The sequence below is a fragment of the Ictalurus punctatus genome, chromosome 7 (genome assembly GCF_001660625.3).
Source record: "Ictalurus punctatus breed USDA103 chromosome 7, Coco_2.0, whole genome shotgun sequence".
Classification (NCBI taxonomy): domain Eukaryota; kingdom Metazoa; phylum Chordata; class Actinopteri; order Siluriformes; family Ictaluridae; genus Ictalurus; species Ictalurus punctatus.
Window position 1 is genome coordinate 9,632,620 of NC_030422.2, and position 119,935 is coordinate 9,752,554.

Below are 119,935 nucleotides of genomic sequence, written 5' to 3' on the forward strand. Positions count from 1 at the left end.
CAACTGTTTTACAGCAAACAAGAGAGCACATCTGCGTCCGAAACAGCATACTTACCTACTATATAGTAGAAGAAATACATGTATCTCAACTACTATTTAGTAGGCAAGTATGCGGTTTGGGACGCAGCCCACAGCTTCAAGCAGTCGTCTATTTGCACGTACAGCATGACAAATAATTAAAGACGCACTGTATGTCAATACTTGAAATTCTGGAGGGAACGTCGGATGGTGTGGCGTGGGGATGTAATGACGTGTGCTGTTAATCGAACTATGTTCTATAACATGTAAAAAGGGAACATGAAAACAATATTCTAAAAGCAACTCATGTAAACACCTTAATCAAAACATTGTCTTATTCAGAATAAGGTCAATAATTAGATTACTGCTGTCCATGCAAACGTACTCACCGTTGGGTCAAACTGCACAGCACACTAGAGATGTGGATTGTCATTCTTTGGCAAAGGGAAAAATAAAAAAATAAAAAAGCACACTCAAAAACATTAATGTTTTTTTTCCATCCTGCATTACCCATAAAAACAGAATGAAGACTAGAGGCAGGAGAGCAGGTTGCTAAGAGTGACTAATATGAATGGTATTAGAACTGGCACTGCTCCTCTAAAGCTTTCTATTAGCTGTGGTATGGGAGTTTGTTCATCTAAAGTAACTTCTCTGAATCAGAACAGACTTTGCCTGTTGTTAGGGGGAGCAAATGTCAAGTCGAAACATTTTAGATCACTTCACCGCTGTTCTTCTTTCACATGTGACACAATTCTGAATGGCACGGCTTTTTGTGAGAACATAGTAGGGATGTAACTCAATACAAATACGTTATTTGGAATGAACAGATAATGTGATCGAAACAGACACAAATACCGATACGAATAGGAGGGACACTATTCTGGGTTTTTGTATATCAGAACTGGGAACCTGTGGGACACAACACTGTCACGCAGATGGAAGGGTTCTATGTTCATGCAAGCATACGCGAGTGGTCAGACATGAAACTTGCGGGACAAATGAAAAGCACGTTCATTAACATGTGATGCCTTTAAAGCGTTCCTTAATTCATCTTTAGTAACCGCCTGGTCAGGTGTGCAGTGATTTGAATAAGTTTAAATCTGTGAAAAAACATGTTTGAAAAAGAGTTGCCAGACACGCTGAAGAAACTCATGCCGGTTTCCACCTCCCATTCATTCGCAAGTTGCTACTGGCCACTTGTTTTCACATGACTTATTTATACCCCCTGTTCATTTTGGAAATGAAAAGTTTTAATAGTTTAATTACATTTTAGTAACACAACCAAACGATTTGTTGTCCAAACAGAAATCCTGAATAAAATAATATAAACGAATAAAAAACAAAAAATACTTCTGGTAATGCAAAATTTACAGAATAATGGGTGTGTTACAGAGATGACCCAGTAAATTTTCTATGGTCATAGCCCTAAATGAGCCAAAATGCTTTATGAAATCGTTAGCAATGATAACTGTGACACTACAAGCTTTCTGTACACTCACCTCTCCACTGTGTTGTGATGTGTGGAGCCATAGGATCCTCCAACAGCGTAGATGCTCCCATCAAGTTCCCCAGTGCCCACTCTATTTCTTGCTGTGTTAAGTGAAGCTAGCTGGGTCCACTGATTGGTCATGGGGTTGTAGCAGGACAGTGTTGCAGAGTCTGCATTGCTCTGCAGCGAGAGGTTTCGACCCCCAATAGTGTAGAAGAGCCCAAACAGTACGGAGGCCCCCAAGCCACTGCAGGGTTGCTCCATGGGCGCCAGGGGCAGCCAGGTGTTTTTTCGTGGGTCAAAAGCCTCCATGTAGTCCAACGAGTGCTGCTTGTAACCCCCAGCCACATAAATCAACTTAGTGCCTCGGTATGGAGTAGGGGGCAGGTACTTACGGAGGGTCATGTCGTGGAAGATCTTGGAGAGGAAGTCTTTGCAGGCGTTGGCCTTGCTCAAGATAGGACATGACTGCAGCTGCCTCTTGAGGAACTTGGCCGGCAAGGCATAGATATGGACGGCATTGAGCAGAGCATGGAAGTACTGGGAGCGAGCCTCCGCATCCCAGCGCACCCAGTCAATGCAGGCTTTGTAGACCTCAGTCTCGCACAGAACCTTCAGACTATCCTGACTGATGAGCTCCAGCAGCTGGCAGTGTGTCAGGCTGAAGAACTCCTCTTCCTTGGTCACCTGGAACAAAGTGCACAGATCTTACTTGGCTTACCATAGATACCACAGAATTGTCAAAATCAGGACAACTTCTCATTGCAATGACGTAGAAAAACCTACCTCACTGAAGTGACTGTTGATGTACTCCCGACACTGCTGATGCAGCTCAACACAGCCGATCTCCTCTGCAAACCGGGCAATCCCAATGACATTTGAGGGCTCTAGGTTCTTCATCAGGAAGTCACAGCATGCTTTTGCCACGTCCTCCATTTGGAAGCGCATCGCAGTCAGCAGGACGTGCAGCACACACTTTTCCCCTACAGTGATGCGGGAGGTATAGGCGTAGTCCACCAACCTACTGATCACCTGAGGGCAAACATCCCTGAGAGTCACCTCTGAGGCCTGGCACTCCTTGAAGTTGCTGGTGAACATGGCTTTGAAGTATGGGCTGCAGGCTGCCAGTACCAGTTTGTGCACCTGGATAATATAGACACATGTCCGCGACGGGCATAAGAAGTTCGAGGTGACCAAATGTAAGATGGCCCAAAAATTCCCCATTTGGTGTCCACGAGCCTTCCTGATTCAAGACCCATGCAATGGTCAAGTGCTGTCTAACTACATAGTAAACTCAGGCGGTGGTAAAAGTGCTGCTGTATGTGCACCATGCTAATCCTGCTAATAATGTACAAATGCTAATAGCAATAGCTGGGATAGAAACCAGCTCATGAGATTTACTTCTCACTATAAGTGTTAGCATTTTTGGGTTATGTATAGTATATCATACAATGAATGATAAGTACAAGCAATTAGTTTTAGGAAATTAGATCATTTTGGGAATTTAAAAAATATATATATATATACTAAGCATATTACACAAACATTGCAGAACAAGTTCTGCTCTTTTGGAGAACCGCTAACCTAAGCTAAACGGTGCTGACTCAGGCCGATCTCTTATCATGCTGACTCTCATCTTTCTTGTGGACTCAACCCTGAAAACTCTCACCTTGAAATCCACTATCGTCTCTTTGTACGTCACTCGAAGTACCATGTCACAGAGCTGTCCGTTTTGACGCAACTCGTCCATGAGCTGAAGAGCTCTGGAAGGGTAACTCTCAATGGTGTAATCCAGATAGCCATGGCCTTTCATCGAGGGCACCGCAATGGCTGAAAAATCCTCATCTTTGACGGGCCTCTTCTTCCTTGGACATATCATCCTCTAAGGCTGGGTTGTAATTTGGTTTCACAGAATATTGGGCAGGAAAAAGAGTCTAGATCCAACCACGAGTCATGAAGTAATACAGACTCAACTGCGAGTCACTGGGAGATAGGAAGCCATGTTTTTTTTGTCTGACTCTAAATCCATCTTGACTGGGGTCTTTCTCAGAACAAATAGGCATTGTTTAATGATCCGGGCCAAATACTGAGAGAATATCACATAGATACCAACAAAAGAAGCTCAAAAGAACTTGTCAGATATCCTAAATCCACACAAATCCTTCTCAACTGTGGTTCATTTTCTTCAAGCGTGACTCTGCGGTATGTCTCAGTGCTCTCTGATTAGGTGCGCTGAAAAAGAAAGTTTCAAAAATGAGCAAGAACTTTATCTAAGTTTAACTTTGTCTAAGTTAAATGTGGACATGTGGTGAGATGCTACAGAGGAACTCTGAAGAACAGCAGAAAGATTTGCGCATGCAAATAACCGTATATACGTTGCTGATTCATGTTTCATTTCCCTTTTTCCTTTTTAAATCTCAAACCTTTCAAAAAGTCACTCCCACAAAAACCAAAGCTTGCAATCCCCTGAAGATCATAACGGGTGCCTTTGCTGTCATGGTTGTGCAAAGATTTTTTTTTCTGTGCAGCTTTTTTAAAAAAAAAAATTACTTATCACTAAACTGTTTTGTTTGAACTGGGTTACATAACTTATTAGTTCTGAAGAGACTTTGCATCCCATGTTATTGCTCAACCAAACATTCCAAGTGCAACATTTGCCTTGAGGCATGCTTATCATGAGACGAGGCCACTTGCCATTGGCTTCCTGTGAAAGTGCGACCTGGCTGTGTGCTTAAAAGTTAAAAAACAACATTGATACGTGGAGAATGGCACAGTGTCTGCCAGGTGGGGTTATTATTAACTACCTGGAGGTTACTGCACTTGTTTCAGAACAGAAAGTATAAAGATATAATGTAAAGATTATGGTGTCATACATTTTAAATGGCACAAAATTTTGAATTAATATTGAAAAAGTCTACATTTTATTGAGGGTTTTGACCATCATTCAGACAAGTCTGGTCTTTCACCAACAGGTTTGTATGCATCTAACACCTATCTATATATATAAAAAAAATTTATATAAAACTCCAAAAGTTTGTGGACACCTCACCGTTACAGTCATCTGTGCTTTTTGAACAACCCATTTCAAATTGAATTCACCCTTTACTCTTATAATAATCTAAACTCCTCCCTCCCCGGAAGGCTTTTCACTAGTTTTTGGAACGTGGCTGTGGGGATTTGCTCATTCAGCCACAAGAGCATTAGTGACGGTACTGATGTCTGGTGAGAAGGCCTGGGATGGAACCCCAATTCATCCCAAAAGGTGTTCATTCGGGTTGAGGTCAGGCTCCAACCTTGGCAAACCATGTCTTCAAGGAACTTGCTTTGTGCACAGGGGCACTGTCATGCTGGAACAAGTTTGGGCCTCTTAGTTCCTGTGAAGGGAATTTGTAATGCTACAGCATACAAAGATATTCTATACAATTGTGTGCTAAGAAATTTGTGGCAACAGTATGGAGAAGAACAGCATATGGGCGTGACGGTCAGGTGTTCACAAATATTTGAAACAGGGACAGTGTTATTGACCAGTAAACCTAGGTATCAAAAATACAGTAATAATTAGTAAAGTATAGTATAAGTACACATGAACTGCATTTACAATAAGTCTTAATACATTTGAGAATTATTCAATTGAAGCGCACAGTTTCTTCATGTATAAAAGAGAAGCTGTGAGTCACAATAAGACAATTTATTCTTTCTGTAATAATGGATGAATAATAAGTTATACATCCTTAATTAGCATGACAGAAAAAAAAGTCTTACAGCTAAATACTTTTCCAAAGCCAGCAATAAGTGAGTAACCAAGAAACTATGTCGAAGTGTATCATCGCTGACTCAGAAAACATTTGCGAGTCTTTGCAAGAACCAAACAGTCATTATGGAATTAAGAGTGTACTGTTTTTTTATTTAGTTTTTTGAGAAAAGGGTTATACCCATATGGACTTCTGAAACATTCAGACAATGACAAATGACATAAGCAAGCATAATGAAATTCTGGTAACAGTAACTCGGAATAATGAGTCGCCGCATTATCAAGAATGATTTGTTCAACCTCAGGGAAATGATGTATGACTCTTAAGAAAAGAACCTCACGACATCACGTCAAGTTACCGTGGAAAGGATGAGTGATTTTTCGTTTAAATACACCCCCAAATATCATATCATGGTACATGAAGATGTTTCTAAAAAGCACGAAATGTATCATTAAGTCTTGTTAACATAACAACAGTGAACCTGTCTAAAACCAAGTTTATCAAAGAAATTAGCACGAAAAAAAAAAAAAAAACCTATCTTGAACAGACTTTTACAATGTTAAAGATTCAGCAAATCAGCTACTTCCAATGTCCGTTCGTATTAACATTATTTTAAAACAAATAATGAAAGAAAGTTGTTAAAACAGTATTTTCAAAAAAGATATCATGACACCCACAATATCTTTGTAAAATGTATTGCATCATATTTTTATCACGATATCTACTATATCATATTGGCCTAACACAAACTTTGCAGGTGATGCATTAGTTCTCAGAAAATAAAATATAGTACCCCTCTTGGTACTATAATGTAAATAGTTATTTTAAAAACAAACAAAACACTTTATTGGAAAAGTCAGGAATAATTGTGTGGAACACTGCGACGAAAATGAAACTTTCTCTACAAAGAACGTATATTTCTTTAACTTTACTACCACTAATTTAAAGAAAGAGAAACGTTCCTTTAATTCTGTTTAAAGTAGTAGATTTCTGTGACTAGTGGATTTATTCATTTATTAATTTCTTGTAAAATTATTACTATCTATCTATCGATTCTTCTACTTGTGTGCACTTGTGGGATCGTTGTCTTTTCTGATTCGTTGTTTTTAATGATTAATAATGCACTATGCATTATTTGACTGTTTTGCCATGCAATAAAACACACACACACACACACACACACACACACACATAATTTAAAAATACTGAAATCTAGCAGACTGTAATCTCTTCGATAGATTTGTTTTATTACATCTATGCAACAAATCATAGTCACTGTAAGGGGAATAAAGCACTATTTTGGGATTAGGAAATAAGGAAATAATCCTACTGCATAATATAAACACGTCAGACAGGATTAGTTGTTCAAACTACAGTCTAAACCAGGCCTTAGTTGGCAAAAACCTAGTGAGAAATCCACTGCAAGAGCATGCCAAGACAAACTAACATTAAAAAAAAAAAAACAATGTCACGTGCAAACTTTTTAAATGTTACATGTTAAAGTCTTAAACACTGAACTTCATTGCACAAACTGCATTAATGCAAACAGTAACAAAAAGTGTTATGCATGCATTTATATTGCTGTATATGTGGTAGATTTTTTGCAATAATTTAAAAAATATATATTTTTTTATGGAAACCCATTGATGAAGCTTTTGTGGGTTTTTTTTGATTACTTCACCCAAGCTTCTTTCTGTTCTCTGTGAAACTGTCACTATGCAATTACAGAGTTCCTCAGCTCTTTAAAAACTCACCATAATCCAGAAAATATATCCAGAGTAATTCAAACCACAATGTTTCTGTAGCACAGAGGAGTACAATAAAGTCCAATGAAGTACTCTTTTTAGTAAGCGCGCGTGACGGCCACTTCTTTTAATCCGATTCTGGCGTGCTAACTTCCGGAAGTGAGTCTACTTTTATACCGCAATATCTAGAAGTAAAAAAAAAACATAATAAAAAAAAGGTCAGCTGCCCAGCTGTTTAGTGCCGTGCCAGTAGTCTGATCCACATCAGCATGACTGTGCAACTCCGACTTCGGCCGAGTTCAGCTGCGTCAGCGCGCGCACAATCGCCTCACAGAAAGAGAAAGAAAAAAAAAACCCGGAAGTGCAGCTTTTAACGTCAACATGACTGACATTTTATTGTATAATTTGCGGTTTCAGGTTTACGGAACTATTTTCCAGGTGGAACTTATGCTTAAACCCGAGTTCGACCTAATTCAGTTCATTTTAATCAGGAAAAAAAAAATTAAAGCTAATTCCGCATTACTCGGCGCCGCGTCCAGAATGACTCAGGAGTCTCTGACTCAGCGCACTACATAGGGCGTGAAAACCACTGCGTTCTGCTCCCTACCTAGTGCAACACGCAGCCATTTTGGATTCGCCCCCCCCCCCCCCAAATTCTTTGAAATTGGGTGCGGTTTAAGTTCCCAGTTGATTGCTAAGTAAAGACGAATTAATGTGTCATTTTTTGTTGTTAAAGGAAGTGTAACAGGCTAAACAAGATTGAGTTTAGTACATGTGGGTTTACAAAAAGGATTTACAGTTGCTGTGAATGTAGATTATGACATCAGATAGCTAATTAATGAAAGTTGCAGCCTACATACCTTGACAACAACAAAATGGCTGCTTCCCCAAACAAGTGAAAATAGTGCACCTGCATACCTCATTAGAGGTGGGATAAATATTTGAATATATTATTATTGGTTTGGGATGCACCCACAATAAAGCAAGGCCCCAAATTAAAACTGTTTTCCCACTGGACAGCGCAGTGTGGTACTGTATGGTACGGTACTCTTAAAGCGAAGATTGCATCAACGTCCATGTTACATTCTCCGACTGCCTGAAATAACAAGAAAATGAATGATGCTATCTGTAGACCAAATTCCACAAGGTCTCGTTCAAGTCACGTTCACAAAACATGCCATACGCACAAAATTAGTTTGACGTGTGGAGTTGGTTTAATGTGATTATTCCGATGGTATCTCTTTCATTATAGTCGTGTCACTCATTTTAATTACTATAAAATGACCGGTAGAAACGAGACCAAGAAGAACTCTCCGAGATTCGCCATTACGTGGAACGTGTTGTATGTTAATTTTTATAATTAACATGCAATTTTTGGTTTCTCAGCTTTGGTTTCAGTGTTCATCGGAATGACAGTGCTGCTCTGTTTTCAGAGCAATTTTAAATGAATGGTTCCTTAGATTTCCCACAATGATGTTTGACTGTTGACTGCAGTGGGACTTTTGTTGCATTCGACTGAGTAAAGGTCGTTCATTCTCATTTATGACCTCTGACTCAGAAATTACGAAAATCCTTCAACTCAACATAGTTTCCTACTCGGGGAGTCAGGATGGTCTCCTGAACTCTGAGTTCAGGAAGTGAAGAATCAACATGGCTGCTCACTGTGTCAGCAGTAAACATAGAATGGAAATCTACCAATCTATCGGACATTTTCAATCAGTATAAACAAATGAATTATTTTATTGCCATAGGTCTGTTACAGGATTAGTCAAGACACTGTTGGGTTTCTGTGTGTAGAGTATCATGACTCTGTGTTAAGCACATTACTCTGTGTACATACATTATACAAGTATTGGCTGTGAATCAATCAACATACAGTCATATTTGCTTGTTAAAGCTGTAATATTTACTGTACAGTTCTGTGATTTAATATGAGCTTATAAACTGTGTTTCAGGGTTGTGCGTAATGGACAAGAGAGTCACTCTTTTTTTTAAAAAAACTTGTTGTCTGAAAAGTTATGGATTGTGGATTCCTTTTTTACTGTCTGGTGAAAAGTTACAAGAATTCCAATTGTCCTATGACTGAAATATATGAAATGATTGTCCTTAAAAGTCGTTTTGAATGTGTACGGGTTACACCGCTGCATGCAGAAGACCATATATCACACCAAAGGATACCAGATGTAGAAACAATCTACAGAATGACTCGGTAATAAGAGGCCTCTTAGCCTACAGGGACTAATAAAAGTAAATATACCACCCTTGGGAAAGCCCTTGTCTCCTTTCAGGGTGTAGTGTAGGTGTTTAGACTTGTCGGAGTTTACAGTCCACACATTGAAACTGAAATGAGTCAGAGTGCATTCGCAGAAAGGGATGGGTTTATGGTAGGGCAGATTGTGTATATGATGACACATAGTGTATTCTAGAACAGCGACACATAATGGTATGCGGTTTATGATATTGAAACCCAAACCCTCATCTGTCAGATCTCCATCAGGTGGGAAATCAAATCAAAGTATAGAAAGTATTTAAAAAAAAAAAAAAAACACATGCATTCAGATAAGAGACACCATTATGACCTATCCAGTGGCGCTGAATTACATGGCAAACGCGAGAAAGACTCAAGACTCATTTTCACTGAATATCCTGTACATTTCTTGGAAGTACAGAATTCTTCCTCATTGGGGTTCCACCCAGCCCTTGGATCCTGGTGTGGTTTTGGCAAGGTTTGTTTTGTTGATTTCTGCCTTGTCACGGTCTCGAGGAACTTGAAGAGGATCATTGTTTTTTTTTTGCATTGGAATCCTGAGGCATCTGGGAAGGGCAGGTCTCAAAAACAAAACTAAAAGCATGCAGCGACAGAGAAACAGAGTGAACAGCCAGACAATGAATTAATTTAAGCAATTTTTTTTTCCCCGACGCACCCACGGACACTGCAAGGTGTGCCCAGATCTCATCATCTCATCATGTCATATACTGCAGTACTGTATTATGTAATTGATTAAATACAATCATGTATAGATAGCGTACTGTGCATAGCGTGCATGCTGCTTTGTCACGTTCAGTGGTAAGCGGAAGTAATGAAAATGTGACATTGCACTATGACAATGCAAAAAAAGATGTTCATGCCTCTGCAGTGTTTTCTTTTGGAGCTTATGTGACACAGTGTAACCTTTACCTTAGTCTCCATTTCCAAAGCATTCAATCATTTGCATGTTTATGGTTTACTGAGTTCCTAGAAGCTCTGAAATGTACAGTTTCATTCTCACTGCTAGCACTGATATAAATGGTTGTGCCATGCTGGGGGTAATTCCCTAAGCTCCTGCTGCCCTCTAACGGTGATGTGATGTTGTTTTTGTGACCTTGTATCCTCAGAGGATTTCAGCCATTATCAACCTTGTAAAAAAAATCTCTTGTCCAGTATACTATACATTTAAACCCCAAATCATCTTGTTTAAATTTAGTTGTTGATGTAGAATTGAGCAACTTTTATCCAAAGCATCTTCCAAGTGACTGAGAAAACACTCCATGCGTAAAACCAAGTAGTTCATTTTTCCCAACTGTGGTTCTTACAAATTCACAACGAAATATCCGTAATATACTGTAGTAGTCACGTTTAATTGCGGGTGGATAAAATACTAAGTAATGATACTTCAGTGAAAGTATAGATAATTTGTCAAAAGCTTACTTAAGTAAAAAGTGAAAGTGAAAATCAAGTGAAAGTCAAAAAGTAAACATTTTCAGCTGGAAGAAGCCATTAAAAATGGGTCAGTTGTGCACATAAAGGGATGCAAGTGGTAAGGAACAATACTCAGACAGGTTGTAACATTCAAAAAATTGGTATTAAGGGGCCTAATGTGTGCCAAGAAAACATTGCCCATACCATCACCATTGGGGCAGCTGGGGCTCAGGTGGTAGAGCGGGTTGTCCACTAATCGTAGGGTTGGCAGTTCGATACATGGCCCACATGACTCCACATACCGAAGTGTCCTTGGGTTGAACTTGAACCCCAAATTGCTCCCGATGGCAAGCTATGCTACCATTGGTATGTGAGTGTGTGTGCATGGGTGAATGGGTGAATGAGAACCAGTGTAAAGCTAAGGTTAACCGCTAAGGTTAAAATAGCGCTATATAAGTGCAGACCATTTACCATCACACTACCACCACCAGCCTGAACTGTTGTATTAACCAGTAAGAAGTAAACATTGTTAAACTGATGAAATGAAGTAGGTCACAGCAGAATTGGGATTGAAGATTGGATGCTTTCAACCAAAATGCAAATAAAATGTCAATTAAATGGGGGCGGAGCTCATTTTATTGATGTATAACATGTTGTCATTGGCTGGATAAGATGAGAAGAGATCTTCGAGATTTGTAACAAGATTTTTTAAAAGTATGAGAATACTTAAGTAAGAGAATAATACTCATGTAAAAAATAGATTATAAATCCCCCCCACCAAAAAATTTCTTTAGTGTAGTAGCAAAGTACAATTACTTTAGAGTCAATTTTTCACCCTTGAATTACCCCATAATAAATAAATTACCCCATGCTAATTGAATTAAATACAATAAAATGTTCCTGGGTGTGAATGTACAGTATGTGTGCTGTGGACTGGTGTGGGTGTGTTCCTGCTTCATTCCCATTATTCCTGGGATAGGCCCCAGATCCACCGTGTGCTAAGACCAAGATAAAGCAGTACTGAAGATTAATGAATAAATATTTGTAGTAAATAACATAGTCATAACATAGTACATTATGGCATGGTAGAAAATTATTGGCACCCTCAATACAGCCATCATCTCTAGCACAAATTTGGTGTTCACGCTGCTGTTGCGTGGAAATGCAACAATAAACAAATCAATACACTTTAATAATGATCTAAGCTACCTGATTTTATAAATAACTGTTATGTTGTTTTTATTTATTAATAAATAACTAATGGATGGAATAAGTGACCATTTCACATACGCATAAAAAAATTAATAAATATATTACATTCAATGATACTTTTATTTCATGTCTAGAAAAATAAATGACTTCAGACTGAAAAGGAGATTGTTAACATCAAATCAGCTGCTTCCAATCAGGGTTTGTAATTGTTATTTTTATTTCTTTTTGCCTATTGACATTTGACATTATTCGTAGCCCTGCTTATTATTTTTTAAGGGTTGGATTCCCAAATGAGGAGTCCAACAGATTAACTATAATAACTAAATAATAAAAGAGAATAAATTTGATTATGGTGTGTTATAGCCCCTGAATATGCTTCACGGATCCCTGTGGGAGAAACATATGTTCTAATTTAGCCCAAATTTTATTTGTTATTTGTTGTTGTTATTGTTGTTGTTGTTGTAAAACTCATGGAAAAAAGTAATACGGTTCAATTCATTTAAACAAAAACTGTAAATACTTAATATGTGCAATTGTGGTTATGTTTAAATGTCAGGGTAACTTATTTTTTAATAACAACATACATATAGTCTTCCTACCCCCCCCCCCCCCCCCCACTGTTTTACAGTCTGTTGTGTCTCTGTAGTACGCTGTATTTTTCAAACATTCTGCATCACGTCTGCAACGAGAAGCAACAGGGAATGAGCGGCAACGAGGAACAGCACGAGAGAAAATAAAGAGGAAGTTACCTTGGTGAATCCCCAGACAATATATCTACTGAATGAAACTGTACAACTTTTTGAAGATTTCCTGTTTGAGTTGTTTGTTACACAATGACGCAACACAATGGAACTATAGGGAACCAAGAAAGAAAATTAATGCCTTGCTTAGAAGAATTATGTTACGGCAGTGTTGCAGTACAGCATGTTATGGAAATAGTAACACCATTCAAGTATACAATATATACAAATATGATAAAAATGCTTTTACAAATGGTGGAGTGTTCCTTTGAAATACCTGCAAATAAAGGATAAAACACTTAGGGGTGTGCTGTTATAGGAAAATAAGTTACTGTTACCATCCTAAAGTTGTGTTTTCCTAAAACAGCGCATCCCGACATGTACTATTCCGCTTATAACACGGCCAAAGACCATTTATAGTTATATTTAATGTTAGTGGAACGTTCACGAAACAGGTTAGGTCTTACTATGCCTTAGATTAAGCAGCTAAAAACAGTCATTCCCTCACCAGCCTCTCTTTTTTTTCCCCTCTCTCTCTCTCTCAAAATTAAATGGGGGAAAACATACTGGCTGTGCTGAAACTGGAGACTCCTTCCATAAATGTTCTAAACATCTAAACCCCTCCTTGAAGAAAACTCCACCATATCAACAATTATACAGTAAGTCTTTATTTAATAACAACACGTTAAAAAAAAAATCTGTTTAGTATTAGTTTATTAGTAGATTATCTAGCTCATCTGCCATTTCAGTCCCTGTACACGAGTTGTTACTATAGAAACGGTGACATATTAGAAAGTATTTAAAATACATTGAGGTAAAAAAGTGTTACAAAAGAATCAACACCTTCTGACCAATCAGATTTGAGAACTACGGTATAAAACAGGACATGTTTTTACAAAACTTAATGTAACTTACCATAATATAATATAACATGACGTAACATAACTATGTATTACAGTTTGAATAAACTACTAAAGGCAATCAAGCCCTTTTTAAACAGTATTCTAATAATATAAATACTCTGAATATTTGAGTAATGATGCCTTCATTGAAAACTGGCTGAAATATTATTATACTAGGAATTTTATTTTAGACTTCTCTAAAATAAAATAAAAAATTAAACTGGATTCCTGTCTATACATCTGCACAAAACCCACCAGCAGCCAGTACGTGATGGACGTGCATCTGTCACGCATTATGGCAGAGAATGCCAAAGCTGGCTTCTGAAACTGTGCAAAGGGAGCTCCTTTGCAAATCTCAATGTGACTTCATGCTTGTTGGCATCTCTTGGACACTCCTGTCCCTTATATATAACCCTGTAACTAATACCCTGTATCAAAATGTTATGGCGTGTAAATGGGGCACGGTTACATCCTGGAAAGCCTCGACTTTATTTCAAACAAACACTTTCTCCCAATCAATGGGGATTGCTCCACTGGGGTCGCTAACTGTCTTCTCGCATTAGAAGGAAAATGGCCTGATTTAGGATGAGCCCATGGATCACTGGAGTCTCTCTGGATAATTTAAAAGGCCCCGCTCGTGTTTATTGGAAATATAATGCTGGGTTGGGTTCGGATTAAGGCTCAGCCTGCGGTGGATGATCGTTGTTATCGTTCTGCCATATCGGCTTCATGTTGCACCAAGTGCTTCAAAACGGAGAAGCCAGACTTTCACACTCGAATCCAGGACTGCGCTTGAGATCCTGGAGAGAATCAAAAAACCCACCCTTCCCAGTCCCCCATTTCCCCGCCTGCCTCTGAAAACTTTACGGTGGGATAATGTGTTCCACATGCTAGTGTTCACCCACTAAATCACTGCATCCCAAATAGCCAATGCTTCCCCCCGGTCTCATTACGTTCATGTCGGCTATCTCAAAGACGGGCTTCTGGAGAATGGATGGGCTCATAGATTCTGACTTGTTTACAGCAAAAATGTTTTTTTTTTTTTTTAAATAATTGAGCATTATTAAAAAGGCTCATACTTGGATGCAGTCGAGTTGGCGTATCTTAGGACCACGTAATTGGGTACACTGCTGGCCTTCCTTTGGGTTCTGTAATGAGGTACATCATCAGCCTTTTAATCAATTTCTGTCATTTCTTTGTAGAATAAGATTTACCATCTTAGTCCCAGCTAGGTGTTTTTTTTTTCTTTATTGTTTTTTTCCTGGCAGGAGACTTGGAAACAAATATTACAGATTCTTGTAGCATGCTATAGTGCAGAAAGGGCAGAACTTTAAGAAAGGAAGAAAGGAAAAACCTATGTGTGGAGCCCCCCCCCCCCCCCCCCCCTTTTTGAGTCATGGTAGTAGGCTTTCCAAAATCTGTCAAGTCAGATAACGCAAGATCACTGTTTTTTTGGGGTTGAACACTTACCTGACAGCGAGATCGTTATGTTCCGCATAACAAACCCAATTACATCTGTCCCAATCAACAAAATCTGCTGCACTAAACAGACAGTATGCCATTTTCCAATGCCAGAGATGTCAGTTCTGTTTCTTCATTGCATCTGTGTAAAACCCCCAACGACACCGTAATGCTCTAAAAGCTTTACTATGTAATCAAGCTCCCCATGTAATAATAAAACTATTAATGATAGTCTTTATTTATACAGCACTTTTTAAAATCTTGAGTCAAACATTTTAAAGAGCTTTATATAAAAGATTCAAAATGAGACAAGGAATAAAGAAATAAAATAACAGGCCTGGATTTAAAGACTTTGATAGGCTTTCAATCCTAATATTCTCCAGACTTTAGGGATTATATAAGGAAAAACAGTAAATGTACCACAGACTGGACTCCAATCAATTCGAGGTATTGATGATAAACTTGCCTCCACTGAATGAAGTGCTGGAGATAGGTTATACTGTTTCAAAAGACCAGTAAGATATGTCTGAGCGAAACCATCATGACCTTTATTTCAAATGACCGATAATCTTCAACTAAAAGACACTGACCAATTAACGTAATCAAGCCAATTAAAATATACATTTGTATGGCTGTAGGACTTCAGTACGGTCTTGGATTGTCTTGGATTTTTTGGCATTTGCACTTGGACTTGGACAATTATCTTGCTAGATATGGCCTTAGTCTTCTCCGAGAGATTAATCATTTTCAGCTTGTCTGGGGTTTTTTTCTGATAATTTAGACTTTCTTCTAGAAAACACGAACAAAGCCAACTAGTTGAAGTATCGGCTTGGTCCTATAAAAAGATTTGATGGTTTTCGGACTCGATCTTGTCTCACTTTTATTTGGGATCGAGCTTGACTTGACTTGGCCTCAACCCTCTTAAGCCTCGGCCTTGACTCGATCTCGACTAGTCCTGGTCTTGGAATTGACGACAGTGGTGTTGACTACAGCCGTGGAGGGCACAGTAGCCTAGTGGTTAGCACATTTGCCTCACACCTCTGGGGTTGGGGGTGCCTCTGCCCTGTGTGCGCAGAGCTTGCATGTTCTCCCCGTGCTTCAGGGTTGTCCTCTGGGCAATCCTCCCCTAGTCTAAAGACATGCATTGTAGTTCGTGAATGCGCACTATCCCTGGGTGTACCCCGCTTTGTTCCCTGGGATAGGCTCCAGGCTCCCCACGAACCTGTGTAGGATAAGCGGTATGGAAAATGGATGGACCCTACAACCCTACAAACCAAGCTATAAAATTGGGAGATCATTATATTCAAAGAACTTCGTCCGGCAAAATGCTTTGTGCAAATTTTCCATTTGAAAGACCTTCACACACACTGTAAATACTTGGAACAAAGGAACATTTGGTCATCCAGATTTCAGCGGTGTCATTCATTTTTAGATGACACAGCTTTACCCTGAAGAGCTATAACTCTGCATGATGTATTGTGCTTGGCCCATTCAAGGACCTCGAATAGCAACGTTCTTACTTTGGGTAGTAACAGTAAAGGAAGTCTACTCACTCGTTTACCAGACGCGGCTGACACGAGACGAGCGGTAAAACGTAAGCCGAACAAGAGGCTTGTCTGCTACAGATAATGCACCGCATTGTGTCTCGCTGACCCACGGACGAGCCGGCCGCTACGGTTATTGTTTCAGCACACATACACTTTCACTGGCATGTGAGTCACTAGCCAAGTCGTCCAACTCAGAATACCCGCAGCTGCCATTAGTCAAACTGTGGTCATGACATCTACTGAGGCTAGCGGCTGTGTTTCCACTGATGAACCTGATTTTCATTTAGGCCTTCTCTCTCTCTCTGTCTCTGTCTCTCTCTCTGTCTCTCTCTGTCTCGCTCTCTTTTTCATGTTAGATTCTGAACAGACAGACAATCTTTTAGTCCTCATTCACGTATATCTGGTCTGTAATTTTATTAAACCTAATAATTACAAGTGACAAAATAAAAGGTCTGTGTCGTCCACAAATAAATGGGACACAGTAAAGGAAAATATTTGACTTTGTATTCCATTTGCATACAATCCATCATGCCTTGTTTTCATTTGCATATTATAGGTCATGGCCCACATTTCTACTTCGTTTATTAGCGATACTGAACATGTTTTTTTTTTAAATGGCATGTAATATGTTTTCCTGTTTCCGCAAAAAGTCTTTCTTCCCATACATTTTAGTGTAATCTACATAACTTAACAATTACAACTGACTGCATAAAAAGACAACCAGATGTCCTCCAGATGAATCTTGAGACGAATCTCCTAATGCTTGTGTGCAACCCGGAGTCTGCGTTGTTTTCATATCCTATTAACTTGTGGTGAGCTACATTAAACAATATAAACTTTTTAAATACGACCTAAGAACGGGCTAATTTCAGGGCAGAGAACATCTCGTTTCCGCCTTGTTCTGGATGAAACCTCAAATCACGAATGTGTCTCTACCCTTCGAAAAGACCCAAAAGACAGTAAAATCCCTACACTAAAGTAAAAAATGGTAGGGTGACTGTTTTTCTTTGGTAAATATCACCGAGTCGAATATTTTAGGTTAGCAAAAGTGAACTATGAACTTGGCATGCAGCTTTATGTGGTTTAACTGGTAGCAGTTATGCTTGTTTTAACATCACAGTGCTCTGAATTCAACTGGTTATTAGTTTTGTTTATATTAACTAAAAGATATATTTTAAAAAATCACACGGGGTAAGTGATCGCTGTAAGAATCGCATTCACAATGTACACAAAGATTTAATTTGAGTACAAACTGGAAGCAGGTGGAGCTGTGCCACCTCAGGTCGATCCTGAGCTCGAGTTACTGTCCTTTTCTTTCTTTCCAAATGTCCACATGGGTTTCCTCCGGGTTCTCTGGTTTCCTTCTACCTAGCGAGAACATGCCAGTAGGTGGATCGGCTGCGCTTGGGTGTGAATGAGTCCTGGCTTCCACTGTAACACTGACCAAGATAAAGCACTTACTGAAGATCACGGGTGTCCAAAGTCCATCTCCAGGGCTAAATGTTAACATATCTCTTAGACTGTATATGATATGGTAATTAAGAAATATGCTATCAATGAAACAAATCATGGACAGTGTGAAAAACATTCTGATGATCAGAGGGCAGAGAAACTCAAGCATGAGGAGGCTATCCTGGCACACGGGGTGCTCTGAACATTTCTAGAGCTAATAAGTGCCGAGAATGTGTGAATTCTTGAAAGCGGATTTGAAAATGACAAGTTATGATTATGTTAATATGTCTAATTAGATTTGGTCTCTTACATAAGGCAGACCACACAGACTTTCAGTGGTTGACAGGGGTCAGCATGGGCACGCTGACCGGTCTGCATCTACGTAGTAAGCTGTGATGAACACCGTGTGTTCTGAAACCTTTATGTCATAGCCAGCATGAACTTTTTCAGCAATTTGTGCCACAGTAGCTCTTCTATGGGATCGGACCAGATGGGCTAATCTTCGCTGCCTACGTACATCACTGAGACTTCGGTGCCCATGACCCTGTCCCAGATTTACCGATTGTCCTTTCTTGGAAGGCTTTTGGTAGGTACTAACCACTGCGTACCAGGAACACCCTACAAGACCTACCGTTTTGTTAACGCTCTGACCCAGTCGTCTAGCCATCACAATTTGGCACTTGTGAAAATCCTTACACTTGCCCATTTTTCCTGCTTCCAACACATCAACTTCGAGAACCGACTGTTCACATGCTGCGTAATAAATATATCCCACCCCTTCCTTTGAGCGGTCCCATTGGAATGAGATAATCAACGTCATTCGTGCCACCTGTCAGTGGTGTTCATGTGGTGTTATGGCTGATCCACCAGTACATAACTGTTCGACCGGTTTGGATGTGAATACCCTCCAGATAAAGCTGAAATTGAATTACGATGACTCCGATAATACCTTAAATAGTAAATATATTGTAAATATTATCTAGCTATAAGCTGGCCCCCTTTTTGAAGCAAAGGTTTGCGCCCTTCTTGCTGAAGACGAGCCGAAGGAACCGAGTTTGTACGTCAGTAAGGAAAGCACAAACGCTGTGACTGTGGTGTGGCAAGTGCTTCACACCCACACAGCTCTGAATCCGGCCGGAAAAAGAATCCCATCAGTCCATGATGGACCTCAGTGAGTTTCCCATGGCCCCCAGAAAACATGCTTTCACTCCAGAAAGTGGGGTGGGATGGACGAGGAGTGAGAAAGACAGCAGGAGTGGGGAGGAGGAGGAGGTGGAGGAGGAGGAGGAGGAGAAGGGGGAGGAGCTTGTGAAGTTCAAGCGCACCGCCCACTGGTGCTCCTACTGGATTCACATAAACTTGGACGCGTCCTGCTTAACGATGACCAAACGGCACGAAGGAGCACGAGAGAGCCATCGTGTCGCGGCAAAGCACGCTGGATAGGCTGGCTTCACTATTTCTTCACTATTTATTTAATTTTTTTTAGCAGAGAGAGATAGAAAGTCCAGATTGCGGTAGAAACACCTCAGAGGAGGGAAGCAGCAGAAGATCGGAGGCGTCCTGTACAAGCTCCCCGAGATATCCAATCCCAGCAGGAGGAATATTAATATCTCTCTAAACTGAAGGAAAGATTCCAGAGTTCCAGTGAATGATCATGCGGAGAAGAAGCGCGTCCCGGGACATGATCGTCTTATTGTTTTTCATGCTGCGCGCTCCCGGCGCACATTGCGCGCTCCCTTCCACCCGTGAGTAGGAGTTCGAGATTTTTTTTTTTTTGGCGTGTGTGCGTGTGCGTATGCGTATGCGTGTGTATGTGTATGCGTGCGTACGTGTGTATGTGTATGCGTGCATACGTGTGTATGTGTGTGTATGTGTGTGTAAGGACCCTTACTGAACTGATCCTTGCTGAAAAAAAGAAATCCCCAATAGAAACCATCACAGAATTCAAATTCTAATGGTTTCCACTACGAACACCATTACAAACCATCAGCCCAGCATTAGAACCAGTTCATTCATGGTATCCGCTAGACATCAAATAGACACGCCATGAAATAGAAGGCAAGGAATGACCATTAGGGACCATTACAGCTTTCATTCAAACCAATACAGTTCCCATTATACCCATTAAAACCATTATAAATGATATTATATGAGGATTTCTGTTGTTGTTTTTTTATTTCTTTCAGTGTTTGCATGCTGTATCTATACAACAAATCACAAGGAAGGAAGGGGGGGAGTGAAAAATGCTGACATTTGTGATTTCACATTTGTGCTCAGCATCATTCTGCGTTCTAGCTCTCGTTCTGCGAAATCCACACACACAATACATCGTTCATACACTTTGGAGGACGAGGTGGGGTGTGTGTGTGTGTGTGTGTGTGTGTGTGTGTGTGTGTGTGTGTGTGTAAAGTGTGTGAGTTCAAGGTCTCAGCAGGTCCCTCTAATTCAGCACAACACATTCAGCACACCACATGCTTTATATATATATATATATATATATATATATATATATATATATATATATATATATATATATATATATATATATATATATATAAAATATGTGTGCATATGTATGTATGTATGTATTCATTGGAACGGCAGTAGAAACCACTTGACGCCACTTGTTTTACTGATGTGGAAATCCTTAACGCAAAGTCTATTCGCTTCTAGTTCATCTGGACAGTCCAGGACTCACAGAAGGTGATTCAGTCGGTGTTGATTTGCGAGCAGCTGGCGTTCAGTGAACGCTACAGATGTTGTTTTAGCACTTTAACGTCAGTTCAGTACCCTAGGTGTTAATTCAAGACCAGGTATTTTGCTGTATAGTTGTTATGATTTGTTTTTAAACTCCCCTCCCCTACGCTCCCCTATATAGACTCACAAAACGTGTCCGTACATAAATAGTTACATACTTTTTTGTTGCTGTTGTTGTCGTTTCCCCAATTCCTTTATTCCCGTGATTCAATTTAAAGCGCACCTATTATGGTTTTGAAACATGCCTAATTTTGTTTTAAAGCTCTCGTATGATAGATTTAGATGCATCCGAGGTCAAAAACACTTTAACGTGCTCGTAATTTAAACTGCAGCGTTACCTTTATTCCCCTCACTGTCACAAACGACTCGTTAAATGATCCATCCTAAAGGATTTGTTCTAAACTCCTCCTTTCAGAGAGCATACTCTGCTCTGATTGGTCAAACGTCCCAGTCTGTCGTGATTGGTCTACCGCTGTCAGTGTGAGGGGGGGTGGTGGGAAGACAAGGAAATGCCCATTACCATAACGAGTATCAGCTCCATCTGTCAGTGAGCAGCTGATGACCACCAGAAGCGGGGCTTTTTGTTACAAACCTACGTTGGTTTGTACAGGAAGTAAAGTCTGGAATCACTAACGAGTCGTTTCAGCTGTTCTGTTGATTTTTTAAACTTTGCAGACGTTTTTACAGTCACAAACAGCTCTATAACAAACTACATAAAAGGTATTATTTGAAAAAGCATAATAGGTATGCTTTAAAGTCACAAGAGAAAGCGAATCCTCCTGAAGAGCTCGCCAGCGTTACCCTCTGTTTATTCGAGTCCGGCTGCATTTCGATGCGCACCACGGGCGTTAATCCAGCTCTCGAGCTGTTAATTCCGCACCGCAGCACAGACATAATACGGTCGTTTTCCAGCCGTTTTCACAGGTGTGAAAGCAAAAAAAAAAAAAAGCCAGAGACTAATCACAGCTAATTAAGCTCGGCTACGTTCACACCCTCGTCGTCAGGTGTGAGATTGAACAGCCCTCGAGAATGTTGCAACACACGTTTTTTTTTTTTTTTTTTTTTTTTTTTTAAAAAGCCAGAGTGCTTTTCCACGGGCCTCCGTTTAACATAAACAGACACAAATGCATGTGTAGGCGAAAGACCTTAGGCCTGATCGTATCCTTTTAATGCACCGCTGCTGAAAGCTGAACGCTGAATGACACCGTCAGAGGTAGCTCCCCTTTTTTGCACCCTTCTCAATTGTGCCTAATCCGAGGGATTTAACGAGAGCTGCCGCGTGTTTGCTTTGGTTTAGAACGTTTCCTCGATGTTAACCTCACGGGACCTTTTTTTTTCTTTTTCTTTCCTCCCCCTTTCTTTTCTGAAATGACAGCTCGCTTCCTATCTGGACATGGTACTTGCGAGTGATTGCTGAAGTGAGCGAGCGTGTAATTAAAGATTGATAGGGTTAGGGTCATCAGTACATTGTTGCGTGTACAGTATGAGGTTTGGATTATGTTTCCTGCACTGTAAAAAGTCCAAATGTCCAAATGCTTTACCACATCAGCGATTAGGTTTTAATAGAAAAAATTAATATCCAGAAGATACAGAGCGGAGAAATGGCTCGACGTAATACCTTAGAATTCTCGAATCCGATTGGCCGGATGTTGTTTATGCATTTTTTTTTAAATTTCATAACAGCAGCTCATGAGTACATTGACCATTTCTCTAGTGACAGATCCTTTATGGAAATTTGTAGGAAGGAAGGAAAAAACCCCATATAATCGTTGAGGTTTTTCTGTAAGGAGATGCTTCTTTAACATTAAGGAGTCTCCAGTGTCAGCAGGAAGATCGCACTTCCTGGTTCCTCAGGAACACGACAAGCTGTGGTTTGTCAGGCTGCTGAGGGAACGACTGTTTTTAGCTGCTATGATGTACGTAATAATAACAGGACATAACGTGCTTTTTTTGCGGACGCTCTTTGTCCTCTTGTCCTGTATCCATCCTTCCAGCGATGGCCAGCGTGCACCCTCAGGACCCGGCCCTTCGGATCGGCGCCAGCTTGACCGCCACGTGTTCCGTCGGCACCGACCACGGACTGCACGCCGGCTCGCTCTACTGGACGCTAAACGGCCGACGGCTTCCAAGCAACACCTACAGCGTGCTCAGCCCCAGCGTCCTCAGCGTCACGTTGAGCAACCTGAGCGGCTCGCGTCAGCGCTCGGGCGACAACCTGGTGTGTCACAGCGGCGGGGGGCACGTGCTTGCCGGGTCCTGTCTCTACGTGGGCAGTAAGTGTTGTTGCTCTTGATGGCTGAATGCTGACTACGCCTTCCTTGACACTGTTCCAATGAGAAATTGTGGGCGTGGTCTTTAAAAACAAAAAAAAGTAGCTACACCTAATAGTGGTGTTCTTCTAAAAAGTCACTTTATTCCACATGCTACCTTTTCGAAATGCGAGTACATAATGGCGTATATATATACGCCAATGACCGCCATTATAGTGACCAGTGACCAAACGGCGCCCTTCGTGAACGCAAGTATAGAAACGATGGTCATTGAATCATTCTGGAGGTAAATGTAGGTCGGCGGTTTCTCCTAAAGGAAAGATGTGTCTAGTACTAAATCAAGATTTCATGATTGTGTCTCTTTGCTTTTCCCGCATGACTGAAAAGCTTTCGTAAATGACACTAGGGAAGCTGTGTCGAGAATGAACTGCAGCAGTTTTGGATGCTAAGAGTTCGGTTTAGCTTCATCGTATCCGTTTTTCCGGACGTTTACTAGGAACAAGCATGAACAAAAAAACAAAACAAACGTAGCTCTTATTCGTATACCGACGTGTGACGAATTAAATTAAAAACGGGTGCCGGGTTTTGGTGCCGCTAAGTCATTTTAGAAGGAGACGTTAGAAGGAGAAGTTCTTCTTCCTGAAACCGACGGGCACGGTCTCTTCCGGGATGACCCTGCCCCCATCAACAAGGCCACGAGGGCTCGTTGAACGGAAATGATGTCGATACTCATTTTCGCCTGACATCTTACTAACGCACTTTATGTTGTTGTTGCGTAGCGTGCTTTTGGGTTCTGGTGGGTTTTTTGGGCTGGTTCTGATTGGCCATTGGATTCCTCTTCTATAGCGTCACAGCTGGCAACCCTGAAATGAAACGGACCATCATTTGGGTTGGTCTTTCATTTCTGAAATATCTCTGTCTGATTAGTCGAGGTGAGCAGACTGGGGGGGCGTGTAATTTTGTAAACCAGTCCAAAATGAATGGAAAAAAAAAAAAAAATCTGTGTTGGGTATAGATTAAAGTGAAACAAAGCGGCACATCAGGAAAGAGCAGAGGTGTTTGGTCATAAAAATCTATGACGCTATGGCTAGTAGGAACAAGTCAAAATGACTAGGCATAGTTTTATCTTGCCTTCTAATTCACATGCCATGATTTACTGCCACTAGACATTTCATAATAATGACATGAATGGGAAAAACCTTTTAAGAGACTGAATAGAGCTGCGCAGTACATCGTTTATTACAGGATATCGTTTGAAGTAACCGTGAATGGCTGGATCTTTAATGTACGCTGAGACGCTTCGCGATGACGATGTGTAGCAGTACGGTTGAGGGCAAACGTTTGCACCATTCATGGTTTTTCGAATGGAAAAAAACTTGAGTCTTTGGTTTACAGTCCAGTGGAATGTTGGTGCATCTTGCAGCATTGTAACAGTGATCTTTTTTTCCCCACTCTTTAATCACACTATTTATATCTTAACCAACATACTCGGTTTGGTCATTTACACAATGCGACTGGAAATCTGTGAAATCGGCGAATGGGAAATTAATTCTTCCTAAGGGGCGTGCAAACTTTTGCACCCATCTGAATTAATGATAATGAGTGTTTATTAGTCACATATACATTATGGTACAGTGAAATCCGTTCCTCACGTATCCCCGCATGTTAGGAACAATAATGGGGTCAGAGCACAGGGTCAGCCATGAGGGCTTTGCTCAAGTGCCCAACAGTGGCAGCTTGGCCGGGCTGGGGTTTGAACCCCCGACCTTCCAGTCAGTAACCCAGAGCCTTAAACGTCAAGCCACCAATGCATTAAGGTTTGAGAAGCGGTCGGATTTGACATCCGTCTCGAAAGAGTGTTATTAACGGCGTTAGCTTGGATGGCGGACGCTTTTTAAGTAGTGTAAGATGCACAAACAATTGGCACAGCTGTAGCCTTTTAAAATCAGGCACGTCGCATAAAACAATCATTACTGGTTAGTGTTATTATCTTCCAGCTGTGGACGGTTACTGTTCCCGACAAATCGCGTCAGGAAAAATAAAATGTCAAAATTTCCAGCGTCCTAGACGTTCGATGTTTGTTTTTATTATTTCAATAAAGCCTTGGAACTTCAAATAGGAACTCCCCCTCACCCTTTTTTTTCAAAAATGCTCAGTTTATTTAAGCCCGTTAAGTTAAGTCAGACCTCTGGTGAGTGCAGTTGTTGTCTTAAACTGTTTCAAAGCTTTCCATCCACCCTTCTGCGATTTCGAGACCCGTTCTTGTGTGTGCGTGAGAATAACGGCCATTCTTTTGGCACCTGTGAGGTCCGTTCCAGCCGGTCGGCGTCTCCGACTGAGCAAATGTACTGAGCGGAACGTGTCCAGGAAAGACGAAGCGGTCGACGATATGGAAAATTACTGGCCAGGGCCGTCCTCTCAGACCGTCAAGCGCAGGACGAGACGAAGTGTGTACGTGTGTTGAAGTGCTGAGCTCCGAGGTCTCGTCCGCTGTGTTTTTTAGCCTTAATCAGCCTCTGACACTTCCACCGCCTGCCTTTTGTTCTCAGTTGAATGGAATCTTGGCGCCTTTCCCGAACTTAATCGAGGATGGCAGCTGAAAACGCTCATCCGCTGTTGAAAATATTTAAGCCGGGCCATTATTTTCAGGGCTCTTGATGAAGATCTGCTTTTTTCATCTCCTACTTCTTCTTCGTCTTCGTCTTGTTCTTCTTCTTCTTCTCAACGAAACATATCTGGTTCTAACATTTGCGGACACAGATTAGGATCTGTTGTTCGGCTTTGATGGAACGTCAGCTCATCCTAGACGTCGCGAGACATCATCTGTGTTTGGATAAAACGGATTTGTTTTGATTTGTATGGTCTGGACGAATATTGCAGGATGAAATTGTAAAGCTTTTTTTTGTTTGTTTGTTTGTTTGTTTTGTTTCCTCCAGTGCCGCCTGAGAAACCGGTGAACCTTACGTGCTGGTCGAGAAACACAAAAGATCTCACCTGCAAATGGGCTCCTGGGGGTCAGGGAGAGACCTTCATCAAGACCAAATACACTCTCAAGTACAAGCTGAAGTAAGTGTGCATATCACACACACACATACGCACACATGACTTGGCGTGTCTATAAAAGGATTTTAATTTGTTGATGTTGTAGATTATAATTATCTTTATACATTTAGTCTGGGATTTGAACTCGCAACCTTCCAGCCAGTCGCACAGAACCGTTTATCATTAGCCCTTTTTTCATAATTTTTTTTTTCATGAAATATTCTTTTTAGCCCGAGGGCGTTTTGTGGGTGTTTGAGAAGCTCTCAGACCGGATCTGCACTAATCCTTTTGATGAGCAAAAAGAGTTTATTCAAAAGCGAAGAAAAGAATGCAGCAGGCACTTATTCACGCTGCGATTCTGCAGGATGCTGCACGCTTTGCATACGTTTTCATTGAGCCAGAAATAATTCGCTCAAGTTGTGACAAATCGTGTCAGCCATACAGTACGTATAGACACTCTTTTATTGGTTGGTGGTTAGAAAATGGTGGTTGGATTTATTTATTTATTATTTTTTTTTAATCTTCCAAATCTCAATGGGCTCTGGATGAACTGAGGAGAAACCCAAATCTCAAAAACCAAGATAATACCGAGTGTGTTATGAAGAATAACCTGGCACTGTTGTGGTTTTGTGCAGGTGGTACGGCCAGGAGAAAGAGTGCGACGACTACAGCGGCGGGCAGCCGTACACGTGCTACATCCCACGTGACCTCGCCCTCTTCACGCCCTATGAGATATGGGTGGAGGCCTCCAACCAGCTCGGGAGCGCCACCTCAGACGTCATCAACCTAGATATCCTGGACGTGGGTGAGTGTGTTAGTGCACGAGTGTTTTGTGTGCGACCTCTGACCCCATTCCATACGTCACTCGGGGTGACAGGAGAGAGGGGGAAAAAAAACAACAAAAAAAAGAAGAGCGCTGGGTGGGGTGGGGTGGGTGGAGTGCGTGACGAATTGCCACGCTCTTATACCCGTTCCTTTGTTGGTGTCATCGACCCCAGGTTTCTGTTTGCGAGTTGTTTTCGTGTGTGAGAACTGAAGTTTACGAGGCTCGCGGTAATCTGAATGGCTCAGCGTGCCTTGGGCTACGTTTAAATGGCAACGCAACATTAAAGGGAGTCTGTAAAATGCCTCCGTTGCATGTTATTATCTTTGATCGCTGACCTTCTCCTGACTTCCTGACGAATGGAAATTTCGAATATCAGAATCAGACCTCTGAGCAGCGGTAGCGAGGGGTAGTAGAGTCGAGTGCAGCTGCGGTATCCTGTCTTGTTTTTTTTGTTTAAAAAAAACCCAAAACCGTGATTAAAAAAAACAAAACAGAAAAACCCCACACAAAACAGTTTGGAAAATATTAGTCCCCCGCGTTAACGTGTGCTTGTCTCACACCTGGAAAACAGGGGCATGTTTAGAGGTGAGCAACAGCTGGAAGATGAAGAGGTGGGTGTTGTACTAGTGATACCAGAAGCATGACGCACTCGTCACACCCAAACGCCTCCACTTTGCTACACAATTGAAGGCTTCTTCAGTGTTTTTTTTCATGATGTTATCAGCAACGTCCTGTGCGCAGTCTAGGAGCAAATCCCAGAAGGAAATGTGAAGTAGACTGTATACTGCATATGATATGTGTTCATGCTGTCATAATAATCAAATGAAAATTAAAGTTCAATAAGGTAAGTTGGAGGAAAAACCAACACGAAGTGTCTTAAGCCATATATCCGGATAGTATTCTATGTATCTTGGCGTAGATTCTCTGGAACGATACGCCGTTCATCCAAAAGGTTATCCCTCCATCAGTGTTTTTAACCCATGGTGGTCGAGAGCGCTGCCACTGTCTTAACTCGGCGCTCTGAAATCTCCCATAAGTATTCAATTAGGTTGAGACGTGGTGATGAAGTGTGAAGCCCATAACATCTGATTTACATCATTTTTGTCCTCATCGACCCATCGTTCGTCTGCGGAAATGAGTGGCCGTGCTGCTAGCAAAACAAACGTTCCCATGGCACCGTGGTACAACCTCCGATTTGTTTATTTTTTTCTTCTTTAATTGGTCACCCATACGTGATGGCCTCATAGAATGTGTTCAGATTTTGCTTATGTAAGGAATAAAACACGATGGCGCATGAAATCACAGCCGGGTGGACCGTTGTCTCCAAGACAAGTCTCTTTCTTTCAGCTCTTTCAACCGTAAAGAATTACGGACACCAGAGACTCCATCCATAAATGTTACGTTAAAAAATAAGCAGCCAGGTAGAGGGAATTTCACTATCTCGACGATGATACATTTTTTTTTTCTTTGTTATATTTATTAATAGCCTTAGATTTTCTAGCTCAGTGGTCACCAAGAACTGTTCCTGGAGATCTACCTTCCTGCAGGTTTCATCTCCAAAAAAATACTTCTTAAGACATTGATTAAATGGTCAGGTGGGCACGATTACAGCTGGAGCTCAACTCTCTAGGACCACTGTTCAAGATCGTTCTCCATACAAGTCCCTGTAAATGATCTGTTACTGCGGAAATGAAATGAAACCTGTGCTTTGAATTACAACCGGTCGTACTGACCGAGCTGCTGGGATAGAAAATAAACCAGCTCCTTCTGACCAATCGGATTCGAGAATACGATACATGACTCGCTTCGATGGTCCTTTTGATTAAAATCAAGCTTTCAGAGTGACAGAATGCATGTATAGTATAGTTTCTCTTTAGCCATATCAAACGTTCTTCTCTTCTTCCATCCAGTGACGACGGATCCTCCGGCCGATGTGCATGTGAGCCGCGTGGGCGATCTGGACGATCAGCTGACCGTACGCTGGGGAACTCCGCCTGCCCTCAAAGACTATCTCTTCCAGGCCAAGTACCAGATTCGCTACAGGCTTGAAGACAGCACCGATTGGAAGGTAGCGCTGTGAAATCCGTCTGTCGTTTGAACCTTTTTAAAAATAATTAAACTCTTCACCTGATCCAGCCGTCTAGCTCGAACCCGGCTGCTGAGTTCATCCGATGATTGACGGCGCCGTTCATTTGATGGCTGATCGATTTTCACGGGAGTATTTTTATTAGCGCAGCCAAGGTTTATTTTAGAGGTCGCCGAATAGCTGCGGATGCCTCTGGCTTTTGCAATAGCAGGAACCCTGCCATGAGGGAGTTAAGAGATTTAAGGGTATTTTTACAGGATCTTGAGCAGACACCTAGCAGAGTGATTCACGACGATATCAGATTTGTGCACGAGGGCTTAGATTTATTAGGTAGAAACCGGATCTCTTGGCGCTTTAATAGTTTAACTAACGCTGCTTTAGTGTTTCGAGTCAAGAGATTCATCATTCACCCTGACTCGTGTAGCTTCCGTAAGAAAACGAGGCTCTGACAGACCACCTCATTCCTCGTAGGATGTTTGGCTTTCCAAGTCAACTTCCCGGCTTTCCGGCTAGCATTTCAGCCATAGTACACATCTTGCATCCTGGATTTCAGTCATTGCTGAAATACTACCACCACCAGATTTTACAGATCTGATAGAAGTGGGATTACATTGGATAACCGTTTGTTTTAAAAACATTCTGCCCCACATCGAGAGGTGTAGCAACGCTAATCTCTCACATCTGAACGAAACACACATGCTTACCATCAGCTTCACAATGAATCATGACTTTATTCTGGCACCTAGGTATGTGAAACCTTCCCTAAGGGTGATAGGAATATCCTAGGTTAAAGTTACCAAGGTTCCATTATCCAGGGAAATGAGGAAAGATTTATTGCTGTGCACCTTGTAAAAACGTCGTTGCTTGTGCCAGGAATGGGCTATAAATGGAAAATAACCACATAAAAGTTGGGGGGGGGGGGGGGGGGGGGGTTGGATGGAGAGGCGTCATTAGTTGACATGAAAGAGTTCATTTCACAAAAGACGCTGACAAGTGATCAACCAGATTGTATGTTTTGTTTGCTCTACGCTAATTGTCACCGTCATGCTAATTGTCGTTAGTAGCAATGGTAGCATTCTCTATCAGGATTCTTTTGAATGTTGTTGGCTTTGTATTATAGGATTGAGCCAGAGAGCTTTGTTTTTCAGCTGTAGCTCAGCAGTTAAGAATCTGTGAACAGATTTTGTGAGAATAAATCCCAGACCTACTGGAGAACCTCTACTGCTCTTTTAAATGACAAACCTCTTTAACCCCTTAAATGCTCAGCTGTGCTTTGGATATACGTGTGATTATTCTAAATGTATGCATGTCAATAACTTCTAAATGTACGTGAATTTGGACAAACTCCTTCGTGTTCCCGTATCCCAAACAGCCTCCTGTGACTAACGTTAACCAAAATGGAATGATTTCCATATTCTCGAAATGTAGGTAAACCTGTCAAAAATGTTACCACATCATTCCATAATATATCAACCAAAACGTTACCGCTAACTGTAGCCGAGTTAGCTATTCGTTTGCTTTACCCCTACATGTATACTAGGAAGTTATAAAGTTACTTGTGTCGCTTGTAGTTGGTTTCTTGTGAGTGTGTCGAGACTCTACTCTTGTCGATTATTGTTGTTCGATTACGTTACACGCTAAGCTTTGTTGGCAGATTAGCAAAGCAAGCTAACCGTGCTAGCTCACTCACCAGAGGCATCAGCAATCTCCGCTACGTTCTCCATACATTTAACAAGAGGTCGTATATGAGTATAATATTCTAATTTTAACAATTGTGGGTAGGAACTAAAGTTGAAACTTGTTGGAACTAGGATTGGTCCGAGGAATTATTAGAGCTAATTGTTTGGATTTGTTGCTTTATCTTGTCGTACTACATCCGAGTCGAGTTAAGAAATCGAAATGTTATGCCAAATTCTTTTTGTTATTGCTATACACATTTGGGTTTGGGGTTACAAGATGAACATGAGACGATAGGTGAGAATTTCCTGATATTTATATCTAAAAAAACCCCCGCTTATGTTTCAACCCAGCCATTTTTCGAGCGATCAAAAGTATTGGAACATGCGACTATAAGGTGTTTCTTGTTGCCCAGGTGTGCCCTGTCGGATTGATTGTTTAAATGAGTAACAGCTCTTGGTTTGAGCCCTGGGTTTTGCCTGTGAAGCCTGTATTTTGTTGTTAAAAAGGATAAACCAACATGAAGACCAGAGCGCTGCTTATGGGAGAAAAAAGCAAGCCATTTTGAAGCTGAGGGGAAAATCGGAGTCATTGCGAGCAATATATATGCAACCAGACATTAAGTGTTATTTACTTATTTAAGACTATCTGGTCCTACAGAAGGTGCCATGTTCTAAGCTGTTTAACATGTCTAATGATAATGTTAACGAGTCTTTATTGGGCACATATACATTACAGTGAAATTGTTTTCTTCGCAATCCCCAGCATGCCAGGAGGTTGGGTTCAGAGTGCAGGGTCAGCTATGATGCAGCGCCCCTGGAGCAGAGAAGGTTAAGGGCCTTGCTCAAGGGCCCAGCAGCTGCAGCTTGGCAGCGCCAGGGTTTTAACCCCCGACCACCCGGTCAGTAATCCAGAGCATTAACCGATAGCCACCACTGCCCCCAGACACTACTGCTCCCTAGATGTAGATGTAAATATCAGAAAACGAAAGCGGAAGAAATTCCGATCTGTCGTCTCGTATTCATCTTTTGATCGCAAACCCACAAGTCTTCAGTGTATAGCAAAAAACAAATGAATTGGCCTCGCAGTTCCAATAATTTGGGAGCTGACTATACAGTACATACTTATAATTGGTTCATTTTTTTGTATTTTTATTTATTTATATTTTTTAAATATATTTTTTTATTTTATATTTATTTTATTTATTTTTATTTATTTTTCAGTCCTGGAGATTTGATACTTGACTAATCTGGCAAACTCCTTCACCAAAGGAAATGTGATGTGATGTCAAAAAGAAACGAGAAGCCTCTGACTTGACTTTGGGCTCTGGAGGCCCACATCACTGTGCAAGCTAGTTTATTTTCCTGCTCCCGTACACCTGACTCAATTCCTAATTGCTTTAATCGTTAACTTGTGCCGGCCCATGATCCCAAAATCTGAAGAAATGCTTCTTCGGTGCCTGTCTAAGTTCTCGCTTCTACGGGTAGTCGGGAATGTCCTTTCCGACAACAGCCGGAACGGGTTTCCAGTCCTCGTGTCGTCATGTTACACTGCCTTGAAATAAGCTTTCACCATTCTTCGTGTTCTTCATATGGTTTCAATCAGCAGGCAGGTTCTCTCTGGAGCAGGCCAGAGAGGTTGGGTTACACATAACACAAAATATCGTCGATTTATTTTATTTATTCATCGCTCTGACAGGGTATCCGACTGTTCCCGAAATATGAGCGATTAATAAGTGTTCATTTCCTTTCGCTTCTTCTCCAGCACGTTGTCCCGCCGTCCTCCCAGCTACGCTGCAACCTAGCGAGTCTGTTACCATTCAAGTATTCAATTGTAATGATGGCCCTGTGACGAATTGGAGCGTGGAACGAACTGTTTGATCATGTTGGTTGTGGCGTTCTTGAATGTTTGTTGCTTTTGTAAAAGGGAAGGGAGACGGCGGACATGGGCCGAATCAGGCCGGTCGCGGTTGTAAATAATTACATGGGGCCCCGGTGCTTATTATCCCACTTGGAGGCATAGGACATTCCTGCGTTTGAAACTCGTCCTTCCTCTCAAATATGCAGTATTTAGAAAGAACATTAGAGGAGAACATAGGATCTTGGCTTGGTTTGGGTTTCGGCCGCCGCTTGTAAGCTGTTGGTGCCGTCTTCACCCGTCCAATTACTCAGTCTGTAATAAGTAATAGATAACAGATTTCCTCTTGGGGCGAAGTAGGCGTGCACGGTGAAGAACAGCATGAAGCGTGTGTTTGACTGTATCGTTTACTGTCTCATGCTGACGTGTGTGTGTGTTGGCTTCTTTCGAGGATACATGTCAGATCCTCTCTCCGAGAGATTATTGTCTCCTGCTTAACACACGAGCCTGTGCCAGCTTGCTTTGTGGATTCTAGCATGAATGGTCTGGTTTTTAGGAACGTAAACAGGCCCTATCAGTCAAGTGTGTGTGTGTGTGTGTGTCTAGGTCTTTGATGTGACGTTTTTTGTTTGGGTTTCTCTCTCGCTGTAGGTGGTGGATGACATGGGGAACCAGACGTCTTGCAGGTTGGCAGGGCTCAGGCCGGGGACCGTTTACTTCGTCCAGGTGCGATGTAACCCAGTCGGCATCCTGGGATCGAGGAAGGCGGGCATCTGGAGCGACTGGAGTCATCCGACGGCAGCGTCCACGCCACACAGCGGTGAGATTCGTTGGCTAGAATTGCTCCACAGACATTTTAAAAATATGCTACATGTTAACAATAACATGTATAACATATAGAAGACTGTAGTAAATTAGTAGATAATTTATTTATAAAGCTGGAAGACTTTATAAAGGAGGCACTCTTTCACCCTTTAGTCGTCGTTTTGCCATTTATGGAATTTTGTGGGCATCACTCAGTGCAAATCAGCCATTGTGATGCCCGGTTGCCATTTACGCACATGCACATTAGTATGAAGAAAATTCGGGTTTTACCCAAATGTTCATAAATCCGCCCGGAATTTTTAGCTTGGTTTGTCTTGTGAAAACATTCACGCGCAACTTTACTAATTGATAATTGAGACCCGATATCAGGTGATACCTCGGGCGTTGGGTATGAAGACGAGACTTTCTTCGAATTGAAGAAAATTGAGACGAACTGTGCTGTGGATTCCAATTACCATGACTAGAAACCTCTAGTGGACGAGGAGAAATATTTGCACGTGCTGCTAATCAACAAGCCAAAAAAAAAGACATAATGAGAAGGAAAAAAGGATGGCTAGCAGACACAACGTGATCTCTGCAGAGGAAAATGGCAAAAAATAAAAGCGGCGGCAGGATTGAGACACCATCCGTCCTTCATCACATCGCCACATATTGTACGTGTCCTGCAAGTCCGTCGCTTAATGGGATACACATTCGAAACAGTGCTAAAATCCAGCAGCTAAAAAACCATCACAGCACATGAAACAGATTACACGTCCCACACATCTCTTCCCACTTTGCGGCTCGCCAAAAAGTGGCCGCAGGGATCATTTGATACATTTGTTTCGAAAGACTGTTTTCTGAAGATTAACAGATTAGCTCCCCACCACGTTCCGCCGCTTCCTGTAACTCGCATGCCGCATCTGGAGCGACCGAAGTCGCTATTTATTTAAAGTAGAGCTGAATTTATTTTTTTTTGCGCCATCCCGTGTCTCGTTATGCGGCATAAAACTGAAAGAGAGAGGTGATTCGGGACACGATCAGCGCTCGTCCCTTGGGTTTTAGACCGCGAAGCCGGTGTTAAAAATCTCAGTGACGGGTGCTTATTTGTGTTTATGGTGACTCAAAGGATAAGGCACGTGGATTGCAGGGCAACAGTATTGTGTTACAGCGTGCGCAGTAGTTGTGGTGTGTGTTTGGGCAAACTGTGTAACCAAACGAATCAATCTTGAGTCAGCGAACAGACTCACGAAGCTAAAAGTTAACCTGTTTTATCAAAACGTCCAGTTTGTTTTATGCTGAAGAGAGAAGCCTCATGGGAGGTGTTTAACAATTCCAGTGATCTACCCCACAGCTATGTCTCCTATCGCTTAGGCTAGTGTTGGCTGTATGTTTTCCGTACCCACTGCCTGCAGTTACGGTCATTATCTCATTAAGGCCCAGGTTTACTTCACTCCCTGCTGCGATTATTCGGCAGTATTTCCATAGCCTCTGAGACTCGCGCATCATTTTTGGATTTTTGCTGCAGTCGGGGCAAGGTTTGAAAATTTTCCGGACCCAAACAATCATTGTCCATCATCCAACTCCTATCAGGGCCTGGCTGAACAAACAGCTCGCTATCCTGCTGGGAAAGTTCAACATTTCACATAGATTTATTTTTATTTTGTGCACATTGCTACAAAAACACATCAAAGCCAATTTTTATGATGGCCGAATATGGCGAGAATAGCGAAAAAACTGTAATTATGCACACTTATTTTCAGAAATATCTGTTTGGGAAACGAAAGGAAGTAGAACACGCTTAAATTATAACTCTTTATAGAAGAGCACGCTTTGTCCATCAAGTAGACTTTGCACCACTAACATTTTCCAGCACTTAAACCCATCATCAAGTGTAATGCCGAGTGCAATGTTCTTTGGTTTGTCCTGCTGGAACCCTACAACAAAATAGGTTCAAAGTAGACCCCATTTGAAGATCTAGACCAGTTAACCATCCAAACTTCTGAGGAAGAGTTTATTAAGTGGAACAAGGCTCCTGGTGTTCAAGGATTCAATAAGTACTCTTGCTCAATTTAGATCTTGTCTGTTTTTTACAATGAATCAGAATAAAGAGTACAGGCACAGTTGGGCATCCATATATTAATCCACATGAACATTTTCGTGTCATTTTCTGCTCTTCAGAGCGCTCAATGGCAGGTTCGTGCGACTCCAAAGCGGCGCGGCAGAACTCGACACTGCGTCAGGACCTGAAGCAATTCTTCAGCTGGGTGCGCAAGCGTGTTTCCGACTGCAGTGCCATGAGCATCAAACAATACGACCAGTGGCGCGTCTGGCTGCAGAAGTCTCACAAAACCCGAAACCAGGTATGCATGTGGCTCGGTTCCTTACTTTAGCGTCATCCTAACCACATTTACATCAAAATCCTGGTGGTGAAATGAATCAAATATGTTTTAAACAAACAGAATATTCAGACAAAAGAGTACAGACAGATTACTCAAAAACCAAACAGAAAATATAGACAAAACAATAAGTGCAGGGAAATATATTGTGACAACAATAATTAGAGGCAAAATATTCAGATGAAACAAAAACTACAGACAAAATACTTAAACAAGAAAATAAATACAGACAAAAAAAATCCATACTGACACCATATTCAGACAAAATAGTAAAATAATAAAATTATAAGCATACAAACAATTTACAAAACAATAATAAATAGACCAAGTTTTGAGACAAAACAAAAAGTACAGACAAAATATTTAAACAAGAAATTAAATACAGACAATGTTTTAAAAAAAAAATATAGAGACAAAATATTCAAACAAAACAATCCATACAGGCAACATATTCAGACAAAATAATAATATAATAAGCATGCAAACAATTTACAAAACATTAGTAAACAGTTTTCAGACAAAATAACAGATACAGACAAAATACTGAAACAAGAAAATAAATAGACATAGTATTTTTTTAAAAAAAAAAACAATAAGTATAGACAAAATACTCAAACAAAACCATATATACAGATATGGATCTATAAGTTATTCAGACAAAATAATAACATAATCAGCAAAAAAAAATAAGCATGCAAATATACAAAACAACAATTAAAGGCAAAATATTCAGTCAAAATACTCAAAGAAAACAACTCGTATTGACAAAATATTCAAATATAGTAAACATGATAATAATAATAATAATGATCATACAAATATACAAAACAACAATTACGAAATGACAAAATGATAATGGTAAAATATTCAGACAAAACAGTAGATGCAGACAAAATTCTTAACAATAAATAATAATACAATGCTTACACAAAAATATGACAAAACAATCCTTCTGACAAAATAATAAGCACAGACAAAACATTCAGAAAAAAAAATAGATGGAAAAGACAGAGTAATAAAACAAACCAATTCGTAGAGACAAACTACTCAGACAAAACAATAAATACAGACAACATATTCAATAATATACATGCTTACTAAATATTCAAGTAAGAAAGCAGACATTCATGCTGTCTAGACTTTTTTTTCTTTCTGTTAATATTGGATAGAGTACATGACCAAATAAATAAACGATGGACAGTAGTGTCTGAATATTAGATCCAGGTGTGTGTTAACCAAACTCCGCAGAGCCGGAGATGGGCAGCCGAGTATTCCACATTTACAGCTAGAAAATCGGGGTCAATTTTAAATTGTCCCGAGGTCTGATGACTGATTAAGTCCAGTTTGTTTCCAGCCACTTCAGCCTAACTCGTACGGATGAGCGTGCGACTACTGATTATTTAACCGCCGTCTTGGCTTTTTTTTTTTTTTTTTAATCTTTCAAATAATTGGTCCCAGCTCTAATAAAGTGAGTGTTGGAAGAAAACCTTGGCGTGTGTCCAGTTTTCTGTAATTTATTTAGTCAAGGACAGGAAAAGGGAATATTTTAGAAGCTCACCATATGATATTTGGTCATATCAGTCAACCCTAATTCAGAAATTAATCATTTTTAGGAGTGAACACATTATTATTATTATTATTATTATTATTATTAGTTGTAGTTGTTGTAGTACTACTAGTAGTAATTTGATCCCCAAGCGAGTTGAATGTCTAGACAGATTAAAGTGAGGGACAATGTCTGCTTTACATTTTTACGACTAAATTGTTTACAGAAGTGTCAGCTATTTTGGATTTTGCGCAAAAAATCAAGCCGCTCTGTTTAACTCACTTCTGAACAAGACCCCATCTGCAGTCTGCACTACTATTTGTCTCTTTTACGATTCTGTGGTAATTCTTTGTTTGGTAATGGCAAGGGTTGTTTCGCAACGGGTCCGGGCTCAAGTGCACGCAAAGAACATGACCGACAGATCATTAGACACTTTTCCTGAACCACCCCCCCTTCCCTCCCAATCCCACCCCTCCATGTGCGCTGTGGTCTCTCTGCTCTGTGCAAGGACACATGCTAAACGTTTGTCCGTGCGACCGGGGAACTTTTGAACCGGGATGACTGCCTCTAATCTTCCAGCGCAGCATGAAGTTTTCCAGAACCTTTGAGCAATTATACCACCCAAATGCAAAGCCTTTAAAAGCAGCCTTGTGATTTAAAATGTAGCTTGACCCCCCCTCACCCCCAGAGTATTTTGATCAGTGCATTCTTTTTCGAGTGAGCCCCCTAATCAGTCGGGCGCGAACGCGTGCTTCCGCGTCTCACTAAACACGATTGACTCATCAGTGATTCTGCTCTGCTCTGCTCTTTTCAGGTTCTTCAAGGAGATAAATCGTAGCAACATCAACCCCCTGGCTGCTGGAACATTGGACAAGATGGGGGATTAGGGGATGGGAGGGGTGGATGGGGGCAGCTAGCTTTCTTTTTCGTGCCACGCTAGCTGTTAATCCTGCTGCAGAAAGACTTGAGAAGGAACAACCTGAGATTTCAAATCCACTGGACACTTCATTAAAAAAGTGCCTTTTTGTTTGGTCCGGACAGGAAACCAGCCTTTTTTTAAAATGTTTGATTGATACCCATGACAGATATGGACGATATCTTGGGCTGGGATTTGCACATTTTGTTCCGAGGATGACGTCACACGACATTTCGTGCATTTCATTTCTGTGATATTATTACATAACAGAAGGCTGCAATATGCAAATGACCCCCTCTAACCAGTGCCTTAATGTTTCATGATGTGCTGTTGTGTGCTAAACACTCCAGATTTGGATGTTCCAACCCCCCCCCGAGTACCATAGGCCAAGTCGTAATACATATCAACGAACAGAATATGTCCGAATATGTTCTTTTTAGTGTTCGTTTTTGCTAGAATCATCTTCATTAGTGTCCACTCTAACCAAAGATACCTGTATACTAGGTGTGGGTGATATAGCAGGAATATTACATCATGATATTTGAAGATTTTTTTTGACACTACTCTCTAAACTGTACCATTCATAAAGCTTTTACTTTTTTAAAGGGTAATTATGGTTCAATTATTTACCTTAAGGTACACTTTATCCATATTTCCAGCTGAAAGATGCATATATGCATTTGCCAAGTAGTGCCACATGTTTTTTTTTTTTTTTTTTTTTTTTTTATAATAAAATGTTAATATCCAGTCAGCTACTTGTTACTATGTAACTACTGACGATATTCCGGAAAATGTATGTATCGTGCTATTATCTCATCATCACCCAACCCTATGATCAACCATTAATGAGTGTTCCAGTTCTGTGCAGTTGTTGATGTGCATTTTGACAGGAATAGCTCTCAGTTTCCAATATGAAGATGACCTTATTCAACCGAGTTGTAATAAGCTTTTTTAAACCAAATTTTTACTGATGGTTTTTTAAAATTTCTAATCTCACAATCTCAGTATGTAGCAATAAAAATCCCCTATTTTTTTTCTCTAGAATTCATTTATTGAATTTTACGTTTTGTGTTGATGCTCCCACACATAAACCATGTGGTGTCACCTTCCTGGACTAAAAATAGAAGAGAATTTTTTCTCGTCATAATTAGTCCATTAAAGCATTTCTACTTCTGTCGCAGCGGGACTCAAGATAAACATTGCAACATTGCAAAGTTTACATTTGCGAAGACAAAGATACAGAGGCTGGGACTGACTGGGTCACTATTCTGTTTATTCAGCATTGGATTAATCCTCTCACTCTTTTTGCCCTCATGGCTGGAATTCCAAAAAACAAAACAAAAAACACCCTGCAATCGAACTCTGTGGCACCGGGACTGTTCGTAAATAATTGTATGTATGTTTGTACAATTGTACTGCTTTTTATTTTTGTACTGAATTGTATCAGCGTATTTAAAAAGAAAAAGTGTAAAGTGTTCTGGCTCTTAAGTTATAAGTAGGTAGATTGTAATATGACTGACTGAATTATTAAACTGTAATATTGAATATCACACCATGAACAATGTTTTCTAATTTACAGACGTTAATAATAAATACATTATATTTTATGTTCTGTTTTGGAGACATGTGGTGTAAAAAATGATTGGTGGAACAAATGTGGTGGAAAATACTATAATTAAGTAGTTGTATAAATAAGTAGTTGTATTTCGTTACTGTACTTAAGTACTATTTTGGAAGAGTTGTACTCTTACTCAAGTAAGTTTCCAAGAGAAATCATACTTTGTAATCCTGAAATTTTTATTTTCACCTACTAAATACTCATGACTAATCTCCAGAGATTTTTTTTTAAAAACTGTTTTACAAATTTTAAATTCACCATCAAGTCTAAAGAAATATGTTATGTTTGAAATTTGTACTTTAGCTAGATAAATTAGCTAGCTAGTTATTTTTTGTGGATTAGTTTGTTTAATTTGGTAGCTAGTTAAGTTTTGTAATTTAGCTTGTTAAACTAATATTTCTCTTTCTTAGATAGTTTTTCAACAAATATAAGCTTATTAAGCCTATTTCTAGGTATGGTTACTCATTTCATACTTGAAATGGTCATTCTATTTCCAGATAATTTTGCTAATTTCAAGCATTTATTTCTAGAAAGTATTTAAGTTTTGCAATTTACTTTGATAAATTAGCTAGCTAGTCAAGTTGTGTAAATTAGCTTGTTAAAGTAGATAGAAATATGACTCCAAAGTCTTCACATTTATGTAGGCTATATTTTGAGAATTAAATTTGCCAATTTGTCCTATAACTAACTCTCAGTCTGCTAGTAATAAAATCCAAAGGTGAAGTCAGATCTCAGGGTATTTCATGTTAAAAATGTTTATTTATAATGAATATCACATGCGTCACACATAATTGCACTTTAATTTCACACTTGTATTTACTTTTGGTTTAAACAGATCAGTCAATTTTATACATTTATAAATCAATTTGTAAATCACTATACATTTGATCAATTTACTAATTTACAGTAACAATTTATGATATGATTTATATACATGTACAGTGAGGTCCAAAAGTCTGGGACTGCATTGAAATTCTGGGAATTTGTTTTTCATTTAAAACTGGAAATAAAGTTTTTGAAATGTTCAAAATTGTAAAGAAAGAAAGGAATTTTTCAGTAGCATGAAAATATGCAAGAATAGTCAAAGGTTTTACACAACATCAGCACACTGTCATTCTGAAATTCATGTTCTAAGATTCTACATTTCACTCTGGTTATTCATATCATCATTTGTAATGAAAAAAGTTGTATTAAACAAGAAAAGAATGCCAAATAGAAGATTTTTCAATACTGCATCCAGACATTTAGACCCCAATGTATTTAGTAGATGTGGTAAAAATTAAAAGCAAGGACAGAATTTTCACTAGTGCAAACAAAGTGCTTCTGAAGCTGTATTTAGTAAAAACCTATAGGTTACTAAAAAGACGAAATATTGAAGAAAATATTTAGAAAAAATATAAATATCATTATAAACAAACACAATATTTTCCCAAATTAAATAAAAAATATAAACAGTAAAATTAATTGATCAAAGAAAATCACGTTCAAGTTTCTAGTTTGAGTTTATTAGGGGGAAAAAATCTTCCCCCAATTACAATTACAATCTTCTCACAATTACAAGAATTGTCAAATAAATAATAAAAAAAAAATCACTGGTTTAAAAAAAATATATTAAAAATCACTGGTTTTAATAATACTGAAAAATCACTTTGGTGTATTTTTAATATCGGTATTGTCTTAAATTTCACAATATTTTAACCAACTAATACACAATAGTTTTTGGATTATATAAAAAAACAAAAACATTTTCATATCTTTATATACTTTCACGTATATTATATATGTATATTGAGGAGCACATTTCATTGAATGTTTTGGTAACATGAATAATTCATAATTAATTTAATTTCTGTTGTAGGCCTTATTTAAATGGATTAATTTTTTTTTTTTTTACTGTTTTAAATTTTCACTGCATGTTATAACTACATGTTATAGTCATTATATATAATTCATCCTGTACAATGCTGTACATATATCATGTATGTAATTTTAAATCAAATTAATTTTTTAATGGCAAAAATGGAAAAAGTACTTAATTTAAAAATTAAATACCTGATATAGCCATTATATGATATATATAAATATATAGTGCATCTGTAATTGTACATTCCACTACAGCTGTAGTGAAAGTATTCAGTTAACTAGTTAGCTGGTTAGCAAGACAAGTGAGGAGAAACCTAGCATTTAGTTGTTATAAATAAGGAATATATAATATATTATATTATATAATATATAATATAAAATAAGGAAATCTCTGTCCCATCCTTAATTCATGTATTACACATATATTTGTACTTTGAGAGATATATTATTATATATTATAATTTTATATACATTATATACACACACACACACACACACACACACACACACACATATATATATATATATATATATATATATATATATATATATATATATATATATATATATATATATATATATTAGATAGATAGATATATGAAAGTACAACACGTTAAATATAATTTACATCTCTATTTATAATAGAAATTATATAAAAAAAATATATAATTCAGCACAAAACTTACAAGTGAATCCAATTCGAGCATCGAGATGTTAGCCGAAGTCCTGCGAGATGGAGTTGAGAAACAAGAGAGAGATAGAAGGAGGAAGAAATGAGAGAGCAACAACTAAGCTCACGTGTAGGCGAGATGTAGAAGCTATACAAGTTTTGAACAAGACGACACACGGAAATAGCAATAACAGCAAAATGCGAGGAACTGAAAGGAACGCAGATTATCGATCACCCAAACAGATAAATCAGAGACAGACAGCGTGATGGTCCTTCGCATCGATGGTCAGAAGAGCTGAGACTTTCTTTAAGGTTCAATCGTGGAACTCGTTCCTCTGTCACAGAACCACAAGTGGAAATAATCTGGTTTGAGACACATGTAAGGGGAAGCCATTCCACCAAAAAAAAAAAACAACAACACTAAAACCAAAATCTAAAGCTCATTTTTCTATCCCATTTGGATTAAAGTTATTCAGATCTTCAGTAAGTGGGAATATACCCTGGATGGGACGCTATTCGATCACAGAGCATTATGCATGCACATAATTTAGTTATGTATAGTAATATTGCTTACAGTGTAATTTATTGACAATGTTTAGATATTTTATGAAGTTATCCACATATATAATAAGTTACAACATATATAATAAAATCATCCACATTAATTCTTCCTGATTTGTTTGTGAAGTCAATGACCAAGACATTAGCAACAAAAAATACCTGTAATTTTAACATGCCAAAGTAGGAACATTTACTAGCTAGCTAGTTTAACAAATTAATTTACACAACTTACTTAGGTAGCTAACTGAACAAGCCAAGTAGGAAATTTTACTAGCTAGTTAATTTAAGAATGTAAATGTAAAAACCCTAACTACACTGTAAAAATTATGTATAAGTAGATTTAACTTCAACAAAGGAAAAGTTATTATATAACAAATATAAGATTTCTAAGCCTATATTTCTAGACATAGTTACTATTTGCAAGCTTAATTGGCAGACATCTAAAAAATAGGCTTATAACAATCTAAGTAAGAGAAATAGTGATTGAAGTTGCTTATATTCAATATATTTTACTTGCTAAATACTTTTGCAGTAATTAAATACAGTACTAATTTAACAAAAAAATGTATAACAACGTAATTTTTGCAGTAAATAAGTACTAATTTAACAAAATAATGTACAAAAATTTAAAACATTTCTGCAGTAATTAAGTACTAATTTAATAAACTTATGTACCAAAATGTACAAAATATTCAACTTTTCGTGTGGTCTTGAAATGAATGGGGTGACATCACTCACAGCCATAGAGGTACAATGAAGTCTAAACCAAGCTGTGAAACTATTGTTTTTTTCATTGTTCGTTGTTTTAAGACCACTTATTGTGGGGGGCAGGGGAATCAAACATTTTCTAATAATTTAGTTAACATTAAGCACATTTCACAGAACTTTTACAACATAGGTTTAGAAATATATTTTTAAAGATTTTCAAATATCCCTACTAACAAAGAGTTGAATTGATTCCACGATTGCGGTACCATTTAGCCCTTTTAAATCCTAAACTTTATGTGTAAAATATTTTTTTAAACAATGCATTAAAAAAAAAACCTGCAATGAACTATTCCCAAAAGGGTTCTTATAAATAATAAAATAAATAATTTACTTTCAGTCTATAATTTGCATAACAGCCATTCCAGCCAATTGTTGGACCAAATCTGCTTGAGTTTAGGCAGATTAAGTTCAGTCGTTATGGTGACTGCAAATGTATTGTGGCTAAGCCGTGGTCTGTATCATGCCTGAGATGTGGTTTCATCAAGGTTCCACCATTGGCATTAATTCCTCTCTGTTGTTCCATGGCGGTATGCTGGCCAGATGAAAGCAATAATTTACACGGACCGGCGCTGTGTCATCACTCATCTGCTATCTGGGAGTGTTTTTGTATGTCATCACTGTTTCCATTTTGTGTAAAGGAACCCACCATTTAAATGGAATGCGTCTCACTTTGGAGTGGCTTTTAATGTTTAATGCGCTGCTGGGGTCTGTCCTGTTGTTCCACCATCACTATACACACTCTGCTGTACCGCCCAGGTGCCCCGTCTCCTAAATTACATACGCCATGTCCGTGCAATATTGGGTAACGCTTTCTATGAAGCCTATATTGGTAAATCATTCGGGGGCCAAGCACAGAAGGTGTATCACTCCAGTAATATAAGTGCTATAAGTAATTTCTTTGCTAACATATAATCATGTCTAGTGCTATCTGTATAACAAATTAAAACAACCTACAAATCATTATAAAGCGACTGAAATATTCATTAACGAATATAAACATACTCAAATCCAAATGAATTTCTGGACAAACAAAAATGCATAGCTACATTATTGTAATTTGAAAACATTAATGAAGAATACTGATAATAACATTCACAAATTCACATTTTTTTTGTGAATTGTATTGTTAATAAAGCTTTATGATTATTAACATTATTAGTTATCAAGTTTGAACAGAGTTATAAATTGAATCATCACCAATACGGTAATAGAATTAGAAAATCAATCGAATGAATCTGAGTGTATATTAAAGGAGTAGTTACGACTTCACTAAAATGCAATTTAACATTTTAATTAGCGTTTTTTTTTTTTTTTTGTGGAGGCATTTTTTTGTTCTTAATTAAACCGCTCTTGCTAATCCAATCAAGTAACCCAGAGCCATGAACAAAGTACTTCTTTGAACGACACTCGAGCCAAGAGATACCTGTAAGCTGCAATCCGAATCCACAGTAACGAAGCGTGTGTCCACACGGCAACTGGGGGGGGATGGGGGGGTACAGCAAGAAAATACAAGGATACTTAAAAAAAATAAAAAATTTATGTGAGGTAATATTTTAATAGTAATCAGTATTTTTAATGATAAAGACTTATTTAAATTACTTTGTCATAGGAACGTGTAGATGTATTGGATATATAAATACAGAGATTAAAAACTGACTAAAAATTACTTTAAAAAAAGACACATGAAGACTCTTTATTGATTTGACCTTCACAATTTTTTTTGCCAATTTTCTTCTCACAACTTGTAGCTCTTGACTCATTGTACAGTGATGCATTGTGCAAATTTCACGTCATGCTTGCTAATGTTTCTTCCATTCCTTTTTTTTGTTGTTGCTCCTGGATGTGTGTATCGCTCAGACGAGGATAAGGTTTCTCATCCTTGTAATGATCATCTATAATTCAGGTCGTAGTTGGCCCTCCCATATGTGTGTGTGTGTGTGTGCGTGTGAGGCTGAGTACTCAACCTGTGCCAGACCTGGACACGAGGACGGTCTCTGTGAAGTAGGACCGTGCGCTCCATGGCAGAAGAAGTGACGAGACGGCGTCCTCTCATCGCTGGCCGGGAGAGGGGTGAGTTCTTTGAATCTTCCGGAAAATTTCCGGCTCATTCTTTTATGGTACTTTCCACACAAACCACTTCAGACTATTAGTTTCGGTATGCTTAGAGAAAATAAGCTTTAATACATAATTTCACCCCTTGATACAATATTTTCTTGAAGTATATTATATTCGGTAGTATTTTAAATGCTTTTTTTGGAGACGGCAAGATTAATCTTTCCAACGATAAAGTTGGAGCGCCATGTGTTAAGGTTCAGAGCGAGATCTTAACTGGGTCGGAATAACCCCATAATCAAAGGCTTGTGGAGTCGTGGACTTGCGGCGTGCATCAGAGTTTAATCCTGAGCCCACGTTCGGTCTAATAAAGAGGGGTCGTGTTACAAGCACCCTGCCGTTTCTGAAGAAACCACCCAAGTTTGGTGGTCTGGACACTTCAGGCTGTGGTGTGCCTCAATATCCGCTTTCAAATAAAGGCCATCTTACTTCACTGCTATTACGGTATTGAATGTGTAGCATGAATGTTGGAGCTCTAAAAAAAAAAAAAAAAACGCAAAAAATACTTGTGATATTATCTTTTTCCCACATTATGGTTAGAGAATGTCACAAAAAGTTACACAAAGCTGACACTGGGGACTCACTTCCCTAAAGAAAACGTCCCCGTGTCAACAATTACACATTTATATCCGTTTATGTGGTGCACCCGTACAAGTCCATACACCATGCAAGTCTCTGTGTTACTATAGAAACGATAAGGTACAGTACGTCAGCGCTGCCGTTATAGAAAATTAACTGACACCTTCTGACCAATCAGAACTCTGGGATTCAAATGTGTTGTGGTATAAGAAGTTGTATAGCTGTCAGTTTAAAGGTGAAATGTTTAGAAGTAATCCCATTTGGAAGTTGAATCTATTCAATACTATATACATTCTGGCGCTTTCGAGACGAAGGTCATTAACGTGCATTTTATAATCGAGAAGAAATACGATATTTTTCACATTGCGTGCGGATTTGTTTAACAAAAAGTGCCGCGCCATTTTTCAGAACACGCATGTTCTCAATTTGTGAAACTCAAACACAAATCTAAGGCAAAGGAAGCTCATAAGAAACCGGATCAGCATTAAAATGAGTCCACAGGGACACCTGCCTGTCCCCTAGGCTGACTTTTTTTTTCTTTCTTTTCTTTAGAGCAGTATGAAATTTCATGGCCTGCTAGAAGTCAGGATTTAAATGAGGGTTTTTACAGCTGTGCATCAGGACTCAAGCAATGTGTTCTGCACATGTGGCTGAATTTTAGGCTAAAAATACATTTACTCTCATGTATCGTTGAACTGGAAGGATAGAGTTCTAGTAGTAATTTAAATAAAATAATAATAATAAAAAAAATCACTTCTGATAGTTTTAATACACCAAATAAGTTTTTTTTTTTTTTTTTTTTTTTTTTTAAATACATAGCCACAAATTAAAGTAATACAGTTGACTCTGTTACCTGCAAATGCCTGAAGTTGCTTGGTTAATGTACTGTAGCTAAACTTTCAGCTAGCAGTTTAGTATCATTCAAATTTACCTCAGAGCATGTCTCTCAAACAGACTTGCTGTCATTTTTAAAAAAAAAATGTATTGCTAACAACAGCAGTACCCACCATCTTTTTGCTCAGAACACTCACACTTTCATTCACTTTCAAACACATTCTCTAGCATTCTCATGTTAATGATGAAGTATTTCTTCTGATTTTAGTCGTTCTAGTGCTAATTTGTTGGTCTTTCTTGTATTTTAGTTACTCCTGTGGAAACTTTGAGGTTGTGTGCTGTGCTAATGCCACAAAAACGGATACGTTGCTATTACTAGCACCGTTACAAGCTCAAACACAACAGATAACAGCCAGGTTTCTCTGAAAACAAAGCTTCTTTTCCTCACTTACCATTTCCCAGAGCTGTTCAGTGGGATATTAATGATGAACACAGTGTAGATGAAGGTGTCGGTGGTGGTATTAGCATGATCGTTTGAGCAGAGTGTACAAATGAGGAGGTCAGAGAGCTGGACGGAGTAATTAAAACCATTTACCATTACTGGTCCTTAATGGTAATCACTAGACATAACATGCCACAAATAGAAGGCAATAAATGACCAGTAGAGACCCACAGGGACCGTTACAGTTTCCATTCAAACCAATACAATTCTCATTATAACCATTAAAACCCATCACAAATTCTATGAAGGTTTATTGTTTGTTTTTTTCAGCACGGTAGGACTGTTTGAGTTCCCATGACCACTACTGAGCTGTGATAAGACCCATATGCTCAGCTCTGAGCATGGATTTAGATAGAAGTGCGTGCCAAATGAATAAATGCAAACTCATTATTATTATTATTATTATTATTATTATTATTATTATTATTATTATTATTAAGGGCCTGGACCAGGGCACTACGCTCTCCCCCCTACCATGGGCTACATAAACCACGATTACACCAAGCCCAGCAGTCCGGCATACTCCTTCCACCGGCGTATGAGCAGCAAAAGTAAGTGGAATCAGACCTCATGTCATTGCCATCACACTGCTATTTATATGAGGCTGAGCTAAGAGCTTCCTGCTCATCATAACCACTGGGCATGCTTGGACTTCCCCGGCGTAAACTGTGGAGATGGATTACTCCACCGTTGCGGCATCCGATATCTAAACTGTCGTTACAACCTTGCTTATAATAGAGGGGGGTGGGGGGTGGGGGGAGTGGGGTGTTGCAAATTAAACAGTGCACATCATCCTGATATGTTTATGTTGTACGGTGTAATACAATAATCACACAATGACGGCGATTGTAATATCAGCTTGCAATGGGGCGCCGAAACAGGAAAGAAAATTTTACAACTGTGAAACTGTGTAACTCTGTAATTCTTTTCAGGACTTTTAGACATAAAATAGGCAGTAGTAAAAATACTTTCAGCATATTCTTGTTGCATTGCCCGGAATAATAAAATAAATCTAGCTCGGGCTTGTTTTCTGCATTTACACTAACTGTCTTATTGTTGCTTTTATTTTTTTTTTTCAAACAAGTACAAATTAATATCGATTTGAATATTTTCAGCTTGGATCTGAGAATGGGATTAGTTTTAATATATTAATAATAGTTCTTTTTATTTTTGATATTTCAATATTAAATTTTTTTTTTTTTTTTCACTCTGGATGTAGTTTTAGTACTGTTTATAGCGCTACAGCTCTGTATTTGTGTCTGATCTTTACAGAGAAATATAGAGTGATTTTCACACTACTATAAATTTTTGCACAAATAAAAAAAAACTGTTTAATTTCAGTTATTTTTGGAGGCAATATTTTGTCGGAGGCTTTTTTGTTTCTTTTTTTACATTTAAATATTAGCATTTTACAAAAAAGTTTGAATTTTTAGTTTTCATTAAAAGTGTTTTTTTTATACTCCCCCCACATTCTGGCTTTTTCAATAAAATATTTGCTCAGAGGTAAAACTGTGGCACTACAGTCCAAACAACAACAAATGATATGGACCACCAGCATCCAACCAATCACAACAACCCTAGGAGCCATGTGTACAGAAAGCACTTCCTCTTAAACTAGCATTCAGGCACTCTAGCCTCGTGGTTTGGGGGTGTGGTTTTTGAAAGGACACAAAAGACAAAGGACGTACTGAAATATTTAAAAACATTTAGCTTCAACTAACTTTTACCTCACCTACTTTTAACACTGCTAACCACTCATTATTAACATTCTTTCTTTAATTACATGTTCTGTTAATGCATTCTGGGTAGTGCTGTTTGAGGACTCCAGTCCTGGGCCTCGATACCACGTGGACAGCAAGATCACTCGCTTCGGAAGAGATGGCACACCATCATACTCGATGCTAGGTAGAAAGAAGGTCGGAGGTGAGAATGATGCTCTGGGCTGGTCGAGTAATTAAACTCCTTATCCATTTGCTTTCTGACAGGAAGTCAAGGCTATGACTTCCTATAACGGCATAAAAAGTACAATATATTGTACTGTTTTTTTTTGTGTCATTTTTGGAAAACCTGTCTCTCCCCAGCTCATCCGTTTCAAACTCCCGGCCCAGGATCCTACAGTCCAGAGAAGGCACCTCCGCTAAACTGGCATCGTCGCCCACCGTCCTACACCATGGCGTTCCGTACACGCTACAGGAGCGTAGACACCGTGCCCGCCCCCAACTGCTACACCCTGCCCAATCTGTTAGGTTCGTGTATTCCCAACAAGCCCTCCAGCGCCAGCTACTCCATGTCCCGCCGCATGAAACTCGGGTCGCCCTCCGAGGACCTGGCAACGACTCCCGGGCCAGCTCACTACAGTAGAACGGACCCAAGCATCTACATGAACAGGCAGCCGTCTTTCTCCATCCAGAGCCGCCACAACATCCCCAGCGACACCACGTGCAAGCCTGGACCGGGCACTCACTGCCCGGAGAAAGTGACGGTGCACCTGCCTAGGCCGCCATCTTTCACCATGGGGGTGCGGCATTCGGAGTTCGTGACACCACTAGTGATCGATTTAACTGACTGAAAATGCTACTTATTGGGAGCTATAAACACATGACGAGGAAGCAAATGTTCATTGTTATTTGTATTTTCGCATAAATTATTTGTACATCTTATTCTTTAATTGATATATGAAACCAGTTGACTGTTCTTACTGGTTTTGTCAACTTCAGAATTATTGGCACCCTATGCATAAGGCTTATGTGTAAAGTATACAACCATTTTTTTTTTCGAAGGGTGCCTATACTTTTGGAGTTGACTGTATAGCTTGCAGTTTTATTTTATGGTTTGACTGGCAACACGACGAGTGCAAAAAGTGTTGCAAAAGCATTTTTTCCCTACCCATTTCATTTTATTTATTTTTAAATTTGCCAATCTGATGAAACATCTTGGTAGTGTACAGCTTCGAATTCTTTCAGGTTTGCATTCACAGACTGTGTGTGACCAGTTAATTCAAACTTATGGTGTAAAAACACCCTAAATGACTCAGTATTGTTGACATATTCTGTCTCTGTATGGGTTTGGGTCAGCTCCTGGGCAAAGTTATGTTCACGGTGTCGCTCCAGTCACTGCTCTGACCGTGACCCAAGAGGTCCATAACAGATACACGAATACGATACGTCCGTCCGGGCATGACTCCGCTGCGAACCATGCTTTCTGACTCGGTGGGACCCATCTGGAACAGAAGACAGTGTTTTTTTTTAAAATCATATTTATACAAGTACACCTCATCCAAATATATTAACAATGCTAGTATACATGAATGTTGCAATGCTAGCTAAGTAAGAATGCACACAGTCTCAGCAATAAAAGGTACCAAACTGTACTTTTCATTGTTGCTAGGGTGGTACCATCAATGGGAAAAGTACAGTTTATTTCATATCAGTCAAGCCAATTAGCCTTCAGCATCGTTTCTAGCATTAAGCTAGGTGCCTGAGGAGACTACACCTCAAACTACCAAAAAACAAAACAAAACAAAAAAACCTGCTAATAAATCAAAACTGACATTTGTTTACCTTGTTAGTTCATGTCCATGGTCATCAGTATCAGTAACTTAACATTTAAAAAAATGCTGATTCATTTCCTGTCATATGTAAATATATTACAATGTTATCTGATAGGGCCCAGCTAGTATTATGGATATGGGTTCATGAACATGATAGCCATTATACTAACTGTCCACCTCTTAATTATTAGCATTTTGAAATGTGAAATGTACCGGTTAGAAATACGAGGAAGAAATTACGTCATCCTCATAAATGCTAACAGGACTAAAGTAAAGTAAATTCCAGTTAGCCCCAATTTGACCCTATAAGGCTTTATTTTTTTGTGCGTGAAAATGCTAGAGAAAATGCTGGGTGTTTAGCAGAGTGTGACTCACAATGCTAGTTGCATCATTGTGTCCCCATTGGAACTGCACTTTGTATTTCAGGGGGAAGGTGACAGGGTCTGGCCATGTTGGTGGAGGAGCCCACTGCAAGTGGAGCTTCTTGCCCGGTAAAGCAGTTACCTTCAAGTTAACAGGGGGGTCAGGCTTCACTGCGGACCGAGCACAAAAGCGATAACAGGTCACAAAATATTCCCAACACGGCAACTTTACGATCAATTGGCCACTTTAATAGAAACACCTGTACACCATATGGTGTTTTTTTCAATCTCCAACCATCAAGTTTCAGTGAGCCTATATCCTCAAATACCTGTTCTTGGCTGACAGGATCGAAACCTGATGTGGTCTTCTGCTGTTGTAGCCTATCCGCCTTGAGGTTCAACATATTTTGCGTTCTGAAATGCTTTTCTGCTCAACACAGTTGTAAAGAGTGGCTATACAAGTTATCATAATAAGCTTTCCTGTCATCTTGAACAAATCTGGCCATTCTCTTAGGACTTCTCTCATCAACAAGGCATGAACAGGTGTTCCTAATAAAGTGGTCATGAGTGTAATGTATATCAAATAGGATATTAAATTGTATATGATATTGAAACTAGGTTATTCTCTCTGCCTTTTTTTTGACTCACTAATGAAGTCAGGATCTAAACAACGTATTGAATGGGGTGGGGGTGTGGGTGCAAAGAAAATCCATTTATGAAGAGGCACAGTGTCGTGAGATTAGGACTAGATTAAGACTAAGGCAAATCTTACCAATGTCCTCCAAAATAACAGGCAGGACACGGCTTCTGCTCCCGAGAGCGTTGACAGCTGTGATGTTAACCAGGTACGGCACAATCGAGAAGAGATCCAGTTCTTCGAGAACACATTGCCTGTCCTGTTCGCTCTGTCTCTGGCATGAATAGATATCTTCAAGATACCTAAGCAAGTCCACAGTGTGAATACGCATGGGAACTTTAAACATTGGTGGAGCAACCAACATTTTACTGAAATACATGGTTGTGGTTTCCATACCCTACCTGTAGGTTGAGATGTAATAGGTTGGTAGTATCGGGTCTTGTGGCAGAGTCCATGAGCACAGGGCTTTTAGGGGATAACTCGGTGACCAGCAGTGGACGTCTGGTAGGGATGGAGGATCTGCAGAGGCCATAGAGGACCATTTTATAAACCCATACCATTCTAGAACCAAATTCTAACAGGATTTGTTCCAATTACAAATCAAAGCATAGAAAAAGTACGAAAAGTAACTCTGCCCCTGCACCACATGAGCATGCAATACGCCATGATGTTTCTTTGTTCTATGGGCGGGTAAAAACCACTCATCCTTGCTGCTTTTTGCTGGGTACCATGTGATCCCAGTCTCTATTTTGCACTAAAGAAATGAGCTATAGACTAGTTTAGTAATAAGTAACAAGTAATGAGTCTACCTCAAACAAAATCTGTTTTGTAAGTACATGCCCAAAGGCACTCTTTACATGCATAATTTTGTTGGGCATAAACAAATTTTTTTTGCTATATTTGTGGTCAGAAATGGGTATACCAAACCTAACATGCGTGGAACGACAGAACATTGTGCTAACGCACTAAAAAACCAACCCCCTCAGGAACTCTTAAAAGTTCATAAAAGTCTTGTCCTGTTTCTTACAGTCTGTTTTTGTGGATGTTCATTGCTTAGGTCACCTTACTTCAACGAGAATGGGTTATTCCGCCCAAATACTAACTAAATACAACTGACCTCATTATTTTATACATAAATTGAATAGAAATCAGACAGTTATGGACAAAACAGAACAAAATGAATATAATAATTTTCTATATGTAGAAAAACATGAATTACACCACAGTACTGTTGAATTCTCAAATCCGATTGGTCAGAAGGTCCATCCATCCATCCATTTTCCATACCACTTATCCTACACAGGGTTGTGGGGGAGACTAGAGTCTATCCCAGGGAAGATGGGGCCCATTGCAGGGCACAATCCAGCACACATTCACACACTACGGACAATTTAGAGATGCCAATCAGCCTTCAATACATTTCTAAAGTAGAGTGCCTGGAGGAAACCCCCAGGAGAACATGGAAGCTCTGCGCACACAGGGCGGAGGTGGTATTTGAACCCCCGACCCCGGTGGTGCTAGTTCTCATTATCGTTTCTATAGTAGCGGCTAATTCACATGGCCTTGTATATCATACACTTCACATACTGTAATCGAAGCCTAATAAACAGAGTAAAAGCGTTGTTATGGTGACTTTTTTTGTAGCATTTATGAAGGAGTCTCCAGTGTCAGCATTACAGCAGCGTTAACCCCCACCGAATTCAAAATGGTTTCCCTACTCACAGCCCAGCTGCAGTCGTACTGTTTCAACGATTTCTCCGTTCGAGTCGTGGCATGTGTAGAAGCCCTGATCGGCAAGGCTGGTGTTGTGTAAGCGAAGAACAGGACTCGAGATCAGGAATGATCCGTTAAGTCTCCATTCTGACCCGTTAGTTCTTCCGTTCACACAGGGCAACTCAACAGACGATCCAAGAGCCGCATAAAGATCTGATGGCGAAAAGAAATCGAGACCCTGGATGAATAAGGTTCAATGAAGTGATTTATTCCTCTTATACCACAGGAATTATAACGCCAACAATTATAATGAATGAAATGCTGTACTTTTGTCCACTTATAGTTACATTTAATTTACGTCATACTTTTGGAAATATTTTGGTGTAAAAGATCTACACAGATTCATTTTAAACAGACAAACAAACAAACAAAAAACCCCAGGCCCTTATTTCAAGATCTTCAAATAAAGAACTCTCAAAAACCCTAAATCTCCTCCTCCTATTGTCCTTACCCTTCGGTTCAGAAGATGTGTCTTGACTCCAGAATTGAGGAAAGAAAGCGAAAAGGGAGAGAGCATATAAAGAAGATTTCAGGCACATTGTTAATGCAGGAGAAGATGAATGATTTCAAGATCAACTTTCAGGTCAGCAGAAGAGTTCTTTTTTTTTGGTTAATCATTAGTTAGTAAACATACTCCGAGAGGCACCAAAGAGTGAAAAAAAATCCTGCAGAAATCAAGGCTGAAATAGAAACGATTGCTGATGGAAAATGATTCGAATCGGATTTCGCTTCCGTCCTATTCGGCTTCAAGACGGGATCCGTCGAAGGATAATCCTTCTTAGCACATGTTGCTAATTGAAATTGTAAACTAGCAGTCGAAAGTCGACAACTTGTGATGCCTCTGCAAGTCCAAAGCTCGGAACACGACGACCAAACGTTCGAGCAGCTAGATCGCACAGGACGAACATAAAAACAACCACACTGAAAAAAACCCCCAAAAAACAAAACGTGGCACTGTGAAGCAGAGTTAATTCTTTAAAGGTGCGGCATGTGATTCTGGGACAACAATGTGGCGTCTCTGCCACCAAATCCGCTATGTCGCTTCGATTGATAATCAAGCCCAAAGTGCAAAGATCAGACAACAGATGTCGATGATGATCCAAGTTCTCGAGTTTGAACTGCTTTGTAAATAATGTCATTGCTCATAAATAAATGGTGTAGACCCCCCTCATGTATTGATCCTTTTATGGAAAGAGAGAAACAGAGCGGTTAAGGGAGAAGTCCTTTAAAGATGGACTTTTACATGGTTTCTCACAGAGCTAGTCCAGAATTTTCCCTACACACATACAAAATCCTCACATCATTTTAGTCCCTTTTTTATTTGTCGACCACTATTTTTTTGTATAATCATACTGCACATTGAATCAATTACACATAAGAAACAAAATACAGCTCCTGTTCCACCCCAAAGTGGACTATTTCCCCCAAAACAACATGCACTGAAGTGTTTTATTCAAAACAGCATATATATATATATATATATATATATATATATATATATATATATATATATATATATATATATATATATATATATATATAAGTTACAGCCCAGTCTAGGTTAGGCCACACAGAGTAACCAGCTCGGGATTCAATGGAATTGACCTTTAAAAATGAGGGCGCCAGGAATAACACAAACAGGGTTGTTCAAAAAAGTTGTGGTATATTGTAACACACAATTATAAATATACAACTATACAAAGAGCCAACCACCAGACATACCTTCAGGATAGGCCAAGGCCAAAATAATAAACAAAAGGACTCGTGTTAGGTAGCTAGCTTACCTAAAAGGAAAATAACAAAAATACAAGGATACTTCCCCAACTACCTAATCCAAAGACAGAGACAAAAGGACCCTCTCCCCAAAGAAATGGCACCCACACCCCTACTGCCAGTGAACCAAGTGAATCATATATACAATGGTGAAGAATATACATAAACAGATACAGGGACAACTAAACTCGAAGTCAAAAACCAGAACATCAGCCAGAAAATAGCATAAAGCAGCACAGCCAAACACTCTAAACCAGCAACACACATGTAACCACCTCCAACATCCCAGTCCATTCTCACTCCTCTTCCTCTTTAAATATGTACGCCATTTAGTGATGTGATCCTGGGAGGTGGGAGCAAGGCAAAAAACTTCCCATCCCAAAGATAGCGGGTTGTAACTATATATATATATATATATATATATATGGTGGCTTAGTGGTTATCATGTTCGCCTCACACCTCCAGGGTTGGGGGTTCGATTCCCGTTGCTTCCCTGTGTTTGCGGAGTTTGCATGTTCTCCCTGTGCAGCGGGGGTTTCCTCTGGGTACACCTCCACAGTCCAAAGACATGCATGGTAAGCTGATTATCCAAAGTGTCCGTAGTGTATGTGATTGTGCCCTGCGATGGATCGGCACCCATCCAGGGTGTACCCCGCCTTGTGCCCTACGCTCTCTGGGATATGGATGTTTTAAACAATGATACATCATACTTATTTATCCATTTACAGTTACCCAACATTTGATGTAGTGGAACGTCTGCTAGACAAGTTAGTTCCTGTTGTCCGCTTACATTATAACAGGTGTTATTATTTTGATCCTGATGAATTCTTCATTTTTTCATTTGGTTTCCAATCTAACACTGAGATAGAGCTGTACAGGAATGGAGATGGCAGTAACACAGGGTTTTTCATTTTCTCACCACAGGCTTTGGGACAAAATGAAAACTATTCCTATGGCAACAACAGAAATAGGAACAGGAGGAACTGTATTCCCAGAGGACCGGTAATAATAATAATAATAATAATAATAATAATAATAATAATAAAAGATAGGATTCTTGGGAGCATTTTTAAAATCAGTCATGGGATTTTTTTTTTTACACGTCTGATGGGTCATGTTCTGAACATCACATGTCTGTCTTAAATACTGAGTGCATTTTATTTGTGCATGTATGAATGTATGCATATATACTACTAGCTGTCATTGCCGGTGATGGCCACAAGATGGAGGGATGTACTCAAACCAATTTTCGCCTCAGCTCAGGTGTTTGAACTCTACAGTAGGTGAACCTGTAAGATTCAGCGTTAGCTACATGTTAGCCATTAGTCTTCTGTGTTTGGAAATATAAATATAGTCCACTTCTCTTTATATAGTCTGTCCACTTTATTAGAAACACCTGCACAGTTGCACATTCGTGCAGTTATCTAATCAGTCAATCATGTCACAGAAGCACAATGCAAATTTATTTATTATCTTTTTTTCTTTTTTTTTTAAAATCATACAGATACAATTCAAGAACTTGAGGTAATGTTCACATCAAACATCAGAATGAAGAAAAAAAGTGTGACTTTAACTGTGGTATGGTTGTTGGTACCAGATGGGCTGGTTTGAGTTTTTCAGAAACTGCTGATCTGGGGTTTTCCACACACACACACACACACACACACACACACACACACACACACACACACACAAGTCTCTAGAGTTTACACAGAATGGTGCAAAAAAAATAAAATAAAAAGCATTGTGTAATTGACAATTCTGTGGATGGAAACGCCTTGTTGATTAGAGCGGTCAGAGGAAAAAGGGCCAGATTGGTTTGAGCTGCCAGGAAGGATATAGCAACTCATATAATCTCTCTTTACAACCATAGTGAGCAGAAAAGCATCTCAGAATACACAAAACATCAAACCTTGAGGTTGATGGGCTTGTAACATTAGGTTCCACTCCTGTCAGCTAAGAACAGGAATCTGAGGCTATCATACTGTATGCACAGACCTACCCAAACTTTTTTTTTCTTCCAGTTTTCAACTGTCCAGTTTGTACCTACGATAGCCTCAGATTCTTGTTCTTGGCTGACAGGAGTTGAACCTGATGTGGTCTTCTGCTGTTGTAGCCCATCCACCTCAAGGTTTGATTTTTATTTATTGTGTGTTCTGAGATGCCTTTCTCTTCACCACGGTTGTAAAGAGAAAAAGTCACAGAGATCACACTTTTCCCTCATTCAGAAGTTTGATATGAACATTACCTCAAGCTCTTGACCTGTATCTGCATGATTTTAAGCATTGCGCTGCTGCCACGTGATTGGCTGATTGGATAACTGCATAAATGAGCAGGTGTACAGGTGTTCCTATTAAAGTGACTAGTGAGTGTAGAAGAAGAAGAAGCCTTTATTTGTCACAAATACATTGCAGCACAGTGAAATTCTTTTTTTCGCATATCCAAGCTTGTCAGGAAGTTGGGGTCAGAGCACAGGGTCAGCCATGATACAGTTCCCCTAGAGCAGAGTTAAGGGCCTTGCTCAAGGACCCAACAGTGGCACCTTGGCAGTGCTGGGGCTTCAACCCCTGACCTTCCAATCAGTAACTAAGAGACTTAACCCTTGAGCCACCACCTCCCCATATATGTGTTCATTATAAATAAATTCAGTTGGTTTTTTTTTTTTTGCTTTTTGTATTTAAAATACATGTACAAAGCAGGAATTCCTACAATACACATATCCCAGTTTTAAACTTATAATAGTTTATTTAAACTAAATGGAAGATCCAACAAGGATCTTTTTTCACTACCACCAATACCACCAATCTGGCAACCCATACACTTAACTTAACTAGCTTTATAATTGTAGAAGAGTCACCGAGATGGCTAACGAGTGCAACGTTAGCTTAAAAGCGTATTTTCCAAACCAAAATAAAAAGAAAAGGATGGTAAGGGTGATTTTTGTTTTGCTTTTGTTTAGAAATTTAAATTGTAAAAGAAAATTTTAGCCTGGCTGTCAGATTGAATATTTCTTACTGGAACATGACCTAGCAAAATGAGGGAGGCCATTTTGCTAATTTATCCTGTTAGCATAACATTAGCCTTTATAGCGCCTTATTAACTAGGTATTGCTAGCAAAAAAAAAATCCTCAGAAAACTACCATTAGGGCCAAGGTTAAAAGTTTCTAAACAAAACTGTGTGACTTTTACATGTTTGTCTTTCTCTTTTGAATGAGAGAAATGAATGGTATAAGAAGCAAAATTCACTTTATTTAATTCTGGCTGATTTACAAAATGACTTCCTGTTGGAGTTTTAGTGCACTAAGTAGGGTGCAGGTAGAGCGTAGTGCACTTACACAGGGAGTAGGTTGCTATTTGGAATGGAGACTAAGTGATCTTAAAGTATGGTATGGAAAGGTAAGGAAGAACAAGTTTTCCACCAGTACACTTGGATGTTTGCTATTATCGGAAAATAATCAGTGACTGCGGGGTGTGACATCTTGAAGTTGATTAGTATCCAAAAAAAATAACAGCACTTCTTGAAATGTTTTATTCGTCTTGTGTCATATCGTAGCAATTTGCCCATGATTATAATACTGATTGAATACTCAACACCACAACATACTTTTATCCCTTTATAGTTACATTCAATAAGAGGATAAAAAAATAAATCAACGCAGTTTGTCAAGTTAATCAGAAACCAGACCCGATAGCTTTCCCTCCGCCGCAAACGTACTGACCATTACTGAAACTGGAGACTTCTTCCATGAATAAACAATTAGGATAATTCGATATCTCTTTTCCTGTCATTGGATGTATTATTTCATCAGAACATGGACAGAGGACACTTGACTATTTACAAATATGCAAAAAAAAAAAAAACACAACCAAAAATGCAATAAATTTCTAGGAACGTACCTTCTTTGAGTGTTCGAGGTTTCTACGAGTGTCTTCTGTGGCCATGTTTATATTACGTAGAGATATTTATATATTTGTTATTAAGTGCAATATGGGGGAGAAAATGTTGGACATGGATCTATAGCTCTAGGTTTGGAATTTGGATGTGTCTTCTTTTTTTTTTTCTTGTTTGACAGCACGATCCAACGAATGACTTCAGTGTCATTCCGTCATGGAACAGAGAGTTTGTGTGCCTGATTGGTCTGGAAGAGGTGGTCCTGTTTCGTTTTGAGAGGCTGGACAAGACTGTATTCACTGCGCCTAACAAACGTAGAACCAGGGGTAGGAATATTTTCTTAAATGAGATATTAATTTAATGATTGTTAGCAATAAAGCAGAGTTACTTTGAGCACCCTAAAGTTGTGGTTAAAAAAAAAAGTCCTGAAGGGTTTAGTTCCTCTTATACCACAGCAACTTGCCAATGATTACCAATCAATCAATAAAATCAGTTTCAGGTTGTGGAACATCCCTAAAACTAGTTAGTTCCTGTTATCACTTTATGATAACTATATACAGACATGACCTCACTTTCTCTTGAAGTTAATAAGACGTAAACATGTAGCTTGTTACCTAAAAATCGCAAAAACTTCAAACCTTCTATCCTGAAGACTTTCCTATGGTGGAAAACCTAAAGTTACAGATTTACCGCTGACTGTTACAAAGTGCCGACACTGGAGACTCCTTCCAAAAATGTTAAATAAATGTCCCCTCACAGAGGGGACTACCATACAAGTCCCTTTATACGTTGTTGCTATAGAAAAGATAGCTTATTAGAATGAGTGTGTTTAATACATACCTCTGATTTGAATTACAACCTCCTGACCAATAAGATTGGAGAATTCAGAAGCACTGTGGTATAAAGATTGTATATTAAACTCGGGGACAGTCGTTTGCTATACATGTTACTTTATATGTACAAAAGTTTGTGGACACCTGACAATCACACCCATATGTGGTACTTCCCCATGCTGTTGCCACAAAGCTGGAAGCACACGACTGTATGGAATATCTTTGCATGCTGTAGCATTACAATTTTCCGTCACTGGAACTAAGAGGCCCAAACATGTTCCAGCATGACGATGCCCCTGTGCACAAAGCGAGCTCCATGAGGACATTGTGTGTTAAGGTTGGACTGGAAGAACTCGAGTTTCCTGCACAGAGCCCTGACCTCAACCCCACTGAACACCTTTGGGATGAACTGGAACACCAACTGCACCCCAGGCCTCCACACCCGACATCAGTGTCTGGCCTCGCTAATGCTCTTGTGGATGAATGAACACAAATCCCCACAGCCACGCTCCAAAATCTAGTGGAAAGCCTTCCCAGAAGAGTGGAGGTTATTATAACAGCAAAGGGAGGACTAAAGCTGGAATGGGATGTTAAACAAACCCATATGGTTGTCATGGGCAGGCGTCCACAAACATTTGGCCGGATGTTCTCATAGCCATTTCGGATTTTTTTTTTCATAGTATTTGGTTTTATTCTAAATTTGTCGTTCAGGGAGGCCGAAGAAGATTCCTATACCCGCTGTTGTGCCGGCAACTCTTCCCAAAGATCCATACACCTGTGTGAAGTGCAACACCGATGTCTCTTGTTCATGGAAATTTGACGTGAACTGTTCCATCTTGTGTCATTCTTGTGTTAAGTGCAGTTGGAGGAAAGATCACTGGCTCTCCAGTGGACCAACAGAGACCATTATCAAATCAAATTCTGACAACTCTTCCATTCTCACCTCATCCAGTAATGCTGTGTGGAATGAGCCCCAGTCTTTGAAACAAGCAGCCCTCCGTTTGCAACATTCCTCTCGTTCAGTCCCTCAAGAGTGTGACCAGCAGGTCTTCAAGAACTCCTTATCTTCCTCTTCCAATTTTCACCCTGATTCACCTTCCTGCTTGTGCTCTCCTCTTTCCTCAGATCTTTCCTCCTCCCCGCCTGACTATTGCTCTGATACATCTTCGCATTGGTCCTCATCCATTTCCTCAGATAACTGCTTCTCTTCTGATTCCTCATCTTCCTGTTGTCTGTCCTCCTGTGGTCTTTGTAATGGCTCTTCATCTTCGTGTCTCCCCTCTTCCTCAGATCTTAGCTCCTCTTCTTCATCCATGACCCCATCAGCTTCTGGTTCTCCACCAAAAAATTCAAGTAAATGGGTCTTGCAGAAGGTTAAAACGCCTTACTGGATGGAGACTCCACTTGCCAGGGCTTTATTTAAAGATGACAAGGGTAAGAAAAAAAAGGACAAAGAGAAGGAAGAACAACTGACAAAGTCAAAATGCAAAGAAGAGAAGACTGGGAAGATGGCCGCCTTACGTGTACCTTCTTTGTCATCAAATCAGCAGATCCTGCCAAAGACTCAATCTGCACTCCCTGACTCAGAACAGTCATCGTCACCATTGCTCAGGGTTAGTAAACACCAACTTCAGACTCGGATGTTGACTCCAAATCCGCGTAAAACAACAATTGCTGAAGAGAACAAACTGACAATGGAAGAAGGGTTGAAGACTGGCCATGGCAATTTGCAAAAGGTAACTCCTAAAGTGTCACATGGTCACATTTCCTCAACAAATTCAGGATCTTCTACCTACACCTCAGATTCTGGGAAGGCCACAGTCCACTATCTACCTACATCTTGGTCAGATGTCTCGGGCAATGTAAGACAGCAAGACTCAATGGCGATCCCAAGATGCTTTGATGATAATAAAAAAGAGTCCATCATGAAGAACAAAAAGTTCAGGACTAAGGTGCAACATCAGGCATCCCACGCTCACCCCTCTTCATCTTGGATCAGTTCAGCTCCTACACGTGCGTCCTTCTTATCCCAAACTGTGTTATCTAGCAACCAGGGAAAGACCAAACCTCAGGAGAAGTGGGAAGCAGCTCCAAATCAGAGGATTCAGAAGCCAAAAACCTCCATGGGGTCTCATGGCAGCCATCCATCCTGCTCTTTGTCTTCTTCTTCTTCTTCATTGGCCAAACTGAGAAAGTGAACCAGCACGTTCTGGTGTCACCAAAGATGAAAATTTACACTACAAAGATCAGGTCAACTCCTAATGGGAAGCCTTGTGACCCCAAGTGAGAGAAGGAATGCAGCTGGCTTTCTTTGCTTCCTGATCCTCTATCCTATCTTACCTTAGCCATTTCCTTGCTTTGCTGCCGCTTGATCTCTCTTCCAGAAACGCTGTCAAGTTCTCTGCAATACAGGGTTCCAATTTCCTCTTTAACCACTCTGCCACTTTACATCAAGATAGTATAGAGCAGGGAGTGTCCAATCTTATCTGCAAATGGGCGGGGTGGCTGCAGGATGTCTTTCTAACAAATCAGGAACCACACCAAGTGCAGAACCTGCAGAACATCAGCTTGTGGATTGGTTGGAAAGAAAACCTGCAGCTACACCGTAGGTTCTGTACCAGGTGTGGCTCCTGATTGGTTAAGAACGCAAACCTGTACCAGCACCAGTCCTTTGCGGTTAAGACGATCCATGTCTTCCTTGCAGGGTTGTTTTCAAGTTACTTTATATGGTAAAGACAGGTTCATGAACATGTTTCATAAGTTTCAGATTATAAGTGTATATTTTTGTTCCTCTATTGGCACTTCAAAGTTTATTGCTCTAAGTTTTGTTGTTGTTTCTTTATTGTTAGAACTTATTTAATAGAAGGCACACTTTGCCTTGAATTAAATGTTTTGGTTAAAAAGGAAAATACAGGAATTAGCACATTTTGTGATGTTTGGTTTATACATCTTCCGGTGATTTGTTCTCAATGCTATAAAGTAACAATTGATATAAATATTTGTTGTGGCGTACAAAAAGTGTCAAGAGTGTCATAACTTATATCAATTTCATGTTGTAGTCAGTAAATCAAAATAAAGCATTCTTGTTCGTCTGAAGAATAAAACGTACCGTGCTACAAAATCCAAAGAGGCTAATGTTTTGATTAATGACGTGATAAGACAGTTGATGACAAGTGTGACTGCTGCTTCTAAACCTTCTAAGATATCTACAAATATGCTTCTAAGATAACTACAAATACAGCAGTGGCAATGGTGAACCGTAAACAAAACACACTAATGGATAGAAAAGAAGGAAACCGGGTACTACGGTTGCCTCCCCCAGCCCAAAGACGTGTGTTATAGGCTGATTAGCATTTCCAAAGTGTCTGTAGTGTGTGAATGCATGTGTGGTTGTGCCATGGGATGGGTTAGCATCCCGTTCAGGGTGTCCCTCACCTTGTGCCCAGAGTCCCCTGGGATAGGCTCCAGATTCCCCCCACGACCCTGTGTAGGATAAGCGGTATGGAAAATGGATGGAAGTTAGTTTGAGAGCATGTTTGTGAGGTTAGCTCTTCATGTTACCTGATCGATTGTTTGTATATGTTGGAAAGGTACAGTAGTTTTACCCAATAAAATGTTAAATCTATAAGGTGAATTGATTTTGTGTAATATTCATTTACATTTCATTTCATTCTAATTCTGATATGAACATGGAGAAAAGTCGTAGTAGCTTTAAATGAATACATTTAAGATTGATGAGTATTATCTTGCTTCATGATCACTTCTTCACCAAACATACCACAGATTTATATGATCTGTGCTACACACTAATATATGACGAATTAAATAAACCAAACTTTGTGTACACTGATTGAACATAAAGCAATTTCATCAAGCTAAGTGAAATTACTGTTAAATTTATAGCCCCTACCAATATGGCTGACGCGTTGACGTATGGAGTACGCCGGAAGTTGTACTTCTTATGTCCCGGATGTGATGCTGATCAGTTCATTGTCAACATGAAAGATGGCGACGCATCACAGGCAAAACGCTGCTGGTCGGAGGAAAGTCCAGGTAATATTTTATTAGCTCTTTTTACTAGTTTCAATATTTGAACGCGTCATATTTTTTCTGCACTTGATAACGTGAGAAAGATAAATATTTTCGTATTTATCCAAATGAAATCACGGTCGCTTCCGTAAACCTTATCAAAGTGCATTTTGGGTAATGCAGGGCTAATTCACAATGCATATTCGTCATGCATATTCTCCACCTGTATTGCGTTAAATCCCGCTTTCTGCGCCATTATTGGTTACCAACGCGTGTCCACAGATTGATCTCTTTCCTGGCCAATCATATCGCAGTGGGCGGGATCTTGTCAACCAATCCTCGCACAAGGATATTACTTTGTCGGAATACGGGTTGGAAAAATAACGCGTTTTGTTTTGCTAACTAATAGCTAGGCGTTTTTATTTTATGTATGTTAATAAACGACTTTGTTTATTATTTAAAAATAACATGACAGCACAGTTTTTTAAGCCGTAACCGCCACGCTTTGTGTGTTCGGGTTTGTTTTTTTATTAACATAAATCTGTTGATCTTCACGCACAGCTAGTCAGCGCACTAGCATACTGAGGATGTGAGTGTGTGCTCATGGCACCTTTTTATTTCAGCCCACAGCTGATTGTGAGAAACCTGTGATTTGATGAGAGTGAGAGCGTTTCTTTATGGCGGAAATGCTGGAACTTATGATGGGTAAGGGATGAATGTGGAGTGTAAAGGTGTGTCGCTGTGTGCTTTCAGGTTTCCTACGTGATCAGAGACGAAGTCGAGAAGTACAACCGTAACGGGGTGAACGCCCTGCAGCTGGACCCCGCTCTGAACCGCCTCTTCACCGCGGGCAGAGACTCCATCATCCGCATATGGAGCGTCAATCAGCACAAGGTACAGCCGCCATACAGTACAGTACACACTGCGCTCACAGGAACACTCCGAGTAGACCACAGAATAAAGTTCCAGCAGAATAGAGTTTTATCAGAATGGAAAAGAGTTGTATCAAATTAGAACACAATAGAGCTTTATCAGAATAGGATAGAATTTTTTCAGAGCGGAGTAGAGATTTATCAGAATGGAATAGAGTTGTGTTAAATCAGATTACAGTAGAGCTTTAACAGAATAGGATATAATTTTGTCGGAGCAGAATAGAGTTTTATCAGAATGGTATAGTTGTATTAGAATACAATAGAGTTTGATCAGAGTAGAATTTTGTCAGAATAGAGTAGAATGCCGTTTTTATCCGAATAGAGTATTAAGTTAGACTACAATATGTTTCTGATAATAGAGTACAGTGGAATTTTTGTCAATAGCATAGTTTTATCAGAATAGAATAGAGGTGTTTTTTTTTTTTTTTTTAAACGTTAGAATAAAACACAGCATAGTATAGTAGAATAGATTTAATGGAATTGAGTTTTATCAGGGAGAAAACAGAATAGTGCTATCAGAATATCATAGAATTAGTCAGAATAGAGTTTTATTAAACTAGAACCAGAGTTTTATCAGCACAAAATGAAAAATATAGAATAGTTTTATTGTGAGACTATACTAGAAAAGGTTTGAATGGAAAATAATTGAATTGAGTGGCGTTTTATCAAAATAGAATTGAGGCTTATTAAATTAGATTGAGTTCTTATCAGAAGAGAATAGAGTTTTATAAGAATACAATAAAGTTTTAATAGAATAGAACAGAATAGAGGTTATTAGCATAGAGATTTGTCAGAATAGAATAGATTAATACAAAAGAATAGAAAAGTTTTAGCATAATATAATAGAGCCGTATAGGGTTCATTACAAAATGGCAGAATGGAATAAAGTTTTATCAGGAGAGATTAACACTTTGTAATCAAATTAGAATAGAGTTTTATCAGTAAAGAATAGCGTTTTATAGGTATACTGTGTGCTGCATTCGCCGTTGAGTGCCGCTGCAGAACTTTGATTACACGGTCCACGTTGTATATTCCTTTATTATTCTTCAGCTGCTCCCCTGATCATACTCGCACATTGTGTGTAAGAAACCATCTAAGATTATGGAATAAAGTAAACAATGTGCTTTACTGCAGCAGGATCCCTATATAGCTTCGATGGAGCACCACACCGACTGGGTGAATGACATAGTGCTCTGCTGTAATGGGAAGACGCGTAAGTCTGACCTGACGAGTATTTCTTTCTTTTTAAAAAAAAAATAAATTGTGAATTCTTTCAGAATCACTGACTAACTGTCTGATTATCTACTTATTTACTGACATTCTGACTGACTTCCATATTGATTAATTTAGTTAGTGACTGATTTTCTACTTGGTTATTGACTGACTTACTGACTAATGTGTTTGCTGACTTATTACTTACTTACTATTATTTATATGTTGACATAGTAACTTACTTATTTACTAGCATACTGACTTTTTACTGATTTATTGACGCATGTAAATTAGGGATGTCACAATACCAAAAATCTAGTAGTGGGTACCGATACCACCAAAAGTACACAGTACTTGATACCACGGTGTGGTATAAAAATAAAAGAAAAAAACTCCTGGAGGACATCCTCCTGGCTGACACTGGCAAAAAGAGAGACAGATGGATATTTTAGTTATCAAACACTGCCTGACAATGACTGATAACACAGTGGAGGCTACAAGTGCTAAGGTGCACTCATAAACGCTCGTGCACACACACACTCAATATATTCACTGAATATATTCTGAATGCAAGCATTAGTTTAAATTCACTGATATGGTGGCAGGCCAAAAATATTTATTAAAAGCATTAACATGTGAATAATTATTGTGACATTAGGCTACATTTTGCTGACAGGACACGGGCTGAATTGCGATGCATGGTGGACCATTCGGAGGTAGTTTATAACACTGCAATGTGTTAGTGTCGTTAACAAATAACTTGTCTATCGCAAACATTAGATGGAGCATAACGTTAGCTCGTTTCACGGCCACAATGCCAGCTGCCTCAAACAAACATAATATTGGACCGTCTTTTCGGTGCTTCGCCAAATTCCAGGTGTTTCCTCGCTTTGTTTGAAATGAACGATAGCATCGGCTGCACACCGGCTTCAGAGCATCGGTTATATGTTTGTTGCCATCCATTTCGAATGCAAAGTATTTCCATATTCCATACCACGTTTCTTCTCTATGAGTCGGGGTGGAGCTAAACTTGACGCCGCCATCTGTTGTAGTTTTTCCCGTGTGCTTGTAGGCGTTCTTCTTCTTTACCACTTGTGGACCGACTAAAACACTTGCGTGTATTTGCTGCCCCCTTCAGTTCCAGAAGAATTGCAACCTTGGTACTTTCATTATCAACGGTATCTAAGTTACTGCAGAAAAACAAGTACCGTCGCGTTTTAAGAATGTTGGTACCGAAGTATCGGTTCTCGTGACATACCTAGTGTACATACTGACTTACTTATTTACTGATTTATTGGCTGACTTACTGACTGACCTCTCTACTCATTGACTGATTATCTACTTCTTTACTGACTGATTTACTGAGTACGTGTTGAGTGAATTATTGACTCAGTGACGTGCTTACTGACGTACTGAATGACTTACTGACATAGTGAACTTAATGATTTACTGACCGAGTTAATGACTTATTACTGACTTACTGACTTAATGGGAATACTTGCCATGAAAATAGCCACTGTTGCTGGCATGGCATTAAAAGAACAATAAATAAATAAATCTACTGACTTAATGACTTATTACTGGTTTACTGACTGACTTACCTACTTGATGACTTTGACTTGCTTATCTGCTTACTGACTGACTGACAGAGTTAATGACTGGCTTACTTATCTACTGACTTATCTACTGACTTACTTTGATTCACCAGTTGGTGAAGTCCTCTGACGTGGGTTACATATATTTTTTTTTTTTTCTTCTCCTTTTTCTTCCCCGTAGTGATTTCAGCATCATCAGATACTACAGTTAAAGTGTGGAACGCACATAAGGGCTTCTGCATGTCCACATTAAGAACTCATAAGGTAGGACCTAACTAACCAGGTCTTCTTCATGTAAATCACACATTTTAGTTATGTATAAAGTTCTATCATTTCTGATATGATTATGATGATGATTTGTTCCCTAGGACTATGTCAAAGCTCTGGCTTATGCGAAAGACAAGGAGCTGGTGGCGTCAGCTGGGCTGGACAGACAGATCTTTCTGTGGGACGTAAACACACTCACGGCTCTGACCGCCTCCAATAACACGGTCACCAGTGAGTGAACTTCCTCTTGGAAATTTTTATCCTTTTTTAAGTTTATTTTATGCTCCTTGCTTTTCAGTCAGATAAATGTGACGTATACCAAAAGATTCCTATCCTGTTAGTTCAATTAGAGTTGCTTTATAGTATAATCAGACTTATATAATTTGATCATTTTGACTTGTTTTCATGGCAGCTTCCTCTCTGAGTGGGAACAAAGACTCGATCTACAGCCTTGCAATGAACCAGCTGGGCACCGTCATCGTCTCAGGATCAACAGAAAAGGTTCGAGAAATGACACCTTTTTATTTTTCTTTTCTTCAAACCTTCAAACAGTTTGACGTACGTAGATTAAGCCTAGTTTGAAAAACATTTAGGGGGAGGGGCCAAGCACTGTAATTTTGCTGTTCGTGAACTAAAACACACGAGTGTTATCTGTCGTTGATTAGTAGATTTGGTATACCTACGTAGCATGCAAACTGTATCTATGGTCCAGTATACAGCGTTCTACAGTTTGTTCGCTACACCAACATCTGCTGCATCAATGGCCTGCGGGAACCGGAAGAGTTTATGTTCTTTACGGTCTTTTTCTTGGAAGGTTTTAAGGGTCTGGGATCCGCGGACGTGCGCTAAGCTAATGAAGCTGAAAGGACACACGGACAACGTGAAATCGTTATTGTTAAACAGAGACGGTACTCAGGTATGTGTGTACACCCTTCCAGCCAGCCTGCCTGTTTGTTTGTTTGTTTGTTTATTTATTTATTTATTGGATGACATTATTGTATCTGTTCGTATATCCAGTGTCTGTCCGGGAGCTCGGATGGTACGATACGACTGTGGTCTCTGGGTCAGCAGCGCTGCATTGCTACGTACCGGGTCCATGACGAGGGCGTGTGGGCACTGCAGGCCAACGAAGCCTTCACGCACGTCTACTCAGGAGGTCGTGACCGCAAGGTCTACTGTACGGACCTTCGCAACCCTGATATCCGTGTGCTCATATGTGAGGAGAAGGCGCCTGTTCTCAGAGTAAGTGACAGGACATTGATTTTCTCTAATTTGGCTGCACCCACGTGAAAAAAAGCTTTGTTTTTTCCCCCCACACATTAGTGTCACCTGGTGGCCAAATGAATGAAAGGCAGCTATTAATTTGCAAGCAGGTCTGATGGCACAAAAAACAAAGCACAAGATTCAAATTTTTTGCCAAGTAATAGTTTGGCAGGTGTTGCAGGAGTATCTGAAGAATGCAAATTCTCACTAGTCAGAGTGTGTTGAGCTTCAAACAAGTTAAAACCTGGCCAGTGTTTAATCCCTAATATTTCAGTCTCCAGAATTATCTGCAGAAAGTGTGATGTCCAGTCTTTTTAAGATAATTTAAACAGTAAGGCTGTTTTCACATATTACTTAGTTTGAAGCTGTTTCTGGGAATTAATTCTGTGTTCGTGTTTATTTGAACCATCAGATGGAGCTGGACCGCTCAGCAGATCCCCCTCCTGCCATCTGGGTGTCCACAGCTAAATCCTGCGTGAACAAATGGGTACCGCTTGCTCCTCCAATTTCTTCAAGTCAGAATGTTAAAGTCTAGTATTACGTATGACGTACGTTGAAGTCTCGATTCCGATTGGTTAGCTTGTTTCGATAGTAACAGAATATTTTATTACATGAACCTGCGTTTTATACTGTACAAATAGCTCATGCTCGCTCCCCCCCTTCCTTCACCAGTCTCTGAAGGGAATGCACAACTTCCGAGCGTCGGGAGACTATGACAATGACTGCAGCACCCCGCTGACCCCTCTGTGTACACAACCTGAGCAGGCCGTTAAAGGTAAACTAAAAGGCTTAAAGTTATTTATTTCCTATTCACTTGTACGTGACGCGATACGATAACTGTGACTTCGTTTTTGTGGGGTTTTTTTTTTTGTGCTTGTAGGTGGTGCCAGCATAATTCAGTGTCACATCCTGAACGACAAAAGGCACATCCTCACCAAGGACACCAACAACAACGTGGCTTTCTGGGACGTGCTCAAGGTCGACGCAGCTCCTCGCGATTCAGGTTTGAACTGTCGTGTTTGGCAAGGCTTGATGGTTGTGTTCGACTTTTAGGCGTGTAAAGGGGAAGACCTTGGCAAAGTGGAGTTTGACGAAGAAGTAAAGAAGCGCTTCAAGATGGTCTACGTGCCCAACTGGTTTTCTGTGGACCTTAAGACAGGGGTGAGTGTTCGGCTTGAGAGCGTCACTGCGTGGAACCAAATCGCAATACGTGATGTATTTCTGTCGCCGCTTTAGATGCTGACCATCACCTTGGACGAGAGCGACTGCTTTGCTGCATGGGTGTCCGCCAAAGACGCCGGATTCACGAGTCCGGACGGATCGGACCCGAAGCGTAAGTTCCCGGCTGATTTCCAAATTAACTTTTTCTACTTGAACAACCAATTTCTTAATTGATGCTGTTGATTTAAATAACTGCAGCTCTGACAGTTGAGGTTTATATCAATGTGCTCTTTTTTTATTTTTCTTTTATTTTTTTCCCTGGCCCAGTGAACCTGGGAGGACTTCTGCTCCAGGCTCTGCTCGAGTTCTGGCCTCGAACACACATCAATCCAATGGAAGAAGAAGAAGGAGAAGTTAATCACGGTAAAGCCACTCGTCCGGTCAAAAAACACATTTACTGAAGGTCTGACTGGCTCTTTTGGTCCGTAACAGCGTTGGGTTTCTTTGCTTCTGTAGTAAACGGCGAGCAGGAGAACCGGCTTCAGAAAGGCAACGGCTATTTCCAGGTGCCACCACACACGCCGGTGATCTTCGGCGAGGCAGGCGGAAGGACGCTGTTTAGGTAATCCCGGTTTTTCCGTGAGTGCCTGTTTGATTAATTCAGCACTAACAATTGAACGTTTATTGACCAACATCAGAAAGCACCTTCTCTACCTGAACTGTGCACATTGGTATTCAGACCTTGTATTACAGGCAATATACATGATATTTATTTCAGTGTTTTTGAAGTGTTGCGCAATTTCTTTTTGCAGTCCGCATTTTCTATCACTGATTTTTTTTTTCTTTCTTTCGTATTTTAAAAGTAAGCACTTGTGTTTCAAGGTGCTAATAAACCTCCAACCTCCCTATCGAGTCCCTAAGCATTAAATGCGTAGGAATATTTGCGGCCTTGTTGAAACGAACGATTTTCCCTCGTCTTTGTTTCCCCTGTAGGTTATTATGCCGAGACTCGGGTGGAGAAACGGAGTCCATGTTGCTGAACGAAACCGTTCCGCAGTGGGTCATCGACATTACTGTGGACGTAAGTGTTTGCTCTCGTTCTCATGTCAAGCTACGGGACTGAAAAGCTACCTTTTTCAGCGCTGTGAGCTCGTTTACAGGTATTTTTCGAAAAGGGGTAGCAATTCGTATGGACAGATGCAGCGTTCCCAAATTACACGGAGTAGGCTAGAGTATAAAATGGGGCTAAAAAGAATTGAATCTTTTGTAATTAATGACACGTGTTTATTCAGAGCACTGTTTTTGCTTGCACATATGAAAGCTTTAAGACTTGTTTTGTCTCGTGTTCTAGAAAAACATGCCCAAATTCAACAAGATCCCATTCTACCTGCAGCCTCACTCGTCCTCCGGGGCGAAAACGCTCAAGAAGTAAGGCACTTCCACTTATGCACCTTTTACATTCATAATGAATATTATTATATATTACTATTATTAATTAATACTATTATATTACATACTATTTATCACTATCTTGAAATAATGAGATAGTATGTCATTTATTTTAACTTGACATCTCATTACTTTGACTGAATATCTTATTTCAGAATATTATTTTGAGTTATTTCAAGATATTACGCTGTTATTTTGAGTTATCTTATATCTATGTTTTTTAAATTCTTATTATTTCAAGATGTTATTTTGAGTAATCTCATTTCAGCATGTTAGTGTTATCTCGTTATCTCAAGATATGTTTGTTTTTAATCTCGTTATTTCAAGTAGTTAATATTTTGAGTTAATTCCTCGTTATTTCAAGACCTGTCCATTCTGGACTTCTGTAGTAATGAAATTACATTTTGTTTAAAAAAAAAATAGTTAAGAGTACCTTGTGTGGTGTGATGGAGACATTTACTGATACCAAAGCAGTAAATTAATAATTTCGGTTAGTTGTATTTAATTAGAGTAGCTAAACTGAATTAATCTCTAGCAGATGTAGCTGAGCTTCACCCAACCAATATCCTCAAACTGTCTGGAGGGATTTAAGTTTTTTAAAAATTATTATTAGAGTACCGTGCGTGTTCACGTGTACATTGGTACGTGGTTTATGGTGTATTACCGCTCCCCTGGCGTGTTTAGGGACCGTCTGTCGGCCAGCGACATGCTGCAAGTGAGGAAGGTGATGGAGCACGTCTACGAGAAGATCATCAACCTGGACACGGAGTCTCAGACCACAAGCTCATCGGGAACGGAGAAGCCCGGAGAGCAGGAAAAGGAGGAGGACATGGCCATGCTCGCCGAGGAGAAAATCGAACTCATGTGCCAGGATCAGGTCTCCACACACACCCACACACTCCATTTACTTTAACGCTTTTAAAACGAGGCCTGGTTCTATTTAACCTGCTTTTAGATCAGCTTCATTTCATTTTTTACACCTTGTTTAGGTTCTGGATCCAAACATGGACTTGAGGACAGTGAAGTATTTTATCTGGAAGAGTGGCGGAGACTTGACGCTTCACTACAGACAGAAGTCTACGTGAGAGTGATTGCAGCACGTCTCCCCCCCCCAATCTTTCACCGCTTTCCTTTCTTGTGTTTGCTCATGGAGAACATTCAGCACCATTCCTCTTCTCTGGCCATGAGACTGGAAATAGACTTTGTACAGTATACTAATCCAGGACATTTAAATATATATTTTTGTTGCACTTTTTGTCTCTTTTTTTTCTTTTTCTTTTCATTTCAAGTTGGTTGATGATGCACAGGGACATACTCAACCACCCAATGTTTCTGTTAAAGTATTCCTCAAGCAAAAAAATGTTATATAAAATGCCCTGCGGATGTGCGTTTAGGTCAAAACATCCGAAACCCCCCCCGCCAAAAAAAAGAGATTGTCTTAGTATTTATGTGACAATCTGATTTTTACAAATCAGTCAGTGATAAGGCACTGAATAAGCTACACGGCTTCTGACCAATCACGTCCGATATTAGATAGTGACCCCCGGAAACTTCTAGTTAACATGGCTAACTTAGATATTCCTACATTTCATACTCCTGTATACTCTCACATCCTAGCATTAAAAAAACAAACAAACAAAAAAAAAACACACACACCAGCATCAATGTCCAGAAACATTCGGACGTTTTTGAGCATCCAGATCATTCCACGTAGATTTTCAGAATTCAGGGGTACTTCAAAAAACTTCCCGCATCCGTCACCTCCTTCTACTTCAGCCATAATAAAGCCAGAACTGGTGTTGGTAACTGCAAGGTGTGTTAAATGAGCTTTGAAGATGTTCTCGTAATTTCTTTCGTCGGTTCGGTTTGTAAATAGCTTGCTTTTGAAGTTATTATCCTGGGTTTATGACCAGTATTTTTGTAATCATCTAAAAATCTGGTGGAGAGAGATGGGTGGGTGGGGGGTCTCAAAAGGATTTAAAGTCGTCTCGCTTCACATCAGTTACAAAAAATCTAAATGAGCAATTTAACCCTTTTGAATGGCGAGTTTATTATTCAGATTCGTCTTAAAAGGTTACAGTAAGTACAAGGAGGATGGTTTCTGGGAGTTTAAAGGGTTAAGGATGTTTTGGAGTTGGTACACTATTTGGTACACCTTTCTGGCTACAAGCCTCAGGATCTTACAGATTTCATCTCTGATGGGTTGTTTATCCGCACTCCACTTATTCCACATCCTCAGAGATTTGTCTCAAATGACTTAAATTTAGCTCATAGATTCATGCATTTGAGTACAAAATGGAACTACAGTGCGTTATCATCTGAGTTTTGCTAGAATCCGGTAAGCTTTGTCTATAAACGTGGCTGAGACCCGACTGCTTTCACGCCGTCTGAGTGACATCACAAACAAATTTTAAAGATGTGATAAGAGAACCTTTTTATTATTTTTTTAATTATATATATAAATTAGGCGATCTCTTCCTTGTCACAGTTGTTTTTTTTGTGTCTGGAATGACGTGTGCACAGAAAGTGAGTGCAAACTACATGATTCTGAAGCTGGTGGCCAGAAAAGTGTACAAAAGCTACCTGCTCCCCGTGGTGGAAATTTTTATTTCTCGCCAAATGATTTCGTTAAAAATCCGGCTGAAATCCTGGAGAGCTAAACCCTGCTAGTTAATTTCTAACTTCCTGTCTGGTGGTGTATATGACCAGGAAATAAAACCATGCTTGGGAAAAAAAAAAGTTGAAAGTCACCAACAAGGTTAAAAAGAATCCATATAAATACTGTATATATTGTATTATAACTAGACGGATGTTATGTAATTGACCTAAATACAGGATCATGATACTGTGCACTGATTTTTGTGTGTGTCAGTAATTTCCAAACTTATTATTCTGTATGTCCTAATAATACAATATTATGGTATTATAATAATAATAATAATAATAATAATAATAATAATAATAATAATAGGCTTCTCATTCACTGTAAGCACTCACTACATGGCTCATGTTGGGAACCAGTTGCGATTATCAAATTCAGCTATAAAATAGCCACGAGTCTGTATTTAAAAAATAAACCGATCGAACTTTCCTCGCACTACGTCTGAGGTGCAGCAGAGTTCTTGGAGACTACGTCATTATTGAAAGGATTCCATTCCAGTCTTCTCTCTCTTTATTAATGCTGAAACTTTTTTCACCTTGTCCAAGCCTACTGGTGCATAAATTCAAAGCTTGTTTAAAGATTAATCTATAGGTACCATGATACAGATCTGCCTAAAAAGCTGATGTGTTGTAAGTCCTGGGCCATCTCTCTCTCTCTCTCTCTCTCTCTCTCTCTCTCTCTCTCTCTCTCTCTTTCCCTCCCTTGTAAGTTATTTCGTGTTGTCCTGGCAGAGTGTCCTGATGTCCTCCGCCAGCTTGAAGCAGTGAAGGATTCTGTTCCGCTCAGCCTGGAGTTGTTCGGCCGGTATGGTTCCTTGCAGTTTGCTCCCGAACAGCACTAGGTCCTGCATGAAGATTCCCACGGGCTCCTGGACTCCAGACGGCAGCTCGGTCAGCGTGCACGTGGTGAAGCGCAGGTGGATGCGTTTGCCACGGCTCAGGCCTTCAGCGCGCTCCTCTGTCCAGGTCAAGGGTCTGCGCAAAGGAGGGAGTATATAAATGAGTTCTCGATTCTGATTGGTCAGAAAGTCTTGATTATACATTTTATTGTTTCTGTAATAATGGATCATTCACGGGAACTTGTACGGTGGCACCCATTTTTTACTAAAGAATTAATTGTCGGTCTGCTTAGTCAAACCACACCTTCGTCGATTATTTTCCTCTAACTGCACGATGCACAGTGTTTCCTTCTTTACGATCTACATGTAAAAGACGACTTATGATTGTGTAAACGTCATGTGGCTCGACCTCGCCGAACTCACTTCTGATCCTTGGTTAACAAGCGGACCGTCATCTTGGTATGCTTCCTCTCCGGCTCCTCGACCATTGACGCCTCTTTAACGCTGAGCTCTCCGAAAAGATCCACCAGCCAGGTGAGGCGGGCAATGCCGCTGAACGACAGGAACCCGAATCCGCTCTTGAGCGGACCTCCTGGGTGTACGACACGGGACAGGAAATGAGGTCACTGACACTGCAACAGGTCGACGGCATATGCACACGATCGTACCTGTGAAATGCAGGCTTCCCTCTTCCAGCTGTTTCCCAGCTATGTCTTTCTTCAGCTGCTTGAAGTCGGGCGTGAGGAGCTCGATGTGTTCCTCGTGCAGGACCAAACCTGTAAAGACGGTGTACGTTCAATGGTGTCTATCGCCGCCGTTTACACTGGCGTCATTTTCCGCCGCTCTCACATAGAGTTTTTATTCTGCACGTTATTTCGAAATATTATCTCACCCTTCTGCTGCGCTTGGTCCAACAGGTTAGCGGCAGCACTGTAGCTGAGGGCCATGGGATACTCCACACACACATGTTTCCCTGCTTCAAGAAACCGGCTGAACGAAAATTTAACCGCACAGCAAAACGTCAGATGCTTTTTGCATTATATTTCTTTGCCTCTTATTCAGCACAGGCACATGTATAGCACTCGGATTCTACAGAATGACTTCTTAAGGACCGAGGACTAAACGGTTTGGTGGCTCACCTGATGTATTCTTCGTGGCTGACGTTTTCCGTGCACAACAAGGCCACCTGAATGTCGCTGCGGCTCAGCGCCTCCTCTAAAGGGATCTGTTGGACTCCCTGCTGCTCCACTGTCCTCCTACACGTCAGAAAAAGCCGTTAACGCCAGTTTTATTCTGCGAGATGATTCGAAGGAAATCTTAGACGGATTCTGTAACAGATTGTATCTCATCTCAAATGACACTGACCTAGACACCAAGCCCTTAAGAGTGAAGATTTCTGCAGTGCTGGATGGCAGAGGCGTGAGAAGGTCTCGGATCCTGACCCGGCCTGCCATGCCAACGCCTACCACCACACACCCAAACATGTCACCTGAGGGAAAAAAAAAAATAAAAAATCTAATCTGAATGAGGTGGACCTGGCTAAAGTTATCACAATAGAAAAGTAATTTCCCCCCAGCTCTTGTTAGTATCGATGGAATGGACTTCGGTGAAATAATGATTTTGCACTGACAAAACATTAAAATGGGGTTTGGTCACTAATGCCCGTTGGTCTTCTGTCATGTGTTTGCGCTTGATAAGCTTTAGGACGTTATCAGTCACCGTCCATCTAGAGCTGCGGTGCAAAAACCAAACAAGCACCATGGGTGGTGTAAAATAGTTAATATTCGTTGCTATGGTGATTTGTTTTGTAATATGCTTGTATACCCATGTTTAGAAGAATCATTTTTAACACTTGCAACAAGAAAGACTATTACTGCATGCACCGAAACACTGCTAATCTCTGACTTTTACACAGTGAAACCGAGCTGACTCACTTAACTTAATGAATCAACTGCTTCATTGAACAAGAGAGGAGAGACTCGCCTGAACCTGATTCGCTGAGTCAACTGATTCATTGAACGGGAGAGGAGAGAATAGCCTGAACTTGATTCACTCAGGAGAGAGGAGAGAATAATCCTGAACCTGATTCACGGAGTCAACTGATTCATTGAACGAAAGGAACGAATCTCCTGAACCTGATTCATCGAGTCAACCGACTCATTGAACGAGAGAGGAGAGAATCTCCTAAACCGGAGTCACTGAGTCAATAAGCGAATAACAGGTTCGTCTAACATTGAATTTTATTTTATTTTTAATATTAAGACGTACACCATCCAGGAAAATGTCCTGCTTTGGCCAACATGTTAAAATGTTGCTGTTTCCAATAGCTAGTGTGTAGTAGTGTGGACAAATAGGGCGACTTCTGTAACCTATAATCATTTTATAACACACACAACCGGTATAGTTAACTAATTGTTCTTGCCTGAAATGGAAAGTCGTTCACTTACCGCAGAAACGTCTAGTTTTCACGTGAATGGTCGCTGTAAGCCTTTATCACAATTGCAGAAATATATATGAGGAACTCCCCTTCTTCTTCTTCTTTGGTGTTTTATGACAGGTGTCATCCATAATGTTGCATTACTGCCACCTGCTGTCTCACTGTAACTTACTATTTCGTAATTAAATTCCTTAGGAAATTAAACAGATATCTCCGTCCTTGGTCATTATTTCCACTTTCTACTATACTTTATTTTTTAAAATACATTATACTCTACTATACTTATTCCTCCTACCTGTTTCTTCAGCTCTTGCCTTTCTTGTATAAATTTCTTACATGATCTAAAGATGTGCTTAATTATTTCCTCCTCCTGGCATTCATCACATAGTTCCTATAACATTAAGAGTTTTGTTTATCTTTCAATGTCCAAGCCTCAGTCTACTTATTATGACTTGTTCCTTCCTTTTATTTCCCTTATTACTTTCCGTACCTATTATATTTTGTATCATGTACAGACATCTCCCTTTGATTTCATTATCCCACTGCTGCTGGCATTTTCCCATTATCTTCTCCCACAATAGACTCTTCCCTTATGCTTTTGATCATTTCATTTAGACCTCAACATGTGTGTGTTTATTTATTATTTTATTTATTATTTTTTGCTTCTTTTGCTAGTCTGTCTACTTTCTCGTGTCCCCGGATGCTCACATGTGCTGGTACCCATGTAAATGTTATGCTTCTCGCTTACCTGCTTATTCTTGAGTTTGTAAATAAAATCTCCTAAAGTAATTCCTGATGGTTTCTCGTTCCACCAGACTTTATACTCATAATACTGGATATCATTGATACTGGACTCATTGATACTGATTGATACTACAATCAATCAACTGATTGGACTCATCGATACTGGATCACTACATATTAAAACAGTGTCACAACTGGTTTGTTTGATCCATTCTAATGCTATTAATATAGCATATAACTTGACTGTATATACTTAAGCTGTCAGATGTTCTTTTGTTTACTCCCACATGATATCTAGGGACATATACCGCAGATCCCGTTGCCTCTGTTTGTAAATCCTTTCACCCATCTGTAAAGATTTGAATGCTATCTTTGTACATAATGTCCCTGTATCTATAATATTCACTGACTATATCTGTGCTTCTACTGCTGCCTTTAATTATTAGAAGCTCTGTGTCGACCTTCGGATTTTCCAGTGTCCGGATTGGTTTGTTAGTCCACACCACAGTACTAGCGAATTCTTTGTCATATATTTCCATTTCTTTTGCTATTAAATCTCCTGTCCAGCCAAAACTTTCCTTTTTCCTCTTCTCTTTCTCCCAACAGTCTTGTAGCACATTTTTCATTGGACGGTTTTCTCCATGCCCTCTTATATGAATCCAATAGTTGCCTGTCAATTGTTTCCCCTCGTAACCATAATGGCATTTCATCTGCTTCCACCTGAAGTGCCACATACCGGGGAAGTTCTAACTGCCCCAGACATATTCTTAAAGCACACGCCTGCACAATATCTAATTCAGTTAGCACAGATTTTTGCTGCTGATCCATACACAGTACACCCATAGTCTAATTTTGACCTTATTAGTGCAATATAAATATATTTCAGAGCTGTAAAACGTGCTCCCCCTTCCAATCCTGCAAGACACCTCCTTTACATTAAGCACTTTTTTTTTTTTTGCATTTATTAACTATGTACTTTATGTTTCCTCCATCTTAGTTTTGTGTCAAAGTATACTCCCAAGAATCTAAAACACACTACTTTCTCCAATGTGGTCCCATACATTTCCACCTTGCATTGCTTACCCTTGTTTTTATTACATTTTTTTATTTCATTGCTTTTGTTTTTTTCAACTGAGAACTTAAATCCCCATTTTGTTCCCCACTCTTCAACTTGATTAATTCCCTCTTGTAATATTTTTTATTTAGAAATTCACCATTTCCTTATTTTTTTCACATGGTTCCATCAGACAGCTGTGACTCACTCTGACGCATGCGCAGATATAGCGAACTGCCCTGCACGCTAGTGACATCTGGTGGCCCAAAGTATGAATTGCAACGGGATGCAATGCTGAAGGTTTTTGTTTGTTTACAGATGACGTCACGTGATCGCGACAGAACGAGCCGAACCGAGTCGAGCCGAAGGGCGAATCCTGCTTTGCTCAAGACTTGGTTTATTATTTATTTATTTATTTGCTCAATCTAAACACCCACAGCGAGCATTTATTTACATTTACATAACATTTCAATGCAGATACGCTTTAAAACGATTAAAAAAGTCAGTCACATACGATTTTATAAATGGGTAGACCCAGATTTCCTCATAGACTTTGCCCTGGCTCACAATCGAGTTTAGACCCTACTAATATGGCAGACATGTTGACGTCTCGGACAAGCTAGCAGCGTCGACTAATACAACGTCTACCTTCTTGGCTTTTTTTAAAGCGGTATAAGTACCTGGTACTTTAGCTCGCGTGTATTTAAAAGCTATTCATTTATTAATTTATTTTTTTTTTTAGCTTAGTGAGCTCTTCTAATGTTAGTACAGTATTATAGTTTCGTTTTTTTGTGAATTAAGTCGTTCAATAAAGTTTGATGGTTCAAAGCAAAGATGGCCGCTGCCATGTAATACAGTGATGTCTACCTTTTAATTCAGGGTCAGTAACGTCAGGGTATTTTAATGATAAATTTACAAGATGGTTTTATTTGGTGCTATGAAAGAATGGCAATGTTGCTTTTTGAAGGGATGATGATGATGATGATATTGTGACTTACGGTGATAAGATAAATGAAGCATGCCGATATCGCGGTGGATTTACAAATGTGCACGCGATAAGGGGAAATAATATTGATATTTATAAAGTTTTGATACTCGTGGTTAAACACTGTTAATTCATAAGGATATACAAAGAGCAATATGTTATGTAACATAAAAAATCACAGGTCAATGATCACCTAAACAAGTAACTCTACATAAGTGAACACACACACACACACACACACACACACACACACACACACACACACTCAGGGGAAAGAGTTAAGTGTTTCTGGATCTTCTTCTGGACGTTCAAGCTGCATCTCTTGCCCTATTCTCATTACTGCACCTCTGCTCCAGGTCTGCTGAGCGATCGATAACTTCAGGATGAGCCGCTCCACCAATCTCCTGCAGCAGATGACCATCTTCGTCACCGTGGTTACCGGTGGAGGCTGCGGGATGATGTACTACCTCATGCAGAGTGAGTGGTCAAAAAGCCACTTTCCCACAATGTCAGGACGAGTTTCTACTCATTGTTATTGTAGAAATGTGATGGGCTGATTGTTTAGCGCCCTTTTATTTGTGTGTGGAAGGAGTCTCCAGTTTCAGCGCTTTGTAACATCAAAAGGTAAGTTCTCAGAGTTGCTGGCTGCTTTTTGGGGAATCCCTCGTGACCTTCTGAAGGGCCGGTGCACCGTGACGATACGTTATCAGCTGAAGTTTGTTAGATAACTGACTTAACGGAAGTAGAACCTTCTCAGAAGGCACTATGAGCAAATAAAATGCTCGGTGAAGCTGTTAATAGAGAAAACATGCCCGTTGTTTTTGTTTCTAACAGGTTGTTTTGAATGTTTCTTACCTTTGATTTGGGTTTATGGATTTTGCATCCAGGTAGCTAATGCGCACAATGGCTAATTGGTTGGGGATTCAGATCCCTGCCTCTGCCACTTGTTCACCGAGCTTGCATGTTCTCCTTGTGCTTCAGGGGTTTCCTCTGGTTTTCCAGTTTCCTCCCCCAGTCTAAAAAACATGCGCTGTAAGCTGATTGGCCTTTCCAAATTGTCTGTAGTGTGTGAACTCGTGCAATTGTGCCCTGTGATGGGTTGGCACTCTGTCCAGGGCTTTCACCCCAACTTGTGCTCCAGGCTCCCCATGATGCTGTATAGGATAAGTGGTATGGAAAATGGATGGATGCCTGAAGGAAGGAAATAATAAATAACTTAATGTTATCTAAAAAAAAAAAGATCCCTTCTGTTTTTGTCTAGAAAACTTCGCCAAATCCGAGTACTATCGCTTGGCAGTCGAGCAGCTGAATCATCACTCCACGGCCATGGCCAATCTGGGAGCTCCTCCGTTAAAGATCCACAACATCCATCTCACTGATCGGTATAACCGCATCGACCACACCGTCGCCCAGGTCAGTCTTTTTTTTTTCCTCTCTTCTTTTCTTCTTCTCTGTTTCGGACCGGAGTTGTGATCTGTTTCCAGGAATAAACAAGGTGCAGTTGATGATAAAATTAATGGAAGGAGTCTCTAGTGTAACTGCAACTTTAAGCTTTCTGACATGGGAAAGTCTTCAGGACGGACTAGTTTCTCACTAACAAGCTGTACTTTCTGACTTATTAACTTGAAAGATGGAACACAAGGTTGGTGAGGGAACGACTGGAAAACAGATAGTACTACGTGTCATTGTTGGAGCAATAAAAACATTGTAGTTGTTGGAAAAATTGCTGTGGTGTACAAGGTCCTTCTACACAACACCACCCCGTCATTGATTATATTTCTTATAACATCATGCCCCTGGCTCAGTGGTTAAAGTCTCTGGGTTACTGATCAGAAGGTCAGGAGTTCAAACCCCAACATTGCCAAGCTACCACTGTTGGGCCTTTGGGCAAGGCCCTTCACCCTCAATTGACTTACATTTTATAAATGAGATAAATGTAAGTGCTCTGTATAAGGGTGTCTGCCAAAATGCCATAAATGTATTGAATTTAAAAGACCACTAGTGTTAACATTTTGTGTTGAATTTTTTTTTTTTTTTAGCTCAAAATCCCCGTTACTGGAATGAAGACAGGAGGCTACCTGTACACCACATCCAATAGAGACGCTATTATGAACAGGTACGCTGCTTCTACTGTTTGGTTCTATGTCCTTAAATAAAATAACAAAGAATGAATCCCACACCACTGCTGCAATATGACGACTCATGATAGCTTGTTTATATAGTGCGTCCCCCACGATACATACAAAGTCAGTCAAGTAGACACAACATGTAGGAAAAACAAACCGACAGAGGGTTCATAAGTCATAACAAGTGCCAGAATAAGAAAAAAGTAATCAGATATATTGACAAACTCTAGGTTATAAGATGACAAAATAACATTCATACGTTTCTGAACAGCCTCCGTTAGTAAATAAGTGTAAATATGCAGCATGCTACGTAAGGAATAGAACTTGACCAGGTTGTGAGAAAATAATCAGCGACCCCAAAGTTGATTTTGTTTTCCTATAACCAACATCCCTAAGTGTTTTATTCCTCTTGTGCAACAACAAACGACACATTATGCCTTTTTATCTGTTTTTAGCCCCATTTAATGTTTTGACACTGGAGACTCCTTAGACAAAAAGACACTACATAAACGTCTTCTCATGGAAAAAAAATTGTGCTGTAATCTAGTCTATGTTTTTATTAGCCATGGATTATTCTGCAATCGAAGTCGTTTCTCCTCAGTTCACGTCTAGATTTTTACATTTTGGAATATTTAAACACGCATAAAACAGGTGGACCGTACTGAAATAGTAGTAGAGTACAGTTCAGTGTAAAAGTTTGTACACCCTCAGGACAGATCCAGTTCATACCAAGACGTGTAGTATGTTGGGTTTCTCAGACATTCCTTCAATATTGCAGGAAATATTGCAGACACGCTCGGTGTGCAACATATCGAGTTAAACTGCCTCCATTTGCCTTGTGTTTTGACCTGTTCTCTCACTGCAGACTATACCCGCACTTCATGTTTAACATCTTGAAATTTACATTCCATTTCCATTCCCCCTCTCCCCCCAGTCAAACTTTTGGGATGCAAACATTTCCCTCTCTGACTGTAGGTAAATTCTCAGGTAGGTACTTCAAGCAGCAGGGCAAAAAAACAAACCACGATGTACACTTAGGCCCATAATGTCCAAAAAAACACTGGGTTGATAGGTGTACTTGAAACATTGGAAATATGCGTATGTATTCTGTCACTTTCCACGCTGTGGGGGTGTCTGCTTTCATCAAATTCCTTGTTATTGGTCCTTGCTGGAAAAACCCCCCCCACCCAAACAATAGAAATAATCACAGAAATTATAATGGTTTCCATTACAAATACCATTACAAAGCTTCAGCTAACTGTTAAAACCATTACTGGTCCTTAATGGTATCCACTAGACATAATATGCCACCAATAGAAGCAAGTCAACAAGTGATTAGTTGAGACCTATGGGGACCATTACAGTTTCTATTAAAACCAATACAGTTTCCATTAAAACCATTACAAATTCAATACAAAAATACAGGTCTGTTTATTATACCTTTTAAACATCTGCACAGTTCTGTGCTCAGACTGCACCCTGCCTCGTTAATTACCTGTTTTATAGAACTGCATGGATCGTTCGCTCTTTGTTTCCTGGAACGTTCTCTGTTCTCCGCAGGTGGCAGCTCCAGCGAGTGGCTTTGCAGCTGAAGACCGGCGAGACCATCGAGATTTTTCCCAGAGCAGAATCTGAGTAGCTTTATATGTGTATATAGCTTTATAATGTGCCGAACTGTTGATTAAAAATCTGTATAAGAGTAGCCAAAATAGATAAGCGATGTTACGAGTATTTCGAAAAACAGTATTTCTTTAAAAAAAAAAATGAAAACACTGTGATGGACAAATGATTCCAATAAAACAAAACAAAACCAAGGAAATACTGCATATTAAAGCGCTTCATTGTAAACGATGCAAAGTGTTTGCAAAGGACTGGATGTTTTTGTGACTGACCCTAAAAATTCAAGAAGCTTAAAATTCAATGCACCTTCTTCCCTTTTTTTTCTTTTCTTTTTTTCTTCTGACTGATTTCAAATGCTTTTAAATTTTATTTGCTGTATTAGATATTTTGTTGATAAAGATATCTTTGTAATTCTAATGCCATCTTGGTTCTCCTCCATGTCAAGCAATGGTCTTGTGTTTTATTTATTTATTTATTATAGTAGAATAAGTACATTTTGTCCATCGCACATTGTCTAAGAGCACCTTTACAGATGCCACGAATCAAGGCTAACTCTAAGGTGTAATCTTGCAATATGAATGTATGTATATGTATATAAATACAAGCCAATGGTTTATGGTTGCAAAAGGAAAGCCCGTAAAATGAAATACACTTCATTCAACTGCTTGCATGTTTTGTTCGTGATCATCGCATCCCTTTAGTGCTGTCTGACGAATGTTCCACTAGAGGATGCCGTTGGTCAGAAAAGTAAAGCGTGCTTCTCTTGTGTATCCCCATCAAAATACGCACACACAAGTGCCTTAGTCCTTCGACATGGAATGAGAGCGGTATACGTAAAACAACGTGTATTTAATGTGGTTCCGCACAGTTGGACAAATCGTAACAGGACGCTTGTATAATCGCATACAGAGGCAAAAATTCTCAATAACAAATAAGTTAACATTCGTTTGGTTGAGAACAAAGTGTGAGATGCGCACTCTTTCAGTGCGCTCTTTACCATATTCAAAGTGTTTCTCCTTCTCGTCCTGTGTGTGTTTTTCTTTGTCTTCTGCATTTTGCTTATAACCAAGTGCCTCCAGTAGTTTCACTCGCTATACAAAAGCATCTGAGAGAGTCAGAAATTTCATTGAGTCTTAGCTTCGAGTTAAAATTATATTTCAGTTATTTCCTTTTCACTCGAGATCTCAGACAATGAAAAGAGGAACCCTAAAGCGTTAGTAAAATTACATGGCTTAATAATAAAAAAAAAAAAACTACTGCAAAGTATTACTTGGTTGATGTTTGTTATTTAATACTGTATTATATGAAGCAATTTCTGTCAATTTCCCCTTTTTTTTTTGTATATTAGAAAAAAAAACATTGTATTTTTTTTTTTGGATGTTTATATTTATACTTAACCTTGTGGAATGTCATTAAAAGAAGTTGGTTCCTCTTATCATGTAGATAAGCTGCTATAAACAGTTTTTCTTTCAACAGCTTCTCGTTTTATTCTCTCTCGTCGACCTGTTCAGCTTGCCACATACCACTTGCACCACATGGATGATCCTTGTCATTTATTGTCTCGTAATTAAATAACATTTGACTTCATTCGTCCGCTCCAGTATGCATGGCACGTTATCATCCCTAGTGGTTATGAATAGTGGTTTCATTTAATTTTGTTTGCATAATTTATTATTATTATTATTATTCGCCAGTTTGCCACCATGGTTACTGTGCTGGCATAAATGCTTAGAAAGCATTACTTAGTAACAACTGACGAATCTGAATTATTGGATGCTTCATCCAATATTTCCATATGCCTAGTATGCAATATTCAGCAACCTTTGGCGAAACCTTTGCCTCAGTAAACCGTTCCAAGTGAGGAGTGACTGGGAGTTACCGGGGTGTTTGTTAGCACTGTGTACAAATTAACCTTGTTAGTGCTTGAGCTAGATATAATAATGTCTAATGAGCATTATTTAACTTCTCTTCAGGACCAGAAGTTGAGTTATCCAGCTCTATGTCTAGCTTTGATTTCTGTTCAAAGTGCAGAGGCTTTGTAGCACGAAGTAAGCCTACAACCAAAGACAAGTCCAAGAAATAATGAGCAGCAATAAGGGTCAGAATTGCACTTTTGGTTCTTTTCAGTACCTCTCCGCCAATTATCCTCCATAGAAACGAGTGGATTCCCGGATCTTGGATATAAGAGTAACCCGTGCTTTTAAAAAAAAAAATTCTTATTTTTTTTAAAAAAAAGGATAATTTCGTATGTCTCACTAATTAACCATTAGACTGAGAGGTTTAATCAGATGCATGTTGGATGTTTCTGTTCAGAAACTTAACATATTTTCCATATTTGTAAAGAGAACTCATCTTTTGTCTTTTGGCAAGCAAAGCAAACGAAAGGCGATATGAAACAACGCCTTTGTATATTTGCATTGTCCACAGCTGTATATAATTTCTTAAAATTTCACTAAGCCAGCGGTATTCCACCGGGAGTTTGGTAAGTCAAAGTGTACATATATTTTTGGAAGGAGTGTCCAAAATGGAAACGTAGCTATAAACATACAGTGTTGAATTGCAGTAGTCTAAGAGGAATAAAACACTATGGAATGGGCTTTTAGTGGAAAATGATCAACTTCTATTAGATTTCTATTAGGATCCATAATAATGCTCAAGGCTGTAAGGGACTATCATGGTGTTTGGACAAAATTCTCTTTTACCACAAAGAGTAAGTATGAATAGGAGTGTCTACGCATGGGTGTTTCTATGAAACTGTACTCACATTTGGGAAAATTCCTTGGAAGCCACTTCATTTCTAGCCAGCTTCCTCGTTTGGCCACAAAACTGTAAGGTCAACAGGGTGGACCTGGCTGTCAATCAAGCTCCCAGAAAACTAACGACAAATGCTTGGAAACTGCACTTGATGTCAGTTGACCACCAGGTTCACCTGGGATATAACCAAGATCTGCTTCTAACATGTAGGACGTGCTTCTTTAATAAAGGTGAGCTGATCAGAATGTCATCTTTATAGCTAATCAATCACTGTTCCAAATATCTCACACTACCGCGTTAAAGATAAAGGTGCGTTTATCAGACCGTACAGCATCACTAGGTACTCGGAATGTCTTCTACTGTAGATACGTCCAATGTTCGATTGGTCTCCTTTGTAAAACTGAGACTGTTTTGTTCTGTCAGATCTCTGCAGTTAAAGGGCCATCAGTCAACAACATTTACATTTATTCATTTATCCTCCATAATCAGCAGTGCAAGGTCATTGAAATGTGGAGGCCTTATCTGTGAGTTTTCCCAAAGCCCTGGAGTTGTTTTGCTCTGAAGTGAAGATTTGCTCATTACCCAAGGAGAAAATCACAGGAATGAACCATTGTTTATTCATTAAGGCTTAAGCTTAAGCTGTCAATGCATCTTTGGGCCGGATGCATGTGATAAAGGTAGTCCTTGTTGTAACCTCTGCTTGTCTTTCTTTAACGTCATACCCTTTAATTTGCATAGGCCGACATCGATTTACATTTACATTTACATTTACATATTTGGCATTCATACATTATTTGGCAGACGCTTTTATCCAAAGTGACTTACAAGTCGGGCAGAATCTAATTCCATCTTTAATTATGTAAGAAGTATGTATCCATTAGCTAACCTGAAACAAAGTGCAAGGAGCAACAACTGGCAAACAAATGGTTAGATCAAGTGCAAGTACACAGGACTGCTACAAACACTGGTCACCAGCCTTTTACCCACACACACGTCAGTGTTGTTCCATTCAGCTCTAGCGGCCTCCCACATGCCAGCAAGAAACTGGCGTAGGTGTATTACCATGAGGTGGGGGCTAAATTTAAATGCTCTGCAAAATATTTGTGGTAAGAAGGCCCAATTTATTTTGCCCTGGAATGTAATAAAGCAGAGAAGATTTGGACTAAATAGTAATAAACACTTATGTTAACGCTTTTTATGTTAAAGATTTTTGTCAAATGATTATGAATTGATGCACAATCTACTCTTGAGAGGTCACATTTTAATCCTTTAAATGTAAGTACAAGTAAAGGCTCGCTCCATCTAATACCTTGTTATCTCAGTGTACATACTCTCTGTACTGGCATTTTCATTTAATACCATGATCGAGTCATGGATGCTTACTAAAGACTCATTTTACATAAGAAGGATACTTCATCCAGTAGCGGTTAATTCAAAGCAACAGTTTACAGTCAAGTGTAAAAATTTGCATGCACAAAGGACAAAGTGAAGCAGACAAATTATTTTTTTTATACCAACAACAGCGTGTTAGCTTTCACAGACCTTCACATTTAATATCACAAGTAATGTACATGCCCGAAGAGTATATTAAGATCTTTAATAATGAAAACGAAGAATCAAAATGATATTCAACCGGTTCTGTTAGATGTCTTATACTGCCTTCATGGGGGATGTAAACTCCTGCACTCATCTCTAAACTTTGAAAGCCATGCCTTTTAAAAAATTTTTTTTTAAAGGGTGCTGTTTCTTCTATCTGTAGTGTTAGCCTGTTACACCACTTCAGCCAGCTGTTCTTAGGTATCTTAATCTTTTCCAACTAAAAAACACTGAGATTCACTGGAATTTCCAACCTGGAACCAGGTTTGTTTAGCAGTTCTAGCTTATATGATATTCATCAAACAACAGACCAGAGAATGATGAGATTACTGAATAAGGAAATTGGAAATACAACTGTAAAAAAACATTCAGGCATGTTTTATAATCTCTCCTGTCTTTACAAGGACTAGGAGGAAACAAGTGAAACTCCACAAATGTGCATTTTCTGCACTTCTACATTAGTACAGTAGTGCGTACCTTGTTATCAGATTTAACCTGTCATGGATTCCCTTTTTGTGTCACGCTTCCAATGATGACAGACGTCACATTCTCTTGTCTGTTTTGGTTCTGCATTGGTTCCTTGCCCTATTGTGTTAGTTTGTTCTGTGTTTAGTCCTTGATTAGTTTGTTTATTTATACCTAGTTGGGTCTTCGCAAAGTCTTAGCACACTTTTTGTCTAAGCTATGTTTCCCAAGTGCCGTGATTCATGGTGTCTTGATTTTTGACTCTCGTGTGTTCTCCTGATTATGATTTGTTGGATTTGCTGTCAGAGTTTTTGCACCTCTGTCCTCTTTCATCTTCTCGCATGTTACAGAACCAGCCTGAAACTTTTAAATGAATTAATGATAAGTGAAGGAATTCATATGATGCCACTGTACAAGCAAATGAGAAACAGCCCTGTGGCATTTTGACATAATAGCTAGTAATGGGTAAGGTTGAGAACCAAGATTTCCACTAGTGAATGAATAACGTTTTGCCTGAACTGAGTTTCCTAAAACCATATAGTGCAAAAAGTCTATAATATTGCCTACAGCTAGTTGATCTATCCTGGCCAAACTGACCTTAAGTCTCTGTTAGCTCTGTTAGCTATGATTTGGATAGCTGCCATGTACTTAAAAGATTATTTAATGGGAATACAGTCTGTTAATCAGCCATGATTAGAAATTAAACTGTTCAAACAGAGAGAATTGTTATGGAGTTTGATAAGTGGGTTTTTCTGTTGATAAAATTGTATTAGTTAACCATAGTGTCTATGGTTCTAATTTCGTAAGCCTTGCTAGTCATGTTTTGTCAATAAACACGGCCATGAACCAGAAGCAGTTAATTTGACTGATATGACAGAAGTGAATGTGGAAACCCAGTCAGATTGCATCTTAGATGCTGCACTCGTGGCCAAAAAAGCATGCAAAGATAAACCACCCACGGGCCTGCTGAGCACCTGAGGCTGTGACCTTGAGGCTGATACCTTTCTAGACAATGATTTTAGTGTTTTAGTCTCAAGTGAAATTTGTGTTTGTGCATGTCTGAGATGTTTGAGGTCATCCAAGATAACCACAGTATTCATCCTGAAAGTATGATGACTGTGTGACTAACATTCAGACAAAAGAATGATCCAGAACTGAAAGTTCGCACGTAAATTTGAGGTGTCATTGCTTCCCGGTAACTTCCGTTTGCCTTTTTAAAAAAAAAAAATTGGTGTAACTTCATCAACAGGTTCTTTCAGCAATCAAACCTCAATGATTCTTGAGCTGAATTAGAGCCTGGAACGTGCCATTTTTCAAAATTACCGCAGATTTGGGCCGAGATGTGTCATTTGACGTTATCACAACGCTCATTTAGCCAAAGCCCTCTTCGATTCTCGTGCGTCGAACATGAGAACAGCTAAAAGGCCTCATTTACCAACCACCATCACTGTCAAAGACCATGCAAAACAATTTTGTGCAATTGCAATTTTGCCAATTCAAGTAGTTTTCTTCAAAAAAAAAAAAACTCCACGTCGCATCACAAATTTTGAACAAAGCCGCAGCAAAATCAAGCATTTTTGGCTGCAACAATCACAAAAAAAAAAATGTAACGATGGGGTGGTGTGATATGTCTCTAGTTACTGTTAAAACTGCAAAGTTGATTATTTTACTTCACTTAATTAATTAAAGGATGACGACATGGTACATTTTATTCATTTATAGTAATATTTAATGTTGTGGAATGTCCATAGAACAAGTTATTTCCTTGTTCCATGGACATAATCACAATGTCACAATGTGACATTCACAATCATGTGAAATGATTGACGTAGAAACAGTCGTTCCCTCACTTTTCTCTCTCTTGGAGTTAAAAATGCATCTTCTCATGTCACTAAGAAACCGCAAAATGCAAACTCCACTGTCTTGAAGACTTTCCCTTGAATTTTCCAAAGCACGAACATTTAAGATTCCTTGCAAAAATGTTAAATAAACGTCTCCTCACTGGGAGTTTCACAATATCAATGATTTATATGTTTTTCTTTGCTAAACAACATGCTGTTAAATTTGCTTATTATTAGTCTTAGGTTCTGTGGAGGTGCAGTTACAGAACATTTTTAATCAAAACCTTTTGACCAATCGTAATTGAGAATTCAACACTGCTGTGGTATAAAACAAGTTAAGAACTTTTTATTGTCTCTTTGCTCTTCAAGTTGGTTTTTAGAGACAGTGCTTGCGAGTTCCACTGCGCTTGAATGATGTTTTTCCATGGAACCATTCAGATTCTGATGAAAGATTATATTACCATAACTGCTATGAATACATGTTTTTGTTTACATTTTGACACTTTGAGATTATATCACCATGATTATGTACCCCTATCAAAGCTTTGCCTGTGTTTGTGCACTATATAATCTATATAAAAGACAAAGAAGGAGTGGTAGCATTTGATTCTCTGAGAGTCAATAAATTTTGCAAATAGCTCCCATTTATTGTTTCTCCTATACTGTATCTACGCCATCATCTACCCATTTTGTTACAGTCAAATCTGTTATTTGGAGCAAGTGCATGAGAGTGAAATGTTTAAGGTCCTCATGCTCTATCTTTTAAATGCATAATAGACAAAACAAGCCACATGAGATCATAACAGGAACCCTTTTCACCAAAAGATGGCCTGTTTTAGGTCATAATCCATTCGCATTCTGGAAAAGCCCAGTCTTTGTAGCCCTACACAGAAGTGACATGATTATAGAGTGCTATAAATGCTAAGATCATTTAATGTTCTGAAGTTTTTGAGTTCTCCTGCATATCTACAAACATGGTGCAAATGTTCAGTTGTTCCCATGACTCTGAATAAGTGGAAATAAAATTCTACTACAGATTCTAAATAAATTTTGTTATCATAAACGACTACATCAGTGTTTATCTATCCTACAGCCCCAAGATAAAAGTTTAGATCTTGTTAATATTTCAGGTGAAGACTGCTTGATGTTTAAGTCCACACTTTTCAATGATAAAAATGGTGCTGTTTTATCAGATTATCAAAAATGCCCTCGGAACCTAAATACAGAACACGTCATTCATGTCACAAAACCTTTCTTTATGTTTTAGTTCCTGTATGCAGCTTGATGTACCTCTGGTTTTACCTTGAAATCTTTTAATTCCCTTAAACATAAGGAACATGACCTGTGTAGGCGTTTTTGTTCACATGTTTAATTTACCCCATAGTTGCCATCACCTGACTGAAGCACATGATGACCAAGCTAACAGGGAAGTTGTGACTAAAACGCTCTTGTTATCCTGTGATGTGGTGTCAAACTTTCAGTTACTTGGTTAAGAAAATTTAGGGGATGTCCAAGATCTACAGTAGCATTTTTGGGTCATGCATTATCAGTGCAAAATCAAACTAGCAGCGAAAACGAATAATAAAAAAAAACAACGTACATAATAGCATTCGACAACTGAGGACAAGAATGTTTTTATTTGTATATATTCAATATGTCTTAGTATGAGTTAGAGAAGTCTTCATATATCTATATATTTATATATTGGGGAAATTCATCCAGTGAAATACCCAAATAAATGTCCATAATGGAATCATAATTTAAAACAATGAACTAAAATGTTTAAGCACTACAAAAAATTTACATCTTTTACACTAAATAATATCTTAAGCACTCTAAGTGGTTTACTGGATGTAGGCCATTTTGTTACGAGACAAGTCCTTTCACTTGTCCTTCTGTGGAGATTGAAATCCAACATTAACCAGTAAAAAAAAAAAGTGTCCATAATGGAGTCATAATTTAAAACAATGAACAAAAATATATGTATATACAATATATAAAAGTAATTCCTTTTAAAACATGTATCTATGTATATACACAAGTCATACCTTTTGCACCATTGATATAAGTTATTTCTACAATTCTATAAGGGAGCTACTGAATGTCACTGACCTGTCTTGTTTGCATGTACATGTGGAGTTTGACCTCCTTTCGACTGTCCTTTTGTCTGGAGATCCCAAAAACATTTTAAATTCCAGTACTAACTACTAATAAAAAAGGCAACTTAGTCCAATGAAGTACTGGTACATCTATCTAGAGCTGTGCCCATGCTTCTCTTTCAATTTTGGTAGAAAAGAAATCATTATCTCGCCACAATTATGCTGTCATGTGAAACATAAAACGTTGCTCAAAACATTAAAACGTTATCTGCTTGTTGTGTAGTTAAAGCCGGGTTTACACTGTTTGATTTTCTGCTTGTTTTTACTGACATGGACAAAATCACACATTGTTAAAGAGTTATAATCGGTGGACTTAGAATGGACAAGGTGATGTGAACACTAGTGGACCATTTAATTCCATTATAACCGAAGATGGCTGACCACAAAGTTCTGGCAGTGTCTGAAAGTTTTGATCGATCTCCATGTAAGTGTTGCTACGATGCTCATCTAAAAGTCACCATTAGGAGAATGTGGTCACTTTCTCCATGACCCAGATCACACTGATTGATGACATAAGCAGAACATAATAACTTTATCTTTATCATAAAAATCTCCCATGCGTTATCAAGTAATCTGTTATAGAATTTGGCCCAGATATTGCTCACATCATCATGTACTGTGCGACAAGTAATAAGATTGCTGAAATTTCACAGTGTACTCATTTATGATGCATTGTATCAGTGGAAGTGGTATACAAAGATAACCATGGGGACTTTCCTCATCTTACAAAAAGTACCAACTAACTCATGAACTTTGCCGTTGTAGTTCCTATGACAGTCCATTTAGCTTTTTGGGCATGTACCTCATCCACTTATGTAGTGTAGCAGAACAGCAAGGCAGCGGGGAAACAGATGTAGGTAGATGAGGCCAGTTCAATAGCAGAAGTGACCAATGTCAGAGTTCTGAGCATCCATATCAGTCCAGCTGTCCAAGCCCAGAGTCAAGGCCAACCCTTGCCATCGTCCTTTTCGAACTCTTCTGCCGTAGCCCTTAAAGAAGAGCCACCAGGTTATTCAGGTCTCTTTTCCCGAGCCGCATCCTTCACATCTTAATCCTTATGCGACTGATTCCAGAAGGGTTCTGTAGAAGTCAGAACGGAGGAACCTGGGGTACGAGTCCTTTTCCATAAGGCTAAAGACGATCTTCTGGGCCTCGTCAAAGCAATACCTCGTTGGGGTCTGCACGTTCTGTTTGATGTGCTCCCGGGTTTTGTGGTCAATGTTGATCTGTGGGACATTATGAAAAACAACATAAGTCATCTTTATTACAAAGACACTTGGCATACCGCTTTTCCAAACACTACATGGATTTTTAGCTTCATCAGTTAAATGGTTTTGCAATTATCTGTAGCTATTCAACATTCTTGAACATGGATAACATGAAGATAGCCACTTTATTTATTTATTCATTTATTTATTTATTTTTACCTCTTTTGGAGCTTCAGCCTGGATGTAGCGTTCGAATATCTTCTTGGCTCTGGAGCTTAGCCTAGAGGTGCACTTGATTTTCTTGAAGTCCTCACAGATCATCCAGAATTCAATGTTCTCATCACTGAACTCAGACTTGAGAAAGGCCTGGAAAGTTGTTTTACCAGCTGCAGGACACAAAAGCATAAGGGTCACTCATTTAGCATTTGTCTTATTTGTCTGCCTTCATGACTGTTTGTATCTCTACAACCACTGTGCGATGAAGGTATAATGATCTGCTCATAATTACTGCTAGACGACTATCCATCAAAGATGAAGGCATGGACATGCAATAATCATTTATTATAAAAGTTGTACTGTGCAGTTATGCTACTTACATTTTGATCTAAGAAGAGTTTCTAGAGATTGTGACCATTGCTGGCTCTCCACAGGTTTATGTCTGATTGGAAGGAAGAATATTAATACCACGTAAAATAAACAGCTGGTGTACACAGGCAAAATCTCATAAAAATAAAAAGCAAAAATTACACTCACTTCTCTGACATTTGGCTTCTCAGGATCTTGCGCTGAAGCCGCCACTTAAAGTCGTTCCTCCTGTAATGAGAAAAAGAGTTTCATGTATATGTTCATAGTTTTCATTAAACAAGACACCAAAAATATATAAATAATTAAACTCACTGAGATTGTGATGGCCTCTCTTCCTTGGTCATATTGTCCAGTTCGTTTGTGGTTCGTGGCAAGCTTGGCATTTTTCTCTCTGATGTTTTTTTAGCACTTGTGTGTTTGTGTTTAGCGCTACCGTTCGTTGGTTACAGCAGGATCTGAAAGTGAGATTCTACGCAACAGTTTTTATACATGACCAAGATTCGGCACGTCATCAACTCAGACGTGCCTAAACCACAGAAAGCAAGAGGAAGTTTGAACTGACGTTCGTTGGCTGCTCAGGACCTGGTGTATATGCTGCAAACTTTGTTTCTCTCTTTGACATGTACAGATGCAAATCCGCCAGTGGAAACTTCAGCAGCCGATAAGCAAATGCTGACTTTTACCTCAAAGCTTTTCAGTGAGCTCTTTGTCTGCGTTAGCAGAGCACAAGGAGTGCTTCCACAGGCCTAAACCTATTATAATTGTGTATTTTTAGCTGGTATTTGACTAGACAATGCTTGTTAATATGTAAACATCATTTTGAAAGTTTATGCTCATCAGCAAAACATACATTCAGAAATATTCTTGCTTATTGTGAAAGCTTCCATTCCATCTCACGATGTTTTACACCTGCTTTGAGTCAAGTGCCCTAGTGTGTTTTATGTATAAATTAATTGTAAACAAAAGATCTTTGAGAAAGGAATGGCATCTGTACTATAGGTAAAGCCCTTGGTTTTATGCTGCAATGGTATAATGTTTACAAACTTCTAACAATTCCCACAAGCCAGCTCATATGAAAAACAAGTGGTTGAGGTTGTTTGTACCTTTTCCTCCATCAAAGTTACTCTTGCTTTTTAAAACTTCTGGAGCTGGAAGGTCACAATGCTGTACAGTGTTTAACATACACGGTTTGACTTGAAACTAGGGAAATGCTAAGCCTAGCAGTTCTTTGAGTGCAATCATGCGAGCTCCTAAACCACAGCGGAATTAGTAGAAATTCACTGGAGTCACAGGGGGTTTTGCAAGCATTGTGTTTGGGGACAGTCAAGAAGGTTGAGGACTTTCTCTGTATGGGGAAACAGGATTGCTATTGTGTCCTTAGAGAGGACACCAGACAGCATTAAAAAAAAGCCCCATTCTTGTTGAAAGTTTCTATTCTCCTTTTTGGTACTCTCTCAATCTTGATATTTCAAGCAGAATAAGCAAAGGATAACCTTTTTTCCTTTTACCTTGAGTCCAATGCAATATCTACTGGCATGGATAGGGCAATGGTGCCTCACTGGGCTACTGGTCAGATTGTTGTTCAGTTCAAGCCCCAGAACCACCAAGCTACTATTCTTGGGCCCTTGAGCCAAGCTCGTTAATCTTGTTTCATGGCTGACCCTGAGCTTTGACCTCAGCTTCTTGACAAACAAAAATTGCACTGTACTCTGTGTATTTGTGACAATAAAGATGATCATCTATCTTCTTCTAAATGTATCTCTGGGGCAAAGGTTCTACACTACCCTATGCCCTGAATATTCATTCATCTTTAGTAAGTGCTTTATCCTGGTTGCAGTGGATCTAGAGCCTATCCTGGGATCACTAGGTGCAAAACAGGAATACAACATAGATGGGATTCCAATCCATCATGGAGGACCATGCACACACACACACACACACACACACACACACATACACACACACACACACACACACACACACACACACACACACACACACACTCACTCTCTCTCTCTCACTTTCACACCTGATGTTGGCATGATCTAGAGTAGGTAATCCACCTGCTGGCATGTTTTTGAGAGGCGGGTGGGAATCTGGAAACCTGGAGAACGTAAAAAAAAAACTAAAAATCCAGACAGACGGGCAGTAAACTGTGCTCAGGATCGAACCAAGGACCTTTGGAGTTGTGAAGCAGCATTGTTACCCACTGTGCCACCTTGTTTCCCATGTCCATGTGGAATACTATTGAGCACAATACAGAACAATAGATATCTAAAATGTATTTGTACCAAAAAGGTCATATGAAGTCAGACACTGTTGGCATTTAAGGAACCAAGATACACCTGTGGTAGAAAGCACATGATGTCACCATTGTTTGTGGCATGGGAGGTTGAAATAGCGAGACTGGAATGGTTCGTTTTCTATTCTGATCCCAAAAAAGGGAACCTGTTAGCCTTTCAGGGCAAATTTTTTATGACTGGGTTTGATTCTTTGTGCACATTCTGATAGTCGAAGATTTTTTACCCAGGTGACTTCACTGGAACACTTTTTTGGCGGGGGGGGTGTCTTCAAAGAGCTCTTTGCAGAGTTCTTAAAAAATAGGTTCTACTTGGAAAGTTCTTGCATAGAGGAACACTCATAGTTTAGTATGCTGCACCATCAGCATACCTTATGCTACCTTTGCAGGAACCCCCCTTAGATTTCTATGTACGACCCTAAGAATAGAGGGTTTCAGAAAAGCCTGTAACAGGTTTACAAATCTCGAACAGTTAACCATCCAAAGAACCACTGAGGAACCATTTTATCCACATTATTGTACTGATATGTCCTTTGGTCATTTGTTTGAAACCTATGTAGTTATCATGTACACTATTAAAAAAGTTCCATTTAGTATCCTTAAGAGTTCTTTGGTTTGACCTTGTGGGGGAACCCTAAAGGTTTTCTACAGAACCCTCAAAAAGAGGGTTTCGCTTTCAGAAAGGGTTCCAAGTAGAGGCCTTGTAGGACCTTTTTCTTTCAAATAACCCTTGAGGAACCATTTTTTTTCTAATCCTAATTGACAAATCACAGCCATCATGAGTTCTCTCAGTGTGAATATATTCTTGATCAGTTCTTTTTCCCAAGAGCTCAAGAAACCATCACTTAAATGAGATTTATGGCCTACAGGAATATTAGATTATGCCAAAGCCCAAGAAACAACAAATGTTTTATAGATGTTTTATAGAAGGCCTACACTCATAACACCCTAGAGGGCCCTTCTGGTTGTGCATCAGGAAAACCCCTTTAAATTTCTATGTAGGATCCTAAAAAGAGGGTTCTAATAAGATCCCCTTCAGAAATCTAACAAAAATAACCCTTGAGGAACTATTTTTTCCCCAAGAATGTATTAGCCATCTTGAGTTGTACCAGCGTGTCAGGGATATATTTATTTGTCCTTGAGATCAGTCCTTTATAGCTTTCCCAAGCGCTTCAACAGCCCCAGCAACCATCAGTTCAACTCTTTTCAGATGGTGAGCATGTGAAACTATTAATTCGATTTTGTTAGTTGTCCTAATTTGGTACAAAGTATTTTTTATTTTTTTCACTTCCCCCAAAGAACAAGGAACCTTTTTTAGAAAATATAATGAATTCTCCTGACCTCCACTCTTTGATAAACCTCAGTTGAACACCCTCTGTTTGGCTCGTCATTCCAAGTTGAGCCCCTTTTTTGAACCTTGGTAGCATATCCAAAGAACCTTTCACTAACTACTTTCATTCTTTCTTCCTTTAAAAAAAAATCCAAATAGCTGTCCTACTTTAGATCAGCTTGTTGGTATATAGGAGTTTTAGAGTCCCTCGACCATTTAATCATTTTAAGCTCATTGAATTTAGCTGTTTTTTTTTCTTTTTAAATATTACCCAACACTCTTAGCACCCCAAAATCTTTATTGACTTGTTTCTCTTCGGGGAACCCCATTGAGTTTCCTTATAGGACCCTAAAACAGATGAACTCTTTCCACAGAGAAATCTTGAACTATTGACCAATTGAAGAACCCTTGAGGAAACATTTCCCTATGTAGATAACCAAATGATTTGTCAGGTTAGTAACCGTTGGGTTTTGTATGTACAGATGTGACTGTACACACCAGTAAGGCAAGGTCGGAAGAAGGGCCTGTGGTTTTCAAGTATGTTTGTTTAAGAATGATGAAACGGATGTGTCAAGGATGAGGATACATGTGTGTCAGACAGGAAACCCTCAGCCCACTCGTTTGGTTTCACACTGACGTCTAGGGCGTATGACAGCATGGTTACATTAATGGAGACCCTGTGGGCTACAGATGTAATATTTGAGTGTTGCATTAAAGATATTGTTGCGTAATTAATGACCAAACTACTTGGGGACATTCTGTTTGGTGGGAAATAATCAGCAACCAGATGATGTGATGTGGGCTAATGTGAGATGGAATCACTTCTACCACCCCAAAATTGATTATATTACAATAACAGCACATCCTGAGGTGTTTTATTCCTTTTATACCCCAGCCGTTTGCCAACCTTTTTTTTTTTTTTTAAAGAACAACAATTTTTTTAACCATTTAATGTTAAGGGACGTCCAAGAGACTTTACTTCCTATTATCACTTATTATACCATTATAAACTGTCACTCCCTCACCAGCCTCTTTTTCCTTCTTTTGTGAAGGGAATTAGGCAACTTACGGCCATGCCGCACTGAGAACACCTGATCTCATCTGATCTCGGAAGTAATAATAAGACAAAAAAAATTGTGGGTGCATGTTACAAAGAAACAACAAAGGGCAACATTTTCTGTCCAGTCAGACTTTCTCATGGTGGAAAACTTTGGTCCAAACACTAAACACTCCTTCCATATGTGTCTCCTGACAGAAGTTTTACAGTTCCTTATGAGTGAGTTGTTACTATGGAAACGGGTATGGCGTTCTTTTGGTGATCTGCTGTGTTTTTTGTTTATGCCAGTCATATGTTTTGGCATTATGTCCAAAATGTTCGACTTCGGTCTCATCAGACCATAACACATTATTCCACATGGATTTGGTGATTTTTATTTATTTATTTATTTATTGATTAAAAAGGCTTCCGTCTTGCCACCCCACCCCGTCGCCCAGACATATGAAGAATTCGGGAGATTGTTGTCACAGGTAGGGAGCAACCAGTGCTTGCCAGAAATTGCTGCAGTTCTTGTAATGTTGCTGTAGGCCTCTTGACAGTCTCCCTGTCCAGTTTTCACCTGATCTTCTCATCAATTCTAGAGGGATGACCTTTTCCTAGTAGAGTCAGTGTCGTGCATATTTTCTCCACTACATTACAGTGTTCCGTGATATATCTAATCCTGTTTGATATTTTTCAAAAGTGAGATCCCGTACCTACTTTGTAGGCTGTTTGTGGCCCATGACGTTTCCAGCTGGATGCTACCAAGAAAATCCTATGGATCCTATAGAAAATCCTAGTCCTAGTCAGGAAAATCCTATCAAAACAGCTGTACTTTATTTGGGGGTAACTTTAATTGATGGCAGGTGTATACTAATTAGTATCTAACTTGAGTTTGAATGTGATTGGTTGATTCTGAACACTGCCACATTCCCAATTATAAAAGAGTGTGCACATTTATTTTAGGTTATGTTTCTTTCTTTTCTTTTTTTTTTTTTTTGCCCTAAAATGATTCTTAATATTTTTCACTTTAATTTATAGGTTAAAATTTCACAACAATGGTAGAGAAGGTTCTGATATGATTTATCTTGGTTTCATATTTTTACATTGTGTAGATTTTTTATATCCACTGCATTAAACTGATTCGGGAATTTAATGGCGCTGTGGTATAAGTAAGGAATAAAACACTTGGGGGCATGTTCTGTTTGCCAACACTGGAGACTCCTTTAAAAAAAAATTGTGAATAAATATGTCCTTGCAGAAAACGTCACCATTTTGACAATTACAAATGTTTTTTTTTCTCTTCCAATTTATTTATGTTGAGTGTCAGTTTTTTAGGTTGCCGTGTTACTGTAGAAACAATAATGTATTAGAATTTCCTTGCAGCCTGAACTACTTCTTCAGTTTTAAAGCTTCTTCAGTTTGGCTTCAGAAACATTCCCAAGTAGAACATCTTTAGCACACTAAGAACTCTTAACTATCCAAAGAACCCATAAGGGAACCCCCCCCCCCCCCTTTTCCTGTGAGAAGATAAATCAAGTTTGCATACAAGACTTTGGTTATGTTTGCAACTTCCTGTGTTTTTTCCCTTTTTTGCTTTCTGTCTATTTGGCATGTTGTAGCATTGGTGACAGCATTTCTCATAAATTCATAGTCAAGCAATAAGCACGCAGAGAAGTCCCTCATACTAAACAAACAGTCTGTGGAGCCATGTGACTTACGCGCTTTGGATATGAATGTGCAGAAATGAAAGCACTTCAAGAGGAAGCCGCCGCCGTTGAGAACAACGTGTGCAGACAACAATTAGGGAACAGTGTTTCAAGCAATTCAAATGCGTCAAGTATTCTTTTGAATCATTATTATAACTTTTTAACTTTGGTGCATCTCCAATGGTTTATGGTTTAGCTATTTTGTAAATGCTTGCACATTTGCATAGACAGCATTTAGTTAATCAGCATAATGCAATGCAGATAGTGTAATACATGGATATAAACTAGAAAATAAAAATGATCAGGTGGATCTAATAATCAGCAGAAGCAATTGCAGATTGGAGGTACAAAAAACATGTTATCAAGTACAACTTCAAAGAAAGAAAACACATAAAAACACATCTAGTGCAGAAAAGGTCCACGTGAGAACTATGGAAAGCCTCCGCCTCAAAGTATAATTCCCTGATCAACATCAGATTACAGAGTATTGAGATGAGCATGCAAAAATGTTTTTCCATTAAGCTTATTCAGGTACATAACAAAAGGACTTCTTGATCTCATGTGTTGATGCAAGTAAACTTATCTGTCATATGTAAATGAGTCATGATCAATAGACCGTGATCGCACAACAATTTTCAAAGAATAGTTGTATTCTTTGAAATTTTCAAAGAACAGGAATGACATTTGGAAATACGTTTTGGATGTTTGTTTGTTGTCTGGAGTTTGCTACTGAATATGAAATAATAATGAAATTCCCTTCACAACAACCATTGTGAATATTTACAATGGTGCTTGAAAGTTTTTAAATTCAGTTTTGGTCTATTCTGTCGACAAAACATTTTTCCAGTAGCGTTCTGGCTTGTCCATGTGATTTTAAGCAAACCGCAGAAGGGCAGCAATGTTCTTTTTGAAGAGCAGTGGCTTTCTCCTTGCAACCCTGCCATACACACCATTGTTGTTAGTGTTCTCCTGATGGTGGACTCATGAACATTAACATTAGCCAATGTAAGAATGGCCTTTTGTTGCTTAGAAGTTACCCTGGGTTCCTTTGTGACCTCGCAGACTATTACACGTCTTGCTCTTGGAGTGATATTTGTTGGTTGACCACTCCAGGGGAGGATAACAATGGTCATGTATTTCCTCCATTTGTACACAGTCTGTCTGACTGTGGATTGGGGAAGTCTCTTTGGAAATGGTTTTACAACCAGTCTGATGAGCATCAACAGCTCTTTTTCTGAGATACTCAGAAATCTCCTTTGTTTGTACCATGATACACTTCCACATATGTGTTGTGAAACTCAGACTTTAATAATCCCCTGTTCTTTCAATAAAACAGGACACTCACTCACACCTGATTGTCATTCCATTGATTGAAAACACATGACTCTAATGTCATCTTTAAATCGTAGAGGTTCACCTACTTTTGCTACTCACAGATATGTAACAGTGGATCATTTTCCTCAATAAATACCCCCCCCCCCCCCCCCCCCCCCAAAAAAAAAAAAAAAAAAAAAAAAAAACCTCTTTGAAACCTTGCAAAAATGAGATACATTGCCCTCCACTAATATTGGCACCCTTGGTAAATATGAGCAAAGAAGGCTGTGAAAATTTTTCTTCATTGCTTAACCTTTTGACCTTTTGTTATAAAATATTCACACAAATTCTCTGCTCTCATGGATATGAAACAATTGCAAACAAAACACCTATCTAAATATATATAAGGTCCTGCCATGTCCATCCCAGTCCCCTGACTTGAAACCCATAGAAAACCTGTGGGATGAACTGAAGAGGACAGTCCACCAGCGTTTGAAGGATTTGGAGAGATTCTCTATGGAGGAATGGTCTCAGATCCCTTGCCATGTATTCTCCAACCTCAACAGGAATTATAGGAGAAGACTCAGAGCTGTTATCTTGGCAGCACAAAGTATTGACTAAAAGGGTGCCAATAATTGTTGCACAACTATATCTAACAAATGTTTTTTTTTTTTTTTTTTTATAAACCTATGTTGTGTTTGCAATTGTCTGATATCCATGAGAGCAGAGTATTTTTGTGAATATTGTTAAACAAAAGATCAAAAGGTTAAACAATAAAGACAATTTTTCAAAGCCTTCTTTGCTCATATTTTCCAAGGGTGCCAATATTACTGAAGAGCACTGTATTTGACTTACTGTATATGACTTATTGTCTGAGATGAATGACCACTTTTCTTAATGGTTAAGTACATGCTTTCTTAGATTCAATGTTGAGAATCCTTGAGTTACTGCAAAAGAGTGTGATTCAGATATTAAAGTTGGTGCTATAGCTGTTTTTCCCCCTATAGCATCATTTTTTATGGCGTCAGAAACCACAAAATGCTTCAGAGATTCTGTGAAGTAAAATATTAGCGATGAACAAAGTGCTTTCATTAGTCTGGAAAATGTCAGCTAGTTTACTGTCAGTTAGCTAACTAGGATATCTTGGCAAACTTAGCTAAAGCTAGTAAATTACGCGACTTTTGATAGCTGGTGCACACAGGCTTATCAATCACATTCATACCCAATGGTATGTTCTTAGATTTTGATAATAGTAGATGTGTAGAACTATTCAGTGGCTGAATAGTAGATTAATTGGTTTAAAAAGCAAACAAAAATGAAGGAATGAATAAATAACTCCCCAAAATTCCTTTAATATAATTTTATATTGTCCAATGGAACAAGGTCGATCTAAAAAACTGACCCCAGATATACCTCAGAATTATCAAGTTTCAGCTGCTTTCATTTAATATTTAGAGCCCCATTTGTAGTTATATTTGAATATTCCATGGTATAGTGACTTTCCTGACAATCCGATGCACAGTAGCAATATCAAGCCATTATAAGGGTGGCAAGTATGGATGACTTGACTGAGTAATTATAATATGAACATTTATGTTCCTGCTCTTAAAGGCCAATGCAAAACCTTTCTTTTTTAGCATTTAACCTACACTTACTGCTGATTAGCAACATGGAGCTGAACCTAATTTTATTATTATGAACACGCAGGAGTGGGAAATAAGGTACAGCAAAAAGATGGCAAATTCTCAAAATCCTATTTAAATAAAGTTACATTTTAGTGGAAGTTAAAAAGTTTCCACTCTCCAATCCATTCAAGTATTCTAAAGTTTAAATGTATTTTTTTTTTTTTTTTTACAAAAAGTAAAAGTAAACCAGAAAGTTTTCTGTTTATGAAACCAAACTCATATATATATATTTAATTATATATATATATATAATTAAATATTGGACTGCATGTTTTAAATAAAAGTGCACAGTATCACAATTCATTGAGTTAGTAGTTATTTAAAAAAAAATATATATATTTTTTTGACAGTATTTGACTCAAAATCTTTGCGTATTTGAAAGAATTAAAATGGGTGTTTTGAAATGTTAGAAATGGAAATTGAGTAACAAATATTCTGATAATTCAAGCTAGAAATTGAGTCGTGCAGCAATACGGCTTGAGTTTGAATCTGAGGCCTGACAAAAAGCCACTGTTGGGTTTCTGATCAAGGCCCACAACCCTCAAGAGGATGTGTCCTCACTCTGGACTCATAAGTCACTACCAAACCAATAAATGCAAATGTGATGAGGCAAGAAGTTTCCATGCATGTTTGCAGCACAGCATTGCCACCTACTGTCCGTCCAACACACACAGTACTACCATTGAATGAAAGACTATTTCAGCTGAGCGACATTTAAATGCACTGCACTTCAAAATGGATGTGGTTTAGTTACATAGTACTTTTATTTTCACAGGCAATTCCAAGAAAGTAAGCTGTCCATTTTCTTCAGAGAAAAACACCAAAAAGTATCCCAAGGTAACAGGAAATGAGATTCTTATGAAACATTTTTTTAAAAAATTACCATCATATGTCAATATCATAAATTATATTAAACAAAGCACCAGCTTTCTATGGGTAACTTTTATATATTTATTTAATAATCCTTTTTTTTGGCAGAGATTCAATTAATAATGCTGCATTATTGCTGGTGGCAAATTTATACTTGTACAGTTCATGAGGTTTTACAGCTATTTCATAATAATTATAATAAAAAAGAATGCTATATAATTTTGCATGTGGAATGTAGATGACCTTTTATATGTTTACTGTATCCAGGCAAATAAGCAATTTAATATGTGTGGTGGCCTGGGAAAACCCATCGACAATCGGCCAAAGTTGGGGTTTTCCACCTATTTTGACACCTCAAATATAAGTAAATAGTTTTCGCCGAAACAGTATGGAAAGGTTTCGATTTCTTTTAGTTTGTCTGATTTCCTCATTTCCTCAGTGAATGTTACACTTTTGGAGCTAGAAATGTACTTCGGATTGATATACACGCAGAAGAGAAACCAATTTAGTTGAGTGAATCCTGTAAAAATTCTAAATTTCATCATGTAAAGTATTTTCTCAGGCCACCACACATACATACACATGTTTCATAGAAAAACAAAAACACGTTTAAAAAAAAAAAAAAAACAAACCCTTACACTTTTTATATTAAAAGATGACCACACCAAAAATTTGATTACATCCTTATTCTACATCGCAAACTAATACAATGTGCAGCAACCTGCCAGTTTCTGTACAATATAACATGGTCCACAGAACAATGTTTTGCCAGTCTTGATATGCAATACGCTCTCAATTACATTTACTTAAAGTGCATTAGTTACCAGGTAATAATGAGACTGATGGCGAGTTTATGTTGGCGCATTGGTGATATGATCAATCATTCAGTTGGGTCATTTTCAAAGATAGACATATTAGAGACCTAGACCGTGTGATGTACATTTGTATTTCCAAATAAATGTCACTGAAAATTGTGTACTACTTTTTCATGCATTAATTTAACCTAATTTCTAAAAATTTGGCAGAAATTTCAAGTGTAAAGATCTGTGGTAAAGGTTTGAATCAGCTAAGTTTTAGATAACTAACCAGGCAATCTAAGCTATTCTGACTTCTACAAAGTACCTGACTTTGTAAATTTTGGTTTTGTTAGATTTTGAAGCACTACAACATATTTCAAGTTGATTTTTGACTTAGCTAATAGTTTGGAGTACCAATTTTCAATAGCGATGTACTGTAGATCCTTACTGTATGTACACAATAACATTGTAAGAAAGTACACATCACAGTATATTATGGTCTCATGTGGTAAGACTCAAGTTTTATTATTTTATATATATTTTTTCAAGCAATACAATATCTTAAAGAAAATCAAGTCAGTGGGTTATCTAGGTCTCTAATATACATATCTGTGCTCGCCGATATTTTGGTAAAGGTCCAGTATACTGTCATATTGAGTAAGTTACTACAATCTATTATGAAGAGCCTTTAGTTCCTCAGTTCCAAATGGCCTATTGAGAACGGCTTTTGTGGTAGAACTCCATGGGAACTCATCGGTTCAGCCTGAATGAAGGTGTATGTTACCTGGGAACCAAACACATTTTTAAAGAAAGACATTTTAATCCTAGAGAAGTCGGGTGTGGCCTCATTTCTGCAGCAGTGCCTGGTAGATGTCGGATTTTAAAAACCGCGGGTAAGAGTCCCTCGTCATGAGCCTGTAGATCAGAGCTTGGGCCGTTTCAAAGGTGGCCTCGTCCGGCTCTGAGATGTTTTTTGTTATTGTCGCTCGAGTCTTACAGTCGATGTTGATCTGGAAACAAATGAATGCTATTTCTGTTATTTTGGCATGTTGAACAGCAATTATTCTTATTATTGTTGTTGTTGTTATTATTATTATTATTATTATTATTATTATTATTATTATTATTATTATCGTTTTTTTTCAGCCAGGCTTTCATTTGCACATTTTGCAGCTTAGTTTAACTACTAGTCAAATAATGATGCAGCTGTGATATATTTATTACTCCATCTGCACATTTCAAGGATTCATGTGAACAAGGGTATGAAACCTGCTTAAACAGGTACCTTCACCACATTTCCAAATCCTCAAGGACCCAAGAGCCAACATACCTGCCGGGGGGCCTCCGTTTGTACAAACTCAGAGTAGATCCTATTGGCCTCACACATCCTTTCTGTCCTGCATGAGATCTTCTTGTATTCCACACAAGCATGCCAGAACAAGATGTTTTCCTCACTGTACTCGGACTTCAGGAATTCCGTGAAGGCATGCAATCCAGCTAGAAAAAAATTAAATAAGCCAGAACAACAGCGAATTATGACGTAAACTGGGTTAAGATTTTGCTGGTGGAAAAAAAGGCTGCATTTTGGGTGTTGGCTAGTCAAGAAGACGCAAAGCTCCAATTTGAATGCTGACGTGCAGATTTGAATTATCCAAAGCACCTTAAAACAGAAAGACTTCAAGTACACTTTAAATGTTAGTTTAGCTTTTTCTTTCTTTGTAATTTAAAATATATATATATATATTCTCTTGACTTCAATTAAACAATGAATTTTTTAATGTATATAACCACAATTTAAACAGATAGTATATGACTACATTGGAAGTTGACCCACTCTTATATGAAGATAAGTTCACGACTCAGACGTTCAGTGTTTGTTTTTAACGTATCGCTTTTTTTTAGGTTTTTTTTTTTTTTTTTATATCTTAAATCGGAATTGCGATAACTCAAAAACTCAACACTTAATAAAGTCTGAAACGTAGCTTTCTTACCTTGGGACTCCAGTAGCTTTTCGATCGACTCGCTCCAAACTGTAACATCTTCAACAGGTTCCTTGGCAAAGCAACAAAATCTACCCTTCAAAATTACAATTAGATCTTTCACTAGTCACATAGGCTACAAAACCAGGATTACCTTACAACCCCGAGAATTTAGCACGAAATTCATTCCTTTAAATTCTTTCATTAAAAATACAAACAACATACTTCATATTGAACTAGCAAGAAATGTACTACAAATGTACAAAAAACACAGCCTGATCAGTGCATTAAAGTGCTATTACTTGCCCAGAGTACAAATTGAATCCTAAATGAACTCACTTTATGGCCATCTTTGCCACTCCGGTGCTCAGGATCTGCTTGCCTCGCACTCTGCCTGTGTATGGGACTGCCGAGGGGGTCTGAGCAGGACTACCTCCATGAATAGAAGACATGGAAATGAACATGCAAAGTTCTGTTTGGGAGGGACACCTCACCGCAGGACCTGTGGGGAAGCCTCTTCCGATCTAAGTTAAGGCCTAGATGACGCCATGCCTAACATGAGAACTTCCATTTTTTTGTTTGGGGGGGTTTGAGCGATTTCATATCTGAAGTTTGACAAATATTGTAATAATGAAGGGTGATTCATTACAATGTTAGGTACAAATGTGAAAAACTGTTGCTTACTACTTATGTTATTATAATTAATATGCAACAAAATACTTCAGAATAAAGTGTCAAGTCTGTTACTGTGGCATGTCATTTCATGTGGTGTGAAAAATTCAATTCAATTCAATTCAATTTTATTTGTATAGTGCTTTTAACAATGGACATTTGACAATTTTACAGAAACATGTAAACACAGGATACAGTTTTTAAGTGTGTGTATTTATCCCTATTGAGCAAGCCAGAAAATTAAAAATTCATTTTCAACTTCTTCAGTTTATTTCAAGAATACGCAAACCTGAAGAAAAAAACAAAAATAAAACAACCCACCATGTTCTGACGTAAAACACACACACATTTGTAGTTACACTAAGGTCCAAAATTCAACATAAAATTATATTTACTTATTTTATTAGTCAGGCCATATATAGTTCATTCAAATGGGAATATCATTGAATTAGTTATATTGCGTATAATACCTTACAAACAACAAATGATTCTTGAATACTTGTTCATAAGAACACTTCACACTTCTTTTGATGAATGATGAAAACTTTTTTTTGCATAACTTGAAAACTGTATTATTATTATTATTATTATTATTATTATTATTATTATTATTATGCCTTTTGGACACTTACACAGCTTGATAAGAAAGGCAAATTTTCCAAGCCAATGATGAGTGACTGCAAAATTGACACAAAAATACAGACAAAATATAACTAATTATATATTTATTTACAGTAAAGCACACTAGTTAAGTGAACTAATGTGTTTATAAATGTACAGTTATATGTAAAAGTTAATACCTAGCTAGTTTAACCCAACATATGATTGTGTTTATTTTAACCCTTTAATCACCCATTTAAAAAATTGTTTTACCTAAAATAGAATGATGCTTCAAATTCTTCTTAAATATGTTTTCAAATACTTGACTTAGTAATTTCCTTCCTGTAACTTTCTCTACAGCACTGATTCACACTCCGGCCTACACACACACACACACACACACCTGCCGTTAGGGGAATCCTTGAGCATTGAATTTCTATGCTGATTAGTTTTTAGAAATAGAAATAATTCAACTGTATTGCTTTAAAGGCAATTAGAAAGTCTTATTGCAATAAAGGTTTTTTACATCAAAGGCTTGATTTTTTTCTATCTCCACCATTTCCTATATCTATAGTACTTGGGAAGTAGTAATATAGCAAATAAACCAAGCTGAATTTGGACACAAAGCTTTCCCTGTAATATTTCTCATGGCTTTTGCTGGCATGCATTAAATTCATGTTCAAAGTCTGCTTGGGCTCAGATGAACTCTTCATGAGTTCATTTTACCCATCTATTTGACTCATCAGAAATCATACCATCACATTAGTTTGGTCAAAGTGCTTTTATTACTAATGCCATGGTCTGATTTGGCTGGTCAGTGTACCCTTAATGCTATTGATCAAACAATCGAATCAAAAAAAGCATGACATTAAAATCGGTGAATGGAAATCTGGTTGTAGGCAAATGGGACTGTGGTTGAAATCATTGTGTCTTCTCCGATTTGCCTATTGTACAACATGTGCCTCAGCTCGTTGCAAACCTGCAGCTGATGCCGATGTCATATTTTCCACTTTCCGTCATTCACCTGCTTCTTAACATAGATTTAAACATTGCAAATTTCTTACTGAAAAGAAGAAAAACTGCATTAGCACGATTCTTTTGGTGGTACAGCTTACGTATCAAGGCCTGGGTCTTATAAGGTTCTCTCTTACACTCGTTATTAAGCCTTATCATACTAAACTCATATGCATTTCTTGCAATATGCATGAGTTAAATTGTGTTAAATGATGCATGTATTTCATCATATGATTCACATTAGTGATTCACATGAGCATTAAATGATACATTTGACTCTGTTTCAGATAGAACCTTATAATACTCAAGTCATGAAATTTATGTCGTGCATTTCTTGCAATGTGCATGAATGAAACTTGTTTTTTAAAAAAAAAAAAAAACTGATGCATGCATTTCAACTGATGCATGATTGACATGATTCACATTAGCGATTCATATGACATGATTCACATTAGCATTGACTTAGCGTTCACACAGATCCTGGAATCATCCTAAACTCACAATGTGTCGTATGCAGTTCTTGGAATATACATAAATGAAATTATATTCAATGATTCACATCAGAGATTCACATGATTCATGTGAATGATTCATGATTCAAATGATTCACAGTAATGTTGACCTAAGTTTGTTTAATACGAAGGCCACAATATGCCGTATGCATTTCTTGTAATAATGCTTCACATATGTACAGTCTGCGTACATTGTTTCACATGATTCACTTTAGAGATTCATGTGATTCACATGAATGGTTGACTTTATCTCTGTTTCACGTAGACCTTAGAATTGTCCTATGTCATATGCAGTTTTGCAATATGCATGAATGAAATTTTATTAAATGAATCACACTGACTTATGTCTTTAACTCTGTTTGAGATAGACCCTTACAGTACTAACGTGACAGTATGTCATGCATTTCTTGTACAGTATGCATGCATTTCATCATATGATTCACATTAGTGATTCACATGATTCACATTAGTGTTGACTTTTGTCCCTGTTTCACATAGCCCCATAGAATCATCCTAAAATCACAATATGTTGTATGCAGTGCTTGTAGCATGCATGAATGAAATTGTATTAAGTGATTCACAGTAGAGATTCACTGATTCATATTAATGATTCATGATTCACATAAGTGTTGACTTAAGTTTTGTTTAATTCTGTTTCAGAACCTTACAATACTAAAGTGACGATATGTCATGCATTTCATCACTTGATTCATGTGATTCACATTAGCAATTCATATGCTTCTCATTCACGTAGAACTTAGAATCATCCTAAACTCACATTATGTCATGTGCAGTTCTTGCAATAATCATGAATTGAATTTTATTAAATGATTCACATCAGAGATTCATATGATTCTCATGAATGATTCATGATTCAAATGATTCACATTCGTGTTGAGTTGCATTTAACTCTTCACATAGAAAGAGATATAGTTTCAGATAGAACCTTACAATACTAACGTGACAATATGAATAAGTACCCTCTTCTGAACCTTTTACCTGAATATTTTATTAATACTAGTTAATTATATTTTATTAAGTAAGGAAGAAAACATTTGGTGGGCATGCTGTTCTAGGAAAATAATCAATGGTGGGTGGTGAGATGCGGCCCAGCACAAAGTAGATTCACTGTTACCACCCTGATGTTGATTAATTTCCAATAACAGCCTGTCCTGAAATGTTTTATTCATCTTCTATCTCAGCAATTTACCATTAATTACAATTTTCAATGTTTTTTAAAATCCATTTATAGTTACATTTAACATTGTGGTTACATTTACAGTTAGTTCCTGTTTATTCTTAAGTTATAGCACTTATAAACATCTTTCCCTCACCAAACTCGCTCTATCCTGAAGACTTCCCAGTGGTGGAAAACTCACTGACACTGGAGACTCCTTCCATAAATATTATTTGTTTATTATTAGGGTTCGATTATGTGGCGCATCCGCTGCTCAGTCCCAGTGAATGAGTTGTTACTGTAGAAACGAAAATGTATTAGAACGAGCGCATTAATACAAACCTGTGATTCGAATTCCATCCTGCGATACTATCAGCAAATTTATTAAACAGCTACCATACTAACTAATAACGCATTTGCATTAATTATCATTCTAAAATTATGTTATTAACTTGTGACCTAGCTAGCTAATTTCACGTGATGACTAGCTGGCTAGCCAGAACAATAACTAGCTAGCAGAAAAAGGTAATAGCGTTTGATATGACTAACTAGCCATGAAAAATGAAGTAATAACCTTGTGTTAGATATCATGTACAGATGAAATCAGCTGATTGAAATAGCTTGTTAACTACCTAGCTAAATTGATTGCTAGCTAAACTATCAATTACCTTGTTAACCAACTATCATACTAACTAGCTAGCAAATAAAGTGATAAAGTTTTGGTATAGATAGAGTTGGCTTTTGAATTACCTTCTTAATTAACTAGTGTGTTATCTAGCTAGGCAAATAAAGTAATGAATTTGTGTTCGATATCTGGTATATACCTACTACAGAAACGATAATGTATTAGAACATTATGTGCTTGGATTGATTAGAATTCCAGCTTGCGCTTCTATAATCTGATTTAGAAAATAGCTTCTGACCAATCTGCTTCGAGAATTTAACATCGTAACTTTAACATCGACTGTCTTAGGGTTTTTTTTTTTTTTTTGTACATTCTCACTTGTCTTGTGCACTTCGACTCATTTGTAGTGCATGACGCCTGATTTTTAAAATTATTTATTTATTTGTTTTATTTTTAATTTTTGCCCAAAATCTTGTGTATAAGGGCATAAGCCAGAAAAGCTCTGCTGATTAACCGTATCTCAGCAGGCTTCCTGCCCATGTAAATTTCTGCAGGCAATGGAAAATACAAGGACGGCCGTGATTTGCATGCATAATCATCCGCACATGGCTATGTGAATTTGATTTCCAAAAGAGGTGGCAGGGACGCGCTCGGAGCCGAGCAGATCACACTTACTCGCTCCTTCTCGCTCTCCCCGCAACCTTGAGTACCAAACACTTTCTTACAACCGCCGAATGCCTCGGTCCAACTGTCTGGGGCTTGGCCACTTCAAGCATGGCATGTCTCTGTGCACGGCCAACACTTGCATATGAGTCTGATATCGCAGACAGAATCAAAATGGCAGAATTGTTCACGCAGGAACTTGGTTTTTCATACATTTCACTCGAAACAGATTCGTGATTGGTGATGGGATTATGTTCTCGCCACCTCTTCGAGTTTGTTGGAGGCGTATGGAATTTGGTTAGGAATTTGTTTAACACCTGTGTGTGTGTGTGTGTGTGTGTGTGTGAGTGTAGGAAACATAAGTTACGATGAGTCATTCCTTTAAAAAAACAAACTGGAGGATCCTGGAGAAACCTACTCATGATTTATTAGACAGTCAGTTTTATCTTTCTTTCGTTTTTCTCATGCCGGATGATTTTTCACTCATACATTAGATGGAGCTGTGGCTCCTCTTTCAACTTCCTTTCCACACACTGCTTTACTTCCTGAAGCCAGCAATAACACAACCTTTATGTCTCTAGCCTTCAATTTTTAACTGAGCGTGGCTCGAGTCAGGGTGCCAACATTTCTATTCGGCGTGATTCAAATGACCCCCCACCCCCCACCACCACCATGGCTTTTCACCCTCATGTCAAAATCCCCAAATCCCTGTTTTAAGCACATGCTCATTGGCTGCCCATCATGACTGTAAAGTGTGTATTACATTACACACACCATGCAAGTGACCATTTGCAGAACACGAGTTTGTAGCAGGGAGTCCGATTATTTATTTATTTTGATTCCATCAGAGTCCATGGAATAAAACACACTAGCAACTTGGCAGCAATCACGATGTCACTGAAAAGACATTTCAAAGATTTGTATGCTCAATTTCCATGGAACTGTGTAGAAGCTTGTAGACTAGCAAGCAGAAGAATTTGTTTTGACGATAGAGAGTGGAATAGATTCAACTAATTTGGTGTTGTGCTTGCTAGCAGGCTTGCTAACCAGGTAGCAAAATAATATTACTTTAGTTGTGTTAGATTTCGTGTATAGAAAGAATGGGCTAATTAAATAACTTGTGTACTATCAGGCTTGCTAACTAGTTAGCAAAACAAAGTAATGAAGTTGTACTAGATATCAAGCATATAAAGAGTGAGCTAATTAAATAGCTTGTTTACTAGCAGGCTTGCTAACTAGCTAGCGGAATAAAGTAATAATGTTGTGTTAGATTTCATGTATAGAAATAGTGGGCTAATTAAATAAATTGTTTACTAGCAGTCTTGCTAACTAGCTAGCAAAATAACTTAGATTTCATGTATAGACAGAGTGGGTTAATTAAATAACTTATTTATTAGCTGGCTTGCTAATTAGCTAGCATAGTTAAGAAATTAATTTGTGTTTGATATCATGTACAGAGAGAGCCAACAAATGAATTTGCATGTTAACTATTCATATTCTTGATAACTAGCTAGCGTACTAACAAGGTACAAAAATAAATAGCCAGCGAATTAATAAACTTTTGTGCTGTTGTTGTAACTAGCTAGCACTTCAATGTGCTAACAAAAGAATTAATTTGTGCTAGATATAATTAACTAGCTAGCTAGCAAAATAAACTGATGAAGTTGTATTAGTATGCACAGAAAGAGTTATTAATTAATTTCCTTTTTTTATTGAATTTAATCTAGCTAGCTACCATGCTAATTAGCTAGCAAAAACAAAGAAATGACATGGTAATAATTATCATGTGTAAATATAGTTAGCTAATTGATTGATTTGCTAATTAGCTAGCAAAGTAAAGTAATAATGTGTTATTATACAGTAATGTATAGGCAGAGTCGGCTAATTAATTAGCTTGTTAACTAGCCAACCCTACTAACCAGGAATGAATTTGCATTAAACATTCTGTAATTAAGTAATTAACTTATAAATAGCTGGTTTGCAAACTATCCAGCATGCTAACTTGCAAAAAAAAGGGTCATTGTTTCGATATGACTAACTAGACATGAAAAATAAAGTAACAACATTATCATGTATAGATGAAGTTGGCTAATTAAATAGTTTGTTAACTGGCTAGCTAAAATGATGTCTCAATTATCAATTAGCTTGTGAACCAACTAGCATACTTAGTAGCTAGCAAACAAAGTAATGAATTTGTATTAGATATCTTGTATATATCCAGTAATAGACCCTGTTGCTAATTATTTTCCTATAACAGCATGCCCCCAAGAATTTTATTCCTTATACAGTATACATTTTTATATATTACATGATATGCCAATCCATATGAAGACTTTATAAACAGCTACAAACTGAATTTGTCTCAGTTTTTCATTCATTATTCATCTTGAGTAACTCAGTAAGTGCTTTATCCTGGTTAGGGTTGCAGTGGAAGGGAAAGGAGGATATACACGCTGCACAGGACTTCAGTGCATCACGGGGTATTACACACACACACACACACACACACACACAGACACACACACATTCCTACCTATTTCAAATTTCACATAAAGCATTCACGACTAAAACCTAATAACTTTAATAAGTGATTAAATCACTTCTTGAATACTGTTCTTTATTCCGTTCTCCGTGTAAGAGTGATACGTCATGAATAATGATGAGGATGCAATTTTTTTACATAGCCATACTATATTTTGTTTTGTTAAGAACTCCTAGCATCGTCAACATCTATAGTGGAAGTCAGGACACATGAAGGCAACACGTAGCATGGATAATCCATGATCATAAACATGGCTGAGCCAAAAACCAAGAAGTATAAGAGGTAAGGGACTTATGGCAGCTAAAGCACGATGAGACACAACGGTATAAATAGACAAAATAATCACGAAGTAGCATGAAACCGATGAACGCAGTTGGATAACAAAAAAATATAGGAAGGTGGGGAGGGGGGTGGAGACAGGATCAAAACAGAGACATGTTTGAGAGACTGAATGGTTATTTGTTTTAATTCTGGGAATGTTTTAAGCTCTATTTGGTGATAGTTTCTCAGGATGTTATGTTTAGTCAAATATTTGCACACCTTCTCAGCGATAAACCCCGGCTCAGGATGTTTGCTTGACATGTCACTAGATCATTGTATAGGATCAAGAATTTATTTATATAGTGCTAGATGTTGCATGATATTGTGGCAAGGTTGAATGTAATATAATATGGTGTGTCTCAATGCCGAGGTCATTATAACAGGCTAATTATTCAGCTTGCTGTATTGAGCGCATTTTATCGGCTTTGTTTTCTTTTCCCTTCTGGCCTTCCGAGATGGAACAGAGATTAAAGAAGATGACCTCTTTTAATTCAGAGAAATCTGCATGTGAGAGTTTTATCATTAAAGAGACAGGCTTATTTCAGACGTCACCCTGAGAAACAAATAATATCCAAATTACGCTAGTTTGTCAACCTCTAACCTTATTGTATTTATTTATAAGAGCTAAATGAACAAATAAATAAGTCGTCAGGCTGACCTGCAGTCCTGATGAAACTGTCTTTAAAAAAAATTAATAAAAAACCCAATAAGTTCCCTGACATATAGAAATATGCAATTTCTTGCAAGCTGACCTTAATTGCGCTATTTGAATACCTCGACCCGGTGAGGAATATCAATAACCATTCTGAACCATAAACAATCTCACCTTGTCAATGCTTAACGGCTTTCCGTCCCAATATTTTAGGAATAATGACATTTTTGTTGGTAATGGATTCCATAAAGTAGTTTTACACATATCATTTGTCTACAGCATTAATATTTTACACAAGCCTGCTTCACTCATGAAATATAGATTTCATCTTTGCTTTAATGCCTTTTTTTTTTAGACAAAGTAATATCTGGGTGTGATAGATTTACCTACTAACACTACGCTTGTTATTCCGGCCCTGATTCCGTACTGAGCCGACAACAGATCTTATGTATTCCATGCGCTTTTATGTGCATACATAATTGATATTTGCCGAGAGTCTGTTCTGTGAGGAGGGATTGAATTGTTCTTCGGGATGTGATGGAAACCTGATGTGAGTTCTGATTATCCAGAAAGTTCTGTAGGAGTAAATGCAGCTATTAAGATGACCTGTACCAAGGTTCCGTGGTTATGACTAGAAAGTTGAGTTCAAACGGCTGGGCACTTGCGGCACAAGGCCCTTAACCCTGTGTAACTTAAAAAAAAACAAACATATGATCAGCCATAACAGTCAAATGACTGACAGGTGAAGTGAATAACATTGATTAGCTCGTTCCTGTGGCTCCTGTCAAGGGGTGGGATATATTTATTAGGCAGAAAGTGAACAGTCAGTTCTCAAAGTTGACATGTTGGAAGCAGGAAAAATGGGCAAGCGTAAACATCTGGGGAACTTTGACAAGGTCCAAATTGTGATGGCTAGGTCGGAGTGTCTCCGAAACGGCAGGTCTTGTTGGATGTTTCTGCTATGCAACGATTAGTACCTACCAAACGTCAAATAAGTCTCGCAAGATAGGTTCACAGGACATCTGGTTGAGTCTAGAGGTATGTATTAGGACTGGGATTCCATGGGACACAACAGCAAATTTGTATGAGCTAGAGGCTTTTATTTACATGGGCAGATATGAAGCTAGTGGGACAAACATTGTCTGCGTTCATTAATATGAATGTGCGGTGCTGTGCTGTGCTGTGCGATTTACAGCATTAATTCATTCATTCATTCATCCTTAATAACTGCCTGGTCAGGGTGATAAGGGGTTTATATTAGGTTAATATTTTTCTGTTTATATTATACAAACTAAATTCATTTATTATGAATTAGGGGTTATGTGACTAATAATTTTTAAATGGTCAACCTATGATTCAAAAAAGTATTTGACTAGTCAAAGAAAATTTTTTGCCATAACTAAAGCAGCTGTTTAAATTCTGCTAGGCTATTAGTGCCATAAAGATCACGTTTTATTTAGTGTTAAAGGACAACGAAAATAACTCCGAAAGGAATTCCTTACGAAGCAGACGAGAGTAGGATTCTTGTTCACACCTCTCCACCACTCCATGCCAAGTGATATCAAAGTGTTCACTGTCCATTAAAGCAAAGGAAATAATAATTATAATATTATTAATAATCATAATAATAATAATAATAAGAAGAAGAAGTAGACGAAGAAAAATACTTCCTAGTGTAGTCTCGTGCAGTTGACTGTAGAATTTCCATCATTTAGTACATTTTGATGCTTTGTTTTCCTTCTGCCTCACTGCTTTAAAAAAAAAAAACACCCCGACTGGGTGACTAATCCCCACAGCGTATTAGTTGACTAATAGACTAGACCAGGGGTGTCCAGTCTTATCTGGAAAGGGCAGGTGTGTGTGCAGGTTTTCATTCCAACTAAGCAAAAGCCACACCCGAGTCTACTGAAAGCCAAGATCAACTGATGAAACAGGTGGAATCAGGTGCGGCTCTGGCTTGGTTGGAATGAAAAACTGCACCCACAATGGCCATTTGCGGATAAGATTGGACACCCCTGGGCGCAACTCATACCTTGCTGCAAATCTCTAGTTGAAACCAAGTATGAACTGGAAAGATGTAGCTGAGGTTGAGGAACTGTCAGAGCCCGAATTCAAACATCATGCTGACACTGCTGGCATTTCTACCCCCAAGTTTAGGGTTTAAATTGGAATGCAGAGACCGATAAGGATATTTGGAGCACTAAACAGATCCAGATCCAGACAGTGGCATTGCGTTACACCACTACTTTGTTAGCACAGGTGCAATTCTGTGGGTACTGAATCACTATCAGCGTGATGTATAGTCTATAACTGGACAAGTGTGACACAATGCACATGTAGCTATTCACATTAAAAGTCCTTAACGATTTACAGATTACAGTGCCTGCTGTAATGAAAGGAGAGGACAATATTTTATTTCTCATTCTTTCTCTTTATCATTCCTTTACAGTTCCTGAAATCAATCCATCTTGAAACAGGCTTTGTTCATGGATAATTTCAGTCAGAGCTGAAATGTTTAAAAAAAATTTTTTTTTAAATTAAATGTTATATTTTTGGGCACAGAATAATGAAACCGTTCCTTGCCCAAACTGTAGAATTTATGCCAAAAAATATTAAAGAAATAAAACACTTAGGGGCATGGTGTTATTGAAA

The 119,935-nt window shown here is 38.7% G+C and overlaps 10 protein-coding genes across 17 annotated transcripts in view; 5 read left to right on the forward strand and 5 right to left on the reverse strand.

The window, feature by feature from the left end:
* Positions 1-7,487, reverse strand: part of keap1a (kelch-like ECH-associated protein 1a) — a 12,954-nt gene extending 5,467 nt beyond the window's left edge. Inside the window, exons 1-4 of the mRNA XM_017472640.3 lie at positions 7,014-7,487; positions 3,177-3,739; positions 2,294-2,650; positions 1,518-2,194 (exon numbers count right to left, since the gene is read on the reverse strand). Coding sequence (XP_017328129.1) covers positions 1,518-2,194; positions 2,294-2,650; positions 3,177-3,386 — 1,244 coding nt within the window. The 5' untranslated portion in view covers positions 3,387-3,739; positions 7,014-7,487. The remainder of the gene's footprint in view (positions 1-1,517; positions 2,195-2,293; positions 2,651-3,176; positions 3,740-7,013) is intronic.
* An 11,789-nt stretch (positions 7,488-19,276) lies between these two features.
* Positions 19,277-39,727, forward strand: crlf1a (cytokine receptor-like factor 1a). The gene is made up of 8 exons (XM_017473143.3): positions 19,277-19,742; positions 22,749-23,027; positions 25,961-26,090; positions 26,702-26,871; positions 28,803-28,960; positions 33,164-33,332; positions 35,498-35,679; positions 38,076-39,727. The coding sequence occupies exons 1-8, from the start codon at positions 19,646-19,648 to the stop codon at positions 38,097-38,099; spliced, it is 1,209 nt and encodes a 402-aa protein (XP_017328632.1). The 5' UTR covers positions 19,277-19,645; the 3' UTR covers positions 38,100-39,727.
* Positions 39,728-45,237: 5,510 nt separating this feature from the next.
* Positions 45,238-50,367, forward strand: odf3l2a (outer dense fiber of sperm tails 3-like 2a). 2 transcript variants are annotated; one of them, XM_017471097.3, is made up of 4 exons: positions 45,238-45,727; positions 48,125-48,235; positions 49,494-49,607; positions 49,766-50,367. In XM_017471097.3, exons 1-4 carry the CDS (start codon positions 45,676-45,678, stop codon positions 50,251-50,253), a joined length of 765 nt encoding a protein of 254 aa, XP_017326586.1. In that variant the 5' UTR covers positions 45,238-45,675; the 3' UTR covers positions 50,254-50,367. The 2 variants fall into 2 exon arrangements, with proteins under 2 accessions (XP_017326586.1, XP_053537754.1); XM_053681779.1 differs by lacking the exon at positions 45,238-45,727 and having other exon boundaries at positions 45,765-48,235.
* Positions 50,301-55,034, reverse strand: ebi3 (Epstein-Barr virus induced 3). Its single transcript, XM_017471096.3, has 6 exons — positions 54,458-55,034; positions 53,956-54,159; positions 52,635-52,752; positions 52,369-52,535; positions 51,610-51,767; positions 50,301-50,904 (listed from the first exon to the last, which is right to left on the reverse strand). Exons 1-6 carry the CDS (start codon positions 54,543-54,545, stop codon positions 50,755-50,757), a joined length of 885 nt encoding a protein of 294 aa, XP_017326585.1. The 5' UTR covers positions 54,546-55,034; the 3' UTR covers positions 50,301-50,754.
* A 3,563-nt stretch (positions 55,035-58,597) lies between these two features.
* On the forward strand, positions 58,598-64,097 carry LOC108267198 (uncharacterized). 3 transcript variants are annotated; one of them, XM_017471198.3, is made up of 3 exons: positions 58,598-58,706; positions 59,853-59,997; positions 61,216-64,097. In XM_017471198.3, exons 1-3 carry the CDS (start codon positions 58,641-58,643, stop codon positions 62,700-62,702), a joined length of 1,698 nt encoding a protein of 565 aa, XP_017326687.1. In that variant the 5' UTR covers positions 58,598-58,640; the 3' UTR covers positions 62,703-64,097. The 3 variants fall into 3 exon arrangements, with proteins under 3 accessions (XP_017326687.1, XP_017326686.1, XP_017326688.1); XM_017471197.3 differs by lacking the exon at positions 58,598-58,706 and adding an exon at positions 59,000-59,175; XM_017471199.3 differs by lacking the exon at positions 58,598-58,706 and adding an exon at positions 59,000-59,175 and having other exon boundaries at positions 61,795-64,097.
* Positions 64,098-64,421: 324 nt separating this feature from the next.
* wdr48b (WD repeat domain 48b) lies at positions 64,422-75,264 on the forward strand. Of its 3 annotated transcripts, none has more exons than XM_017472671.3 (19): positions 64,422-64,557; positions 65,287-65,427; positions 66,600-66,678; positions 68,454-68,536; positions 68,641-68,770; positions 68,952-69,040; positions 69,354-69,455; positions 69,557-69,781; positions 70,215-70,289; positions 70,475-70,577; positions 70,683-70,780; positions 70,856-70,963; positions 71,039-71,135; positions 71,291-71,386; positions 71,480-71,585; positions 71,957-72,044; positions 72,315-72,391; positions 73,097-73,289; positions 73,402-75,264. In XM_017472671.3, the coding sequence occupies exons 1-19, from the start codon at positions 64,510-64,512 to the stop codon at positions 73,495-73,497; spliced, it is 2,034 nt and encodes a 677-aa protein (XP_017328160.2). In that variant the 5' UTR covers positions 64,422-64,509; the 3' UTR covers positions 73,498-75,264. The 3 variants fall into 3 exon arrangements, with proteins under 3 accessions (XP_017328160.2, XP_017328161.2, XP_047012628.2); XM_017472672.3 differs by having other exon boundaries at positions 66,603-66,678; XM_047156672.2 differs by lacking the exon at positions 64,422-64,557 and adding an exon at positions 64,932-65,122.
* Positions 75,265-75,546: 282 nt separating this feature from the next.
* On the reverse strand, positions 75,547-78,485 carry blvra (biliverdin reductase A). Of its 2 annotated transcripts, NM_001201080.1 has the most exon segments (8): positions 75,570-75,717; positions 75,744-76,048; positions 76,336-76,504; positions 76,581-76,688; positions 76,805-76,902; positions 77,052-77,168; positions 77,278-77,401; positions 78,360-78,388. In NM_001201080.1, coding segments are annotated over 6 exon segments (876 nt in total). In that variant the 5' UTR covers positions 77,397-77,401; positions 78,360-78,388; the 3' UTR covers positions 75,570-75,717; positions 75,744-75,783.
* A 1,984-nt stretch (positions 78,486-80,469) lies between these two features.
* Positions 80,470-86,353, forward strand: LOC108267121 (cytochrome c oxidase assembly factor 1 homolog). 2 transcript variants are annotated; one of them, XM_017471086.3, is made up of 5 exons: positions 80,470-80,542; positions 81,489-81,609; positions 82,394-82,545; positions 83,172-83,248; positions 84,819-86,353. In XM_017471086.3, the coding sequence occupies exons 2-5, from the start codon at positions 81,516-81,518 to the stop codon at positions 84,895-84,897; spliced, it is 402 nt and encodes a 133-aa protein (XP_017326575.1). In that variant the 5' UTR covers positions 80,470-80,542; positions 81,489-81,515; the 3' UTR covers positions 84,898-86,353. The 2 variants fall into 2 exon arrangements, with proteins under 2 accessions (XP_017326575.1, XP_017326574.1); XM_017471085.3 differs by lacking the exon at positions 80,470-80,542 and adding an exon at positions 80,587-81,027.
* A 6,799-nt stretch (positions 86,354-93,152) lies between these two features.
* Positions 93,153-95,960, reverse strand: rgs13 (regulator of G protein signaling 13). Its single transcript, XM_017473251.3, has 5 exons — positions 95,799-95,960; positions 95,655-95,714; positions 95,498-95,559; positions 95,121-95,287; positions 93,153-94,919 (listed from the first exon to the last, which is right to left on the reverse strand). The coding sequence occupies exons 1-5, from the start codon at positions 95,867-95,869 to the stop codon at positions 94,749-94,751; spliced, it is 531 nt and encodes a 176-aa protein (XP_017328740.1). The 5' UTR covers positions 95,870-95,960; the 3' UTR covers positions 93,153-94,748.
* A 10,149-nt stretch (positions 95,961-106,109) lies between these two features.
* Positions 106,110-108,972, reverse strand: rgs1 (regulator of G protein signaling 1). The gene is made up of 4 exons (XM_053681804.1): positions 108,845-108,972; positions 108,518-108,597; positions 107,857-108,023; positions 106,110-107,536 (listed from the first exon to the last, which is right to left on the reverse strand). The coding sequence occupies exons 1-4, from the start codon at positions 108,967-108,969 to the stop codon at positions 107,372-107,374; spliced, it is 537 nt and encodes a 178-aa protein (XP_053537779.1). The 5' UTR covers positions 108,970-108,972; the 3' UTR covers positions 106,110-107,371.
* Positions 108,973-119,935: the final 10,963 nt, after the last annotated feature.

Excerpts from the sequence above, each read along its gene's own strand:
- ebi3 (XM_017471096.3), bottom strand. The coding sequence starts at position 54,545 with ATGTGCCTGAAATCTTCTTTATATGCTCTCTCCCTTTTCGCTTTCTTT. Across the intron at positions 52,536-52,634 it reads TATTACATCTCAACCTACAG|GTATCTTGAAGATATCTATT; the intron begins GTAGGGTATGGA and ends GGACTTGCTTAG. Across the intron at positions 51,768-52,368 it reads TGTTATTTTGGAGGACATTG|TGAAGCCTGACCCCCCTGTT; the intron begins GTAAGATTTGCC and ends CTCGGTCCGCAG.
- wdr48b (XM_017472671.3), top strand. The coding sequence starts at position 64,510 with ATGGCGACGCATCACAGGCAAAACGCTGCTGGTCGGAGGAAAGTCCAG. Across the intron at positions 68,771-68,951 it reads CTCCAATAACACGGTCACCA|CTTCCTCTCTGAGTGGGAAC; the intron begins GTGAGTGAACTT and ends TTTTCATGGCAG. Across the intron at positions 70,781-70,855 it reads CTTTCTGGGACGTGCTCAAG|GCGTGTAAAGGGGAAGACCT; the intron begins GTCGACGCAGCT and ends TTCGACTTTTAG.
- LOC108267198 (XM_017471197.3), top strand. The coding sequence starts at position 59,053 with ATGACTTCCTGTTGGAGTTTTAGTGCACTAAGTAGGGTGCAGGTAGAG. Across the intron at positions 59,176-59,852 it reads TTAAAGTATGGTATGGAAAG|CACGATCCAACGAATGACTT; the intron begins GTAAGGAAGAAC and ends CTTGTTTGACAG. Across the intron at positions 59,998-61,215 it reads TAACAAACGTAGAACCAGGG|GGAGGCCGAAGAAGATTCCT; the intron begins GTAGGAATATTT and ends TTTGTCGTTCAG.
- blvra (XM_053681129.1), bottom strand. The coding sequence starts at position 77,396 with ATGTTTGGGTGTGTGGTGGTAGGCGTTGGCATGGCAGGCCGGGTCAGG. Across the intron at positions 77,169-77,277 it reads CTTAAGGGCTTGGTGTCTAG|GAGGACAGTGGAGCAGCAGG; the intron begins GTCAGTGTCATT and ends TCTGACGTGTAG. Across the intron at positions 76,049-76,335 it reads TTGTTAACCAAGGATCAGAA|ACCCTTGACCTGGACAGAGG; the intron begins GTGAGTTCGGCG and ends TCCTTTGCGCAG.
- rgs13 (XM_017473251.3), bottom strand. The coding sequence starts at position 95,869 with ATGCCAAGCTTGCCACGAACCACAAACGAACTGGACAATATGACCAAG. Across the intron at positions 95,288-95,497 it reads AACTCTTCTTAGATCAAAAT|CTGGTAAAACAACTTTCCAG; the intron begins GTAAGTAGCATA and ends TGTGTCCTGCAG. Across the intron at positions 94,920-95,120 it reads AGGCTGAAGCTCCAAAAGAG|ATCAACATTGACCACAAAAC; the intron begins GTAAAAATAAAT and ends AATGTCCCACAG.
- odf3l2a (XM_017471097.3), top strand. The coding sequence starts at position 45,676 with ATGGCAGAAGAAGTGACGAGACGGCGTCCTCTCATCGCTGGCCGGGAG. Across the intron at positions 45,728-48,124 it reads CATCGCTGGCCGGGAGAGGG|GGCCTGGACCAGGGCACTAC; the intron begins GTGAGTTCTTTG and ends ATTATTATTAAG. Across the intron at positions 49,608-49,765 it reads AGGTAGAAAGAAGGTCGGAG|CTCATCCGTTTCAAACTCCC; the intron begins GTGAGAATGATG and ends GTCTCTCCCCAG.
- rgs1 (XM_053681804.1), bottom strand. The coding sequence starts at position 108,969 with ATGTTCATTTCCATGTCTTCTATTCATGGAGGTAGTCCTGCTCAGACC. Across the intron at positions 108,598-108,844 it reads GTGGCAAAGATGGCCATAAA|ATTTTGTTGCTTTGCCAAGG; the intron begins GTGAGTTCATTT and ends TTTGAAGGGTAG. Across the intron at positions 108,024-108,517 it reads AAAGCTACTGGAGTCCCAAG|CTGGATTGCATGCCTTCACG; the intron begins GTAAGAAAGCTA and ends ATTTTTTTCTAG.
- crlf1a (XM_017473143.3), top strand. The coding sequence starts at position 19,646 with ATGATCATGCGGAGAAGAAGCGCGTCCCGGGACATGATCGTCTTATTG. Across the intron at positions 23,028-25,960 it reads GTCCTGTCTCTACGTGGGCA|TGCCGCCTGAGAAACCGGTG; the intron begins GTAAGTGTTGTT and ends TGTTTCCTCCAG. Across the intron at positions 35,680-38,075 it reads CTCACAAAACCCGAAACCAG|GTTCTTCAAGGAGATAAATC; the intron begins GTATGCATGTGG and ends TGCTCTTTTCAG.
- LOC108267121 (XM_017471086.3), top strand. The coding sequence starts at position 81,516 with ATGAGCCGCTCCACCAATCTCCTGCAGCAGATGACCATCTTCGTCACC. Across the intron at positions 81,610-82,393 it reads GATGTACTACCTCATGCAGA|AAAACTTCGCCAAATCCGAG; the intron begins GTGAGTGGTCAA and ends GTTTTTGTCTAG. Across the intron at positions 82,546-83,171 it reads TCGACCACACCGTCGCCCAG|CTCAAAATCCCCGTTACTGG; the intron begins GTCAGTCTTTTT and ends TTTTTTTTTTAG.